The 144179-nt window shown below is 43.6% G+C and overlaps 1 protein-coding gene and 1 pseudogene across 4 annotated transcripts; one reads left to right on the top strand and one right to left on the bottom strand.

Moving 5' to 3' along the window:
* Window positions 1-50077: 50077 nt before the first annotated feature.
* Window positions 50078-141098, bottom strand: LOC147419264 (transcription factor HHO2-like). Of its 4 annotated transcripts, none has more exons than XM_086505366.1 (6): window positions 140641-141098; window positions 139805-140029; window positions 51543-51799; window positions 50985-51468; window positions 50836-50909; window positions 50078-50763 (listed from the first exon to the last, which is right to left on the bottom strand). In XM_086505366.1, exons 2-6 carry the CDS (start codon window positions 140013-140015, stop codon window positions 50251-50253), a joined length of 1539 nt encoding a protein of 512 aa, XP_086361492.1. In that variant the 5' UTR covers window positions 140016-140029; window positions 140641-141098; the 3' UTR covers window positions 50078-50250. The 4 variants fall into 4 exon arrangements, with proteins under 4 accessions (XP_086361492.1, XP_086361494.1, XP_086361493.1 ...); XM_086505368.1 differs by having other exon boundaries at window positions 50985-51465; XM_086505367.1 differs by having other exon boundaries at window positions 140708-141098.
* Window positions 128634-134574, top strand: LOC147419265 (uncharacterized; annotated as a pseudogene).
* Window positions 141099-144179: the final 3081 nt, after the last annotated feature.

The following is a 144179-nucleotide window of genomic DNA, read 5'->3' as shown; positions in this document are numbered from 1 at the left end:
TAAATGCCATAAATCAAAGGCAATTAAGTAATGGAATTAATTTTGGAACTAGCCTTATTTCCAAAAAGAGGAATTATAATTTCTCCAAAAGAAATGCTCTCGTGAAAGCCTCACAAAATTTTCTTGATTTTGTATAAATTATGTGTGTAAGATTTTTAGTGATATGATTAAGTTAATATCTAATTCTCTCAAAAGAAAGTTAAGTTTTGAAGGGTAATGTTATCTTAATTAAAGGATTTTCCCTTTCCAAGTAAGGTTATCTCCCATCTTATCAATTGAAAAAATCCTAAAACTCTAAGCCTCTCCTAATTATGTGATTAATCTTCTCCATGGTAGTAGAGGTAAACCTAAATCCCATCTTAAAAAAGAGTTTGTTAATCATTCATATTCCATTGCATGAGCATTTTGCACAGCACTAGTATGTCCACTTTTAGGAATTTTGCAAATTACTCTTACATTGTCATTCATCAAAGGACTCTACTCTTGCATAAACCATCATTTAAACTTGCATAATCAATTAGAGGAAGTTTTAAATTTTTTGTCGTAAGATCACAAGTTGATGCCTTCTAAATGTTAGTGTTTACTACTCATGGTTCTATTACCATATACATGTGGTAGTGATGTGTGTGAACACACTTAGGACCGTCGGGGCATTTTTTTCCCTCACTAGAAGGTTTTTTCCCACGTGCATTGTATATACGCCCATCACTCTAGGGATATCTATCTTTCTATTTCACACTAAGTAATACACTCTCTGTTGTGTGCCTTGAGCTTCCTTCATCTTCTCCAAGATGAGTGTGTTTTCTTGCAACCCTAATTCCAACAACTGGTATTAGAGGAGGTTGTGTCTTGGGCTTAGTCACCAACAGCTGCAGCACATGCCTGCTCACTTTCTTCGATTTTTGTGAGCTTTGGTGAGCATTCTCAAGGCGACAAATATTCTAGGATAGCTCATAGAGCTAGGTTTGCTCAGATTTTTGATTTGGGCTCGTTTCGGCCTCAATTTCCACTATAAGCAGTACTGCACAGGCTATTTTGTCATTTTGAGCAATTTTTTTCTCATTGTCGTTTTTTGCATAGCACGTCCCGTACAATCTTCTACGGATTGTGCTATATAGCACGTGTTGTTCGCACTCTGTTTCTCCTCTTTTCCAGCAATTTTCATATCAAGTGCAACATTCGCCATGGCTGACAACATCACAGATGTGTTCAAGATGTTTGTTGATGACGACACATTGGATGGGGACAATTACCCTATGTGGGCTTACGTAATGCAACATGTCCTTATGTCAAAGGGCGTTTGGGACATTGTGCAGGGCATTGATGTATGTCCTGGCTCTGAGGATGTAGGCAATGTTGAGGATGTTGTAGGATTTGGTGGCAGGGTTGTTGCTGCCGGAGCTGTTTTGCCTACGATTGAGCAAGCTCATTGGGAAGTAAAAGATGCACAAGCTCATGCATTGATTGTGTTGTCTATGAAGCACACTGTTACTCCTCACGTTTGTTCAGCAAAATCTGCAAAACAGGCTTGGGATATTCAAGCTGGTCTTTATGAAAGTCGCATTGAGGCAAAAATTGCATTGCTGCGTAAAGAGCTGAGTCAAAGATTATGCGTGAGGAAAATGACATGGACACTTTCCTTGATGGTGTCAAGGATATCAATGAGCAGCTTCTTTTTGTAGGTGAAGTCATTTCAGACAGTTCCCTTGTGCAAACTGTTTTGATGCCTTGCCAGATTCTTACTAGACTTTTACTCTAGTACTTGGAGACTCATAACCCGAGGAAATCTAGAAGCTTTCAAGTTTGATGCATTATGCACATTGTTGTTGCAAGAGTCACTTTCCAAAAAAAAAAGAAGGACTAGAGAGCGTGCAATTGACCAGGCTTTATTGCTGCTCAAAGAAAAGGTGGTAATAGCAATGTAGCCACTTCTCATGGTTCTTCTGCGAGTGGTAAATTGCATGTTTCTAATGCTTCTGCTGGCAGCAATTTGTATGGCAATTCTGGTGATAAAAAAAGATGCGTAGCCATTATTGCAAAGCTAATGATCATTTAATCAAGCAGTGTCCTAAGTTGAAGGCCAAAGAGAAGAAAGAGGCTGGTTCCACTACTAATGTTGGTTCCACTACAAATGCAGCTATTGTTGAGTCTTTTGTGAAAGGAGACTATGATGCTGATGTTGATGTAGTAGAATGGGCTTTTAGTGCAGAGTGCACTTATGATCCTTCTATCCATGATGCATGTTGACTATCACTTTTTCTAATAACCCCAGTGGTCTCTCAATGTGTCCGTCAGCCAACTGCAATTTCATTCACGTTTGTCTAATGGCTAGCTGTCCCCAAGATTCCCATACTGCTTTAGTGGCTATGGCTATGCCAGCTCCACTATCCAGTATTGCCAAGGTTTCAATGTCATTATATTTCACTGGGAGGGTGGTGTTTCCTTCTTCCCCTTCATAATATTCTCCGACCTTGTTCATAGGAACTGATCGAATTCTTTGTTTTCCATTTCATTTTTCAAATTTTCCAAATTCTTAGAGATTAACCTCGTTATCCCCACCTTCTCTAGGGTTTTCTGTAAATCGTTCCATAAGTATGGCTTGGGTTTCAACAGTTCTCCCAAAGTAAGAGTGCATTGGATAGGTGCAGACATGATTGAATGAATGTTGTCTACTTCTACGGTATGTTTGGCTCTTTTTACTTCTGTGGTTTTGCAAATGATAGATTCATCTTCATTATCTCCCAAGTAAGAAGGTAATGTTTTTAATGTCACAGGTTTAGATATTCCTCAAGCCTCCGATCCGCAATCCCTGTACAAGGATTGTAAATCCATGTTCATATCAGATGGTACGTTATCCAACCAGACTTCCTCTATAGGAGCCGACTTTAAAGTTAGGCTCCCATCAATGATCTCTCTTACCTTTCCCTGTAAGTGTCCTGGCCAGTCTTCCTCTACGAATGGAATTCCGTCTAAGGCATCTTCGTTGTCCGGAACTATGAGCTCTGGTTCATTTGTTTCAAGGTGGGGTTCTACCGCCAATCGGATTTTGCTTTTGTTTCTTCTATCGCAAGCTCTTCCTGTTTTGCAATATTTCAAGCTTGGGTTTTTGTTTATTCATCATTTTTTGCGTGATTCTTACCAAGTTTTGATAAGCTTCCAGCTTAGCTGCTTCCATGTCTGGAGCTGGATAGTTTTTCCATTTGTTTTCCATGTTTTGGCTTGCCTTGAGTCCTGCTTGGTAAGCTTCCAAGGCAGCATTGATAGGCTCAAAATTTTTATCAACCAAAATGGATCCTCAGATTTCACAGTTGCTTCCTTGAATTCATTGCCAGTTTCTTTCAACTTGTCCTAGGCTAGCATTTTTTATTTCTCCTTGTTTTCAATCCGTTGTTTTTGTTTTCTCATCTCATATCTTTTGCTTCTGCTCCTTTTGATTCTTTGAGAAGAAACTTTCGTGTTCTCCGAATCATCAAAGAAATTGTGTTTCTTTTTCTTTGCCTGGGCTCTAGTGATTACCTTGATTGGAACAATCGGTTCGCTCTCTGATGAGCTACTAGACATCACTTGGACTACGTTTACTACAATTTTTTCCTTGTTCAAAGGATTCTTAGGACAATCTTCTAGAAAGTGTCCTCCCTTTTTGCAACATTGTATGCAATAGGCTTCAATTGGTTTGAGGTTTTTGTCAGGCTCTGGACATTCGTTCTTCCAATGGTCATCAACACCACAATTATGACAGTTTCCTGTTCTAGGCTTCATCACGGGTCTTCCCATGGGAGGTCTGACACCTTGATTAGCTACATAATACATTGGTGCGAGCTCTGGTGGAGCATAATTCATGGTTTTCTCCATTGGTGGTGGGTGTGGACTATACCAATCTCCCTCTACCATTAATGTAGATGGACTAGGCTCTGCTTAAGGTGTAACAGGCACTAATGCTTGTTCATCTATGACTACTTTTGAGTGCATGTACTTTTCAGGAACCGCATTATGTCCTGGATAAAGAGGTTGTTGTCCCAACGCAGGTTGAGGTCTTTCCATACCCATTGGTGGTCTTTGAGCTTGGGCCATATTAGGCTGATATCTATACATGGGTTGTCACTGGGGCCTCATGGGCACGTACTGAACATTCCCATCATACTTTGGTCTGAAGTAGCACTCGTGGGTCTCATGGTTGGTCCATTTACCCTTGATTGCACACCATTTTTGTGGCCTAATTGGTTGTCCCTATGGAGGTATCCCTTGTCCTGGTCCTCTCATAGGTGCTTTTTGCATATTGTTTATCATGTCATTCATCCTTTTTAGCATATCGTCGATGACTGAGAGTGGTGCCGTAGCAACCGTTCCCACTTGTGCTGGTTTTGTGGATGTTGTCTTCTCGCTTTGGTTATCCTTAGGGGCATCCTCTTCATTGAAGATCTCACAATTGTCTCCTAGGTCAATAGCATTAGACACACACACCTCTAGGGTTTTATGCTTTTTACTATAGAGTATAGCATGAAGTTCTTTGTTTAGCAGTCCCTCTAGAAACAATGATACAAGTCGTTCTTCTGCAGGTATCTCCATCTCTGGCATCTGCTGGCAATGTATTGTTTCATTCGAGTTGCACAATCCCTAATAGACTCACCATGTTTCTGTTTAAAGCTGTAGATTTGAGCTACCATATTATGTTTAATCCCCGTTTTAGAACAAGCAGCTACAAATCATTGAGCTAATGTATTCAAGTCCATGATTGACCTTGGTGGAATGTTTTGGAACCATGTCAAAGCTTTTCCTTCTAATGTCATTCCAAACCCCTCGAATTGAGTATAGAAATCGAATATGCGCTCTGCTCTTAGCACTTGCTTAAAGCTTGCTAAGTGGTCATATGGATGCTCTGATCCACTGTATTTTTTGATCCATTTTTAAAAAATCAGCTGGTCTGACACGTCTGTTTGGTTCAACTCCACGTCTTCTGGGAGTCCTTCAAACCAGTCTGTCGGAAATAGTGACTCATGTAGCCTTGGACTGGCCTTAGTGTCACCCGGTTTTTTACGTGATGAGGTGGTTTCTGGTTTCTTCACATTACTCTCAGATGATGTCTGACGATGTTCTTCTCTTGGAGTGGTTTCTGGTACTCGACCCAATATCCAATTCCATATGGAATACACTTGGTATTTGGTTTGTTCTATCTCCTCAGGAGTCATCATAACAAAGTTGTTGTTATAACAATCCCTAAATAGGTAAGTCGGTAGATCCGCAGATCCCTTATCTTTGATCTTGAAGTCTAACATGAGAAGTCCACAAAAGATCTTTTATGTTTATATCTTCCCAACAATAGACTCCGATTCTAGGATTATCCGTACTAAGCCATTTCAAAGGCTTCAAATCTGCTTGATCGTATCCCTCGAATTCCAAGGTTGGTGGTCCTTCTTTTGCTGACATATCTGGGATTATAGTGTTTACTTCTAACCCCTATTTGTCTACCACATTAGGACTTTTGACTTGTATATATTTAGTTCCGTTTCGATCCATGTACATTTTTCCTTGTTTGTTTGTCCTAACCTCTTCTTCGAACTCAATACCATGGTCATCAGTGCGAATAGCATACTCTTCGTTAGGATCCAAGTAAACCTGGGTTCCATGATGGTTAGTCTTGTAAAAAGAGAGTATATGATGATAGCGCATTGTCGTTCCGGTTTTCGAGTGAGTCGAGTAAGAAGACATTTCGGATGTTGAATCTGAAAAAGTGTCCGAGACTTCTTCAGGAATTGTGTGCAAGGAATTATTGCCTTGATTTACGCTTTCTTCAGTGGATACTCTACTGGTTGTTTCTCCGAATAGGCCTTGATTTCATAGTACACGACTAGATATAAGGTTCATATAGACTTATGAAGCCCTGGATAGAGTACTCACCTTGGATTGACTTGTCGTCAATTTCCACTCGATTCAATTGCAACTTTCTGTCAAGCCATTGATGCCTTGTCTGCAACCTGATTCCTGTACAAAGTTAATCAAATTAGATATTTTTCTATAACGATAGTAGAGCTCTTGAGAACTCTCGTGATTGGTCTCTGTATCTCACTTCAAATCGTGTTATGGAAGTCAAAATTTTGACTTTCAGATTCAGCTTAGCAAAATTAAAGGTCTAATCTGTAACCTGTAAACTGAGTATATCTGTACAAATTTTGATCCGATTGAACCCAAAATTACCCTACGGTCTTATATTATGCTGGTCTAACACTGTATAAGCCCAAAATTCAAAATTAAAATCTATGGATAGCAAAAGTAAATAATCGCAATTATTTACTTTTGCTAGGTTCTGGCACTTTTTGAATTGGTTTGGCAAGTATATAACTTGTTAAAGCCCTTAGACAAGTTTCAACAAGTTTAGACAAAATTTGATCAAGTTTACCCACTGTTTTGTGTCCACAGACTCTGATTTCGAGAATCTGGCTTAAGTCTCACTTTTGTGGTCTAAATTTCACCAAAATTGATTTGTGGGGTCTACCTGATGAGCTTGGCCTTGTGGTATACTCAAGTTTGAAAATTCACCAAGTTTTAAAGCAGATGTAAATAATTGCGATTATTTACTCCTGACAAATTTTTGTAAATTTTTGTCCCAACATTGACACAGATATATTAAGCACCTTAAGTTAAGGTCACTAGCCAATTTTCATCAAGTTTGGATAATTTTTGGTCAAATGGTCATCAATTATCTGTCTGCAGACTAACTTTGCAATTTTAGTCGCAATTCTCACTCGAGTGATTCAAATCTTACCAAATTTGGTTGTGGGCTTATTACAACTTGGTAAAGCTAGTGGTATGCCAACTTGGTCAAAAAAGTTCAAAAACAGGGCAGATGTAAATAATTGCGATTATTTACTTTTGCCAAAATTTTACAAGTTTTTGGTCAACTAAGCATGTACATATGTTTATCACATCAATATAAGCCTATGGATCAGTTTTCAACAAGTTTGGACAAACTTTTCCGAATTTATCCTCAAGATTCAAAAAGTCGGTACAGACTTTAGTTTTTACCTGGTTTTTTGCTAATTTAGTGATCCAAATCTTTTGGGCCTTTACAAAAGTTGTTTGTACATATGCAATGAGTCAATGGTATGAACCTTGGTCAATTTAGAGCAAAAGGTTAATAATCGTGATTATTAACTTGAGGCTTGAAATGAGCACTTTTTTGCAATTTTCTCAAAGACAGCCTTTTTATGATGTTTTTTAGTCCTATAAATCAAGTCAAAACTTAATTTGGCCTAAAATATCAAGAAAAAGTAAATAATTTGAGTTCTGGTCAACTTCTTGAAATTTTTACCTCGAAGTGTCTTTGAGCTTACCCACTAGTTCGGACAACTCTTAGGCTTACTGTCCAGTCGGATTGAGTGAATTCGAGTCTTTTCAAGCTATTTCTAGCCATAGACCTGAAATTCTGCAACTTGACATAACAACTCACACTTGATTTCTTTAGAGAGAGCAATGTTTTGAAATCCACCTCGGATCCTACTTACTCTACTCCTAGTTTCTCATGCAATGGGGTTGTGAAAAGTGTCCACAAACACTCGTTTCCTCGTGTTTTTTTATGTTTTTCAGAGTCTTGATCTTAAGACTTGTATCATCTACCAATCATTCTCCAATTCCTAATCTAAATCTACAATCCTACAGTCCTAAAGGTACTCAACAAGTACGATTACTTCCAAGCTACCTCTAAACAGCAAAAGACGACAATCTTAAGCTATGCGGTTTCTAAAAGAGAGTTTTGAACTCTATGCGAACCTAGAGGAAGTTAAAGGACAATTACACAAGACGCTCGTGTTTTTCCTAGTTTAGGTCTCTTCGATCCCCGACAGCGGCGCCAAATGTGGGACGCATGTGTAACCTCACCATCCTATCTTATTGTAGTATTCGCGAGAACCACGATTAAGTTGTCAAACCATGGGACGAAGTTGACTCGACTAGTGCATAGAGGCTACAAGAGGTTCTCAATCTCTCGGAAAACAACTAACAACTCGCATCTAACTCAAGCTACACTCAAGTGACTGAAATCACCAAAAGCCAATCGCTCATCGGTAAGCAAATCACATCCGTTACAGCATCAAATGACATCCAAACGTAACGAAACTTCTAGGACAAGTTTATAAGACCTGAGCGCACATGCTTATGGCCTCAAACCCCACTTTAGGTCAAGTTCCAAAATCGCGATTATTAATAGCAATGGATTTTTGACCTAGTCATTTTCGACCCAGAATGCATCTAAATTCTTAGCAATGATGCCCCAATACCCCGCCTATGCTTAGTTTTCAATTCAAAAGTGTAAATTCTTAGTTATAATGAAATTAGGCCGCGGGTCGGCGACGCCAAAAGCTACAAAATACTATGAATGGCTTGCATCAATGCGTAGAGCTCTTACCTGCGGTTGCAATGCAACAAATGCATTCGCAATGTGACAACCGGAGAGGGAGTAGGAAGCACGAGAAGGAGAGAAGGGAGCGCCGATAGCTCACGCTGTGTATTCTTATCCAAAAACTTATAAAAAACTTACAAATATTGGCTTTTATACCTTAGCCAAGGTTTTTGAGTGGTCAAAAGTAATAATCTGGAGTTCTACGAAAGCTGGGAATTGACTGGCTGATACAATCTGGAAGCTTGTAGCCCGGGCTCATTAATTACAAAGTTTACCAAGAAAATAGGAGTTACGATATTTCCGATTTATCAAAATAATAATTGTTTTACAAGGAGAACTCCAAAAAATGGTGTCCGCGTTAGCTTGTTGCTAACACCCATCCGTCGCCACATACTCCAGGTCAAGGTTTTCTGCTAAGAACTTCTATCTAATGAAGTGGTAGTGCACCTCAATGTGCTTTTTCTTGGCATGAAACACTAGGTTTCATGCCAACTGTATGCTGCTAGGGTTGTCACAGTAGATGACGGCCAACATCTGTACATGTACTCCAAAGTCATGAAGTAGAAATCCCAGTCATGCTACCTCACATGTCGCCACTTCAGCACCCCTATACTCTACCTCTGTACTTGAAAGTGAAATCGTAGGTTGCTTCTTGCTGCTCCATGTGATAGCAACACTCCCAAGTGAGAACATGAATCGACTGGTAGACCTGTGAACATATGTACTACCAGCCCAATCCTCATATGTGTAACCATTGAGCTACAACTCCATATCATCTCTGTAAAAGAGTGCATAATCCAAAGTAGCACTCACATAGCGCAAAGTGCACCTCACTATATCCAAGTGTGGTTTCTTGGGAGACTGCATAAACTGACTCACCAATCCAATTGTGCAGCTCAATCCTGGAAGTGAGATAGTCAAGTAGATCAAGCTACCCACAATCTTCATGTACATGGTAGCATTATCAAACACTTGACCTACATCATTCCCCAACTTCAAATTATGATATAAGGACATTGCAATTGATAGTACAATCATCCATACCATACTTTTTCAACATATCAAAGTATATTTCCTTTGTGACAGCCATACACCTTCTTCCGTGCAAATAATTTCAATGCCAAGAAATGCCGCAAGTCTTCCAAGTCTTGCATGTCAAACTTCTGCATAAGTAGAGCATGTGTGCCCTCTACTTTAGTCACATTATCACCTCCAACAACTAGGTCATCCACATAAATACATATTACCACAATTCATCCCTCATTCTTTCGCATATACAATGAATGGTTTGCATCAAATATCTCAAAGCCCAGTGAAATGAGGAATTCCACAATTCTCTCATACCAATCTCTAGGTGCTTGCTTCACGCCATACAATGCTTTCTTAATGTAAAGAACATGGGTCCTACGAGCAAGGCCACCGGCATGGCTGGACATTGTGTACGCTAGAGGGAGGCGATAAGATAGCATGGTTGGGTACTGACTAGCACATGGCATTAGTCTCCTCCTTTCAGTGGTATTAGAGCCAAGTTTACACCCTACACGTGATGTGCAACATGACATAGATGTCCTACCGAGCACTAAACCGGTGAGTAAACCACCTTACCGTACGAGTGCTAGTGAGTCCAAGGAAGTTGAGCGTCAGTTGGCTGACTACCTTGCCCGTGGTTTCATTAGATCTAGCACTTCGCCTTGGCATCGCCAATTCTACTGGTAAAAAAGAAGGATGGTATTATGCGCATGTGCATAGATTATCATGGATTAAATGCCATAACCATCAAGAGCAAGTATCCTCTGCCTTGAGTGGATGAGTTGTTTGATCAACTCCATGGGGCAAGATACTATACAAAGATAGATCTTTGTTCAGGATACCACCAAGTGCATATCCTTTTGAAAGATATCTCTAAGATTGTCTTTAGAACAAGGTTCAAGCATTATGAGCTATTTTGGAAAAGAAAAAAAGTAGGTTGCATGGTGCATGCGATGCACATCTCCTCTCCCACGATCTGCAGGCAATAGATGGGGAAGACAACGACCCCTAGCACAACAAAAGACAGGCACTACGTTCTATGTGTAGCACAAGGGGGTTCACCATTCACTACCCCCCTATATAATGTGCATTCATGGGGTATTAGAAAAACCCCTCTTTTAACATGTCTTAATGAATAAAATGACCCCTTATTTTAGGATTCTTTTTCAAAATTGAATGTAAAAACCCCTCATTTTAATATATCTCTGTTAGATTGTCTAAACTTTTTGTATTTTAAAACCCCTCCTTTTGAACTCACGTTATACATTAATGTGATCACATAGTGCACCCCTCGAGCATAGTTCATGCTTTACGAAAGTGGCGACACTATTTATATGGTGCCAAGTTTGAAGTGGTGTTTGATCATAAGAGTATAAAATGGTTTACTACTCAAACGGACTTGAAGGGTCATAAAGCTAGATGGGTGGAGATCCCTCAAGATTAGTGTGGAGTGTAGTTTTAAGAAGGGATCCCTCACACTTACATGTCTCTGCATGGCCAGATCAACATGTTTCTACACACGCAGATAAAAACTCCAACACACAGAGCACTCAGGAAGAGCTTAAGCGATGGGAGAATTTTTCCATTGACGATGGCTACTTACTCCACAAGGGTAGAGTATGTGTGTCAAAGGACTCAGATACTAGGCGCCAAATAGTATTTGAGTGTCATGATAGTCCAAGTGCTGGTCATCCAGGTATTCATAAGACGTATGCCTTAGTTCGATGGAAATTTTATTGGCCAAGCTTACATCATGATGTTCAAGAGTACGTACTAAACTACCAACGGTGTTAAGTTAATAAGGTAGAGTGCCTCAAGGTCCCCTCAAGGTAGGTGGACTTTTACATCCTTTAGAAATTCCACAAGGTAAGTGGGAGAGTATCTCTATGGATTTTGTAGTAGGACTACCTAATACAAATCGTGACCATGATGCCATTATAAGTAATTTTAGATCGTCTAACAAAGATGTGTCGATTTATTTCCACTACAACTACGATTAAGACACCGAAATTGGCACGACTATTTATAGAGCATATACATAGACTCTATGGTATGTCAGCTAGGATCATTAGTGATAGAGATTGAAACACTATAAGAGGTTCTTCATATTAGCGATGCTAGCAATGCGACGCTCAAAAGTTAAAATCCACGGCGTCACTATGTTCTTCGTTGCGTAGCAACGCTCATAGCAACGCCGACAGGGGAAAAAAATAAACCGAGAGCGCCAAAAACTCAGATCTCAGATCTAAGTTTCGGTGCTCTAGCAAAACAGGTAAACCCGCACCTCTGCCTCTCTCTCTCTCTTTCCCCCCCCCCCCCCCCTAACACACACACACACAAGGAGAAGAACGAGAGCGAGGTATGCTCCTTCCCTCTCCTCCCTCTCATGTTCGCTTCCCCTCTTTCTCTCTCTCTCTCTCTCTCTCTCTCTCTCTCTCTCTCTCACTCACACACACACACACACATTGTGTCTTTGAGAGAGAGAGAGAGAGAGAGAGAGAGAGAGAGAGAGAGAGAGAGAGTGTACACACATGCATAAACAAAACACATACACACACATTGAATGCACAAAACATTACACGCACATGCATAAACAAAGAATGCATACACACACATTGAGAGAGAGAGAGAGAGAGAGAGAGAGAGAGAGAGAGAGATAAGAGGAGAAAAAAAAAGAGAAAGAGAAAGAGAGAGAAAAAAACAAAAGAGAGAGAGAGGGGGAGAAGATAAAAAGAGAGAGGTAAGGGGAGAAAACAAAGAGAGAGAGAGAATTAGATTAAAAAAGTAGAGAAAATATGAATTAATGAAATGTTATATTAAGATTTAGGATTAGGTTAGATTTAAAATTACATTTAAGACTACATTAGATTAAGATCTAAGATGAAGTCAGATTACATTTAACTTATATTTAAATTTATGCTAAATTTAAAATTAGGTTAGACTTAAGATTAAGTTAGCATTTAAATTAGGTTAGACTTAAGATTAGGTTAGACTCATTTAAGTTAGATTACATTTAGGCTTAGGTTAGATTTAAGGTTAGATTAGATTTAGATTATGTTAGATTTAAGATTATGGCAAGATTTAAGATTAGCTAGGTTAGATTTAGATTTAGATTTATGTTAGATTTTAGGGCATGTCAATGAAGGGGGAGTTCCAGCTAAGCTCAAGGCTTTGCCCAATGAGCAAACACTAGGTACACAACGCAATGAACTGTCCCAGCAGAATCTGACACCTATTAACTCACCCACTAACTATGTTCAATTAGCTTAGAATCACCATATATTCAATTAGGTTATATTTAAGATTAGATTTTGGATTTAATTTTTATATTAAAGTCTACCTTCGGGATTACAAAAAAAAATTGGAGTTAGGCCAACGATGATCCCTCTTTTCCTCTCTACGGATGTGACCTTGAATTGGAAAGCTTTCAACGGCATGATACTCAGATTGGAGGCCAATATGTAATGTACACAAAAATCCCTCGAACAAGGATCTACTATGAAGAGATGTTAAGATGCTATGAATTGCTACAGTTAAAGAAGAGGCAAAGGGGTTTTTTCCACCACATGCATTGCCATGTAGACGTGGGTGTGACCAATAAAGATGAGATTATAACTTGGTGGTTCTGATCTCCGTGCACCTCTAGATCAAGGTGTGCGGGGATCGGACATGACTAGAGAATGTGAGGTCGTTTACAGTGTGATCAAAGATATATATATATATATATATATATATATATATATATATATATATATATATATATATATATATATATATATATATATATATATATATATATATATATATATATATATATATATATATATATATATATATATATATATATATAAAAGACGGAGGATGCCAATAGAAGATTAAATTTATGTCCAGGTTATAAGGTTTTTACATTCATTATGAGTAGTGATGACGATGTGGGGCCATCCAACCGAAACACCTATCTCTCAACAAGGATCTTATGTCCTTGTAATCAATGCAAACATGTTGTGCGACGGACAAGATGCATTTCTTTGCAGCACGTTCACAAACGTGGCAAGTTTGATCCACCTATTATAGATCGATTTGTTGCCAATTATAACTCGTCGGACTCTGAGGCTGGCCAACAGGCAGCAATCTTGCAACCCAATAGACGTATTCGCAGGCACTTTGGCCAAGCAGCATACGTGAGGCCACAAAATGTAGCCTCTGACAGCTCGGAGGATGATCATGCAGACCACATTCCCAACGAGGCTATGTTTGAGCCCGAGATCGATGAAATGATCGAGACGATCATGGATTCAGAAAGGTTTATCTATGGTGATATGAAACGTGAAGCCGATAGGCCATTGTATGATGGAGCACATGCGTCTAGATTGAAGGCGCTCCTGGTTGTTCTCAATATGCAGGCAAAGTTTGGATGGAGTGACACTAGTGTCACAATGCTTTTCAAGTTATCTATTACAATGTGTTTACTTCAATTAAAAACTCTAGATGTATAATGATCTAGTAGATTACTTACACAAGTGTACCGCATTTTTTTCACTGTGTAGATTCCTCAAAGAGCACATACTGCCAGCTAATAATATGATGCCAAATTCCAGAGAGGAAGCAACAAAGATCTTGAAAAACTTAGGGATGGATTACAATTCAATGTATGCTTATCCAACGACTGCATTCCTTTTAGAGGGGAATACATAGACATGGAGAAGTGTCCGAAATATGATATCGAGTAGATCTCCACGGACAAAAAATTCGACAGAAGGTTTTGCAACACTTTCCTCTGCTTCCTCAAATCAAGCATTTCTTCGAGTGTAAGTCCATGGCCGCCCTAGCATCATGGCATGAGGAGAATAGATCTACGGATGGTGTGTTATGGATTCCTACAAATTTCGCAGCTTGGAAACATATAAACAACACATGGCCAGATTTTGTCAGGGAAGCTCAAAATTTGCACTTAGAGATTTCTATGGATGGCGTAAATCCATTTGGTCAAAGGTCAACATCTTACAATGTATGGCCCGTTGTCATCGTCAACTACAACATTCCCACGTAGTTGATTATCAAGAAGGGGCACCTGTTTCTAAGCTTGATTGTGCCGGGGCGGTATAAAGTGAAGAATATGGATGTGTATCTTTGTCCACTATTGAAAGAGCTACAAAAATTGTGGGTTGTCATAGAAGTGGCGGATATGAGCCGACACACAGGCAGACAGAATGCTTTGATCAGAGGCATTCTAATGTGGACCATGCATGACTATCCCGGACTAACAGAGTGCTCAGATGATTTATACTCAAACTCAAACACTATAAATCTTGGTTTTTCTCAAGCTTATCTATTGTCATGTGTGTACATGCAGGGCTTCAAACAAGCGGATACAAAGCATGTGTCACATGTGGACCTAGAGACTTAATGCACGTCGGGGGCCCTCACTGAAGAAGCTAATCTAAAAAGTTCATCAAGAGAATCATGAGTTACGCAACAGTTTTTTGGAAAGAGAGCCACCAAGGATGTTTGCACAAGCATGGTTAGAGCTAAAGGAGATGTGTGATGGCGGTTTGTCCCTAGGGATGAAGAGACTCTCTCTATGGTACAAGTTACCATATTGGCCCAAACTCATGATCAATCACTTGCTCAATCCAATACACATATTCAAGAATGTGGGTAATCTATTGTGGGACCATCTGATCGGCAAGAAAGATACTTTGGGAGCCAAAATTGACCTTAGAAATGTGGATCATATGGAGAAATATTGGCCGCAGACAGCATCCGATGGATCGATAAAACTCCCTAAAGCGCCATGGATTTTGACAAGCACCCAAGAACGCAAAGTGAAAGAGACCATTCAATATGTGTGGACCCCCACCGGTGTAATGCACTCACTCCAAACTTGTTTCACTAAAGAAGGGAAGCTTACTGGTTTGAAGTCACACGACTGGCATAAAATGTGTCAGGTATGTTTGAAGTGGAATATATCATAGTGAGAATTGTGTAACAAATTTGTGTGTGGACTTTAATATCATTGCTAAACGTGTTTTGCAGTTTATTTTACCGGTGGCCATTGAGGGATGTTTGTCTCTTGACGTCCGTACCACAATCTACAAACTTGCAAAGTTGGTGCAATGGATCTCACAAAAGGAGATCCATGTAGAGTCTATACTGTTTGCCAAACTAAACGCTGTGAAGGTTGTGTGCATGTTTGAGAAACACTTTCATTCTACCATGCTAACCATTCAAGTGCATCTTCTTGTTCACATAGTTGATGAGGTGAAAATAGCTGGCACAATACATTCCAGATGGATGTTCTTTTTAGAACGTTTCATGAAAACGCTGAAGGGATATGTGTGTCAGAAGGCACGTCCGGAGGGTAGCATGGCAGAAGGTTGGCTGGTATTAGAGTCCCTAGTTTACATTGGAGAGTGGCTAGACAGATTTGATAAATCCCGAGACACGCTATGATGAACCATAGATGATGAGCGCATACCTGAGATTGTTATGTGCAATATTGGTATTGAGAAGAAGAGGACGGAAGATCTAGAGGCTAAAATCAATTGATTTTGCATGCTTCACAATCCAGTGATGCAAAAGTGGATTTCACAATACGAGGATGCAAAGCAAGAGCGACAAAGGGCACAGATCAAGTGGAGACGGGGAAGACGACCATCGATGCATTATCCGGCGGGTCTAGAGAGCCTACCAACATTCATGAGCTTAAGATGGTTGCACGACTACTTGAAAAGTGCACAATAGTACGGTGAAGAAGTGACTGAGAAGGAGTGGGAGTACTCTTGGGATTGCGCGACCAAGGTAAGTTTGCAATGTACAACTTGCAAGTTTCTAGATGTTTGAATGGCCACTCACAGTCTTTCTTGGTTGTAGTATAAGTCATACACAGCAGCATGGTGTAAAGGTCAACATTTTAGGGTGGAACGGATCGACAAAAAGCATTTCACACAAGATTGTGGAATCATGGAAAAATTTGAACAGTCTAGTCGACGACAGTCCTCTGATGCAGATCTTATGGTGGCGGAACTCACTTACTTCAGCACACTACAAGAGATTTTGAGGATCGATTATAGAGGATTTTTTGTTGACTTGTTTGACGTGCTTTGATTCAAGATAAACATGGAGGCTCGCAACGCTATTGTAGGCAGAGGAGAGTCCGGTTTCCTTGAGGTGGATTCAACTAAAAAATGGACCGACCTAAGAGACACTTTAGTACTACCCGAGCATTATGAACAAGTAAGTCTATAAATATTTAACATCCAATTTTAGAAGTTATGTTCTTGGAAGCACTCATGTAAGTTATGTGGCTCTGGCAAGCGGTATTCATCCTACAAAGTTTGCATCAAACTGGTGGTACGTCATAGAGGTAGCCTCTCATAGTGCACGGGCGTATGAGGGTTACCATGTGCCAATCACAACGACATCAATGGAGGAGATCGCAGAGGATGCTCAGTCAGAAGCCGGCTGAGGTGGTGGTAGACGAGCATCAAGCTGCTACTCTCTATGGGATGCATGCAGAGGATCTACAAAATGAAACAAAGGACGCCTGCCTAAACGGAGAGCTCCATATAGACATAGAGAGTTATGTTGAGCTATGCGAGGATGAGAGAGCGACCTCTTAAACATTGTATTTGAACAATTTTGCTCCGTTTTATGATATATATTGGATTCACGTGGCTTTTGGTCCATTCTTGTCTATATGCCTCCGTTGTTGATTACCTTGTCATTGAGGTAGATGGTAGTCTCCTGCATTGCCCCATTGGCATCTCTCTCTCTCTCTCTCTCTCTCTCTCTCTCTCTCTCTCTCTCTCTCTCTCTCTCTCTCTCTCTCTCTCTCTCTCTCTCTCAGCATGACTTCACTAGCATAACTCACCTCTGCTCTGCAGGTTAGAGCTACATGAAACGCAAGCGGCAAACACAAAGACACACCCACCTCTGTGTGTGTGTGTGTGTGTGTGTGTGTGTGTGTGTGTGTGTGTGTGTGTGTGTGTGTGTGTGTGTGTGTGTGTGTGTGTGTGTGTGTGTTTGTGTGTGTGTGTGTGTGTGTGTGTGTCCACGCGCGTAGTAAAACTCACCCTACTGCGATACCCAGAACGAGCACCATTGCTAGCGCTATTGCATCCTGACCACGGAGCTTTGCCCGTCTCTCTTCTTCATGTTCGCCATCTTCAAATGATGTAGTCCTTGCCCCGTTTCACGCAGAGTGGAGGTGGCGTAGTGGCAGCTCCAAAGACCTGGTTTTTTTTCCTTTTAAAGCTTTAGAGAAAAGACAATGATGAATGCAGGTGGGTGTGCCACACTCAAGGTGGATGATGTTGTCGTATACAATAACACATGATAAGATTTCTTCAAATTTTATGTTTATTTTTCTACACTCAAACAATGATGCATTGGTAAAGTTTTGATGGGTTGTCCTTTGGACCACACACCTTAGCCACATTTGAATTTGTAGGAAGCGGAGTGCCATTTCTGCTAGAATTTCAAGCTCCTGTGCAAAAGTACAAACCATAGGAGTCCTAAAAGGGCAGATACACCTTGCTCTTCTAACTAAGAAGCATGAAGCGTGCATCGCTACTCTCTAAGGTTTTATTTGAAGCTGGCTTGAACTCCTCATCATGGGAATCCCTCCCCCTTTATGAGTCCTCTCTCTCTCTCTCTCTCTCTCTCTCTCTCTCTCTCTCTCTCTCTCTCTCTCTCTCTCTCTCTCTACACAAGAATCCCTCCCCCTATGATCTATAGTATATATTATAACTTGTCCATATTTTCTTCTTCATTCAATATTAAGATTAAATGTTTGTGTGTTTAATGCAGGTATGGATGATGATGAGTTTCTTTCTTCTTTGTCATCCCAGCAGAGGAGGTGGTACGAAGAGCGTCATCACTCTAGAGCACCATCACGCCGTTCCACTCCTTCAACGTCTCCCTCTGTTTCGGAGCATTCAGTGTGCTCTGAGACTTCGATGTCGACGAGATGATCTTTACACTCTTCTAGGCACCATCGCTCTAGTGGTGGCGATGGCGGTTGCTTTGGGGATGCAGCCGCTGATGCCTCGACACCACCCCGTGTTCGACGAGGCTCCTTACCTTCCCCTTCTTTGCACGCCCCCACACCAGCCACGGCCTTGCCATCTACGTCAGGTTTTGTGTGACTATCGGCCGTTCCTCGCTACACACCACTAGCTACTCCTCCGGGAGTCACCCCAGCCACACTCCTCGCTTCGGGGCCCAGACTCCAGTGCAAACACCTAGCGTCCGTACCCCCATTGAGACGCCACTGGCAAGATATTCTACAAACAAGGATACATCCTTATACATACCTTTCAACCAATACCTTTCTTTGATCTTGGTGAAAGTAGCCCATACGCCACGATGTCCCGCCCATAGACTTTCATGAAACTCCTTAATGAGCTTTTGTTGTGTATCTTTATCACAAATAACTCTCAACGGAATCACATTCCTTTGTTTCGGGTGCTTCCACAAGTAACCATCCTGTAAGAAGTATACATATGCTATTCTGCATATCCTCTTGAATTGTTCGGTCTAAGCATCCTGCTTTGTTAAGGTACTCAAATACCAGCCTATAAGCAACCATTCTTGTCACAAACTGCTGATATGGATGCCCATACACACACCCTCTGGCAAGAAACGGCGACGTGGTTGGCTGCAGAAAACCAAAAGCTACACAAAATGCTGACGTGGTCATTAGGAAGAGGATGGGGTGTAGGAGGGCCTCTTTATTTGCCATGAGCTTATGGAGGTGATTAACATTTTGACGAATAGGTGTAAGCCATGTGTGCAAGAATGGTGGGTGTGTAAGAGATGTGTAAGAGTGGTCAAAGGATGCACTTTCCCCGTGGACAATTTTATGATTTTTGATCTTCCATAACTTCCACATATGATCTCCAATGTGAGAGGAGATCATAAATCTTCAATCTACGCGTCGAGCTCTTTCCATAGATATGCTACATGATATGGTTTTACCTGCTAGATATTAAATTCCATTTTGGGGGGGAGCTTTGAATTCAAATAAACTAGCCGTTTTTCCTGTTTGAATTCAAAAGTTTTCCTTTGATTACTTTCTTAATACTAAAGGTTTGACTTCCTTAAACTGCCAAATAAAGAGGCCCTTCTACACCCCATTCTCTTCTTAATGCAATTCCTTGCGACTCATGATGTGGCAGTCTGCAAATCACGATGGTTTTTACGAAAGCCAGAGTTCAGCTTTTGGGCATTGCTTTTTCTACGCAACTACTCTGAGAGAGAGAGAGAGAGAGAGAGAGAGAGAGAGAGAGAGAGAGAGAGAGAGAGAGAGAGAGAGTCCTTTTTGCTTTATTTTACGCAAGGGTTCAGAGAGAGAGGAAAAGCCTCTTTTGCTTTATTTTTCAAAGATTTTAACTTGAAGCTTTTGGGACAGCTTTTAAAAGCTTCTGGGGCTCTGCTTTTAGCATCCCTTGTCATCTTTCAATAAGCAGAAAGGGCCCTCACAACTCAGAGCATTTGGACGCAGAGTTTGAGTGTGAGCGCCTACCTGCACTTTTGTACTTTGAACACAGATTAATACAAAAAGGAAAACCAAAAGGGGCGCCAGTCTTTGGGGCCAATATCTCTAGGCACGGAACTCCACCGGGCTAGTGTCAAATCAATTGTGAATTGTGAACTGTTTTGAAGGGATTTTTTGGGGGGTCGCGATAGATTCTCCACTTGGAGTGTCCAAGTTTGTTACAGTGGTATCAAAGCACGGCCGATTTCTCTTCTACGGGAAATCGGATTCCTTTTCTTTTTCTACGGCACTTATGGCTTCAGGCAAAGATCAATCGACTCCCTCTGCATCCGGAGATGCACAAAGGGATCACAATGAAGATTCACACGAGAAGTATGGCCCACCTTGGCCTACTGAGGCAGAGCTCGAAGAGATGGAGCATCAACAATTGATCGGTGATGCAACAAAGATGATGCTCAATTTTGCGAAGGACCCAAAATTGGCAAAATATATGAGCCAGACTTCTTTAGATGAGGTGCACATGCAGTGGCAAAAGACCACAAAACCACCCCACAAACCCGCTCTCACGAAACCTTCTTCTCCTAGGATGTACACAGAGCAAGAATTAGAATAGGTGGTTGATGCACGAATTGCTCAGCTTTTTGACGCACAGAACAAAGCTAAAAAGCACGCCAAAAAGCAGAAGAAAGGCACTGATTTCCAGGGTTATTTGGGTCGTCAGCCTACTTTTGAAAAGGGAAAGAAACAAAACAAGTGAGTTCGATTTGAAGGAGTACCCAATTCTTCTTCTTCTTCTTCTTCTGCGAGATCTTCTAGCTCCTCTGACTCGAACAAAGATGAAAGAAAGGGCAAAGAGCGAAACAAAAAGCAACGCTTGGAAAGGGCAAGAAAAAGGCAAAGAAGTCTAAATCTCGCCCCGTGATTGGCAGTTCTACAAAGGACTCGTCTACAGACAGTTTGGACTCTGATGACAACAGTTTTTACGCAAAGAAGAAGAATTTTTACAAAGCCAACCAATCTGACTTTCTAGAAGACAAAAGCAAGAAAGTCCGAGAGTTTAAGGAAGGTGGACAATCGATTAAATTTGACACGTTTTCTGGTTATAGATATGCTTTGAAGTCTTTGTCTTTTATACAACAGTTTGACATAGATTTCTTAGGAGGGCGTTATTCAAAGCACTCTAAGATTCGGAGAGCTGCCTCTTAGTTTAAGGGGAATGCTCGAACTTGGTGGTCCACGCTTCTATTAAACAAGACACTGCCACTTAAATTAGTGAAATTCAAAAGGCTTTTCATTTCTTCTTGGCTGACTCGAGAGTACGAACATGACAAATGAACTGCTTGGAACCATCTTCGGATGACCAAGAAAGATACAGTGGACCCTTATTACGAGAGATCCTGGAGCTCTTTTCTACCCACCTCTTCGTTTAAGAAGATCTCATTCAAGGAACAGATTGAGTGGTTTACCTTGGGTCTTCCTACAGAGATCCGAGATCACTGCTTGGAACAAAAGTCAGCTTCCATTTAGGAGTTGATGATTCATGTGAAACAGGGTTTTGCCATTCACTCAGGCAGTTTGACCTACCCCTCCAATGAGATCATGACACAAAGAGCTGAATAGACTTTGACGAATGAAAGTAGAAAGAGGAAGAGAGACCCAGAAAACAAAGATGCACGACCCAAACTCACTCCTCAGGAGAGAGCTCGCTACATCAAGGGAAGTGCTTTGGATGCGGGGAAACTAGACATATCTCCACGAAGTGCCCTAAAAAGGCAGAGAAAGGACAGAACGACAAGGACAACGAGAGGCCTGAGAGTTCGAGAACAGCTGAGGAACGTGGAAGAAAAGGCAAGATGAAAACAAGACTGGTTCCGGATTGCGTGGGTATCGATCCCAGCAGGATGGACGAGAGTACAGAACTTTGCCAAGCTTGGGGCAAAGTGAAAGACCAAGAAGTCCTGATCTTCTTTGATGGAGGAGCCAAGTCCAACTTCATTTCATCAGAATTGGCGGCGTGACTCGAGATCACTCCCGATTGGATGGGACCACTTGCAGAGGTAGTTCTACCGGCACCCGACAAGGACGTAGCCATTACACCTGTCATTGGCAAACTTCGGTTGCATTGTCAGGGGTATTTGGGGCATGAGGACTTTTTCCTAATGCCTTTGGAAGGTTGTGATGTTCTCTTAGGAATTCCTTGGTACCACAATAACCACGCCGTGGTCGACTATTGTGCGAGGAAAGCGACATTGACCACAGAGAAGGGCAGAACCATTGTACTCGATATAAAACTTAAGGGCGAGTCTGTCCCTATTGTATTGGGTTCGGCCATTTCTAAATTAATAAAATCCAGTCTATTTGTTTACTCGGTCTTTTTGAAAGAGTTGAGTGATGAGGATAGGACAAATATGTATGAACTTGATAAAGAACGCCAAGATTTTCTCCACGCTCATGTTGCTTGCTTCTCACAGGGCCTGCCAGGCAAGTTACCACCCACTCATCCTGAAGATCATACCATTGATCTGATACATGGAAGCACACCACCGAACCGGCCACCTTACCGTGTGAGCCGAGCCCAAAACGAAGAGATTATGAACCAAGTGAAAGACCTCTTGGAAAAGGGTCTGGTCCAACCTAGTACTTCACCGTATTGCTGTCCAATGTTGTTGGTATTGAAGAAAGATGGATCTTGGAGAATGTGCATCGATTATAGAGCTCTCAACAAAATCACCATCAAGAGCAAATTTTCAATTCCTAGGATCGATGATATACTCGACAGATTACAGGGATCCTCGTGTTTTAGCAGGATTGATTTGAAGAGTGGATATCATCAGATTCGAATTGCATTGGGAGACGCCTACAAGACAACCTTTTGGATGCCTTTTGGGTTATTTGAGTTTTTGGTGATACCTTTGGCCTAACCAATGCTCCTGCTACATTTAACCGGATGATGGACAGGATTTTTCGAGAGTACATACTATTTGTTGGCACTTTCTTTGACGACATCATTGTTTTCTCCAAGGATGAGGCAGAACATAGAGATCATCTACTTCAAGTCTTTTAGGCATTACGAGATCACAAGTTAGTGATTAATGCGAAGGAAATTGAATTTTTCCTACCATGGATACACTTTTTGGGACACATTGTGTCAGCAGAGCAGGAGTGCAGATGGATACGACCAAGATAGAGACTATCCGTGATTGGCCTGACTTTAAGAATGTCCATGAAGTTAGAAGCTTCTTGGGATTGTGTTCGTACTACAGGCGGTTCATTAGAAAGTTTGCAGAGGTTGCTTCCCCTTTGCATATTTTGACACAGAAAGGAGTCTCTTTCTTGTGGGGACCCACAGAGGTGACTGCCTTTCAGACACTGAAAGAGAAATTGACTACGGGAAAGTGGCATTCGGTCATAATCTTTTCCCTCAATGGGTGTGTAACGCACAACATGGTTTTCCTCATTAAGTACCCATCCCGAATGGAATATCCCACTATTGTCTCCCCATCCCGTATCCGTGTGAAATTGTCTACAAAATCCATATCTGTGGCATACTGGTCGACCATATCCTTGAAGCTCCTATGATGTATCATGGAAAGAGCAAGAACCAATGGCTTTCGAGACAAAGCATCTGCCACCAAAATCTTCTGTCCCTAAACATGGACAATCTGGAAGTGAAACTGTGACAAGATGTTCGCCCACCGCATCTGCTTTCTTGATAGCTGCTTCTATGAAAGAAGTAGCATAAACTCTGATGGTCTGTAAAGACAGTAAAATCTGCTCCGAGTAGGTAGTGCTGCCACTGAGTAAGAGCATGGATAACCGCCAAAAGCTCTTTCTCATAAATATGTGCTGTCAATTCTGGCCTTGGGAACAATCGGCTCTCGTAAGCAAGGATATGGCCTTCTTGCATTAAGACCGCACCCAGACTACCACCACAAGCATCACAATATACTTCAAATGACTTCTGCAATTAGTGTCTACTAAGACAGTTTATGGCCTTTGTCTGTTTTGCAAGCATAATCGAGGGCGATTACAATTCTTTCAAGAAGGGGGTATGTCACAAATTGGTGACGTGGCTGCCCATACACACACCCTCTGGCAAGAAATGGTGACGTGGCTGGCTGAAAAAAAACAAAATCTATGCGAAATATTGACGTGGCAATTCTTTACAACTGATGATGTGGCAGCCCACAAATCACGACAGTTTTTACGGCAGCCAGAGTTCAGCTTTTGGGCATTGCTTTTTCTACACAATTGCTGAGAGAGAGAGAGAGAGAGAGAGAGAGAGAGAGAGAGAGAGAGAGAGAGAGAGAGAGAGAGAGAGAGAGAGAGAGAGAGCCCTTTTTGCTTTATTTTACGCAAGGGTTCAGAGAGAGAGGAAAAGCCTCTTTTGCTTTATTTTTCAAAGATTTTAACTTGAAGCTTTTGGGGCTCTGTGTTTAGCATCCCTTGTAATCTTTAAATAAGCAGGAAGGCCCCTCACAACTGAGAGCATCTGGACGCAAAGTATGAGTGTGAGCGCCTGCCTGCAATCTTGTACTTTGAACACAGATTAATACAAAAATAAATACCGAAAGGGGCGCCAGTATTGGGGCCAATATCTCTAGGCACGGAACTCCACCGGGGCCAGTGTCGAATCAATTGTGAACTATGAACTATTTTGAAGTGATCTTTTGTGGTGTCGCGGTAGATTCTCGACTTGGAGTATCCAAGTCTGTTACAATTCCCCTAATACATATCATCATCAAAAGTGAACTTGTACAACATACATAGTAACCTTTAGCATGAGATATGGTGTAGAACTTTATCCCTACGTCATCAATCTCATCCATCATCTCTTCCTCATCCTCATACCTTGCCCTAGAGAGCATATCCGCAAGTGGATTGTCTTTCCCTGCAATATGCTTGAATTCTGAATTCAAGGATTTGATCTATGCAATCCAATGCAGCATAACAATATCAAAAGTTGAACAGCTTGTGATCATTCCAAGAAGAGGCAAGAAATCTGTTTCCACAATTACACTTGCTCCAATCAAATATTCCTTATCACCTTTCAAAGTTGTAACTACACCTCACAGTTCCCTCTTCACTTGCAAATAATTTCTTTGGCGAGTATTTAGGACATTAGCTCCAAATCTCACCACATGCATGTGCCCCTTTTCATCATCTTGACCTATTGCCCATCCAATCCCTGTAGGGCTTGTATCCATTGTCACAATGACAAGCCTTCCACATGCATAATCCGCCTTTCTCAAAGTTGGTGCACACTGTAATAACTCCTTTAACTTCCTCATAGCTTTTACAAGTATATCTCCCCATTCAAATTTTTGGTTCTTTCTGAGAAACTAATAAAGAGGATCAGCTACATGCGCATAATGTGGTAGTAAGATGACATAAAAGGCACATGCACCTAAGAATCTCTGTACCTATGTGATACTTACACATGTCTCCTTCATTCTTTGAATTGCATCAACCTTTGCGGGACAAGGTCTTCTCCCATAGGGTCCATACAAATGCCCTATAATAAGTACTTCTTTTACTCGAAACACAGACTTTGTTCTTGACAAGGTAAGGTTGACTTCATCTAACCTAGGTAGTAGCCTTTCACAATCATCTATATGGTTTTCCACAAACCTTCCGCACCACTTGGAATCCAAAGCCTCATCTTTGTCTTTTATGTTGCATCCTTTAATTGGCACATTATCTAGAAAGGGCATAGTAATATGGGATATGAAGTCACGTAAGACTTTGTTTATGGCATTCATCATATGTGAAATCGAGTTGGTTGCTCCTTGCGATAAGGTACACATCCTTACCAATCCCAAGGGTATCTTCATGGTGGTCAAGTCCCTGCTTTCCATTGCCAGTTGGAACTAATCATACCCTGAGTACAGATCTCCCATAGAGTATATTGCTCTTCCTACAAATGCTTCTTCAAATTCATCCACAATTGGCCCTGCACCTACATTTCTGATTGTAACCTTGTTCATTGGCTACATGTCTTGGATGAAGCACAAGGCCCCATTCTTCTTTCTGGCACAATGAACCATTTGTTTGAATATGGAGCACAAGAAGGCTCCAAGATGCCCATTTTAATCTTTTCATTAAGAAAATCAATTAACTTTGGCAGATGAGATTTAGGAACTGGAATTGGTCACAAGTTCCAAGGTGCATGAGGTATAGTGAAAATTACCATAGGTGCAACAATGCTTGGGTCTACACATCCTATCTCACTTGTCTTAAATGAAAAAGCCTTACCATGTTTGGAAAGCATCTCCTCAAAGCACTTCTTCTCAATAGGTGTTAAAAACTCGCCACATCCAATTTGAAGCTCTTTCAAAGACTCCTGTGTAAACTTATGGCCAATCTGCTTTGGATCCTTGAGGTTTGGTTGCAAAGAAGATTGCTCTATCTTTTCCCTGCAATTTGAAGGTAGAGGTAAGGCCACTGGTTTAACCTTCTTTTCCATGGTCATGTACTTTGTCTCCACATGCACTTCAGGTGCTCGATAGTTGTCTATAAAAGCCTTGATCACCTTATACATATCCAAAGTACAAACTTCAATAACCTGTAATTTCTCATGGTCACTAGAGACCATTGTGGATTTAAGCTCCCCCATTGTACCTTCAAGTGAAAGATGTTCAAAGACTCCTGTAATTTATTCACTATCTCTAGCAACCCAATATTCTTAACACTAGTCCTGTAATTGGACATTCAAGTGTCCTGGGACACTAAAGTGTCCTGAAAACTCATAAACTTTCACTATTTTTTTAGATATTTGAACTTTACCAAAAGTGATTGGAAAACTTTTGTCATTATGACAAAAGCCTTGTAGTGCAATGCCAAATTTTTATTCAGGTCAAATATTGATATTAAATTGAGTTAATTTGGAAATTTTAATTATGAATTTCTGCTTTGAGGTAGCTTCAATGGCTATGGAGCAAAGCTCTTGGGAGAGGAAATCCTTTGCGCCGTACGATCTCCAAGGAATCCGATGGCTAAAAAACGTTTTTTTGAAAGTAAGTAAAGTGAACCTAAATCCCTGCACGCTCCCAAAATCGTGAGTCACTGGAATCGAAAAAAACGCAGGCTTTTTTGTACGCAGGGCCGAACAGACAGAGTGCAGAAGAGCAGCGTTTTCTTGCTGCGTAGCCAAATTTCCAACGCTAGAAGTCATGGCAACCATGCAAGGCCTTCATGGGCTTCCTTCAATTGCTTTTTGCAGGTCTTTAGAGGGGCGCCAGGTACTGTATCCAACCATGGGTTTTGGGGAGGAATGGGTAAAGCAAGCCCATCCATGTGATTGGCAGACTAAGTTCTACAAAGGGCACTATTGAGGCTTTCAACGCTCGCAAGAAGTTGTTTAAATGCAGATTTGAAGGTGATGAGACTGTGTACATGCTATCTTGGGAATCATTGCGAATGTATATCCAACGCCATGAGCTTCCAATAGTTGAAACGCAGGCTGAAAATGCATATCATAATGATGATGATGATGCAATCTCTTTGGCTGCGTTTTTGGCATCTCAAAAGAAAGGGAAGCAAAAATTGGCATGCACAAATGTATCTCCTCCTGTGGAAATTCCAATGGTCTATGATGCAATTGATGCAGGTTGTGTTGATTTTGATGCCATGCATATGCTGGAAGCCGTGGATGATGCTTTGACTGCGTAAATAATGTCTTCACGTGAGGATGTACACGAAGAATCTCCCTACTTCTTTGGAGATGCTCATGTTGCTAGTATGCCTCTTGTTGGGTGTAGTGGTGCACCTCGTGCAATGAGTAAAAGAGGTCGCCCTCCAAAGCGTGTTATTTTGGGCCGAGGTCATCCAAAGGATCAAAACGCTGATTTGATTATTGAGACCAATGCTTGTCAAGAGACATGTAATGATGCTCATGCGGTTGATGTTGTACATGAGAGAAAGCATGCTCAAAATAAGGGATATGTGATTTTCAAGAAGCGTGGTAAAATGAAAAAGCAGGTTGTCAAGAAAGGAAGACCTTTGGATATACAAGAGGCAGATGAATCCGGAAACGAGCATGCCTCTGTGGGAAAGAAAGATGAGTGTGACGCGATGAAATTCTAGAAGCAGAAGGTCCAGTTTTGCGTGATAGCGATGATGAGGGTGACTGGTCAAACATTTCCATGCCATTGTGGAAGAGCGGTGAAAAGATGCATGTTGAGCCTGACGGGACGTTCAAGAAGCTGCCATTGTTTGTGAACATTGCAGGTCCTGATTTGGGCCAAGTCCCAAGAGAGTTTACTAAAATTCAGCTTTTTTGGCTCTTTTTCCTTTGGATTTGGTTGATGCAATTGTAGAAGAGACCAACAGGTATGCGATGGTGTGTCACTTGGCATGTCTTTGCAATTTATGTCTGATAATAATTTCTATTGGAAGGGTGAGACTTGTGGTGTAGTTTGTATCCAAATTATGCGGAGAAGATGGGACAGACTGAATATCAGCAAATAAAGAGGTTTTTGCATGTACAAAGTAATTCACAATGCCCGCTTGTGAAAGGGAATCGTGAGTTCAAGTTATGGCAGGTATTATCTTTAGAGGAGAGATTAAATGCTACATTTCAGTTGCATTACAATTGTGGACAATATGTAATTGTGGATGAGAGGATCATCCCGTCAAAATGTAAATTGAAACCCATGTAGGGTTTATAATCCCAAGAAACCGCATAAGTTTGGGATCTAGTTATGGAATTTGTGCGATTCAGAGACTCGTTATAACTACTCCTTTCGCATTTATGATAAGCTGCCATGCAAAGAATTGTCATTTCATGTTGTGTCTCAACTAGTACAAGATCTTAAGCAGAGAGGACATCATGTATTTTTTGATCGATGGTTTACTTCTGTGAAGCTGATTATGCATTTAACACATGAGGGATATGGTGCTACAGGAACTTATATGACAAATCGTAAAAACTTTCCTGATGCTCGGCTGTTGCATATGGACCGTTGTGAGCGGGGATCATGTCGTTTTGCTTTTGATGCAAGGAAAGGGCTTGTTGCATGCTCTTGGATGGACAAGAAGCCCATTTTATTTTCTTCAAATGTATATGGGATGAAAAGAGGAGAAGTTCAAAGACAGGTTGGATCAGGTCGCAAGACTGCAGTTACATGCCCAGACATTGCTCTTCAATACAACAACTATAAAGCAGGTTGCGATGTGTTTGACTCAATGGTTTTGGGATCAGGGTACAGCTTGGAGATGAGCATTCATGGTTGGAAGTGGTGGCATGCCTTGTTTTGGGGCATGCTTGACTCATTCTTTGTAAATGCATACATAATATGGAGATGCATACATGGAAAGAAGAACACAAGTCGTTTTGCTTTTATGGTAAGATTGCAAGAGCAGCTTGTAGAAAATCATTTTGGTGGGTTGCACACTTCAAGGGCATACATGTACTCTAGTGATCCAATGGGTGGAGATACTATAGCAAAAATGGCCTCACGTGCAAGCAAGTTTTGCTATGTGTGCGCAAATGAAAGAAAAAGGTTTTTGCGTGAGGAAAAGGAAGTGCTTGGCTCTAAGCCAACAAGAACCCTTTATGGATGTCCAAAGTGCAAGAAATTTTTGTGTGTAGAACCATGCTTCTACAAGTATCATGCGATGGGGGGACATGACTGAATTGCTATGTGTGCACGGCGTGTTGTAAGATCATACAATCGTCCAGTGTTGCTTTGATCATTCCTTGCTACTATCACCTAATGTTATGGTTGATTCTCGCTTATCTAGATGTATTTGTGTAAGCTATGTTAGTTGAAGTGCCATTCTGAGTTCTCTTTACTGGTCCTTATTCCATTCATTTGAGAACATGGAAATTTTATGCCAGATATTTATAAGCAGCTATATGGAGAGCTGTTATCTATTTTGAGATGTTGCTGTTTTAGGTAAGAGGGTGACACGCACTGAATTTTTTTCATAGGGAATTGATTTTTTGAGCATGAAACTTTAATGGTTGTCAATTGTATTGGTTGCATAGAGGTGCCACAAATTTATGACTAATGGAGATGATTTTTTTTTTTACTAGGATTCGCATTTTTGTGTGTATGTGAACCTGTTTTTTCATACCATGTCTTCTTTGGAAGGTGTAAAGGCATGTCTAGTTATGTTTTTTTAGATGTCTATGAATTTTAGCACATACCTAATATAATGTAAAAGACCCTATCAAAAGGATTTGGTAAGATATGTTATGATCAAACTGCTAGATTTCTTCTACAAACCCTAAAAAAGGACACTTAAGTGTCCTGTTTTGGTACCAAACTAGTGTTAAATCATGCTTGTGTATTATGTACATACTGCCAGCACTTTTCTTCATTACTTCAAGTTTCATGAAGCATACTGACCCATTCCTTGTCAACCCATGGAGACTTGTGGAAACATTTTCATGCATTGTTGTATCATGCAAGAGCCTGTTATTCTTTGTACCACTGCACTCTCGCTTTACAATGGTACTTGGCCAAAACCCCTCATTTCTCTGTGATCTTTAAATTCCTTGGTTGCCTTTGGAAGAGCATTCTGATATAGGCTATCACGATTTCTTTCATCATTTATACACAATGAGGAATTGGAGAGTTTTCTTACCATCTTTACTTTTTATCCTTGCATAAGCACCTTTGTCTTCACCCGTACTTGTGATGAATGGTTGCCCTAAGATGAGTGGGTAGGTTGACACCACTTGCACAAAGAAGTTTTTCTCATCCTTAACATCTCCTATAGTTACTTTGACATTAGGGAAAGCTCCATATAGATCCCCTTAGGAGTTGCTTGCAGCTCTTATCATCCATTTGTGATCGATGTCAATTTTCCATTTCCCCTTCATATAGAGACTTTTGGACATGAGGTTGATTTCAAAGCCATCATCAATCAAGGCTACATAGGGCTCATCTAGGTCTCCCACATTGACCAAGGTTTCTGCGGTCGCTCTTGCCCGATGTCTCCTTGCATAATGACTCTTATATATAGCATCATCCTTCTCAGTATCCATAAAACTGTAGATGTTGGCTATGGAGTGCAAGAGAGTAATGGAGAGAAAGGGAAGGGGATGAGCATACATAGACCTGTTTTGGTGGATCTCTAGCGAGTGCAAACTCTCTATCTCCTTATTCTCTATATAACCAATAAATGAGCAATGGACAAGCGCTCGGCCACGAGGCCTGAAACCCAACAATCTCCCACTTGAAGGCCAACATGGCCCAAGTGGCTAAACAATGTAGAGACTATTATGTACAAATGTACAAACGTGAAGCATGACCATAGCTTCACCCTACGCCCATCATCTTTATGCAATGTGCAAACCACTCTGAGGCTAAGCTCCTGGTTAGAACATCGGCTGGGTTTTCATCCGTGTGAACTTTGACTAACTCAATGTGTTTGCTAGCCAGAATATCCCTTACCACATGGTACTTGACATCTATGTTTTACAACTTGGAGTGAAACACGGGGTTCTTTGCTAACATAATCGCACTCTAACTGTTGCAATGTAGTATTGGAATATGGTGTATACCAAAGTCTCCCATTGGACGGGATAACCACACAGCTTCCTTACTGGAACTAGAAACTGCAACATACTTTGCCTCAGTGGTGGAAGACGAAGTACACTTCTGGATACATGATCTCCAAGAAACTACCGCTCTAGCGAACAAGAAAATGTAATCAGATGTGGATGTCCTAGTGTCCACACAACCCCCATAATCCAAATCAGTTTATCCAACTATGGATGCATCATTGTTCCCAAAGCGTAAGCACTTGCTGGTTGAGCCCTTGATGTATCTCAAGGTGTTCCAACTGGCTTCCCAATGCTTTCTGCCTAGATTTGCCATAAACCTGTTGACCACTCCCAGTGCATATGCAATGTCTGGCCGTGTGCTAACCATGGCAAACATAAGATTGCCAACTGCCAAAGAATATGGCACCTTTGTCATCTCTGCCTTTTCAACATTTGATTTGGGATAATCATGCTTGCTAAGTTTTTGTATGTTGCCATTGGGGTACTCAATGCTTTTGCATATTAAAATGTTGCAATACCCTTGTGAATATACTCTTGCTGTGAAAGTTCAAGTATACCACGTTTGCGATCTCTCTTGATACGTATACCAAGAAAGTGATGTGCATCGCCCAAATCTTTCATAGAAAAGTGCTTGCTTAAGAAATCCTTGGGAAGTGCAATCTCATCTTTTGACTTCTCAGGTATGAGCATATCGTCAACGTACAAAATCAGAATGATGAGGAAACCATCGTTCAAACTCTTTGTGCACAAGCAGTGATCCTCTTGGATCTGTACGTAACCCTGGGAGGACTGAATGCATTTATCAAACTTGATGTACCATTGCCTTGAGCCTTGCTTTAATCCATTGCCCGTGTTGGCTTCTCAGACTTTATCGCATAACCTTCTGCATGTTTCATGTGAACATCCTCTTCAAGATCCCCATAAAGAAACGATGTCTTCACATCCATTTGGACCACTTTCAAACCCTCGATGGCTACTAGACCAAGCATAAGATGCAATGTAGTCATCTTGACCATTGGAGAAAAGATTTCATCAAAATCCACGCCTTTCGTTTGCTTGAACCCTTTAGCAGCCAATCTTGCCTTATACTTCTTCTTGTACACCCATTTGCATGGAAATGCATGTTTATACCCGCTGGTAACTCTATCAATTCCCAAGTTTCATTTGCTAAGATTGAGTTATACTCAAATTGCATAGCCTCTTCCCACTTCATGCTATCGTCCATTTGAATGGCCTCTTTATAGTAAGTGGGTTCACCGCAATTAATGACTAGCAAGTAGTCTAATCCTGGCTCAAAACGTTCACGTGCACGAGATGTATGAGTAGATCTCCGGAGTGCCTGACTACTGGATTCCACTGTCTCTGGAGCAACATGTGTGTGTGTGTGTGTGTGTGTGTGTGTGTGTGTGTGTGTGTGTGTGTGTGTGTGTGTGTGTGTGTGTGTGTGTACCAGTGGAAGGTGCATCACTAGCACGTCCAACATTCTGTGTAATTGGCTGTGAGGAAACATCCTCAAACCATACTCTGTGATACTCAATGTCTTTCACTGGCTTTTTATGCATCTTAGACTCGTTGAATATCACATGTGAGCTACGTATAACCTCCTTAGATTCCGGGTGCTAGAGACAATATCCCATCTCTCCCTCCACACTATATCCAATGAAGATGCACTTGTGTGATTTGGGGTCTAGCTTTTATCCAAGCGCTTTTGGCACATGTAAGAATGCCTCACACCCAAACACACATAACCTGTCATAATTGGGATCTTTGCCCATCCACATTTCCTGTGGAACCTTGTACTTTAGTGGTGTACTAGGTGATCGATTGATCAAGTAAGCAGCCACGTAACAGCTTCTCCCCAAAATTCTTAAGATAAGTTGGCCGTAGATAGCATACAAGTGACCCATTCCTAAATGGTTCTATTCATCCTCTCAGCCACACCATTTTGGGCGAGTGTGTAAGGCGTGGTAAATAAACTATCTCAATGGTTGGATACTCAACCACATTAAGGTCTTCAATTTTCACGTTGCTTTTAGCTTTGTTAGACTTTGCTTTCTCTTTGCCCTTATCACACTGCATTGTGCAAAAATCTTTCTTCAAGTATCCCTTTTTATGGTAATAGTAACACTCAACATTTTGCACGTCTTTGACGTGACTCTTGCTATGACCTTGCCTGCGATCCTAAGAATGACCGCGGCTACAACCACACTGCCTTTGCTTGTCACGACTGCCACTAGCCACATATGCATCACCATGCCCACTCGCATCAAGAGATTGACATTGAATCTCCTCAATGAGCAATGCACTAGCAACATCACTAAAATCTAACTTTCCATTGGGTGCAGCATTGCTTATGGATGTTTTGAAGGTATCCCATGATGATGGTAGCGGACATAGCAAGAAAATGGTCTTCATTTCATCATCAAAATTGAGACCTTTTGAAGTAAGCTGTGAATACATGTTGTTGAACTTGTTCAAGTGAGAACTAACATTATTGCCTTCTTTCATGTTCACGCGCATCAATATTTTCATCAAGAAAACCTTGTTCGAGGCGTTGTTGCCATCCCAAGCCATGCATAGAGCATCCCACAAATATTTGGCATCGGTCTTATCCATTATGGTAAAGTAAGTGGATTCACCAAGGTGTAGGTGAATGGTTGACATAACACACTCATTCAAATCATCCCACTCATTATCAGTGTACACATTCTCTCTTCTTACACACAAGGGTGCTATCAAGCCTTTGTTGATCAAAACATCTTGGATACGCTACCGCCAAATGACAAAGTTTGAAGCAACAAACTTTTTGATGTAGCACTGTTCTCTTTCAAAAGCACTACTCGTAGCCATAAATAAGAGAATGTAGCCAAAAACTTTATGGCAAATTTCTTGGGATAATTTCAACAGAGTTTTCCCTAGAATAGGAGGGAAGACTCAAACCAAAATATAATACAATCACTGTGTAAGAACATCTAGAAGTGCCAAGAACGCATAAAACGGACTCGCGAGAAAAATCCAACAGAGTCTCCTTTGTGTAGGAATCAAAACTCAACTCAAAAAACACATAAACTGCTCAAAACAACCACTAGGCATAAAATACTCAAAACCATTGTTGTGTGATCATTAACTCAACGTCAAAAGCATAAAAAATCACCCAGATACATATCCTATGGCAAGGGTATCGTAAGAGGGAAACTCCAATTACTTGGTATCACCAAAGGTATCTCAACATTTGAGAATACCCCAGCTCAAAGAAAACTTCATGCTATCACCCTCCAAAGGCTAATGCAGAATAGCCAAAAACTAGCTCCACACGTAGTACAATGGGCAGTGTTCGCAACTCAACGTACATGAGTGACCGTGCTCAAACAGACACCAAGAACTATTGCATGCAATAAATCTGATCCCTATGGGGATATTTGCTCTCAAAAGAGCTCAAAAACACTATGGTGTGCTAAAGCAATCATGCATCTGTCTACGCATCTGTCCGCAGAGAAAATACTGTCAAAATGACTACCAAAATTTCATGAAAGACGTTGTGTCTGTATGTGTTCAAAACCTTGGAGAAATCGTGTGTAAATAGGCTCAAAAGTCCCCTGTAATCTGCGTGTCGATGTCAGTATGTGCCGATTTTTGTTGATGACGAAAATATGCTAGTCAAATAGCCGCCAAAGGTGGTCGAAGCCGAAAAAGTATTTTAGAGCAAAATCGGTGCACTCGATGTTGATGTTGGGTGTCACTCCTCTTTGGTGCAAGCACAACTATCCGCAAGAACGCTGGCATTGGGATTGGATTCAAAAATCTGTTGTAAAGAGATGTGTCAGTGCCGAGTCACAAGGATGGTAGCAAAATTGATGTGTTGTACTGTCGAGGAAAGCCAAGAAAATTGAGAAATTGCCTAGTCTGTGTCGATGTCGAAGAATCGATGTCAAGAAATTGGGTTTCCATGTCCAAAACCCTGTTCGCTCTCTCTCTCTCTCTCTTTCTCACTCGCTCGCTCTCTCACGAATTTTCTCTGTCACGCTCGCTCGCTCTCTGTCTCTATCTCTCAAAGCTCCACCTCTCTTTATTTCAAGCTCTCTTACTCAATCTCTCAATCTCATTCTCAGCTTGGTCATTTCTCGATGTGTATGTGAGCAGGATTGGAGAGTCAAGGGCTACAATGGAGCCGGAGGTAGTCGGGGCTGTCGAAGGGTCGAGAACCCCGTGAGATCGGCTCCTTGCACAAAAAAAAGTATGTAAGTCAAGGTTTTTTTTAAAACAATTCTTTGTAACTATCAAAATGCCTCCGCGATTGACTGGCAAATCTGACACCACTCAACAAAGGAGTTGATATGCTCGGTGCCAATGTCCCACGCTTGTTCGCAGTGGCTTGGAACCTCCTACATCTTGCTTCAAGCTTGTAGCTCTACTTGCTACTGCTCTCGTTGTCTCTCATAGCTCTAAATTGATTGTCATGCTTGCATTTGTACTCGCTGCCTACTCAAAGTCCCCCAATCTTGCTTGATTTTCCTTGCCCACGGGCTCTGCCCGATTGTACTTGCTCAAGTTCAATTGCCTTTGCCTCAATTTCTCCTGTCTTAGAGCTCAAGACTACCGAGTCACATGCCCTTTAACTCCTTCTAACAACTTGTTGCTCATGTGCTCTCATTGTTCTGCTCGACTTTGCTCTCCTCAAGGCCCGCACACTCCCGATCACTCGATTTGAGTGCTTACCAGATCTCTACATAGCTCTCATGCTCTCTAGATTTCCTTCGACTGAGAGCGATGTACATGCATATTAGTCAGGGCTCAGGTACCAAGACACCTGGGATTTTATACCACTTGTAGCTGATGTCTATGGAGTGCAAGAGAGGAATGGAGAGAAGGGGAAGGGGATGAGTATTTACAGACTTGTTTTGGTGGAGCTCTAGAGAGTGCAAACTCTCTATATAACCAATAAATGAGTAATGGACACATTGTCGTGCCGTGGCACATGCATGATGTGAAACTAGAATATCTACCTCACTCTCAATGCTTTTGTTATGTGGGACCGAATGCTATAATATACATAGTGTGATATATGCGAAAATAAATGCCATGGTTGCAGTCGTGTACATACCTTGTCGGGCAGGCAAGGCCTTAGACGTGGCACTATGGCATGCGTTTTCACATAAATATATGCCTATTTTTCTTTCGAAATGTACAAATGTCAAGTGTATCGAAGTGGCAAGCTCGTTTTGCATAGAAAGTTCAATGGGGACACTCTCGAACAAAAATAGCAAGTTTCGTGCAAAGTGCTTACCAAGTGAAAAAATGAGGTTCAACATGAAATTTGAACGTAGTGGGATTTTTCCACAAATTTAGGGGTTTTTCTCAACTCGTCTGGGCTTTTTACAGACAAAAAGGACCATTTTTGGGCAAAAAATGGCTAAAAATGGCCTTGAAAAGGTCAAAAATAGCTCAAAATGCCACATCAATGATGGTGCCATTGTTGCCTAAGTTGTGTGAGAAATTTTAGATCCAGGAATAAGCTCATTTGGGCACATGAGCAAGGAGATACAACCATTCCTTTATAGGGTGCTAGTGCAGTCCCGTGCTGCTTCCACTACATGGTTGAGGCTGTGAAGCCTCCAATTAGGGTTTCCCCTCCTCAAATAACTACTTGGGCTTCTCCAATTACGTACTGAAGCTTCCATGAAATGGTCACAATGAAGAATCAAAGCATAAATTTAGGGTTTTTAACAGGTCGAATGAGCACTGCTGCATCCGTGCAATTGGGAGCGAGGCTACACCTAATCTTCACACACACAAGAGTTTTGAGTTGATCTTGGTTCATTTTCAAAGTGGAGCTTTCATGGCTAGAGTTTTTTCCTTTTTCAGTGTGTTTTTAGCTTCAAATCATCTACACCTTGCTTGATTTTGCTACAAATCCTCACAGTCAGAGGCCCGACACTTTCCTAGTCGCACTGCGCACTTCTTGACACATTTTTTTATGAACCCGATGCGAAGTAGGCTAGGGTGAGGGTTCAAAAGCTTCATTGAGATTTAAACCTATAGAGAAACAAGAGCAATAGGGGATTCGGTTTGATCTAGTCACAATGTAAATGTTTCAAGATTTTACAGATTTACGTAGTAGCAGCAAGCTGCAGAAAGGAGGGAGATTTCCTCAACCAAAGCGCTTCAATCTGTGGTGAAGAAAATAGAACAATTTAAAGGTAAATATGTAACAAATTATCTTTGTGGATATGTAAAGGATATGGAGCTTCATCGAGTGCTCGAAGCTGAAATGGTACAAAGTTTTGAGCTAGGTATGGTTCCAGAGATCAGAGAGCATCTAAGGGGAATTAGAAATGTGCATGGGGAAACTTGGGAAGCATTTAAATTAGCCTTGAAGGAACATGGAGGACTCCGCAAGGGTAACAAAGAGGACTTTTTAAGAGTGGGTAGTTCGGCCAAAAGAAGGGCTTTCGCCTACCGAACTACTAAGGGAATTTGAACGCCGATATGCTCAATTGTCAAGGACCGAAAAGGCTACACTAAACTCAGAGGATACGGATACGGAAAAGGCTACACTACTTGAGGATACCGAAAAGGCTACACTACTTGAGGATACGGATGAGGAACAAGGCTTAACGACTAATTGGAACGAAGTTGAAGATGCCATTTCGCTGCTAGCTAAGTGACAACGACGAAGAGACAAGATGATAGTCAAACCTACTCAAGTCCCAAGTGTTCTCGAGAGTCCTATAAAGCCTGTTATTGTGGTTCCAAAGAGTGACAAGTCCATTCTAGATGATATTGTCAAGGAAATGCAAGAGCTCAAGTTAAATCTTACAAGGCTATAAGAAAAGGGGCAACCATCAAGACAATCTACAGGGCAAAGACCTCAAAACAGAGAAGGCTTTGTAAATAGATGCATATGGTGTGATAGTACCGACCATGGAAGGAGGGATTGTGAAAGTTTTAAAGACACTTTGACAAAGGAGATTGTTTTCTTTAAAGATGAAAAAAATCACTTAAGTGAAACAGGTAAGCTCTTGGGAACAAACTTTGGCAAAGGTGGGTGAAGAAACTAGTTGAGGACATGGCTACTAGCCATGCCATCTCAATGGTTGAGGCAGTTGCCTATGGGTTAAAGGTGGAGCCTATATAGCAAAGAGGAGTCAAGGTTGGAGAAGAAGCATCTAATGGTAATTGAGAGCTATGGCCATGTGCTATAGAATCTTCTATGAAGGGTAAAATGACTACAGAGGTTTTACATGAAGCTGGAGACTGCGTTCAACTAGAAACAGGTTGGAATGACCCTGTGGACTCTTTGTCAGTGCATGCATACATTGCCAAATGTCAAACCAATGACGTCATTGTCGAAGAGAAACGTAGGCGTGAGAATGGGGATGAAAGGCCTTCAAAACGGGCGACGAGGGGTGGAGGCAGAAATGACGCAGTGCCTCCTAGATCACCTTCCCCGCAACAGATGCATGTCCCTGAAGTGCCTATGCAAGAAGCCTCTAAAGAAAAGAAGAAGGAAGCAACAAAACCCAAAGCAAAGGGTCCGGCCTACAAACTCCAATTCGATATACAGGTGGCAACCGATCTCGAAAAGGTTTTGGAAGAGAGGATTTTAAATAGTAAGGTGGAATTTACCTTGGGTGAGGTCCTTGGAATAGCAAAGAGGGAGTTTCATGAAGAAATAATTGATATCATAAAGAGAAAGCGGCAGTCTCTTATTGAATCTATCCATGTACAGGGTGAAGAAGAGACTTTAAATGCACAGGAGGTTCAGGTCTATGGCGAGCAAGGTGAAGAAACTTGTTGGATGCTACAAGTCTAGGGGAGGAGTAAAACACGTTCGCTTCTTGGATGATGAAGATGAAGTGGAGACCACTCACAAGAGCCACTACTTGAAGAGTCACTGGGCAAGAGAAACTACTAAGACCCTGGTGAAAGTGGGAGACTTAGAAGAGCCATACATTGCATTGATAGATCATGGGTTAGAAATCAAGCTCATGTCAAAGAGTCTTTATCAAAAACGAAAATGGCCGATCGATATAAATCATGGATGGATGATTCGTGCAGCAAACAACTCATCAGGGAGTTGTACGGAGCTTGTCCAAACGTAAAGGTGACTATAGGGGATGTGAAAGATGACCAAAACTTCTTTGTGCAGGAGATGTCTATATACCCTCTTATCCTTGGGCAACCATACATCTCTTCTACTCGCATGGAAACCAAGGTAATGGACGATGGGTCAGCTTATGCTGGGATAAGGAGCAGGGATGGGAAGCCTGCAGTTCAATTCCTTATTGTTTATGTGGACCATGAAAGGAACCGTGAAAGTCTTAGAGAGCAACCCTTGCCAAAGGCAAACAAACAATTCAAGGACTACATGGATATGAGGGGTTTTGGCCATGTACCATTGTAGAGCGGGATTGCAGTGGTACAAGAAGAGAAAAGTTCTCCCATGATGTATATGCAAAGGAGACGTTTTCTACAAGTTTTGTAGGACTAACAGACTATGGATCTATTGCTTTTACAAAGTGGGAGGACTTAAAGCGGGGGGCGAACGACAACATGTAAATAGTGTACAAAGAGGTTTGAAGATGAACGGTTTACTAGAAGATGATGAATGCATTGCAGGTGTGTTTGATGAGTGTTCGTTTGTGGATACTATGCAAGACTTGGAGTCTTTAATGGATTGCAATTTGTGTATGGGAAGTGAGGTCATGAAAGTATGCTCAATAGAAATGTACAAGGTCATTGAGGATTTCACAAATGCTCAAGGTGTTGATGTACGAGTGGAGACTAAGTATAAGTTTGTGGAAAAGAAAGTGAAACCATGGCATTACCTCTACCAAAAGATTGCACAAATAAGATTGAACAAGCTGCTTTGCAACCTAGCCTTCGTAACCCAAGCAAGATTGGACACAAGTTCACACAGAATTCTTTAAAGGAGTTAAAGGTTGGTTGCAAGGACAGTTTGACAGATGTTGAAAGAGTATGCTTTGAAGGAATGCTTGCCAAACATGGGAAGGCTTTTGCATTTGACCCGCATGAGATAGGGTGTGTTGATCCATCCATTGTTACTCCTATGGTGATCTTCACTATCCCTCATGTACCTTGGAACTTGATGCCTACTCGGGTTCCAAAGGCTCATTTACCGAAACTCATTGAATTGCTTAATGAAAAGATCAAGATGGGTATCTTGGAGTGGCCAAAAGTCAGTGTTTGGTGTGAGCGAAGTTCTTATTGTGGGACATATGTGCGGGCCATATAGTAGAAGGCCTTGTCCTGCAAAGATTGATGTAATTCAGAGAATGAAAGAGAAATGTATAAATGTCACTGAGGTGAGAAAATTAAACAAGTTGTTGATTATGTCTCCAACTTTGAGGAAAGCAAACTATGAATATGGAAGATATGTAATTGTGACAGTGGATACTAGCCCCATAAGAATTGGATGGGAAATTGGGCAATATGATGATGATGGCAAGTAATATGTGGTGAGATTAGAGCAAAAGTCCTAAGTGCTCGTCAACGCAACTATCCACAGGTAAAAAGAGAGTTATGGGGAGTAGTCACAGCTTTGAAATGTGACAAAGAGTATTTGATAGGAGCAAATGTAATAGTGGAGACTGATTGTCTACCCCTTCTTGGAATGATCACAAGCTGCTCAACTCCCGACATTGCTATGTTGAGATGGATTGCCTACATAAAGTCCTTGAATCCAGAATTTAAGCATATTGCAAGGAAAGATACTCCACCTGTAAATATCTCCCAAGAGCAAGGTATGAAAATGAAGAAGACATGGTTGTTGAGGGCGATGATGTAGGCACAAAGTTCTATAGTATCTCTCATGCCAAGGGTGATCATGTTTGTCTGTCAAATGCACTTGATTCATTTATAGAGGACCTATATCAAGGTGATTGGTTGCTCATTGGAAGTTATTTGAGCACTTTGACAAGACAAGAAGGGTGGATTGATCAAGAGTTCAAAAGAATACAGAGAAAGGCCTATGGATACTTTTTGAAAGATGGGTAATTATGGAAATGTCCAAAACAAAGAAATGGAATGCCGTTGAGAGTTCTGAATGGTAAGGACGTAAAAAATGAGCTTATGAAAAAGTTTCATGAGAGTCTTTATGTTGGACATAGAGGTGTATGGGCCACCTTTACTAAAGTGAAAGAGAGGTATTGGTGGAAAGGTATGTGTAAAGATGTATCTCACTTTGTGGAGTCTTGTGAAACCTGTCAAATGTATTCAAATGTGCGTCATCGTAATGGGTTGCACCGTACTTACCCATTGGCCATGCACTATAAGTGGGTAGTAGATCTTGTTACGATGCCATTGGGCTTATGGAAAATGAGATACATAGTCCTTACTCTGGAAGATTTAACCAACCAAGTTGAAGGTCGTGCTCTAAGAACGAAAGCACATAAGGGGTATGTAAGTTCCTCTTCTTGGATGATGTAATTAGCCATTATGGATGTGTTGGGAAAATAACAGGGGACATGGGTGAGTTGGATGTTGACAAAGCAAGGGAGTTTTTCTCTAGTTTGGGCATTAAACTTGTTCTCACTACTACTGCATATAATACTGAGGGAAATGATAAATCAGAGCATGGGTATCCTCCTATTATTAAAGCTTTGGCTAAGGCCTGCAAAGGTAAAATGGGAGAGTGGCCTAGGTTATTGCCTTATGCTTTATGGGCTGATTGTACAACTCATAGCTCAGTTATTACTGATTATATGCCTTTTGAGTTGATGTATGCTTAGAAGCCTATAATGCCAATTGAGGATGTAATTCCCACATGGAATGTATTGCCTTGGAAAGATGGAATGAGCAGGAAAGACCTTCTTGCTTTGCACATACAATAGTTAGAAAGAAGGCCCCAAAGATATTGAGATTGCAAAAGCACGATTGAAAGATGCAAGGTTAAAGAATAAGGATAGATTTGATAAGAGGCATAGGCTTAGACCTAAAGCTATTGAGGAAGGTGATTGGGTGTTGGTGTATGACAGTAGTCTTGACAACCAGCATTCAAGAATAAGAAAGCTTTCAAAGAGATTGTTTGGTCCTTATGTGGTTCAACATGTACATGGAAATGTAACTTATACCTTGCATGAATTAAATGGGGCAAAAATGAAGATTCCCATCGCAGAGGAAAAAGAATCAAGTTATTCAAAAGAAGAGGTGATACAGATCCCTTCGATTCACAGGAAAGTCAGAACGAAGGCTTTGATGAAAATTTTATGGATGTGGATGATGAACGAGAGGATGATGCGTTAGAATTTTCTGGAAGTGATGATGAGATCGATATGTATGTTGACTTAAATGAAAACTGAACCTGAAAAAGATTTATGTGGCACATGCCGGAGGATGTGCAGGTTTAGAGAGGGTGGATGTCGTGTCGTGGCACGTTCATGATGTGAAACTAGAATATCTACCTCACTCTCAATGCTTTTGTTATGTGGGACCAAATGCTATAATGTACATAGTGTGATATATGTGAAGATAAATGCCATGGTTGCAGTCGTGTACATACCTTACCGGGCGGGCGAGGCCCTAGACGTGGCACTATGGCATGCTTTTTCACATAAATATATGCCTATATTGCTTTAGGAATGTAAAAATTTCAATTGTATCAAAGTGGCACGCTCGTTTTTCCTAGAAAGTTCAATGCGGGTAATCTCGGCCAAAAAAAGCAGGTTTCGTGCGCGAGTATAAAAGATGTGTCCAAAGTGCTTACCAAGTGGAAAAATGAGGTTCAGCATAAAATTTTAACCCAATGGAATTTTTTCATAAATTTAGGGATTTTTCTCAGGTCGTTTGGGCTTTTTACGGACAAAAAGGACCATTTTTGGGTGAAAAATGGCCTTAAAAAGGTCAAAAATAGCCTAAAAATAGCTCAAAATGCCACATCAATGACAGTTCCATCGTTGCCTAACTTGTGTGGGAAATTTTAGAGCCGGGAATGAGCTCATTTGGGCACTTGAGCAAGGAGATACAACCATTCTTTTACAGGGTGCTAGTGCAGTCCCGTGTTGCTTCCACTACATGGTTGAGGCTGTGAGGCCTCCAATTAGGGTTCCCCTCCTCAAATAACTACTTGGGCTTCTCCAATGAAGTACTGAAGGTTCCATGAAATGATCATGACAAAGAATCGATGCGTAAATTTAAGGTTTTTAACAGGTCGAATGAGCACTGCATCTGTGCAATTGGGAGCGAGGCTAAATCTAATCTTCACACACACAAGAGTTTTGAGTTGATTTTGGTTCATTTTCAAAGTGGAGCTTTCATGCCTAGTGTTTTGTTCTTTCTTAGTGTGTTTTTAGCTTCAAATCATCTGCGCCTTGCTTGATTTTGCTACGAATCCTCACAGTCAGAGGCCCGGCGCTTTCCTAGTCGCATTGCGCACTTCTTGACAACGTGTCCAATCATGAGGCTTGAAACCCAACAAAAACGAACATGTTTTGTGCTCCTAGTAGAATGGTAGAATCCTGCCATGCTTTCATCGTGGTCATTGTTGTCTACCTCTATTCCTTGCATCTTTAAAGTATCCCCTGCACCCAATGCTTGTCTCTTCCTCTTGATTATGTCTGTGATTTCTTCATGGAACTCTCGCTTTGCAATCCTAAGTACCTCACCCAATGTAAACTCGATTCAAAATTATTTTTTCCAATACCTTCTTTACATTTGTAGCAGCCCCTATATCTTATTGCAATTTATATGCAGGAATCTTTACTTTGCTCTTTGTCTACTTTCTCTCAGGCAATATATCCTCCATGTGTTTCTAGTGGTAGAACTTGTTGTGGTGAAGCTTCCCTTAGAGGAATAGTATCTCTGTTTCTCCACTTTTGGTAGCCCTTTTTGAGGTTCCTTCATCTCCATTTTCACGTTTGCGGGGGAAAGCGTGTTAACGTGTCGTGCTTTTTGTGCTACTTAGCATTTTCAAGTTAGCACATCTTTAAAAAATTGGGCGTCCGGTAAAATTTTTACAAATAATATCAAAATTTGTCGGAAGTTGTACATTTGGATTCCTTGTTACAAAAACTTTTTACCGATATACCATACGTCATAGATCTTGGAGATGTAGCTCATGTTGTTCTATTAGTTAGCATATGTCAAAATTGTGCTAGTTAGCATTGTCGGGGGACATAAAAAAGTGTGACACGTTAATATGCTTTCACCCTTGCACTTCTCTTCTACAACAGCTTCATGATTTTGAAATTTTGCAATATATACATGAGCTGACAGAGAATCCAGTGGATCATCCCACCCTGTTGTTTCACAAATATGATCCCCAGCTTTATGCAGTATTTTTGTAGTTACCTTCTGTTAGGAAAAAGGACATAGCTAAGTAGATATTAGAGTTACTTACTTAATGGAGAGAGACAAATTCACACACACGAGAGATTAGAGAGTAGAGAGAGAGAGAGAGAGAGCTTCTGTCATCTACTGCCCGAAGGTCCATTTTTTGAGCCGTGAAATCCAACCGAATGCCCACTTTACCAACAACAATGCGCCATAGCCCCGCCATATTCCGATCTTGCCGAGCTCGCAAACCGAGCATCCAAACTTGATTTAAAAAAACCATCAGATTCCTCCCGACTGACAACCGTCGTCGCTTTCAAACTGTTTTATCTTGCCGATCCGAAGGCCCATTGACATGTCATCGATTCCTATGGTCTTCATACACCATAAAGCTCTCATCCAAACCCTGGCAACGCTTAGTAAACCCCAAATGACACACCAATCGAGGCGACCAAACTGGTCCAAAACTCTCCCTTGATGAAACTTTAACCGCTCATATCTTGGACGTTTAAGCTCCGATTGCCAATCCAAAAAGAACAACGATCTTCACAAGATGAGCACTTTAGGCCCATGTATTTGCTTCACCCTTGACCCTTTTCCAATCTAGTACGAATCTGCAAACCATTCCAAACTTCAAACTATCATAACTTTCCCACCGTAGCTCGAATTGACGAGCCGTAAGGACAGGCATGTGGAGCACTCTAAGCTGTATTTCTAATCTATACACTTCCATTTTTTACCACTTCAAACACATCCACTTTTAGCATCAAAAAAATAGTTCTCATCCCTTTAAATCCGCTTCTAGAATACATTTAGCATTAAACATTGCCTGTTATATCGAGCTTTGGTCACTGCTCAATAAACATATAGACTTCAAATAAGCTTAACTTGCATCCCATTGCTCTTTTTCCCATCATGGAGGTAGAGCGGCACGACGTGTTTTCATAGTCGAAGGGATCGAGAGTCTTGGCAATCGATTACAGAATCTAGTGCAAAACATATTTGAGGAGAAAATAGATGGGATAAAGGATTGTGCTTGTGCTACAAAACCGGTTTTGCAGAGGATAACATCAAACTGCAATAAACAAGATGCATTGCCAAACAAGGATATGTGCAAATTCACATCAACCACCTAAGAATAAAGTAAACATGTACAGAGTATATTGAGTACTATACTACATAAGTTGAATTACCGAACTGTATGATCGAGATTGCGCACATACTAGTGAGGAAAACATGTGGCTAAACTAAACTTAAGGAGCATTGACAAACTCAAAAATTACAACGTATCAATAGACTAAAAATTGAATTGCACTACCAACCTTGTATTCGTGTGTGTGTGTGTGTGTGTGTGTGTGTGTGTGTCGCGTCCAATTGTGCACGCTGGAGGACAATGTTTCGATCAAGCTACATAAAATCAATGTGAATAGTTAAACAGTTTGTCTTGTAGTTAGATGTAAAAGTGAGAATAATAAATTTAGTGCACGTCATGCAAAATTTCCATACAACAATATGGTGGAGAGTTGGCACTACAGTCTCTCCAAAAATTATAAGCAACAGAAGCTCTGCATAGCATTTATGTGTTGCATCAAGCAAACGCATAGATATGGGGAATTGGATGCAAATAACGGACCTTGCCGTGTTGTCAACTTGGAGTCATGCTTATGCAATTGAAACATCCATTGTTGTGAATATATGTCCTCTCTGTCAGACACAAAACACGCGTTAAGACCGATATAAAAGATGCAGGATATAGCTTAAACTTAAAGAGAGATGAACGATTGTATAGAGACGACAAGGCATTACAAAGAGCTTGTGTGACATTCTATCCCACAATGTCATGGCATGCTTTGTGCATGTATTTTTATTCAAGTTGTGATGCCTGCTTGCAACTGTTGCAAGCTTTCCATCCCCTCTCATTACCATCAGGCATACGAGCTCCATATAGCTCGCCCCATTTGACTCTCGGTGCTCCTTCCCATTCTTCTCCCAAGGCACACTCTCACTCTGACCCTTACAATAGTCGAATTGGGTTTCAACAGTGGAAGACTCTCCAAGTCTGTATTGAAAGACGTCCTAGAAACTCCATCGCTGAAAAAGACTCGCATGTGCTTGAGTTTTCTTGCCTTCAAGAATGGACTTCCCTTTGCATTTGGTTAGAACAATGCCATGTTCGGCATATCTTGCAATTAACATGTTCCAAGAGAGGACATTCCGAAAACATATCATAACATACTACACCTAATCTCAAAAGTTAACAGATATCTTGTTAAATCCAGATTGTTCACTTCAAAGACCTACAATGACACCATATGCTTTAGGATTTGAATCATCCTTGGTGGATCCCATGCCAAAAACAGGAGAGCACCATCTCAATCAAGAACTTCTTGGTGTAGGATTGATCTCTACAGATGCAAACATGTCAGTGGAAAAATGATGCATTTGGCAAGGCACCCACATATGGCTAGTATTCAAAGCTATCCATATAGTAGCAAAGGAAAACTCTTTCCCATTACAAGATGAAAAAATAAAGCAAGGCCATGAAGTAGCGCCACGTGCTAGTGCTACAGAGGACAAGGGGTTGGAGACCTGTAGAGAGGAGAGCTCATGAGCCGCCATGAGTTGAGTGGATGGTGGAGTATGAAAGCAAGTGCAAGGCCGCGAGCAGGTCATGTCGCCCTCATGACTCATCAACTCCTATAGGCGCCTTTGTCTCGTGCGATGCTTATATATCCCCTTATGTAGCTGCTCCTGCCTGTAGTGCTTTTCATCGTGCTGTATCTTTTTGGGGGACATGTAGGGTAAAGGCGCCAATAAAAGGACGACGGGCTCCATTTATAAACGTTACCCTCCCCCACAATGCACACGGGCCAGCGTGAGTAAGTGGACAACGTAATCCTACTAATTGGCAGGGTATGCGTTCAATACTCGAGCAAAGTTGTACTTGTTTTGGAGCAGGGTTTTCTGGTTTGCTTCGAGCTGCTTTTGCACTGATTTCTGCGAATGCCTATCAAAACGCAATCAATGGTCATCGCAAGCGACAATCACAACTTCTTGTGGAAGATCTCATTGCCACCGATCTGAGAAACCCAAAGTTCCTCAAGTCTGCCAAGCATAGCTTGTCGTAGGCTCTGCACAATTTGAGTGTCCTTAAGTTGGCGCCTTTACCCTAGATGATGCGCCACATGGTTACTTGTGGGCTCAAAGAGCCCAAAGAGGACCTTTGGCTCACCAAGTAAATAGAGTCCTTCCTCATAAGTAAAAAGGGGCCACGTTGAGCAAGTGGAAGAGGGGCTGTCCTTGTTGAAGTCACCAAGGCCTCTCTCTCTCTCTCTCTCTCTCTCTCTCTCTCTCTCTACGATGGGAAGGAGAGGGCGGCAAGATGAGATGGACCCTTACTTGGCACAACAGGCCCTCACTGGAAATCTCTACTTGCAACATTACCATCCTTGTTCAAACCTACAACTCCATCCCCTTCCACCACCACAAGGATACCTAGAGCGGCGTAGGTTGTTTGGCACATGGCTTCGGCCCACAGCGTACCCTGCTCACGTCCCACAGCAGAGCAAGAGAGAGACAACGAGATCATCCACCTTGCCCAACACTACTCTCCACCCTCCACCACCTGTACCATCTCTGTGTGCAGTTGGAAAACCATCCCCTGTTTGCCCTCATCATCTCCTGCAGAGTGCACAAAAGAAAGAGAGAGAGAGAGAGAGAGAGAGAGAGAGAGAGAGCAACAGAACGCGCGCCGCCAAGCCCAACTACAACTCCGTTACGACTTGCGCCTCCTACGAGCCCTCCTCTCCATTCCTTTGATTTAAAACATGCCAACATCTCATTAGTTTTCCCACACATACTCTCTAATTTACATACTGGCATACTCTCTAATTTAAAATATTTGACCACGTGATTAATTTAAAAATTTTGACAACGTGATTAGACCATACAGACGATGAGGTTAGTTATATAGGTTCATTGAATAATGCCACATGGCATTCTTTGATTGCCTTTGCGCACAGAAGGCCGCAAGTGATTGTTGTCGACGACAGCCTGTTAGACTCCCCCACGACCTGCCCTCAACTCAATGTCGGAGCCGTTGCGCACATGCCTCCTGACCGCACCCAAGCCCACCCTCGTGCCCACCTCCTACAACCAACAGTGCATCCTCAGTGCGCTCTCTCACACTTATGTGTGCGCACATAAACACACACAGAGGTCTTTGCGGAGCGAGCAGCTCTCTACCGTTTGTTCACCCCCAACCTTCTACCTCTTGCCTGTCTGCCTAGCTTTCTGCCTGGCTTTCGCTCCCTTCTCATGCCCCCAAAGTCAAAGTTTCTTTATAATAATAATAGAAACTTGCCATTATAATAAAATAGCATCTCCTTTCCTTTCAATTTTGAAGCGTTAAATAAAGGAATCTTTGGTTTTTGTGGGGAAATAAATACAAACGCAAGATTTGGGTACCTCTCTAACAAAAATCCACGTCAGAGTCCATTACAATGCACCCCCCGCGCGGCCAACACACGCATGTCCTCGGCCCCCTCTGCTGCCGCAGCTTCGTCGCCATGCCGCCTCTGCTGCCTCCCCTTGCCGGCCACGCGGGGCTGAAGACCCCTCCTGCGTCATCCTCTGCCCTCTCCTGCCTCGTGATGAGATGCATACCTGCAACAGGCAACCATAGCTCATAGGGAACAGCTATGAGAGGGTGTCGGCGCCTTCTTCTGCTTGTCGCTGTTCGCCATTTGTAGACCTAGGGACGACAACTGAGCACGCATGAGAGAGCTGGAGAAGTGGTGTGTGATAGACAGAAGGAGAAGTCAACTGGTGGAAGAGAGACATGTAGCAGTCAACGAGGGAGAAAGAGAGATCGGAGGCATCCAAGCCACCCGTAAGGAAAAGCGGAACGCCACTCTCTCCCTAATAGTTACCCTTGCCACTTTGAGTCCTTTCCCATCCTCTCCTCTGATCAGTCATTTTTCCAAGATCGGCCACACATACTCTCTCTCGTACTCTGTAGAAATTTGTTCGCAACAAAGTTTAATTAAAAACAGGTTTGACTACTTAGTTTGTTGGCCTTAATCCTACTCATTACCTACAGACTCAGCTTTACACTACTCTAGGTTTCTTTGGGCATCTCCAATAATTTCAATAATAAAAGTACAACTCTCTTTCCTTCTTCTAGGAAACCGTTAAAGAGTGTAAATACCAACAAATGCGTCAAATTTTGACCTAAAGAGTTTTAACTAGAAAATAGTGTAAATATAGCTAAAAACAGTGTAATTTGCAGAACTTTGCTACAAAACTTTCTGCCTCAAATCTATAACAAATTTTGGCACCGCTGCTGCAAAACTTGAAGATATGTAAAACCAAAAACTACACCAATAACCTGCTTTCAACGACCTTCGTGCTGAGGCAGGTTGTTGCGTTATAGGTGAGTTTGACTGCTCTTCAAGGTCGGTCCTGGGTAAAAGTATGGACCGATCCTCAGAGACCTACTAGGCATGTTAGTCATTACCTTTAATTCTTTTCTGTCCTTCCGTCTGTCTTCCCTAAAAATGTGGACCTATTCTCATTATCTTCATAACAAATTTCTCTTCGCCTAGGTTGTGTTTGATTGCCACTAAAACTGTGGTCCTCCAATTCATCAAATTCATGCGTCTGCCTGCTCTTTGAGCCTGAGCTCTCAGGCCTGGCTGCTTCTCCCACACTCTCTTCTCCGCCCACATCAGTCCCTTGCCACGAGTGTCGTGACTGCAGCAAAGATGACTGTCTTCTGCAACATGAAGATGCCTGTGAATTGACTAGACTCCGGGAATGACTTGAACAATACACAACATCCTGCGTGATAGATGTTTCACAAGATTGCGACTGTCTTGACGAGGCGCAATCATAAGAACTAGGGACAGCTCCTCTAGCACTCCGAACATTATCTGTTGAGACCCATGCTCTATCAGCTGAGACCACTCCAGGTAATTGAGATGATGACTTTGCTGCTGATGCAACAAGCCTCCTTGCATGCAAACGATATTTCTACGACAGCAAGTTGCAGTCAATAAACCAACAGCAGTATATACATCAGCCCCTTTTTTATTACGCATATACCTGAAGATGGCTTTTCACTTCATCATTAGTCAAGCCTTCAACATCCATAAGCTCTCGAATCTGCTTGGGAGTTGCTGGTCAAAAAGCATAAATAATATCAGAGCATAAACGAGCATGATAAAATAGGATAAAGTATAAGGGTTGTATACCTCGAGCACCACCAAGTTTTTGTAAAGCATCAACAAAGAGCTGATGTAGTTCAGGGGACCAGCTGCGCCTTGCCTTCCGTGGAGCATGATTCCCACTTGAAACAATACTGTCCACCTCCTTTACCACTCCTTGCCTCAGTTGTTGCTGCAAATTTGAGAGACTCTTTGAGCAAATCGGGAGGCCTACCCCAGCACTTGAATTCTCCCATCTCTGTGAGCTATCCCAAAACTTTGCGTCTACTTTCACTGAATTCAACTGATTGGGTGGTCCTGTAATGTCAGAGTCGGGACATTTCAAAGATAAAACGGCGGGATCGATGGCACCAGGTCTTGGAATGGGTTGAATAAGCCGGTTATAAGGAACAAAAGCACCGCCTGGCTTTCTCTTTACAACTAAAATTGGTTTGGCTGGCCAGCCAGAAGCTTGCTCGTGCATGTACCATGGGGAGCCCTCTTCAAATGAAACGATGCAATGGCGATTCTGCTGGACAAAGAAGCCATGTATGTTCATACATAGGTAACCTAGAAAAGTTCAAATAGTTCTGCAAAGCATAGTACCTCCTCTGCTGTAGAGTTCCAAACTTTCAGCCAGTGGCAGGCATCTCCCAAGGCCGGTGTGACTCTTGCTTGCTCACCATCATTGCTATTGCTGTAGAGAGGGTCAGAGTGCTTCCTTTTTGAACCAGGCTCATGATCTCTACATTCATTTTGCACAACTGCATCTCTATCATTGAAGCTGCAGCTCACTAACTCTCGCAGTTGCCTTTGAGATGATGAATGATAGAGAGCGAGTTGTTCTTTACAAGCCTCAATAGCTGAAAGGAAAGTACCTAGTTACTTGGTGCATGATAACAAATTTCAAGAAAACTCATATTGCAGTCTCTACATTTTATTATAAACTTCTAGCATCTAACATGTTCTTGAGATCAGCTCTTTTCCTTCCTTTTTTACAAATCCCCAAATTTCTTGATGGGTAAGGAGAGAGAACTCTTAGGTGCCTATGAAAAGGGAACTGCTGGCACTAAGTTGGTTAGCACCTGGAGTAGGGCATCTCTATGTCAAGGCCACTGTGTAGCTTTAATACCATATATAAGTGACCCTTAGGGTCACTTCTCAAGCATAACTTAATACTACCATGGGCAGACAACTCCCTCAAAGCAGAGCACCATCTCATGGCGTTTTGCTAGCCTCAGCACCCATCATCCTCTAGCGTTTTTGCACCGGATCAGCATACAGCATCAGATCAGTCTACAACGCCCCATCAGCACCAGCGTTCACAGTTTTCAGCCATAACCATGTCGCACCCTCACAGATCCAGTCACTCACACGTTTTCAGATTCAGCCCTCAAATCGGCCACCATTTTTCAGTTTTCAGCCCACCCTCGACATCAACCATAGCAGATCAGCCACAGCCTCGAGGTCCATTGCAAACCCCATCAGTTCCACTAGTGTTTTTTGCATTTCAGTCCTTAGCCTCACCATCAGTAGAAAGATCCCATCAGCATCTAGGGTCATTATATCAGAATTCTCTCTCTCTCTTCACTCACAGAACCTTCACTCACACTATCATTCTCCCTTCTCTCTCTAGTCTATTGTACATCTCTCTCATGAAGTAAAAGGAACCTTGAGTATGCATTGAGCAATCATTTGAGTTATCACCATAAATCATTCTGGACGGGATGAGATGGCTAGATTGAATGATTGAAACAGAGTGTTCGGTGTGAACTAAGTGTGTGATTTGTGAACTTCATGCTCTATGAATGTACTTTCTTTGCTTGAAATGTGAAAAGAAAGGATATGAATTTGATAGTAACAACAAGATTTACTAGATCAAGACATCCATGAAAAGATCATTGCGGTTTAGATGCGATTGCTAAATAGGTTACAATGATCATGATTTGTATCTGAGACCCTCGATAGAAATGTGATTGATCAATTGACTGATGTCTTTGTAGAAGTGCGGGACTGTGGAGTCTAGAGCATGGGTCAATGTGTACTAAAGAAACTCTATGTCCTTTGGCTATTTTGCAGTGTAATCAAGGGCGATTACAATTCTTTCAGGAGGGGGGAATGTCACAAGTTGGTGGCATGGCGTGCCCAACTGGAAAGAACTAGCCGAGAGGACAAGAGAAACTCAACCCGGAAAGTGTGGCCAAGGGGCCTACACAGAAGGGGTTAGGGTTTTAAAATAAAAACCTAACCTCTACCAACTTGAAGAGCACCAGCCAAGGGGCCTAGAACCTAAAAATTCCAAAGCAGAAGCTAGCAGCTGATTTCCGTAAATTGCGATTACATGCTCACATGGCAAGCTGAACGGATTTCCGCGAACTACGTTAGCTGGTTTTGCAGCTTTTCGCGTGGACTTTTGAGAGCAAATGCTTTTGGGTGCAAGAGCTTTTAGAACTGATGCTTTTGGGCATCCCTTGTACTGTTTATAAGGACCCTTGGAGCCTCACTCTTGAGGACACCACGCCTACACTCGAAGCTTAGAGGGTCGTGGCCTAGGGTGGGAGCCGCCTCTTATTCATGATAAGGGTCAAGAGGGCCAAGGGTCAAGAGGGCCAAGCGTCATAAAAAAGGAGAGTTTACCATGCAGAGAAGGCGGCACCCTCACCGATCCACGATAGGGGAGTGGCGGTAGCTCCGTGTGTGTGTGTGTGTGTGTGTGTGTGTGTGTGTGTGAGCCTCTATTAGCTTCCTCAAGCTGCCTCCTTTGCCATAGCCATACTCAGGCTTACACTACGCTATAATGGTATCAGAGCAAGGCTTGCAGCTCCTTGTACTGCACCACGGCCAACAACTCGATACACTAAGCAACGACATGTTGAGCACCTCCATGTCACAAACAGATGACGTGGCATGACCTCCCGGGTAGACAGTACAGACAGATGCTGATGTGGCAAAAATTTCGAAAATTGCGCAGGCATGCTCACGTGGCAGCATGTACGGCCTCTCGCAATTTGCGCTAACAAATGGTGATGTGGCAGCCTAAACGGATTTTTGCAAATTACATTGCTTGCTTTTTTGCCAAATTTTGGAGCCAATTGCTCTTGGGACTTTTTGTTTTTGAGTTAGAAGCTTTGGGGCATCCCTTGTAAGATTAAATAAGTCCAAGGGGCCTCACACTTCAAGGAATGTGGACACAGAGCCTGAAAGCAGAGGACCCCTTCGGGTGTTCTATTTTGCTCAAGCATTAATATAATAAAGAAGTACCAAAAGAGGCGCCAGGTTCTGGAGCCAATACCTCTAGGCACGGAACTACGCCGGGGCGTGTTGACTCAAGTTTTAAAGTTGTGAAGTATTTTAAGTGATTTTCTCGTGTGTTGTGTCAGATTCTCGTCTTGAGGAGACCGAGATTGTGATAGTGGTATCAAAGCACGGCCGATTTCTCTTCTACCGGGAAACCCGATCCTCTTACCGCGACATGTGGATGAGTGAGCAAAGCAGATGCTCAAGTTTGCAAAGGATCCACAATATGCAAAAATTTTGACCCGGCACCCGATTGACGAAGTGCATACGCATTGGCAGCAAGCCATTGATACACCAATAAAACCAGCCCTCAAGAAATCAGAACGCGAGGACGTTGTCAAAAAACGAGTCAACCAACTGTTGGGATCAAAGGAGAAGCAACGGAAGAAACGTAACAAGTGAACTGACTTCCTTGGTTACTTGGGCGGAAAATCCTCTTTTAAGAATGCAAGAAAACAGAAGAAGCGTGTACGCTTCAAAGGATTATTCAGTTCGTCCTCATCTTCTTCTGACAGCTCGGACAGCTCATCCTCCTCCGATATAAGTGATGAGGACGGAAAGGGCAAGAAACGACGAAAGGACCATACGTTTTATTAAAAAATGAGCACTTTTATAGAGCCAATCAGTATGATTTTCTTGACAATAAGGGTAAAAAGACCAAGGAATTCAAAGAGGATGGACAAGCACTAAAGTTTGAATATTTTTCAGGGTTTCGAGATGCTCCCAAGGCATTAGCCTTTATCCAACAATTTGACATAGCATTTTCTGGAGCACTCCAAGATTAGACGGGCAGCATCCCTTTTGAAGAGCAACACACGGACATGATGGTCCACCCTTTTGTTAAGAAAAGAAGCACCAACAAAGTGGCTGAAGTTTAAGAAACTCTTCATTTCTTCATGGCTCACTCGAGAATACAAATGGGATTTGATTACTGACTGGAATCATCTTCGGATAGTCAAGGCACGACCTTTGGATACTTATTGTGAGAGATTCTGGGATGCTTTCTTACCTACTTCATCCTTTGAGAAGATCAGTTTCAAGCAGCACATCGAGAAGTTTTGATGTGGACTTCCCAAAGAGATCAGGGACTACTGTCTTGAGCAGAAGTCCGAGTCCATACAACAATCGATAGGACATGCTAAGCGGGGATTCGCTATGCATTCCGATAACTTGACTTACCACCACATAAACCTTCAACAAGTCAAAATAGAAGCAAACAACAAAGAGATACACGATCTCGACTGACAGAAGACCAGAGAGATAACTATTTCAAAGCGAGAAAGTGTTTTGCATGTGGAGAACAAATCTTTGCACGGTGCCCCAAAAAGACACAAGAATAAGAATGACTGACAAATTGAAAATACAACAGGGCGAGGAGATACTCGTTCCAGAACAGATATTAGATAGAAAATTATGGTGCCTCATGAATGAAATAGGACTTTTTGAAGATGGTTTTGATTTAAGTATAAAACTAGTGTTTTATGGAAGAAACTGCTATTTGTGAACAAATAACAGGCTTGAGAATGAGATGATGATGAATTTGGAGCAATGACAGCTCCAGAATGAACCTGACAATGAAAGAAAGCATGAATTTTGAGTCACAAATGATTCAATGGAAGTGTCGTGAGCGCATCAAGTTCCTCTAGGATGAGATGGCCACACAGCTAGCACCAATGATTGAACCACTTTGTTCAGTATGAACTCATTGTGTGATTAATGGATTGGGATCCCCGAAAATGATTACTCGCACATGACAATGCTTGAGTGCAAATGGAATGATTGACCAAATGACTGCAGCATTTCGGTCTCGGAAATCTATGGACATGATCACAATATGGGATTAGTCAATCCAACATCAGTGACATTTGGGATAGATCTAGATGCATTTGCGAAATACGTTGCCAAGAATCATGGTTCTAGATCAGAACCGAATCCATGGACATGATCGCAATATGGGATTAGTTAAATCGACATCAATGAGGTCCGGTGCGGATCTAGATGCGATTGCTAAATACGTTGCCAGGAATCACGGTCCTAAATTCTATGTGATGTGCTCTGAATGTGACGTGATGTGACTGTCGTCTTTGTAGAAGTGTTGCATTTGTGTCGTCTAGTGCGTCGGTATTGAGTCAGTGTCTACTGAACTAGTTTATGGCTTATGTCTGATTTTGCAGGCATAATCGAGGGCGATAACAATTCTTTCAAGAGGGGGGTATGTCACAAACACATGATGTGGCATGACCTCCCGGGTAGACAGTACGGACAGAGGTTGATGAAACCGGCCCGTAGGACGGTAGACGTAGGCTTTCACCCGAAACTTTACTTTAGACTTTAGGACACATAGAAACTTTGCAAAAGAAAACCTGTAAAGGGAATTGATATTTCAAACACACACGGCTTGGAAGCTAGAGTGCTACCAAGGAGACACCCACACATGTTGGCCCCAAAGATTGATGTCCCTTTTGGTATTTCCTTATTGTATTCAAAGAGGAAATAAAACCTGTGATTTCCTACGAGCTGTCCCGCATAATCCGGGCTGAAAATGACCTATTCTGGCCTGATTTCCGCAACATAACTATACTAGGACGCTTCACAGACAATATCCCTACACAATAGATGACTTTCCCGACGCATACGGGCACTTTGCAAAACCTGGCGAGAATCTACAGCACGCTGAATTCTCTGTTTTCTGCCCTGAAAATGCGCCAAATCACTTGTACAGCGGTCCCCTAGCGTCCTCGGACCTCCTGGGGTATTAGGGACCGTTTAGGGTCGAAACCCTAAACCTGCAAAAAAACACAACAGGCTGTATTTCCCTGTTTTGGGCTCCGTTTCGCGAGCTGGTCGCATCCGTAGCAAGTCCTCGAGCTCCCGCACCTATAGGGCTACTTGCCCTTTGAATCGGACGAGATTTCTCTCTGAATTCACATGTACCTGTGGGGGATTAGCAACTAGCTAATCCAATACCTGTGCAAGAGGCTCTTGCCTCGGCAATCGCGCATGAACCCACACAACTATACATAGGTCAAATGAAAAGCCCTCTTGTGGGGCATCACATACCTGCACGGAGGGGAGAGAGAGAGACAGCAGTGAATGCTGTGCAAGGCTTCAGTTCTTGCACTTCACTGTACATAGAGGGTAGGCAAGCACACAGTAGCTTTGGTACCTACAACAATCCACCATACGGCTGAAAATGCAACCCACGTTTTGTTTTAATGCTTCTCTCTCTCTTAAGTTGGAAAATGCCCAAAAATGTGCCAAGTGGTACTCATGCATTAATTCCCCGCTTTGGACCTTCTGGTCTCAAAATATATCAAGCGGTTGCTCAGTTGACTTAGCGGCAGAGTAATGAAATGTTCCTCTTGTCATTCCGGAGCTAATGACGCGAACAGATTTCATGGCCCAAAATAGCAGTTCCCTAAATTTTAGGAGATGCTTCCATTGGACTCTCACTGGTCATCTGACCATCTTTCACCGTTGGGACCACGTCCAAAAATGCAATGTAGCCCAGTTCTCGGGTGATTTTCTCTTGGTGACCCCACCTTGTCACTGTGCCTCTATGGAGTTAATTTCCTAGTATCCACCAGCTTATTAAGTGCGGTGAGGGGACCTAGATGACTTTGAACTGAGCCTAGACACCCTTTTACTACTGGAATTCCAGTGCCGACCAACTTCCCGTCTACGGGGTGAAACTACTATTTCACACTCGCCATACAATGTCGGCCATTTGCAACTTCAAAAAGAGGGTCTCAAGAAAATCATCGAAAAGAAACCAACAACTAAGGTTAGCAGTTGCCACGTCCTCATGACATACCCCCTCTCGAAATCGCAAACGCCCTCAATTGCATGCCATATATACATGCCATTGATGATCTTGTGTTGTTAAAACGCTTTTATCATCGCATGTACCGGCAAGAAGGGTCATAACACATAGATACAAATGACTTAATGAGACCTTCATACTTTTGTCATTTCCATCTATGATAGAAGTGAGAATTATATGTTTAACACTTAAAGAGCCATGCACACTTCTATTACACTGAATCCATGTACTAGCTCTGTCATTACCCCTCCTTTGAGCACGTTGAGTTGGGGCATAAGTAGGTTGTAACCCAAAGGCTTCAAGGTAAAGCTGCAATATATTTGGTGACTCTGATTATTTATGCTCTTCCATCCAATTTGCATCCATAGGCGGATAGTTCTTGAACTTCACCAAATAGCGTCTTGCAACCTGTCGTTTAACTTTTCTGTCCTTAGGTGCCAAAACTTGCTTAGGTACCAGGATCTCATCAAGTTCCTCAACTTCTGGCTGGTCCCGTCTGGCATATCTTCTGGCACATCACCCACGAAGGGTCTTAGAAGACTCACGTGAAATGCATTATGAATCTTCCAAGCATCAGGCAATTTCAGCCTATAAACAACATTGTTGATCTTATCAAGCACTTGAAAAGGCCCATAGTAATACATGCTGAGCTTCGAAAATAACATTTCCTTGCCCTTCATCTTCTTTAACCTTGCCTTTTCAAACCGTAAAAGTATCCAATCACTAGGTGAAAACAGTAATTCATGACGGTGGCGATCAACAGCCCTTTTCTGCTTTGCCTGAGTCTTCTCCAAGGCAACTTTGATTTTCTTATACATTTCATCCATGTTCTCAACATATCGATCTGCCTCAAAGATCTTGTCCTTTGTATGCAAAATGGGAGGAACCTTTTTGTCACCTTCAACAATCTCAAAAGGTGCCTTGACTGTGGACGAATGCACCGTATTGTTGTACCCATACTCAAGCATAGGCAAGTATTGTTCCCACTTGCCCTTATTATCTGACACATAGCATTTCAACAGATCCAAGACAATAGAATTAGCCTTTTCTGACTGTCCATCAATTTGTGGATGAAACGAAGACGAGAACTTGAGCATAGTGCCCATCTTCTCAAACAATCCTCTCCAAAATAAACTTGTTACGCGAGGATCACGATCACTCCCAATTGATTGAGGCATACCATGGTACTTGAACACATTGTACATGAATAACCGTGTCATCTAATCAGATTTTATCTTCTTCCTGACAGGGATAAAATGGGACTGCTTGCTGAACCTGCAAATAATGGTCCATATACCATCATTCCCTATTGGCGTTCTTGGAAGATCAAAGATAAAGTCCATAGCAATGCTTTCCCATGGCTTATCCGGAATCGGCAATGGCTGTAACAACCCTGGTGCCTTTTGCTTGTCAAACTTGACCTTTTGGCAAATCACGCATGCTCGCACGAAGGCATCCACATCTCTCCTCAAAGTAGGCCAATAAAAGAACGTCTCTACCGCTTTAACTGTCGCATCTCTAGGCGTGGAACTACGTCGGGCCGTATCGACTCAAGTGTGAATTGTGAATTGTTTTGAAGTGAATCTCTGCTATGTCGTAGTAGAATCTTGACTTGGGGTGTCTAAGTTTGTTACGGTGGTATCAGAGCGCAACTAATTTCTCTTCTATCGGGAAATCCGATCCTTTTCTCTCGACACTTATGGATTCTAACAGAGATCAATCCACTTCTTCTGCATCTGGGAATGCGGGAGGAGATCACGAAGAAGATTCTCATGAAGAGTATGCCAACCTCGGCCTACTCAGGTTGAGATTGAAGAGATGGAACGTCAACAATTGGTTGACGACGCAACAAAGATGATGATTAACATTGCGAAGGATCCAAAATTTGCAAAATTTTTGACTCAGCAATCCTTCGAAGAATTGCACACCCAGTGGCAAAAAAGGCCACAGAGCCACCCATCAAGCCGGCACTCAAGAAACCTCCTTCTCCGAGGATGCTTACAGAACAAGAATTAGAAGAGGTGGTTCAGACACAGATCATCCGGCTTTTGGACGCAAACAATAAAGCCAAAAAGCACGACAAAAAGCACAAGAAAGGAACTGACTTCCCGGGTTATTTGGGTCGCCAATCTACTTTTGCATCAGCAAGAAAGCAGAAGAAGCGTGTACGATTTTGAAGGACCACCCAATTCTTCTTCTTCTTCTTCTTCTGACAGTTCTTCTAGCTCTTCTGACTCGAGCAAAGAAGACAAGAAAGGGAAAAAGCGAAGCAAAAAGCAAAGCTTCGGATAAGGAAAAGAAGCCTAAGTTTTGCCCAGTTTCAGAGAGTTCTACAGAGGACTCATCCTCAACTAGTTCGGACTACGACGATCACATGTTTTATGCAAAAAAGAAGCATTTTTATAAAGCCAACCAATATGACTTCCTCGAAGATAAAAGCAAGAAAGTTAGAGAATTTAAAGGTGGACAGTCAATTAAGTTTGACACTTTTTCTAAATTCCGAGATGCTCCGAGGGCTTTGGCTTTCATACAGCAGTTTGACATAGCTTTCTCTCGAGGGCATTACTCACAGCACTCCAAGATTCGGAGGGCTACCTCTTCCTTCAAGGGAAATGCTCGAACATGGTGGTCCACCCTTCTACTGAGAAAAGAAGCTCCGGTTAAATGGTTGAAATCAAAAGGCTTTTTATTTCTTCTTTGTTGACTCGGGAGTACGAACGAGATATACGAACTGCTTGGAATCATCTTCAAATGACCAAGAGAGATTCTCCGGACGCGTATTGCGAGAGATTTTGGAGCTCTTTTCTACCAGCCTCTTCATTTAAGAAGGTCTCGTTTAAAGAACAGATTGAGCGGTTTTGCTACGGACTTCCTACAGAGATCCGAGACTACTACTTGGAACAAAAGTCAGATTCTATTCAAGAATTGATGGGTCATGCGAAACGGGGTTTTGCCATACATTCGGGCAATCTGACTTACCCCACAGATGAGATCTTGACTCAAAGAACCGAAGACTTCTAATAATGAAAGTAGAAAGAGAAAGAGTTCCCAAGAAAAGAAAGACAAGGATTCACGACCCCGGCTCACTCTTCGAGAGAGGGCCAACTACATCAAAGCGGGAAAGTGTTTTGGATGCAAGGTACATGGGCATGTCTCCGCGAAGTGCCCTAAAAAGGCACAGCAAGAACAAAATGAGGACAGGCCAGAGAGTTCGAGAGAAGCTGAGGAACGTGGACGAAAAGGCAAGATGAAAGCAAGACTCGTTCCAGATTGCATGGGTACTGACCCAAGCACGATTGATGAAAATACATAACTTTGCCGAGCTTGGGACAAAGTGAAAGATCAAGAAGCCCTGATTTTCTTTGATGGAGGAGCCAAGGCCAACTTCATTTCACCTGAATTGGCGGCACGGCTCGAGATTACACCCGATCAGATGGGACCACAAGCAGAGGCAGTTCTAGCGGCACCCGAACGGGACGTGGCCACTACACCTGTCATTGGCAAACTTCGGTTGCATTGTCAAGGGTATTTGGGACACGAGGACTTCTACATAATGCCCTTGGAAGGTTGTGATGTCCTCCTGGGAGTCCCTTGGTACCATAAGAGTGGTCGATTATCGGGCGAAGAAAGCGACATTGACTAATGAAAAGGGCCGAAAAATTGTACTTGATGTGAAATTGAAGGGCGAGTCTGTCCCTATTGTATCGGCTTCGGGTTTCGAAATTAATGAAATCTAGTTTGTTTGTTTACTCCATCTTTTTGAAAGAGTTGAATGATGAACATAGGACAAATATGATTGAATTTGATAAAGAACGCCAAGATTTTCTCTACACTCATGCCGATTGCTTTTCTGAGGGCCTGCCAGGCGAGTTGCCACCAGCTCGTCCTGAGGATCATACTATTGATTTGATACCTAGAAGTACACCACCGAACCGGCCACCTTACCGTGGGAGCCGAGCCCAAAATGAAGAGATTATGAACCAAGTGAAAGACCTCTTGGAAAAAGGTCTTATCCAGCCGAGTACTTCATCTTACTGCTCTCCGATGTTGTTGGTTTTAAAGAAAGACGGATCTTGGAGAATGTGCATTGATTATAGAGCTCTCAATAAAATTACCATCAAGAACAAATTTCCGATTCCGAGGATCGATGATATTCTTGACAGATTACGGGAATCCTCTTGTTTCAGCAAGGTCGATTTGAAAAGCGGATATCATCAGATCCGAATCGCGCCGGGAGATTTCTACAAGACAACTTTTCGGACGAGCTTCGGTTTATATGAATTTTTGGTGATGCCTTTTGGCCTTACCAATGCTCCAGCGACCTTTAACCGAATGATGGACAAGATTTTCAGAGAGTACAAATCTTTTGTTGACACTTTCTTTGATGACATTATTGTCTTCTCCAAGGATGAGGGAGAACATAGACGACATCTGCTACAAGTCTTTCAGGCATTGCGAGATCACAGGTTCGTGATCAATGCAAAGAAAAGTAAATTTTTCTTATCAAAGATACACTTTTTGGGACACATCGTCTCAGCAGCAGGAGTATACATGGACCCGGCCAAGATTGAGACTATACGTGATTGGCCCAACTTGAAGAATGCCCATGAAGTTCGAAGCTTCTTGGGCTTATGTTCTTACTACCGACGTTCATTAGAAAGTTTGCAAAGGTTGCTTCCCCTTTGCATATCTTGACACAGAAAGGAGTCCCTTTCTCATGGGGACCCACAGAGGTGACTGCCTTTCAGACGTTGAAAGAGAAATTGATTACGGGGCCAGTTTAAACTTTACCGGATTTGCAAAAGTCATTCGAAGTATATTGTGATACTTTTGGTCATAGTTTGGGTGCGGTCTTAATGCAAGAACGCCATGTCATTGCCTATGAGAGCCGATTGTTTTCAAGGCCGGAATTGACACCACAGATATATGAGAAAGAGTTGTTGGCTGTTATCCACGCTCTTACTCAGTGGTCTCTAGGAGTCCTTCAAAGCGCCTTTGAGTCAGTCGTCCAAGAGCATTTTTGCCCTGGAAACTCAACTCTACACTATTTAAAGCCGTGTGATCAATCTCTCCACCAAGCTCCTCTGAAGGCTCGCCCTTGAAGCCCCTTGGAGACTCCAAATCTCCCCAAGAGCTGCTGACTTCGTGCCCACCAAGGCCAAGCCGAACCGAGGAATTGCCCTCTCTACGGCCCCAAGATTGCCCTTCGCCTCCAAAGACCGCAAGATGGGCACAAAGCCACTCTAGATTGCTGGCCTTGCGTTTCAAAACGCCGTCCTCAACAAGCTGCACTTCTCTGCCCAGCGTTTGGAACCACCCTGATCGCCCAAGCCCCTTTAGTTGCTGGCGTCTCAAGATGCTGCCACGCGTTGCAAAACGTAGGGACACAGTGGGGGAGATCGGCGACGTTGATTGGGCGGACTTCGACGTCTCAAAACGCAAGACAAAATGGGAGGAACCGATGACTGCCTGGGTAGCGTTTCGAAACGTTGCAGTGCAAAGAGGAGTCGACAACAGCAACAGGTTGGGTTGCCACCGTTTCAAAACGCTACAGGGTACTGCTCCTCCTTCGGCTAGCAGAAAACGTCAGCGTTTTGATATGCAGCTATAGCGAGAGAAGGGGGGGGGGGGGGGGGGGGGACGGTGCCGACAACGACAAGGGAAGAGACCGCTTCTTCTTCTCCTCTTTAGGGTTGCTCCTCCACGTCCAAGGCCTTCAGGGAGCACACTGCTCTGATACCATGTCAAAGTCGACGATGCGGAAGCGTAGAGACCAAGGGGAGTGAGCACGAGAGAGAGAGAGAGAGAGAGAGAGAGAGAGAGAGAGAGAGAGAGAGAGAGAAATGAAATGAAATGAAATGATATACTAACGTCTACAAGAGGCCAAAATGACCTATGAGACCAACTGATTACACTGATGAGTCTAGTACCAAGTCTGGCTACAAACAAGATAACTACAAACAAAGAACTGATAGGAGTGCTACTGACTCCTATGGGTGGCTGGTAGGCTGAGCAATGGTATCATGCCATAAAGGTACAAAGTGGGGATAAGTGTCACCATGATACAATATAGCAGTAGCATGAAGCCTATCCCGATCGACATTCTGGGTGTCGTGCTAGAATCCTGTGGATCCTCTGCCGCAATCTCCGCCGGTGCTGCGTGGCTCCCCTCCTCAGTCGCGGTCGTCTCGATCTCCCTAACTCTATAGCTCGATCAATGAGAGTACCGCTGATGTGTGTATGGGTGGGAACCGAGCTCTCTGGTGGTGGTGTCCCCTCTGACTCTGTGGTACTCAGACTGAAGAAATCTGAGATGCGTCTCTGGGACTGTCTCTGTCTTTGCCCATTCAATAGAGCGTCTCTATGTCTCTGAATCTCAAGTAGGAATAATCCGAGACATCTTTGATCCTGATATCTCATGACTCTGTCTAACGAGTCAAAACCATCTCTGAATAGACAATGAAAGCGTCCCCGTATCTCATAGTAGACTGTGCAGCAACATATGTAGTGAAACTCTGTCTCTGGTTCTGCATGGCATAACTGACATATCCTACTGTCTGCTGGTATGCCTCTGAATCTACCTGTCTCAATCCCAAGCTGGTGTGAAGATGTGCGAATCTGGCCAATAGCACATCGTAACCTATGAGATAGATGTGTGTCCATGTAACTGGGCCGTGTGGCAAATCCGTCTGTCGTGAGTTGAAGAAGATGTTCTCTATAGAAAACCCTCTTCGTACCCAACTCCCGTGATGGTTCTATCCATGTCCTCTTGCTATCAAGCTGGATAAGATCCTGCCGAATGAGTCTAGTAGTCTCCATCCGTGTAAGAGCCAAGGATGGTGCATCAATAGAATACTGGAAAGGGGGCAGCCTGTCCATGCTGAAACCATGCCTCTGAAACCATGAGCTCATCTGTGCATACCAACATGATGTATCTCCCTGTAATGCCAGCTGTCTGGATGACTCGAGAGCGAGAGAGAGAGAGAGAGAGAGAGAGAGAGAGAGAGAGAGAGAGAGAGAGAGAGAGAGAGAGAGAGTCTCCTGAACCAATATTGATTGGCAATGAATAATTGAATGTGTATACAATGGAGGCAAGGGGTTTCTTATATAGCAATCCAAGTAAATTGCCCTACCCAAGACTTTGACAAATAAGTAAAATAAATACTTCAAAGCCAAACTAAATAATGGGATCTCATTGGGCAGATCACTTGAGATGCCTAAACTTTAACAAGTCTACCATGCATTATCATAAAACCATCTCTGAGGAGGTAGTGCTCATGATGTTGCTCCTCTTGCAACTATTCAAAGATCCTTGCAAAATCTTCATTAGTAGCATATTGTTCCTTCATGTCATCAAGCTCATGATGATAAGGAATTGACACAGCTAAAATTTGTGGCTTCCTTGATAACGCATCAACCACAACATTCTTCTTGCCTTCCAAATGCATAATCTGGAAGTGGAACATAGAAAGAATGTTTATATACCTTCATAAGTTCAAAAAAGTCTGAACTCATGAATTATAAGAGGGAATAAAGCACTCATAGAACTATAAAAGCAAGGGACACAAGAAAAGAAAAGAAAAACAAAAACAGACAAACAAACTAACTAAATCACTTGGTTTGCTACGAGACAAAACTAAATAAAACAAAACATTATTAACTTAAAAATGTTTTTAGAAAAGGCATGTGTAAAATAAGTTGACGCAACTTACTTGGCTTAAAACAAGTAGTCAACTTTAAGCAAAAAAGAATAAGACATCTTAAAAACTTAATCCTAGAAATCAAACTTCACACGGCAACTTCTAACGGAACACATTCTTAAGTCCTCAGGTAAGCTAAATACGAAATCGAAAAATGAATACTACTACAAACCTACGAAGAGCAAAGAACCAAACTTGACAATAGAAAGAATGTTTGCCCATTGCATATGCTTTTCGGATAGCTTTGACTGTGTCAAGAAGTATCGCAAGGTCTGATGATCTGTTTGGACAACAAAATCAGCACCTAACAGGTAGTACTTCCAACTAGAGAGGGCATGAATCACGGCCAATATCTTTCTCATAGATTTGCATGGTCTTTTCTGGCCCTTGCAGGATTCTGCATTCATAAGCTACTACCCGACCATCTTGCATTAGTACTGCTCCGATGCTATTGCCACACACGTCACACTGGACCACAAATGACTTCCTGAGATTTTGTAAAACAATCACGGGATCTGAACTCAACTTTTCCTTTAAGAGACTGAAAGCTGGAATCTCTCTTTGGGTCCATCTAAAAGTGACCTCTTTCTTTTGCAAAGCGTGAAGAGGTGAAGCTATCTCTGCAAAATCCCTGATAAACCTTCTAAGAAGCTTCGAACATCGTGCACAGTCTTTAAGTCTGGCCATGTCTTAATAGCTTCAACCTTTGCGGGATCCATTTGGACACCATTCTTTGACACTATGTGGCCAAGAAACTAGATCTCTTCCAAGAAGAATTCAGGTAACCTGTGACTGCGCAAATGCAAACATTTGTTTGAAGTATACCCATGTGGCGGGTGCCTGTCCTTGCATTAACAATGTCGTCCACCATGTAAGCGCATTGTCTTTCAAGAAAGTGGCAGCTTTCCTGACCTTAGAGGCCTTTTTAGATTCCCTCTTGCATAAGCTGTATCAAACTGCTGGAGGAAAGTAAAAGCCTTTGCAAACCTTATCCTCAAAGCCGTTGAAAGTGCTAAATTTTACAGCTGCATCACCTTCTTTGTACGCTTTCGGCTTTTCCAGTGCCCTTAAATTGTCATAAGGGATTGTCTGCAACATGGGCACTGTAGTAGGGATCATCGGCGTGTCTTGACCATTGACATTTTGCGTCATAGGTGCCATATCTGACTGTTGTCCAAAAAAACCAGCCATGCCAAAATTACCATGTGGTTCCCCAAACTGGCCCTGGTTGCTCTGAAAGCCTTGCTGCATGCCGATGCTACCATACATGGGGTTTTGCATCATGCCTTGCATACCCCCAAACACTATTCCTGGCATATATTGCTGGTTTCCAGGCGCATAACCAGCCATACTTTGGAACACAGATCCACCCCCGAAATACCCAAGATGTACCGTGGGCGGTGGAAAAACCTGATGCATTGCTTGAAAACTGGTTCCCTATCCCTGTAACACAACATGCAGGCTTGGGAAGGTGGCCTTGCTGCATGCCGATGCTACCATACATATGGTTTTGCATCATGCCTTGCATACCCCAAACACTGTTCCTGGCATATATTGCTGGTTTCCAGGCGCATAACCAGCCATACTTTGGAACACAGATCCACCCTCGAAATACCCAAGATGTACCGTGGGCGGTGGAAAAACATGATGCATTGCTTGGAAACTGGTTCCCTATCCCTGTAACACAACATGCGAGCTTGGGAAGGTGGCAGGCGGAACTGGCAAAGCCTGTAGAATAGGCGTCCTAACCACCTATTCAAGGACGGAAGGAACCTGTTTTGGAGCCCCTAACTCCGCAATATGCGAGTGCTACCCTCTATCCTGCTGAGACGCATGAAGTACTTGGGCTTGAGCCTCAACACGCTCCACGGGCTGTGTGAGTTTCCTTGACTGCTGTGGTAGTGGTGACGCTTGCAAAAACTCCATAAACATTGGGTTCTGCACCAAACGAGAAAACACGTTCACAGCGGCACATAACTTAGTTTTGAACGCATCATCTTCAAGTTGCCCAGTCATAAAGCCCTCCACTGGGGGAACATTCACATCAACAGGAAGTACAAACAGACATAGCCGTGAACTCTCACCAACCTCGAACACTGTAGAAATTTCCTATCCGTCCCCTCTTCCATTATACCCTTCTCTTTGTCGGCCATAGTGTATTCCCGCGTTCGTACTCTATATCTTCACCAAACCAATCGAGGCTCACTTCTTGAGGAAAAAATGATTCTATTCCGGCAACGGAACCAAGAAACCCTCCCGTGGGACAATAGACGTAGGCTTTCACCCGAAACTTTACTTTAGACTTTACGACACAAAGAAACTTTGCAAAAGAAAACCTATAACGCGAATTGATTCTTCAAGCACACACGGCTTGGAAGCTAGAGCCGTACCAAGCCCAAACACCGACACCTGTTGGCCCCAAAGATTGGTGCCCCTTTCGTTATTTCTTTATTGTATTCAAAGAGGGAATAAAACCTGTGATTTCCTACGAGCTGTCCCGCTGTCGAGGGTTATGTGTTCGAAACGTTAGCCAGGCAGGCGTCGAGCCTCTGGCTCTAAGAGGTGTGAAAGAGAGAGAACAAGAGACACTGACCGCTCTGGCAATCGCCGTAGTCATCAATTAATTGATTAATGCTTTGAGTCCAACTTAAGCCTTAGCCAAGGCGGGCTGTTAACAGCACCGTCACTTGGATCATCTGCTAACTAGGAGTTTAAGCTCCCGCTTTACAGAATTAACCGGGCCGTTAACAACACAAGGGCTTAACATGTAAGTTCACTTTGTCGATCATCATGCTTCAATTATTACCAACTGTGCTGCAATTTCCCGCTCTTTATGCTTTGCACTAGCTTAATTGCCGTTCTCTAGTTTTAACTTCCTCCTGCTCTTCAATTGCTATCTGAAGCTTTATCCCTTGCTTGGCCGCTACACTTGCTTGGCTTGCCTTGTGTTTTCCTCTTCCAAGCTCATGCCACCTTCATGCAGCAACTCCGAGATCCTCTCCTTCTCAAGCACGAGAGAGAGAGAGAGACTTCGTTTTTCTTTGTTAGCCGAGGACGAGAGAGAGAGAGAGAGAGAGAGAGAGAGAGAGAGAGAGAGAGAGAGAGCGAGCTTGCCCTTCGACTCCTTGCTCGTCTCTTCCCCTTTGCCAAGGCTTTGCTTTGGTTCTCTAACCCGAGAGAGAGAGAGAGAGAGAGAGAGAGAGAGAGAGAGAGAGAGAGAGAGAGAGAGAGAGAGAGAGAGAGAGAGAGAGATACTCCTTGCTTTGCCCTTGTGCAAGAGAGAGAGAGAGAGAGAGAGAGAGAGAGAGAGAGAGAGAGAGAGAGCACACTTCTTTGCCCCGTCCTCCTCCGAGCTCGTAACCCTTGCTACTGTCACGTGACACATCCCAACCTCATGTGTCCGTGGACAAGCTACACCATAGCAGGGTTCCCGTCAGTTCAGTCAAGTCTAGATTAGCAGTGATCTGGCACTTTTGTGAGTCTATTCGTAGACCGTGCATGCCCAGTCACTTAACATAGATGCATATCCTCCGGTTGCACACAGCATGATCATCGGAATTCCCATCAAAATCCATTAGCATCAGTTAGGGGAATTTTTCAGTGCATTTAGCCTATTTTCCTATTTATTGGGATTTTCACTTATTATTTTTAAGTGACTTTCCAACAAAAGTAGGTAGGGCAATTTTGCTAAGTTAATATATAAGCAAACCAAAGTTCACACTTTCTGGCAGAAGAGGCAGCAGGAGCTTCCCGCTCAACAGGCAACTTCTCAGCAGTAAACCCCCCCCCCCCCCCAACAGTAGATCCTCGCCATACCCAACTTCCCCTTGGCGTTTTTCATAGACCTTCCTTCGCCGTGAAGTCCTCCACCTTCTGGCGCTTGTCCCCCTTGCATGATCGCCCTAGAGTGCAAATTCAGCCAGCGTTTTCTTTGCAGAATCGCCACAGCTTCAGCAGCGTTTTCCTTCCCAAAAACGCCAGCAGACTTCAGCCATTTCCAGCGTTTTTCAGCCCAACCACTAACGCTAGGGAATCTGCAGATTTCAGCAGTGACAAAACGCAGTTTTCAGCCCAGACTCCGTAGTAGATCAGCCCCCAAGATGGTTGCAGATGCTTCCCCATTTTCAGCCATAAAAACGCAGCCAAAACAGTCATTTTCAGCCACCGAAACAGTCCCGGAAAACAGCAGATAGAAGACTACAGATTTCAGCCATCAAGTCGCCGTCGTCGTCATCGGCATAGTCCCATTGCATACGCATTGTACACCTTTGTGCAATCAAGTTAGACCACTATCGCCGACGAGAGTGGGGCCTTCGGAGGAGGGTTTTACAACCTCTCGGTGTCGTACCTCTTCTCTCTCCTTCTCGCAGTCTCATTCACTTGCACGCACAATATCCACTCACTTTGTTTGTGACCACAGCACTCTACAAGTCGGGAAGCTCTCTCTTTCCCTAAGGACTAAAAGGAACATTGAGCAATAAAGATCACTAATCTTGAGAAAATACATCATTCATTCTACTGCACCTTACATTGGTATCAGAGCTTTGGAAGTGTTCTGCATTACTCAAGGAAAGAACCACAAGAATTTTTTTTGTTTGTTGCGATCGCACGAACCCAAGTTTACTTGGGCATGGCGATTCCTAATCGTGTTTTTGTTGAAGAGTGACAGGAATCCCAAGAAAGAAGGGCTTGTCCAGCCTCCCCTTGTGTCTCTTTTCACTCATTGAGAGTGGATCATGCACTTAGCGGCCGGCCAATCGACGTGAGGTGGAAAAAGCAACCTTGGTGTGAGCGCAAGGCCGCCAAGGGGTGCGCCCGCAGAAAAGGGTAGAACTCGGGTGAAGAGAAGATCCTTCTCAACGCGATTTGCAAGCGAAAGAAAACCTCAAGAACCTCAAGACCCTCAAGAACCCTAGATTCTCACGAATCAAGGACCTCAAGAACACCAAGAACCAAAGTTCCTCGCGCACTTCAGACCCCAAGATTATAGTGCATGGTCGTCACCCGAAGCGGAATAGATACTTCGCATACAGGTGATAAGCATGAGAGAGGCGGCGAAGATTTTTCCCCACCAGGAGACTTTTTCGACCCTCCCCCTTCGCCATCTACTCCACGAGTTGTCCTCACTCCTATGGAGATGATGGTCAAGTCGATGTTGAACATGATGGCACAACAACAAGAAACGAATCGAGTTGCATTGGCACAACTCGCAAGCAAAGCAGAAGAACAAGCAGCAAAGGACCGTGCACAAGAAGCCAAGGATTGCGAGCACGACGAAAGAACCGCAAGATTGGCCGCACAACAAGAAGAAAATCGACTTGCTCAGGAACGTGAGCGCATTGCTCTTGCCGCAAAACAAGAAGAGAATCGACTTGCTCTCGAACGTGAGCACGATGAACGAGATGCACGAAAAGCAGAAAAGGACGCAAAGCCAAGAATTTATTGCCAAAATCCTAGCCTCGAAGACCGAACCACCCAAAGATCGTAGGAGTTCATCAACTGGCGCAAGCCATGACGCGGATTCCAACCATCCAGTTACAGAAAAGTTGACTTTCAGTAAGTATGACGGGAAGATGCATGCTACTGTTATTCATTCTTGGTTGCATCAATTTAATGCTTATTTTGCGACAACTAAGAAAACAGGCAATAGCAAAGTTTTGACGGCAGCTATGTACCTTGCCGGTGATGTCATCAATTGGTACCACGCATGGCAAGAGGCACAGCTAGCCGCGTACCTAGAGGTAGCCGACGATTTCACGCCCATCTCTTTTAGTTGGGTTGATTTCCAAGACAAGCTCAAGGCAAGGTTTATGCCACCTCAGTACCTCGCACGATTGAAGGACGATTGGCGCGCTCTCAAGCAAAATGGTATGCCGGTTATGTCTTTTTCTAATCGTGTTTTGCAGCTAGGTACCCAATTACGCATGTCGGATGATGAGCTCAAAGAGGCTTTTCTCTTTGGATTGGACAAGTATATCAAGTACGATGTCGAGGTATTCGATCCAATCGATCTCAACAAGGCGGTAGCGATAGCTCTCGCACAGGAGATGAAGCACAACAAGGGAAAGCCTAAGGAGAACAAGACCTCCACAAGTACCTCGCAGACTTCTCAGAACGGTAAGAACGGTACGAATGATAACTCTTCTAACCAATCTACCAATAGTATCTCATCAAAGAATTCTTCCAATGAATCTAAGGGTAAGGCTAACACACCTGCCAAACCTAAGCTTACTCCATATGAAAAGGTAGCACAAGGAATTGTAGGAGGTTACATCACTTCGGAAGAACAAAGCACGTATTCTAAGGAAGGTCGTTGTTTTCATTGTCACATTAAGGGTCACATAAAAAGAACATGTCCTAAGCTTGAATCGAATGAATCTAAAGACCCCACAACACCCACTACATCTGTCAATGCAATGAATGATAACACGATTGTGCCCAAAGTTTCTCAGGACCCTCCCATTGATGATTCACTCATTAAATGTTATGGTCGTACGTCGGGGCACCGTTTTGTCATATTGTTTGACCCAGGTAGTATGCATGATGTGGATGAGTCCCTCTCTTGTTGAGAGAGCCCGCCTCGAAGTTAGTCCGAGATCTCCTATCGAGGTCTCTAGCTTTCGTCCTGGTATGGACGCTCTCATGACGAAGGAGTGCCTTGATGTGTTGTTTGCAATTCAACAGACTGCCTTCACTAGAAGATTTGTTGTTTCTCCTCCCTCAGGATGTGATATGATTTTAGGCATGAAATGGTTTCGTGAAATAAACCCTGTCGTTGATTGAGAGGCTAGGACTTTAACTCTCAATGCGAAAAGTGATTCTCCTACTGTCTTTCATAGAGTGGATACTTCTCCTTCTCCATCTCTCATTGCTAATATGCAGGACAAGATTGAAAGGATTCGGGACAAGGAGATTCTCTCAGTCTCTCTTTCTCCACAGCATGACACACCGGATTTTCTTGATTGTGTGAAGCATGATGATGATTTGATTGACCATGATTTGCATGATGATTTGGATGATAAAGACAAGCATGATGAATTGCATGAACAAGATGTGATTGTTCACAAGGATGATGTGTTAGTTGATGCTTTTTCTAGCAAAGCTAACCTCGTTGTAGATTCGATCAATCACCAAGAATCGATCTTGGCTTTCGAGTCGAGGTCCACACATCCCCCACCAAAAGATTCGATAGATCTGGAAGAAGCGATCTTGGCTCTCGAGCCTTGGTCCAAGGAACCATCACAGGAAGTATTATGTGTTCGCATGATTGATACGCACGCATTGTTCGAGTGTTTCATTCGTGAAGGTTTCCTGTATTTTAGTCAGCATCGTTATGTGATCCCTTTTCCTAGGCATAACATATTGTATGTTGAGCACGTTTCTATCATGGATGAGCACGAATGTATGTGGATTGTTCATGAAAAGCTGAAAATTATGTATGTAAGAAAGTCACATTCCATGTTTCTTCCTTGGCATGGCACAGTTTTCGAAAGAGCACATGATTGTATGAGCACCAAGCATGGGCATTTCCATTGTGATTTGCCACAATTGATTGATTTCGATCATACAGAAAAGATTCGACCGCATTGTTTGCATGGATTTGATGAACGGGTTGTCACTCCGTCTCTATGTTCATCTACATTGCATGCACAGTCTTTAGAGAAGAGTTTTTTCTCCTTCACTTTACATGGAATAGGTATGTTCATGGTTTTGTGTTGGAGTTGGTTTCAGGAATTTTCAGCCATGGAGATTCTAGAAGACGAAGGACGCAGGACTCTAGACGAAGTTGAAGCAAGAAAGGAGATTCAGAAGACTTTGTGTCACTTTCGGCGCGGCCCAAAGAAGCAAGCGTTGCAGACCTTTATGAAGTTCAAGTACCGCATGACCCACACATCAAAGTGGGCCGGCGAAGAGTCCCTTCCAAGATTCCGGATGTTGTTGGCGATCTCCATCGACGCCATACAGTTCGGTACCAGTACCTCACTTTGAAAAGGAGGGGATGTCACGTGACACATCCCAACCCCATGTGTCTGTGGACAAGCTACACCATAGCAGGGTTCCAGTCAATTCACTCAAGTCTAGATTAGCAGTGATCTGGCACTTTTGTGAGTCTATTCGTAGACCGTGCATGCCCAGTCACTTAGCATAGATACATATCCTCCGGTTGCACACAGCATGATCATCGGAATTCCCATCAGAATCCATTAGCATCATAGTTTTTTCATGCGGCAAACATGCGTCTCACTCGGGCGGGTATGGAAGCCCGATATAAGCCCAATTCAGACCACCCCAAGATTCCATACGTGGAATACCATACGGCACTAAAAAATTAGTGTATATATATATATATATCATAACAAATAGCAATTAAAATTAAAACAATAGACTCTAGAGAGTAGCCCAAAGCCACATAATGCATTAAAACATCATAGAAAATGTAGAATCTAAGGAGTCGGGAGCCGAGAAACAGATCAAGATCTCTGATCAATAGATACATCAATGAATCATGATCATACTAGATGGCAAAATATGGAGCCTCCAAAACCAACAAGACTGTACTGAGTACTCCAAAATTCAAATGACAAAACATAAATAGAGCCTACAAGGTGGAGTCCAGCCGCTCGATGCTAAATAGTGAATCCAAAACATAAGTAGAGCTAAGAGGAGTCAGGACCGAGGCTAGAGCAAAATGCAATGAGCTCTAACTCTCATCAAAGGCCACCTCCTCATCATCACCCTCATCATCCTCATCCTCATCCTCATCCCAAGCCTCATCCTCAGCAACGGAGCATGAAGTCCCAATATCACTGGGCATGCTAATCAGAAGAGACTCCGTAACATCATCAGTGCTCTGTGCAATAGCCTCCTGAATCTCTTGCAACTCAAGCAAGCGCTCCTCATCCTTCTCTTTGTTGAGCATCTCCAACGTCACCTCCATTCTCTCATAGCCGCACTCTTTGATCTTGCATAAGAGCCTCAAGTTGGTGTGTATGTAGACAAGCTTCTCGTTATGAGCAGGAAGTAACATATTTCTTCTCTTGGTGTGAATGAGAGAGAAGGTGCTCCAATTTCTCTCACATGGAGAGGCACATGTCCCTTGAGAAAGCACCTTAAGTGCAAGAGTCTGCAATGTGGGCGTGCAAGCCCCAAAAGTCTCCCACCATTTTACACCCTCTTGCATTCTCTTTGGATCCTTTGCAATAGGATGAGCAAATGACTTTCTTTCAGTGAGGAAAGTGTCCAACTCATCAATGAGGGTACCCTGCATGGTCAAATCACCCTTGGTATACCTGTCCAAAAATGTCATCCACCCGTTGTCAGGAGTTTTTTGGAGCAAGGGATTGCGCATATGTACATATACATGCATGGTGTATCAAATAAAGAATTGCCCATTTTTCAGAGCCAGGTGGTTACGTGGGGCCCACATGTGTACAGGTAGGACAGGGTGTACATAGTGCATCGATTTTCACTATTACCAGTACCACTATGTTTTTTCTACAATAAGGAGGAGTTGGTAGCGCGTAAAACTTCTCGAGAAGCTATCCGCGGGCCGACGACATGAGGTAAGCAGGTGCGTCAGATGGCATCGAGTGGCGTCAGGAGGTCGAACGGGGTCAATACTTGCACGCGGAGAAGTATGGACACGATGTGGGTGTTTTCTTGTGATACTTATGCAGAAAGGTCATCATGAGGACTACTTTTTGGGGCCACTTCACGTGGTTGCGAGATGCATTATTGGAAAAAAGCTGAGTGCCAGGTGTGCGGATGATGCAAAAAGGTGACAACTATGCACTGCGAGATCAGTTTTTGGCCTGTTCGGGGTCCGTTTGAGGTCATCTAAAAGGCCAAGGGTGCCCAACTAATAAAGCTAAGTGTGGGAACTGAAAAAACAGAGAGAAGACCAGAAAATACGTGGAGAAGAGAGGAGGAACAGCCGCAGGTGTGTTTTTGCTCATTTTGGAGCCTGTTTTGGTCCTAAACTGCTAATCCGAGGTCGGATTTGAGCACTTTGACATTGTAGACAGGGTTTTTGGGCCGTTCCGGACGCGATGGCGCTGTCCATTTTGCCAAATTCCTCACTCTTTTTCTGTTGTTTTTGCTGTGTAAGTTTCTCCTATGAGCGAAGCTTCTGCTCCAGTTTGTGATTGTATCTGGCATATTTTACCCGTATTGTGTGAGCTGCTTGCCCCATTGGTGTTGGCCCAAGCTCTATTGTATCTAAACATCAGAAATTCTCCTCTTTTGAGCTGAGTTTTTGAGTGTGTGTGTGTATGTGTATCTCTCTGTGTGGAGTGGGTAAACGAATAGTATCTCTCCTCTCGCTCCATCGGTGTGTTCCCTGTCTCGGCCAGGTGTGTTGTGTAAGCCGAGTGGTGCCCCATAGTGTGTGCGTGTATCATTCCAAGAGTGTGTGTCAGGTTGTTATAGAGGCACTGTGTGTGTTTTCATCCCGCTCACATTCTTTTGGCGCCCCCACGGAGGATCTTCTTCGAGTACCTTCTGCTTCGAGCTTGAAGCTTCGAGATTCGGGGCTACCAGTTACAGGTTCCAAGGACAGGTACAAGTACAGGTGATTCACACAGATACAAGTAGCTGGAGTACAGTGATATACTAGCAGTGATGTCACTTGCAGTTGTGGGTATGCATCACTTGGCACCTATTTGAGCGCATTGTCTGTTGGATTGTACGTTACTTGTGGAAACTGCCATTGTACGCATTTGTGGAGCCATACTTGGTTGTATTTGGCACTCCCAGCCATTTCTGAGACTTGGTCTAGAAGATAGTCATTTCTGAGACTTGACTATACGCGATTTGCATTAGCCTTCGTGGAAGGGTCGATAGCGTGAGGTTTTTATTGAGCTGGGGGATTCTAAAATGTGGAGATCCTTTCGGTGATACAGGTAGCTAGAGCACCCTTTTTGTGACCTCGCCATAGGCTATGTACTAGTGAGTCCTACTTGATGCTCGGGTTCTATTGTTGACAGTTTATGCATACATATACAATCTATATTTTGGGTTCCTACTGCTCTATTTCTGGGGAAACTCTGCCAAAATTTTTCCAAGTTATGATGGCTGGTTTTTTGGTCTTTTGAGCCATTTATGCTGTTATGTTGCTGAAATTTTGGCAAAATCAGAGGTTAAGTCACGTGTGCCTTCTTGGGAGCTTCATGGTTGGCTTTAATGGATGATCAAAATGGCCCTCAATTCACTCCATTTCATTTACCTCAAAGAGTCCAGATAAATGTTCATGTGTCAAGGAAGATTTTTTTCTAGCAGCGCATAGTCTTTATGTTCGGGCCAAGAAGATTACGAGAGATCTTGGAATGTCCTTTGCCTGTTGTAATTCCGATGATCAACTATGAAAACTCATTTGATGTGCATGTGTTTGTCCTTATCTAAAGTTGAGCTCCATTGAAGTTTCTGGGGATTGGGTAGTCAAAAGTTTTGGGTTCTTGCACGTGTGTTCAAAGGGGTTCTCACAGCATTGAAACTTGGGTAGCCATGGCTTTCTCTTATCCGGAGTTTCATGGAAGAAGTGATGAAGATGTGGAAGAATTTTTGGAAAAGATGGAGGTTGCCTGCATTAGCAACTAGATTCAGGACCCTGCGCAGATGTTACGCCTTCTCCAAATTTGTTTGAAGAGTGATGCACGAGTTTGGTCTAAAGCATTTGAAGAGGAGTTGCGTGTGGCTGATCCACCTGTAAGGTTGAGTAGGGACAATCTACGACATGGGTTGGAAGTGGAGTTTGTGAAGATAGAAGATCCTGACAAAGTGTGGCAAGAAGTACAGGCTTTGGTGCAAAAGGAAGGTGAGCCAGTAGATGCCTACATACGTAAGTTTTCATTGGCATGGGAGCGAATGTGCAAGGCCTTAGCACCACAGGTACCCCCGCCTGACATGATGAAGAAGGACAGGTTCTTAGCTGGTCTTTGGGAGAATATACGTTGGAGAGTGGAGCTAAAGAAGCCTAGGACATATGAAGATGCACTAGAGGTATCAAGGAACAAAGAGTGGAAGTTGAGGAAAATGAGCCAGTTAGGGGTGGAGTCTTTGCCCATGAGGTCTGAATTTCAGCCTATAGAGTCTTTACAAGGTCGCATGTCAGGGGTTCATCACGAACCAGTGATTCCTGTTACTACTCAGGTTATGCCAGCAGTGGTCACTATAGCAATGCAAGATGATGGGCTAAGACAAGACATGAGGCAAATGGTAGATTTGATGAAGAATCTCAGCCTAAACATGCTAGGTCAAGTGGGAAATAATCGAGGTCGAGGGAGGTTTGCAAATCAGCCAGGAGGTGAAGAAAGGCCTAGGAATGGTGTTGGACAAAGCAATGGTAGGTTTTGGAGGCAGACGCCCACATGTTATAATTGTGGAGAGTTGGGTCACATCAGCCCGCAATGTGATAAGCCACCAAGGATGGGGGGAGACATGTATCCATTGCCAAGACAAGTGCTAACTAGGTCAAATGATTATGGCATCGAAATTAAGGGAGATGAAGGAACCAGTGGACTGACCCAGGAGGAAAAGGGAAAGACAAAAGTGCTAAGTGTAGTCACCTTGGAAAAGGCATCAAAGCTAGAGGATACATTAGTGATGCCTATTGGGAAGAGGACCACAGAGGATAAGGAAGGAAGAAGTGCCCCAGGTCCTAGTAAGAAGAAAGGAAAGAGCCATGAGGACGAGGATGTCAAGGCCAAGAGAAAAAGGAGAGCTCGTCGAAAGTTTCATGTTTCAGATTTTCCACTAGGGGATGGGCAATTAAGCTATGACTTGAAGGAGGATCTGACGAGCAGGAAGGCATATGTTACTTTTGGGCAGCTTATAGAGATGGTGCCTAAGCTAAAGCGACAGTGGAAGAGGATGGTTAACCCAATGGAGAAAGAGCCAGAGAGAGGTTCAGTAAAGGTGTTGGCAATGGATGAGCTACCAAACATTTGTCCAATAGTAGATGTGTGGCATAAAAGGAAAAATTTGGGACAAGGTTATGTGGATGGCGGAGCCCAAATATGCGTCATAACACACTCATGCGTTGAGAAGATGGGTCTCACAGTGGCTGGGGTGTCAGGTTTCCGGATTAGATTGGCAAACCATCAAAAAGTAAAATGCTTGGGTGTTGTAAAGAGCTTAGAAGTGGAGGCATATGATGCAAAGGCAGTGGTTGATTTTCATGTGATGCCAGCAGGGTTGGGAGCATATCCTATTATACTGGGCAGACCATGGTTACGTGCAGTGGGAGTTGTTCAAGATTGGCGACATGGTACGATTAGCCTTTATGAAAAGACAGGTACCAAGAAGCTTTATAATATGGACACAAGGAAACGATTAGAGGAGCTTTATGAAGATGAGGATGAGTCTAGTGATGAAGACTCTTCCACGGTGACAGGTGAGGACAGTGATAGCACTACCAGCAGTGATGAGGATGCTGATGTTGCATTTCCTTTGATGGACAAAGAAATACAGGAGTTTGGTTTAGTTGCATTTGCGAATGAGGTTGAAGATGAAAGTGAAGGGCCTTAGGAAGTGATTGAAGGGCTGATGCAAACCAAGGTTGAGTTGTCAAAGAAGCAGGAATTGATGACACAAATGATCTGTGGAGACCTCTCAACTATGAAGAAGGATATATATTTGTATATGCTGGCTAGTTTTCCTGATTTGTTCATTACTTCATATGAAGAGATCACAGGGTTCAAGGGTGAAGAGATGCATATAGAGCTGAAAGAAGGTGCTAAGCCAGTGCGGCAAAGGCTAAGAAGGATGGGTCAAGAGCAAATGGAAGCCTTGCGAGAAGAGGTGGACAAGTTGTTGAAGGCAGGGTTCATAGTCCCTGTGGAGACCACAAAATGGGTGAGTCCAGTAGTAGTCAGTCCAAAGAAGGATAGGAAGTGGAGGATTTGTGTAGATTTTAAGCCCTTAAACGCAGCCACTAAAAAGAACCCATATCCTCTTCCATTCATCGATCAGATCTTGGATTCAGTGGCAGGTTATGAGAGGTACAGTGTGTGTGATGGTTTTTCAGGCTATTTTCAATTGAAGATTGCTCTTAAAGACCGCACAAAGACCACTTTATTACGCCATGGGGCTGCTATTGCTACACAGTATTGCCATTTGGGTTGTCAAATGGGCCTTCCTTCTATCAAGAGAGAGCAAATTGGGTGTTGGAACCATTCATTGGTAGTTGTGTTAAAGATTTTATGGATGACTTCTGTGTTTATAGTAGTAGGGCTCAACACCATGAGAAGCTGCAGATGGTATTGGCTCGATATGATGAATGTGGAGGACAACTAAATCCAAAGAAATGTCATCTAGCACAGCCAAGGGTGAAGTTATTGGGCCATATGGTGTCAGAAAATGGCATTGAGGCTGATCCAGATAAGGTTAAGTCTATTATTCTTCTTCCATCACCTACGAGTACGAAGCAACTGGCAACTTTTATACACAAAGTGAAGTACATGGCACGGTTTATTCCATTGTCTTCGCAGCTTCTTTATCCATTACAGCAAGTGGCAAAGCATGATCCATTGCAATGGGATGACAAGTGTGAAGAAGTGTTTCAAGAGGTGAAAGAGGTGTTAGGGGGTTTGTAAGCCATGCAGGCTCCTGATTGGGAGAAAGTTTTTTATGTAAATCCATCAGTAGGGGATGATGCCATTGGAGCCATGCTATTGCAAAAGGAGAAGGGCAGCCATTATATGAAGCCAGTGTATTGTGCAAGCCGAGTGAAGTTGGTAGCGGAGAGAAAGTTATCGGAAGTAGAGCTAGTGATGGCCAGTGTAATATTTGCTTGTCGACGATTTCGTCATTACTTACTACCACGGCCTTTTGTTTTCTTGATGAGTTATGCCTTTTTGCCACAGTTAATTAATGGTACTAACATGTCAAATGTGGTGGAGGAATGGGTAATTGAGCTGCAAGAGTTTGAGTTCTCTTTTCTAGTGGAAGACAGTACAAGGGCTACCCTAGCTGATTTGCTGACCTACAAGGAGAATCCCCTTATTGTTAAGGAAGAGGTGGTGAGAAAGGTAGTTGAAGAAGTGCCACAGATCAGCAATGCACATGTGTTGTTCTTTGATGGTTCATACAGAAAGAGCCATGATGCAGCTTCAGGGGGTATAGCACTTTATGATCCAGAGGGGAAGCTAGTATGCAAGAGAGGGTTCAAGTTGGATGCGCATAGTAACAATGAGGCTGAATATGCTACATTGGAAGCTGGATTACACATTTGTTTGAAGCATGGGGTTAGAAGGTCGAGCATAAAAGGTGATGCCTTGTTAGTTGTGAAGCAAGTGTTGGGTGTGTGGAAGAGCAAGAACACCTCATTGAAGGAAATGTGCTTCAGAATTAAAGGCCTGTTAAAAAAGTTTGAAGCATGGAGTATCAGACACATTGAACATGCTCTAAATGGAGAAGCACATGAAGCAGCTCAAGGCATGATTGGGGAGCTATTTGTGTTGAGGACCACTTTACCTCTTTATCATGGCCGGGAAAGTTTGGCTCAAGAAGAGGAGTTTTTGCTAACAGGAATCATTCCAAAGGAGATTCAGAAGTCTAAGAAGTATGGCTTTGTGCGTAGAGCATACAGGTACAAATTGATTGGTGATGTCTTATACATGAAAGGGGCTTATCTCGTGTTGAGAAGTGTACCTTGGCGGGAGGAGCTTTACAGAGTGTTGGTGTCACAAAGTGATGACGTGGCAGACAGCAAAAACCCTAAAAACCCTAAAATTCCTGCAAACCCTAATTTTTGCCAAAAACCCTAAATTCTGGAAATCGCGGAGGCGGATTATTATTAAAAAAAAAAAAAAATTTGGAAAATGATGAACGATGCGAATTTTGCTTTTGCTTTTTTTTTTTATAAAAAAAAAGAGAAAAGACTCTCTAAGAGAGAGGGAGAACTGATGCTTTTGATTTTAAAAGCTTTTGGGGCTCTGCTTTTGGGCATCCCTTGTAACCTTTAAATTAGTGGTGAGGGCCTCACTTCTCAGAGCATCTGGACGCAGAGTCTGAGAGTGAAACCCTAACCGCTCTCTTGTACTTTGATGATTGATTAATACAAAAAGAAATACCCAAAGGGGCGCCAGTCTTTGGGGCCAATATCTCTAGGCACGGAACTCCGCCGGGCCAGTGCAAATCTATTGTGATCTGTGAATTGTTTTGAAGTGGTTATTTGGTGCTGTCACAGTTGATTCTTGACTTGGAGTGTCCAAGTCTGTTACAGTGGTATTAGAGCACGGCCGATTTCTCTTCTACGGGAAATCCGATCCCCGATTTATTTTTTTTTCCGCGGCACCTATGGCTTCACGCAATGATCAGTCGACTCCCTCTGCATCTGGAGATGCGGGCTGGGATCACAACGAAGATTCAAGCAGAGAGTATGGCCCGCCTTGGCCTACTTAGGCGGAGCGGCGAGAGATAGAGCGTCGCCAGTTGATCAGCGATGCAACAAAGATGATGCTCAATTTTGCCAAGGACCCGAAGATGGCAAAATATATGAACCAGACCTCTTTGGAAGAGGTACAGACGGAGTGGCAGAGAACCACAACACCACTCCCGAAACCCGCTCTCAAGAAACCTTCTGCCTCCAAGAAATATACGGAGAAGGAACTAGAGACCGTGGTCGATGCACGGATTGCTCAGCTTTTCGACATGCAAAAGAAAGGCAAAAAGCACGGCAAAAAGCAGAAGAAAGGCATTTGACAAGGCAAAGAAATTGAAGAAGCGCGTCAAGTTTGAAGACCTACCCAGTTCTTCTTCTTCTTCTTCTGACAGTTCTTCTAGCTCCTCGGATTTGAGCGAAGAAGACAGAAAAGGTAAAAAGCGAAGCAAGAAGCAACGCTTTGGAAAGGGCAAGAGAAAGGCAAAGAAGGCTAAATCTCGCCCAGAGACTCACAGTTCTACTGAGGACTCATCTACAGACAGCTCAGATTCCGATGACGGAAAGTTTTATGCGAACAAGAAGAATTTTTACAAAGCCAACCAGTATGACTTTCTCGAAGATAAAAGCAAGAAAGTCCGAGAGTTTAAGGAAGGTGGCCACTCGATCAAGTTTGATACTTTTCAGGATATTCAGATGCTTCGAAGGCTTTGTCTTTTATACAGCAGTTTGACATCGCTTTCGCGGGAGGACGCTATTCAGAGCACTCCAAGATTCGGAGAGCTGCCTCTTACCTTAAGGGGAATGCTCGTACTTGTGGTCCACGCTTCTATTAAGCAAGACTGTGCCAGTTACATGGCTGAAATTCAAGAGGCTTTTTATTTCTTCTTGGTTGACTCAAGAGTTTGAGCGAGATATACGAGCTGCTTGGAACCATCTCCGGATGACCAAGAGTGATACTGTGAATTCTTATTGTGAAAGATTCTGGAGCTCTTTTCTACCCGCCTGTTCATTCAAGAAGATCTCGTTCAGAGAACAAATTGAGCGGTTTACCTTGGGTCTACCTACAGAGATCCGAAATCACTGCTTGGAATAGAAGTCAGCTTCTGTTCAGGAGTTGATGAGTCATGCGAAGCGGGGCTTTGCCATTCACTCTGGCAGTCTGACCTACCCCACAGATGAGGCCATGACGCAACGAGCCGAACAGACTTCTGGGAATGAAAGTAGAATGAAAAAGAGCAACCAGAGAAAAAAAAGGATGCACAACCCAAGCTTACTCCTGAGCAGAGAGCTCGCTTCATCAGAGAGGGGAAGTGCTTTGGATGCGGGGAACATGGACATATTTCCGCAAAGTGCCCTAATAAGGCACAGAAAGAACAGAATGATAAAGACGACGACAGGTCTGAGAGTTCGAGAGCAGCTGAGGAATGTGGCAGAAAAGGCAGATAGAAAAGCAAAACTGGTACCACATGGCGTGGGACCTGCACCGAATCTAATGAATGAAAGTACAAACTTTGCCGCTTTTGGGGGAAAGTGAAGGATCAGGAAGCTCTTTTGAAGGAGCCAAGGCCAACTTCTTTTCACTTGGAATTGGCGGCTCGATTTGGAACTACGCCCGACAGACTGACACCACAGGCGGAGGTAGTTCGACTGGTACCCGGATGGGATGTTGCCATTACACCGAGCATTGGCAAACTTCGTTTGCAATGACAGGGGTGTTCAGGGCACGTGAGTGACGTTCTACTCGGGATCCCTTGGTACCACAAGAACTACGCCGTGGTTGACTACCGGGCCGAGAAAGCGACTTTGATAAATGAAGGGCTTAGAGATTGTACTTGATGAACTTCAGTTTTCTTACTCATTCTTTTGGGAGAACTGAACGATGGATAAAGGTTGAATATGTTTTGACCTGAAGAAAAGAACGCCAAGATTCTTTTTCTCCACGCTCATGCCGATTGCTTTTGAGAGGGCCTGAAGATCATACCATTGATCTGATATCTGGAAGCACGCCACCGAATCGGCCACCTTATCGTGTGAGCCGAGTACAGAATGAAAAGATTATGAACTCAGTGAAAGACCTCTTGGAAAAGGGTCTTGTCCAACCTAGTACTTCACCGTATTGCTCTCCAGTGTTGTTGGTTTTGAAGAAAGACGGATCTTGGAGAATGTGCATCGATTATAGCACTCTCAACGAAATCACCATCAAGAACAGATTTCCGATTCCTAGGATCGATGATATACTCGACAGGTTACAGGGATCCTCGTGCTTTAGCAGGATTGACTTGAAGAGTGGATATCATCAGATCAGGATAGCGCCAAGCGATGTCTACAAGACAGCTTTTCGGACGACTTTTGGGTTATTTGAGTTTTTGGTGATGCCTTTTGGCTTAACCAATGCTCCTGCGACATTTAACCGGATGATGGATAGGATTTTTCGAGAGTACAGGCTATTTGTTGGCACTTTCTTCGACATCATTGTTTTCTCCAAGAATGAGGCAGAACACAGAGATCATCTGCTTCAAGTCTTTCAGGCATTACGAGATCATACGTTAGTGATTAATGCAAAGAAAAGTGAATTTTTCCTACAAGAGATACACTTTTTGGGACACATTGTGTCAGCCGCAGGAGTGCAAATGGATCCGGCCAAGATAGAGACTATCCGTAATTGGCCCGACTTGAAGAATGTCCATGAAGTTAAAAGCTTCTTGGGACTGTGTTCGTACTACAGGCGGTTCATACGAAAGTTTACAGAGGTTGCTTCCCCTTTGCATACCTTGACACAGAAAGGAGTACCTTTTTCGTGGGGACCCACAGAGGTGACTGCCTTTCAGACATTGAAAGAGAAATTCACTACAGAACCAGATTTGACTTTGCCGGACTTGCAGAAGTCATTTGAAGTATTTTGTGATGCTTGTGGTCGTAGTCTGGGTGCGGTCTTGATGCAAGAAGGCCATGTCATAGCTTACGAGAGCCGTTTGTTCTCTAGGCCGGAGATGACAGCACAGATCTATGGGAAAGAGCTTTTGGCGGTTATCCACGCTCTTACTCAGTGGCGGCATTACCTACTCGGAGCGGATTTTACTGTCTTTATAGACCATCAGAGTTTGCGCTACTTCTTGTCACAGAAGCAGCTTTCGGAAAAGCAGATGCGGTGGGTGAACATCTTGTCACAATTCCACTTCCAGATTGTCCATGTGCAGGGACAGAAGAATGTGGTGGCAGATGCTTTGTCTCGAAAACCGTTGGTTCTGGCTATTTCCGCGATACATCATAGGAGCTTCGAGGATATGGTCGATCAGTGTGCCACAGATACAAATTTTGCAGATATTTTCACACGGATACGGGATGGGGCGACAGTAGCTGAATACTCCCTTCGGGAAGGCTACTTGATGAAAAATACTATGTTGTGCGTTACACAGCCGTTGAGGGAAAAGGTTATGACTGATTGCCACTGTCCACCTTTTACGGGTCACCGCGGCATTGCTACCATCATGCAAGGGGTATAGAGAGATTTCTTTTGGCGGAGACTGAAGAAGGATGTGGAAGAGTTTGTGCGCAGTTGCTTGGTATGCCAGAAGGTCAAGTTTGACAGGCATAAGGCACAGGGATTGTTACAGCCTTTACCCATACCCACCCGCCCCTCGGAAAATATTGAAATGGATTTCATTTTTTTGATCTCCCGAGAATACAAAATGATCACGATGATTTTTCAGATTACATGGCATGCCTGAGACAATTGTCTTCGACAGAAACCCCAGATTTACGAGTTTGTTTTGGAAGGCAATTTGGGAGAACATTGGCACGCGGTTGCAGTTCTCGTCATCGTTCCACCCGCAGACTGACGAGCAATCCGAGATTGCCAATTCAGTGGTTCTAGATTTATTGAAGTCTTATATCTCAGATTAGAAGACTCAATGGGAAAGATTTTTACCTTTGGTGGAATTTGCCTACAATAACACGATACACTCTTCGACGGGGAAGATGCCATGTGAGATTGTTGAAACTACTGCGAAGGTTCCATCCTTCCTGAGCACGAAAGATTAGAAATTTGAAGCGGATGAATATTCGCCAGATTTGGATACGGCTTTTGCCAAGGTTCGCGAGACTTTGCAGGAGTCTCAAGAACGACAAAAAAAGGCAGCGGATCGCCATCGTCGCGACTGGAAACTGAAGGAGGATGATTGGGTGCTCTTACTTTTGAGAAGGCACGCCTAAGAAAGAAACAGGGAAAGGAGAGGCTTTTTCCAAAGCTTAGTATGTGATACTACGGACCTTTCCAGATTACTGACAAGATAAATGATGTCTCCTTCCGATTGAAACTACCAGATACTTGGAGGATTCACAATGCATTGCATGTGAGTCTCTTGAAACCTGTTAAGGGTGATGTGCCTGACGATGGGGAGCCTGATGAGCAACCCAAAGTGAAAGAAAACGAGGAGATCCTTGTTCCTGAACAGATTTTGGCACATAATGATACGAAGAAAGGTAAAGTCCGAAGGCGGTTCTTGGTTAAGTTCAAGAACTTTCCTGCATTTGATGCGAAGTGGATGGAGGAGGAGGACCTAGCAGATACTCCTCGGATTGTGAAACTTTACCTCGATGTTTTGGTTTAGCATAGTCTACTCCAAACGGAACCCAGAAACTCAGCTTGGCCGAAGATCTGGTGCAGTGGGATGCACAAGAGGGGAGTTACTCCGCTCCTTTGTCAACAGATGCCTCGATTTTGATACTAAAGTCACTGATGTCTCTTTGAGCTTCAGGGATACTGAGAGCTGACAGTATTCTGCTGGATGACTTTATCAAATGGAATTCCTGATTATGATACTGATTTGTTCTTGACTTCTTGTGAGTGCAGGAACTGATAGACGAAATGACTACAGCATTTTGGTCTACTTGATCTCGAATAGACATGGTTGCAATAGGGGTTAGTCAATAGGACATCGATGAGGTCCCGATTGGACCTAGATGTGATTGCTAGCTACATTGCCGATAAATCATGGTCTAAGATCCGAATGAATGTTGAATGTCATGTGATGTCCTGTGATGTCTGGTGATGTCCTCTGATGTCGTGTGATGTGACTGTCGGTTTTGTACATGTGCTAGATATGTGTTCCTAGTACGTAGGTACTAACAATCAGTGTCTGCTAAGACAGTTTATGGCTTTTGTCGGTTTTGCAGGCGTAATCGCGGTCGATTACAATGCTTTCAAGAGGGGGGTATATCACAAAGTGATGACGTGGCAGACAGCAAAAACCCTAATTTCTGTCAGAAACCCTAAAATCCCTGCAAACCCTAATTTTTGCCAAAAACCCTAAATTCCGGAAATCGAGGAGGCGGATTATTAAATAAATAAAAAAAATTTTGGAAAATGATGAGCGACGCGAATTTTGCTTTTGCTTTTTTTTTAATAAAAAAAAAGAGAAAAGACTCTCTAAGAGAGAGGGAGAACTGATGCTTTTGATTTTAAAAGCTTTTGGGGCTCTGCTTTTGGGCATCCCTTGTAACCTTTAAATTAGTGGTGAGGGCCTCACTTCTCAGAGCATCTGGACGCAGAGTCTGAGAGTGAAACCCTAACCGCTCTCTTGTACTTTGATGATTGATTAATACAAAAAGAAATACCGAAAGGGGCGCCAGTCTTTGGGGCCAATATCTCTAGGCACGGAACTCCGCCGGGCCAGTGCAAATCTATTGTGATCTGTGAATTGTTTTGAAGTGGTTATTTGGTGCTGTCGCGGTTGATTCTTGACTTGGAGTGTCCAAGTCTGTTACAGTTGGAAGAGAATCATGAAGGCGCATGTGGTGGCCATTTTGCTCTAAAGATCACCTTGCATAAGATTTTGCAAGAGGGGTATGGATGGCCTAGTTTGCACAAGGATGTTCACCATTGGTGTAGGTCTTGCAATAGGTGTCAAGCATTTGGGAAGAGAGTGTTGAAGCCATAGCTACGAAAAACCATTATGGCGTTTGATGTGTTTAAAAAGTGGGGGATTGATGCAATAGGCCCGTTACCTATCACAAGCAGGGGCAAAAGCTATATCTTGACGGCAGTGGACTATCTCTCTAGATGGACAGAGGCTATAGCAGTAAAACAGATCATTGCAAAGGATGTGGCAAAATTTGTGTATGATGAAATATGTTGCAAGTTTGGGGTGCCATTAGAGCTACTTTCAGATAAGGGGCCAGGATTTAGAGTTAAACTGCTAGACTTCTTATGCGCAAAGATGAAGATTAGGCACCAGCATACCACTCCTTATTACCCACAGTGTAATGGCTTAAATGAAAGATTCAATGGTGAGTTGGTACAGATTCTTTCGAAAGTGACAGAAAGAATTGGGATTTGGAATTGCCTAGTGCATTATGGGCTTACCGTACTTCGGTGAAGACAGGTACAGGGTTTACTCCATTTCATTTGGTGTATGGAAAGGAAGCACTATTGCCTGTGGAGGTAGAGTTGCCTGCCGTCAAGATGTTAGAGAAGTTGCTTGGGCCGCCTAGTGATGCATTCAAAGAGAGGCTCTTGCAGTTACAGGAGGTTCAGTTGGATAGGATGAGCGCATTGGAGCATTATGGGCAGATGCAGGATAAGGCTTTGGCAAAGATAAATGAAAAGGTCAAAAGTACGGGTATCAAGAAGCATGACTTAGTTTTGCGCTACAACAGTAAGCTAGACAACACCTTCCAATAGAAGTTTCAAATTAAGTGGGAAGGCCTTTCAAGGTAGTGGAGTGTTTTCCAAATGGTACATATCAGTTGGCTAACCTGGATGGGATTCTACATAAGTCAAGGATAAATGGATTGCGTCTTAAATTATATCATGCCAGGTTAATTGTAACCGGCCTGTTCAATCCAAAAAGGGCGGTAGACTTTACTTTAAACCTTGATTTAGCTTTCGCTTTCACCCATTATTAGTCGTCTATTTTACCTGTACTATAGTGACACAAGAGAGGGGAATGGGATACAGATGCTAGAATGCACCTGTATGAGTAGACAGACACCAGATTGGTCCCTAAAACTTAGGCGCCCCTTTCGGTATTTCTTTATTCTTTAAAAGAGGGAATAAATGCTGTGGATCCCTACAAGCTGCCCCGCACAAACTTGGCTGAATTTCAACTGTTCCGGCTTGATTTCGACAACATAACTGTACTAGGACCCTTCACAGTCAGTATTCCCACGCATTGACTGACTTTCCCGACGCATACGGGCACTTTGCAAAACCTGGCGAGAATCTGCAGCACGCTGATTTCTCTGCTTTCAGCCCTGAAAATGCGCCAGATCACCTCTACAGCGGTCCCCTTGCGTCCCCGAACCTCCTGGGAGTATTAGGGTCCGTTTAGGGCCAAAACCCTAAACCTGCAAAAATACACAGCAGGCTGTAATTCACTGTTTCGGGCTCCGTTTCGCGTGCCGGTCGCATCTGTAGCAAGTCCTCGAGCTCCCGCACCTGTAGGGCTACTTGCCCTTTGAATCGGACGAGATTTCTAGCGTGAAACCTCTCCGAATTCACCTGTACCTGCGGGGGGATTAGCCGCTAGCTAATCCAGTACCTGTGCAAGAGGCTCTTGCCTCAGCAATCGCGCATGAACCCACACAACTGTACATTGGTCAAATGAAGAGCCCACTAGAGGGGCATAACATACTGCCAAAGGGGAGAGAGAGGGCAGTGCGTAGCGTGCAGGGCATCACTCCTGGCACCGCACTGTGCATAAGAGGGAAAGCAAGCACTCCATAGCTCTTAACCTGTGACAAAAACTGAAAATGAGGCTCTCCCCCTCCTAAATTCAGCGCCACTTCTTGTTGCATGAGGCAAGTGCACCAAAAGGTGCCACTTGGCACATTTATAAGCATTTTTCCGTTTCGGGGTTGCCGTCTAAAAATATCCCAACCGGTTGCCTAGTTGACTTCACGGCAGAGTAAGAAAATGTTCCCCTTGTCATTCCGGAGGTAATGACGTCAACACATTTTCAGGTCCCAAAATAGCAGTTCCCTAAATTTTAGGAGATGCTGCCATTGTATCTTTCTAGGTCATCCGACCCTCTTTGTACACTGCGGCCACATCCAGAACTGAAATGTAGCCTCTGTAACAAAGGATTCCACTTTGGCTAGTCAATGACCCCACTTGGCTAACCATAGTCCTTGTCCAATCTTAGTGCTCTCTTGCCCTCAGGCCTGGACTCCCTCTGGACAGTTCCACACTAGCTATGCAATGCAGGGCAGTTAGATTTCCCGAGGGGTGTTTCCAAAAAGTGAAAGTAAATAGATAATAAGAAAGAAATCAACAAAAAGGATAGATAGTAGTCACACGCTGGTGACATTAATGATGGTGGAGCAAGATGAGCTATCTATGGAGCAAGCAATGTTGGTGAGGGATGAGGAGACCTGTGATGCGGCGAGTCTCATATCTCTCTTTGCTGCTGCTCATCATGAATGATCTAGCAGACTAGGGGATGGGCAAATTATGTCAGGAGTTTTTTGGAGCAAGGGATTGCGCATACGTACATATACATGCATGGTGCATCAAATAAAGAATTGCCCATTTTTCAGAGCCAGGTGGTTACGTGGGGCCCACATGTGTACAGGTAGGACAAGGTGTACATAGTGCATCGATTTTCACTATTACCAGTACCCCTGTGTTTTTTCTACAATAAGGAGGAGTTGGTAGCGCGTAAAACTTCTCGAGGAAGCTATCCACGGGCCGATGACATGAGGTAAGCAGGTGCGTCAGATAGCATCGAGTGGCGTCAGGAGGTCAAACGGGGTCAATACTTGCACGCGGAGAAGTATGGACACGACGTGGGTGTTTTCTTGTGATACTTATGCAGAAAGGTCATCATGAGGACTACTTTTTGGGGCCACTTCACGTGGTTGCGAGATGCATTATTGGAAAAAAGTTGAGTGCCAGGTGTGCGGATGATGCAAAAAGGTGACAACTATGCACTGCGAGGTCAGTTTTTGGCATGTTCGGGGTCCGTTTGAGGTCATCTAAAAGGCCAAGGGTGCCCAAGTAATAAAGCTAAGTGTGGGAACTAAAAAAACAAAGAGAAGACCAAAAAAAACGAGGACAAGAGAGGAGGAACAGCCACAGGTGTGTTTTTGCTCATTTTGGAGCCTGTTTTGGCCCTAAACTGCTCATCCGAGGTCGGATTTGAGCACTTTGACATTGTAGACTGGGGTTTTGGGCCGTTCCAGACGCGATGGCGCTGTCCATTTTGCCAAATTCCTCACTCTTTTTCTGCTGTTTTTGCTGTGTAAGTTTCTCCTATGGGCGAAGCTTCTGCTCCAATTTGTGATTGTATCTGGCATATTTTACCCGTATTGTGTGAGCTGCTTGCCCCATTGGTGTTGGCCCAAGCTCTATTGTATCTAAACATCAAAAATTCTCCTCTTTTGAGCTGAGTTTTTGAGTGTGTGTGTGTGTGTATGTGTATCTCTCTGTGTGGAGTGGGTAAACGAATAGTATCTCTCCTCTCACTCCATCGGTGTGTTCCCTCTCTCGGCCAGGTGTGTTGTGTAAGCCGAGTGGTGCCCCATAGTGTGTGTGTGTGTGTATCATTCCAAGAGTGTGTGTCGGGTTGTTATAGAGGCACTGTGTGTATTTTCATCCCGCTCACACCGTCATGAACCTCACTCTCATTGAATTGCTCTCTTCCTCGCCATATAGGATGCAACAAGTATCCCACAGCATGCAATGGTGTGTGCATCATATTCCATCTATCAACGCATAGGTCCTTGATCTCTTGCATCCTTGCCGCATCAATACCTTGCATGTTTTGAATTTGCTCAACCATGCGATCTGTAAGCTCATACACAAGCCCCATGGTGGCTCCTTCCCTATCAGCCAAACGAAGTATCTTCAAGATGGGAGCACAAATCTTCAAAATCAACTTGGTCTTTTGCCAAAAGGATGCATTAAACACAATGTCCGAGACCACTATGGCCTTTGCAGTCCTGGATGCCTTCATTTTCACAAATTTTGCATCAATCATAAGCCTACGCACACCTTGCATACATCTCTAATCCACAAGACTAGCCAACATGATGAAGTAGTAGGCAAATCGAGTGGCCGATGGCTTCAACAATTCCTTCTTGCTAAGCATTCAAAACAATGCCAAGACAGTGGACTTCCTTGTGACAAATGTGACAACCTTTGTTGCATCTTCAAGAATTTTTGCAATCCAAGGGAGCTTCCCAATATCCTCAAACAAGAGGCCCAAGCAATGGCATGCACACCTCGTGAAAAAAATGTGTTTCCATTTCTCTTCCACCATTTGCCCGGCCCCAACACAATTAGTTGCATTGTCCATGCATACCTGCACAACATTGGAGGGTCCTACCCCAATAATCACATCCTTAAGTTGCTTGAAAATAAATTTTGATGTCTTTGTCTCCCCAGATGTGTCCACAGATTTCAAAAACACAGAACCATATATAGAGCATGCAAGAAAGTTAATGATAGACCTGCGTCTAGTGTCAGACCATCCATCACATACAATTGTGCATCCATGTTTTTTCCATTTCTCGTGCACACCCATGATCTCATGACCAATGCATTTGACCTCATCATTTAACTCTGTGGTGTGCAAAGCATTGTATGTGGGAGGCACATAAGATGGACCAACTTGTCCAATTGCCTTGACCATTTCTAAAAAGAAAGGACTCCACACTTTCCATTCAGGAATGTCCTCTGCATAAAAAAACTTGCGCAAGGCTTGATCTGCTTGCTTGCGTGCTTGCAAGCTAAATGCACTTGCCAAGGGCCCTTGTGCAACCTTCCTCTTCTTACTCGAGGACCCCACATTTGATTTGGAAGCCGAAGTCCCAGTGGCACTTACATGAGCACTCCCTGATGCATGTGTACTCATTGAGCCTGAGGCAGAGGCATTAGCTCCCAAATCATCCACCAAGGCATCTACAAATGCATTTGGGTCCTTCCCATCATTCTGTACATCTACATGCAATCTTGAGACCACCTCTTTGACGTCCTCTGGCACCAGTCCACATGGGCCTACACCATAGCCAAAGAGGGACAATAAATGTGCACGAATACGAGAGGGACCGCCGTCCCAAGTATGCCCACAATACTTGCATTTACATGTAAATTGCCCTTTCTTTTGAGGCTTCAATTGTTCTACATACTGCCATTCGGGACGCTTCACTCGACCCATATGGATTCTGCAAACTTGCAAGGTGCACACTGCAAACCTTGACAAAGTGGAGGCCTTACGAGTAACGGACGGCGTAGGTGAAGAATCAACCGCGTGCGGGAGAGAGTGTGGGCACTGGGTAGGGCTCCCGGCTCGCTGTCTCGAGTCCTCTCGACTCTCAAGCTCCGATGGAGGCTCTCTGTGCGGAAACGGGAACGCTGCAAGTTTTTAATAAATCGCGCAGAGGCGTTTTGGGCCACATTTGACAAATTGGGGCTTTTTTGCCAGCGCGTCAAAAACTGTCATGCTCGCGTCTGAAAAGAGCAACCATACGGCAACCATGCGCGCACGCGTGAGGAAGCCCGATTGGGCAATCGGACGCGTCTGGAAAAAACTATGATTAGCATCAGTTAGGGGAATTTTCCAGTGCATTTAGCCTATTTTCCTATTTATTGGGATTTTCACTTATTATTTTTTAGTGACTTTCCAACAAAAGTAGGTAGGGCAAAGTTAATATATAAGCAAACCAAAGTTCACACTTTTTGGCAGAAGAGGCAGCAGGAGCTTCCCGCTCAACAGGCAACTTCTCAGCAGTACCCCCCCCAACAGTAGATCCTCACCATACCCAACTTCCCCTTGGCGTTTTTCATAGACCTTCCTTCGCCGTGAAGTCCTCCACCTTCTGGCGCTTGTCCCCCTTGCATGATTGCCCTAGAGTGCAAATTCAGCCAACGTTTTCTTTGCAGAATCGCCACAGCTTCAGCAGCGTTTTCCTTCCCAAAAACGCCAGCAAACTTCAGCCATTTCCAGCGTTTTTCAGCCCAACCACTAACGCTAGGGAATCTGCAGATTTCAGCAGTGACAAAACGCAGTTTTCAGCCCAGACTCCGTAGCAGATCAGCCCCCAATATGGTTGCAGATGCTTCCCCATTTTCAGCCATAAAAACCAGCCAAAACAGTCATTTTCAGCCAGCGAAACAGTCCCGAAAAACAGCAAATAGAAGGCTACAGATTTCAGCCATCAAGTCGCAGTCGTCATCATCGGCATAGTCCCATTGCATCAGTCCATTGCATACGCATTGTACACCTTTGTGCAATCAAGTTAGACCACACTCGCCGACGAGAGTGGGGCCTTCGGAGGAGGGTTTTACAACCTCTCGGAGTCGTACCTCTTCTCTCTCCTTCTCTCAGTCTCATTCACTTGCACAGACAATATCCACTCACTTTGTTCGTGACCACAGCACTCTACAAGACGGAAAGCTCTCTCTTTCCCTAAGGACTAAAAGGAACCTTGAGCAATAAAGATCACTAATCTTGAGAAAATACATCATTCATTCCGCTGCACCTTACAGCTACCTTCTCTATGTTCCACACAACTGCCCTCCTTTGCATGCAATATCCCCTATTTTAAGCCCCTTCCTCCCTTAGCAACGACGGCAACGACGGCGCCGTCGTTGATAGGGAGGCAAAAATATGCCCCCCTATGACGTGGCACTGCAGATTTTTACCCAGCGCCGTTGGCGACGGTTGTTGTACCGAATAGTAGCGCCTTGCTAAGCCATGAAGTTTTTGTTCTCGATGCGAGTTCGTCCGAGCCTCATGCAGGCAGCACGAGCACAACAGTATCCCTCCATGCTGCCTGCGCTCAATCTGCTCGCCATGCCTCCTTATCCCTCTTGTTCACACTTCCTTAAAAAATAGGGTTGCTCCCCTTTTAATTTAGCAAGTGGGTGGCCACTTTAACTTCACCTTGGGCGACCCTTTTGGGTTAATTTTTGGGCGGCCCTTGGCCCTTGTTGGGCACCACATTAAGCATATGTGCCGACCAAGCAATGCTTTGCAAGTAGAAGGCATCACATTTGGCATGCATTATCGGGCAAAGCATCACCAAGCTCAACAACTCCCCTCTTCCATTAGCTCTTTGACTAACAATATCATCGTGAATTTTGGTGCCCGTAAATGGTCTTGAATAGTGCCACAAGCCTGCTAGATGCAAGTATGAGTGATTGCATTTGAAGTAAGGCCTTCCCATCACGTTCGGTTAAAGAGTGGGCATTGCCAATCACGACTATTGCCGGCCAAGCACTGCATGAAATGGCATCCCGGACATGAGACTCCTCAAGCTATTACTGCTCCCGCATTCCAAAATTCCCTGGTTGAAGCCCGAAATTCCCAGATGGCACTCCGCCCGAGCCGACCGGACTGGTACGGAACCGGCCCCCGATGAATCTTTAACGGCCAATAACTTGGCAACCGGAACTCCGATCTCGTTGATTTGAAAAGACCGATGCACTTCACAAAGTGAGCACTTAAAGCCCATGCATTCATTTCAATTCTGTCACCTCAGCTGCGGTTGCCCAATCCGGTATGGATCTGCAATCAACTTAGACTTCAAACTGCCATAACTTCTTCACCGTAGCTCCAATCCACGAGCCGTAAAGACAGGCCAGTAGAGCACTTCAAGCAATGCAGTTCTAGATCATAATCTCCCATCTGTGCTCACTTCAAGCATACTCATTTTTAGCATCATTAAGCATCTGTTGGCCCTTTTAAGCCGCATCTGGCATACATTAATCATTAAACTTGGCCTGTTAACAAGCCATGATCATTGCTCACTAAATGTGTAGGCTTCAAAGAAGCTTAGCTTACATTCCTTTGCTCTTTTTCCTATCATGAAAGCAGAGCTGCACGACATCCACCCCCTCTGAACTTGCACAGTCTCCGGTCTGTGCCAACTGCACTTCAATCTGCATCTGCTATAGGTACCTTAAGCTCTTTGCCATCATCAGACTCACGTAACTGGTAAATATATGAAAAATAAAATAAGGCTTATACCCTATCATCAACTTTCTAGCTTAACCATTAGGTAGCTGCCCATCAAAACATCTTTGAACTGTATCTACCGTATCTTCAAAGCATTCAATTATGGAAAACCTGTTTAGTGAACCCCGCCAGACTCAAGTGCTCTAGTTAATGATACACACGGCTTCACCATTAAGCTCGTTTTAGGGAACCCTGTGAAGCTCAAGTATGCCTTACTCTGTCTGCACACGGAATGGCCGTCAAGTTCTTTACTTCAAGTTCTGGTAGCAGAACCAACTTAAAAGATGTGAAGATACTTCATAATTTGTCCAAAGAAGTCAACTGGAAGCCGTTCATGTAAGCTTATTGAACGCATAACCAAAAACTCGTCTTACTAAGCATAATCTAAGAAACAAAACCTTGTACCATGCAACCTGCTACAACATATAACTGGTACTCTTTAAATCTGCAACTAGCACTTTAGTAGCCCCCGAGATCAAACGGGAAACCAATCATTTACCCCACTGTGAGCATTCCTTCAAAAAAAAAAAATGGCACCGTTCTCCATGATCATAGGGAAAATACAACAATTTCCAATCAGTTGAGCATAAACATAACTCTACCCACAAATCGTCATGAAAACCGCCTGGATCATATGGCATATAAGGTAATTGCCCCGGACCATGCATATATCTGTCACCTCTTGGGTCAAAAGCTAGCTCGCAATCCCCTACATCATAGGGTAACATCAGATTCCATATAGCATCAGGTAGCACTAAATACTGCCATATCTCCTGTGCAACTGGCTCATCCAATTGTCGATCATCAATCATAGATAAAGCATTGGCAGTGCACCTTCACTCTCACTAGTATTGGAATCCCAATCATGCATATCTGAATACATCAAGTCTTTGGCAAAACTCTTGTCATCAAGCTCGTAAGATGCATCAGAAAAAAATTCTCTATCTTGTAGAGGCTTAAAATCAAGTAGAGCATCATCCAACAACTGCATAAGATCATCATCAGCTGCATCTGGACAAACTTGCTCATGCATGACTCTATATTGATTGGTATCCTTAGCATCTGTATTTGAGAACCCTTCCAAAGCTTCGTGCAATAAGCACATAAGATCTAGGTCCACCGCTTCAGAAGGTTCCTCCATCCTGCACATCTCACGTTGCTGCAGTAAACTAAGAATTCCACATAGGACATTCATACAAAACACATCTGCTGTAGACTGCTTTGTGTGTCTTTCACCCTCATCCAAATATCTTTGCACTTCTGTAGCACAAAGTTCAGCATGCACATTGAAAATTTCATCTACTGCCCTGTCTGTATCATCGGCACAATGAAACCAATCATATTCAACATCAAGAGATTGCACTTCACTATGCACCCCCTCTGAATCAGCATCATCAAGATCATGATCATTCTGCCATAGTGCAAGCCCTGTGTCACAAAATCTTGATAGAGAAGAAGTTTGCTCCCCCTCTAAATCATCAGCAAATTCAAGATCAGCCTGCCAGATCGGTAGCTCTGGGTCACAGAAACTTGTCAAAGAAGGAGTCTGCACCCCCTTTGAATCAACATTTTGCAGATCTTTAAGCACATACTCTTGCTTAACCAAACCCTCAAAATTTCGTATATCCAAATTCGGTAAATCTGGTATACCCAAATCCATGGTCTTGCTGCTCTCAACAGTAGTCTTTCTTTGACCTATAACATCTTTATCATCAATCAACTCTATGATAGAATCTGCACCAGTATCATCAATCAACTCTATGGTAGAGTTTGTACCAGAAAAATTTTGCTCTGATTCTGAGTCAGTAGCTAAAGTATCAATTGTAACCGAATCTTCATACACGTTTACTTGAATATAGCTGCACTCATTCCCCTGCACAATTTTTTCTTGAGCTTTAGCCACTTTGTTGTTCCCTGTTTCTTTTCCTCCAATACTACATGTATAGGTTCTTTGCAAAATTCATCCTGCATATCCTGAAGTTGTAAAGCCTCACCCTCAAAGACTTCTACTTCATGCACAACATCTGGAAAACCCAACTTTGCATACACAGCTTCAACTATATCTTCATCATTAGCTTGTAAGAAGGTAGCATCTTATACAATACACTCATCAATCACAGCTTCTAACTTTGATCCTCGAATATCTGCGTAGTTTGGTAGAATTGGACTCTATTCTTCATAGCTTGCATAATACTCATAACTTACTTGTACAATAGCTTCTATAAAATACTCCCAGTCGTTGTTGCAGGCTTTAGTAACCTCTTGAATCTGGTCTTTCAAATCTGAACTCACTAACTACTCAAAAGATCGGACCATTAACTCTTCTGGTATCCCTCTTACCTTAGTTTCCAACTCATAGCACTCGAGGTAACCCTCTGGATCGTATCCATCAAAGACTCGCCTCTCCTTATATACCGCATCTAAAGCTGCATCCAAAGCTTCATCCATTTGATTTTTCTTCTTTATGGTCTCTATTTCAAGCAGAGATCCTTGAACCAATTGAAGCATCTTCGAAAAATATGGAACTGTTGACTTATCATCAAGCCCGTTTGCACTTAACTCTGCAATCATCTTCATTATCTGCTCCAAATTCTCCATCTTCACCTCCCACCCCGGCTCGTTTCGCGTCGAGTTCACCAAAGATGTCGGGGGATATGTGTTCGAAACGTGAGCCGAGCAGGCGCCGGGCCTCTAGCTGTGAGAGGTGTGAAAGAGAGAGAACAAGAGACACTGACCGCTCTGGCAATCGCTGTAGTCATCAATTAATTGATTAATGCTTTGAGTACAACTTAAGCCTTAGCCAAGGCGGGCTGTTAACAGCACCGTCACTTGGATCATCTGCTAACTAGGAGTTTAAGCTCCCGCTTTACAGAATTAATCGAGCCGTTAACGACACAAGGGCTTAACATAATGTTTAATCAATCTTTAGCTTATGATGGTGATGGAAATTCCCTCCTGTCGCTTTATCTGCTTCTTCTACTTTCAAGATTCTGCAAACCTCATGTAAGTTCACTCTGTCGATCATCATGCTTCAATTATTACCAACTGTGCTGCAATTTCCCGCTCTTTATGCTTTGCACTGGCTTAATTGCCGTTCTCTAGTTTTAACTTCCTCCTGCTCTTCAATTGGTATCTGAAGCTTTATCCCTTGCTTGGCCGCTACACTTGCTTGGCTTGCCTTGTGTTTTCCTCTTCCGAGCTCATGCCACCTTCATGCAGCAACTACGAGATTCTCTCCTTCTCAAGCACGAGAGAGAGAGAGAGAGAGAGAGAGAGAGAGAGAGAGAGAGAGAGAGAGACTTCGTTTTCCTTTGTTAGCCGAGGAGAGAGAGAGAGAGAGAGAGAGAGAGAGAGAGGGCTTGCCCTTCGACTCCTTGCTCGTCTCTCCGCTTTGCCAAGGCTTTGCTTTGTTTCTCTAACCCGAGAGAGAGAGAGAGAGAGAGAGAGAGAGAGAGAGAGAGAGAGAACGCTTCTCGTGCAAGCTCAAGAGAGAGAGAACACACTTCTTTGCCCCTTCCTCCTCCGAGCTCACAACCCTTGCTACCTTCTTTACGTTCCACACAACTACCCTCCTTTGCATGCAATATCCCCTATTTTAAGCCCCTTCCTCCCTTAGCAACGACAGCGCCATCGTTGCTAGGGAGGCAAAAAAATCCCCCCCCCCCCCCCCCCCCCCCCCCGACATGGCACCGCGGAATTTTACCCAGCACCGTTCGCGGCGGTTCTTGTACCAAATAGTAGCGCCCTGCTAAGCCGTTTTTGTTCTCGCGCCGAGCTCGTCCGAGCCTTGTGCAAGCCAGCGCGAGCACAACAGTATCCCTCCACGCTGCTTGCGCTCAATCTGCTCGCCATGCCTCCTTATCCCTCTTGTTCACGCTTCCTTAAAAAATAGGGTTGCTCCCCTTTTAATTTAGCAAGTGGGCAGCCTTCTAATTTGAGGGCGGCCACGTTAACTTCACCTTGGGCGACCCTTTTGGGTTAATTTTTGGGCGGCCCTTGGCCCTTGTTGGGCACCACATTAAGCATACGTACCAACCAAGCAATGCTTTGCAAGTAGGAAGGCATCACATTTGGCATGCATTATCGGGCAAAGCATCGCCAAGCTCAACAACTCCCCTCTTCCATTAGTGTCACAAGACGGGCACCACGTGCCAATAGAAAAGAACAGACTGAACAGACTTTTAGCACTTCAATAAAAACGAAATTGAGAGAGAGAGAGAGAGAGAGAGAGAGGACACACGACACGGAGTGGCGGAATTCCACCCCAAAGAGTATTGGCCCCAAACCTTGGCGCCCCTTTTGGTATTTCTTTATATTGCATCAACACAGTAGAAGTCGGTTACTCCAAACTCTGCACCTTCTCCAGAAAGCATGCCAGAGAATGAGCCCTAACCTCATATTTAAAGGCCCTTGGCCTGAAAAGCAGTTACAGTGAAAAGCCTTCAAAACTCAAAAGCTTCTGGTCCAAAAAGCAAAGCAAAAAGTTGTTAGCGTAATTTACGGAAATCCGTACAGCTGTCACGTCATCGACCAACTCAAAACGTGGAAATCCGTACAACCTGCCACGTCATCATGCATTGCAATTTTTGAAAATCTGCCACATCATCAGTTTTTCTTGTGTGTGTGGGTCCTGCTTTATGTTAATCCTTTATGTCACTTGGGGCCCCATCGGATGGGATCCCCATAAGTCGGTAAGACTTCTTCTTCTGTTACTTGTTCTTCTTAGGGTTTAGGCCCCTCAACCGACATCTGCACGTTGGCCCCCTTCTTCAGGGCTTTGACACGTTAGCAGTTTATTACGTCTCCCCTTCTTGAAAGAGAGTAATCGCCCCCGATTACAGCATATCTGCAAAAAAACTTAAGTTAGCTCAAAAAATTTCCGAGGGACATTCCGAGGGACAATCAGTTTGCTCTTTTTATTAAGGAGTTAGCTTCTCCTTTCTGCTCTTTTGATCAAGGAGTTAGCTTCTCCTTTCGTCCATATCGAAACTCTTCATATTCCAGCATAGTAAAATTAGCCATCACACCCAGACCGTACTGATCTTCCACGGGTGTCTTGATGCACTAAAATTACATACCCAGGCAATCTCATCCAATTAGGAATATTCAGTGGATGGCACATCACAATGCAACACAAATGCTCACATATGCATGTTACAAGACATAGAAACATAAAGCCGCCGATGAACACTCCTCCCGCTTAACCTAACAAGGTCTGGGCCGGGAGATATTCAACGACTCCCTCATCACTCCTCCCGCATAACCTAAAAAGGTCCGAGCCGGGAGATATAGAGGCCTTTTACAACCAAACACCCCCAAACCACAACCTACGCCGTTTGGAGGTGTTGAGTGTAACCACTGCTCAGACTTCTTAATACTCCTCCCACATAACCATCGAGGTCCGGGCCGAGAGTCACAACAACAATTATTTTACAAGCATACAACCAAACGCTCCCCAAGCATCGGCCTGCGTCATTCAGAGGTTTTCAAACATACAACGAAACGCTCCCCAGGCATTGGCCTGCGTCGTTCCGAGGTTCAAACAATACCAAAACAGTATTTCTCACTTCTCCACCCGGGAGTAATATCACCAATCCTTGAAACCAGCATCAAACCAGAGTCAAACAATTCAAATCGGCACAAAACAGATACCATCCATTTCAAGCAAATTCCAAACAGGATCACCTAACAAGTTCAAACAGAACTCAAACTTCAAAACCAATCTCAACATCAGTTGAGCTCAAAAAGTCAACTGACTTTCCATCCTGAAACCTGCCCCAAAAATTAGGGTTAGGTTCATCCCATAGGGTCGTAGCCGAGCACAGCATGGTCCATCAGCTCTTGGACAAACAGTGTTTCTTTGGCAGCGATGGTAGTCCCAAGATAGCAATCGCACTAGACCTCCAAGGTCATCTGCTCGTGAAGAGACATCTATTGAGAGATGTCAAGAAAATTTCAAGTTATAATCTGCTAGGGTTTCCATGGCAAGCATTTCACGATACTCCACTTTGCCAAAAGTTGCACTCTGAAGGAAGATGTCAGAATCCATATAACTTCAGGCAAAAAAATTCTTGAAAGCTTGCCAAGTACTTGGAGTATGCTGCTTGATAGCTATCAACATTTGCATAGCACTATCTCTGAGAAAAACAGCAGCTCGAAACAAATTTTGGATCCTTCTCTTGCAAGTGATCTTAATGGCTTATGCCCTGTAAGACATGAGCGGTGAAGACGGGAGTGCGCTTGATGCGCGATGAAGTAAGGGTGGGAGTGGCTATTAAGTCCGGGCTGGAGGACGAAGATCCCTCGAATAAATTCGAGCCAGAAGTCTCTAAAATGCTCTGTCTACTATTTTGTGGGACCGGTATGTTTTCAGAAAAGCACACGCCTGATGTTCTGATACCACTGTCACAAGACGGGCACCACCTGCCAATAGAAAAGAACAGACTGAACAAACTTTTAGCACTTCAATAAAAACAGCACTGAGAGAGAGAGAGAGAGAGAGAGAGACGACACGCGACATGAAGTGGCGGAATTCCACCTCATAGAGCATTGGCCTCAAACCTTGGCGCCCCTTTCGGTATTTCTTTATATTGCATCAACACAGTACAAGCCGTTACTCCAGACTCTGCACCTTCTCCAAGAAGCATGCCAGAGAATGAGCCCTAACCTCATATTTAAAGGCCCTTGGCCTGAAAAGCAGTTACAGTGAAAAGCCTTCAAAACTCAAAAGCTTATGGTCCAAAAAGCAAAGCAAAAAGCTGTCAGCGTAATATACAGAAACCCGTACAGCTGCCACGTCATCAACCAACGCAAAATGCGGAAATCCGTACAATCTTCCACGTCATCATGCCAGCGCAATTTTTGAAAATCTGCAACGTCATCAGTTTTTCCTGTGTGTGTGGATCCTGCTTTATTTTAATTCTTTGTCACTTGGGGCCCCATCGGACAGGGTCCCCATAAGTTGGTAGGACTTCTTCTTCTGTTATTTGTTCTTCTTAGGGTTTAGGCCCCTGAGCCGACATCTGCAAGTTGGCGCCCTTCTTCAGGGCTTTGACACGTCACCAGTTTGTTACAATTAGCTCTTGACTAACAATATCATCGTGAATTTTGGTGCCCGTAAATAGTCTTGAATAGTGCCACAAGCCTGCTAGATGCAAGTATGAGTGATTGCATTTGAAGTAAGGCCTTCCCATCACATTCGGTTAAAGAGTGTCAGAGTTTTGTTCCTGCTAGCCGGGAATTGCCAATCACGACTATTGCGGCTGTCACAAACGGGAGCGCATAACAATATAAAATACATTCGGATAAATAGGATTTATCACTTAATACCGAAGCCAGAGTATATAGAGAGAAATAGATAGAGAGAGAGAGAGAGAGAGAGTGAGAAGATCGACACAGTACTCGGGACCAGAAGATCGGCTGGTCCCCCCCCCCCCCTTAAAGAGAATCCTTTATTAGAGAGATCTTTTAACAAGCACAAGAACCGGAGAAAACCCCTCCGTTCTAATTCTCTGACTCGATGGTCGTTCCTTCCCGTAAGGGAAATCCGAGAGACGAGCTCTCGATCCTTTTTCCGTCTGTACTCGGAGTCGAGACTCCACAGACAATTTCCGAATTCTGTTCCCGGAATTCCAAAGCGTAGGCCGAAGCCTTCTCGCTTCTCCTTCGCGATGAAGTACCTGCAAACACACACGCAAACACGCGACAACAATTCGTATGGCGAATCCACAATAGATACCTGTCGCTCTTGCACGAGGAAAGCGACTTCCATGCTTCATAGTCTCGCGCGATCTCTTGCGTTATCTGGCGATAGTCTTCTCTTGCTGACGTTGGTAATTCTTTTTCAAAGAGGGCATGTGGTGCTTTTATAGCTCCTCGACCACGGCACGAATAGCTGCTCGCGTAGAGATTGCGGCCGTTTTTTTTTTTTTTTTTTTTCCGCTGTTCTGCCAGAAAAAGATAGAGAGAAAACGCTGGCAGATCTGTTGCCTTATTTATCAAATGGTTGCCCACTTATTAAATGGGCAGCCGGCGTATTTTAAAAATAGTCTGAATCTGCACAAAAACTCAATAAAACCTTATAAGTTAAAAACAATGCTTTCACAGCACTTCCCAGGCGTCCCTGGATACAACCACATGCACGAATGCAATGCAAACATAGATTCCTCGCGGGAAAGCGTTTGCTCTTCCCGAAAAACTCGTTCAAATTTTCCGCTTTTTACGAAAAGCTTCTCAAAACCCATCTTTATTCTTGTGCTTGCGTCTTTACGCATATTCCTCTTTTCCAGTTCGGATTTCCTCTTGACTATGGATATCCCCTTTCCGATGCACCCGTCACCCATCTTGTGACGCATCAGGAATACCCATCACCTAGTCCTTTCCTACCGAACTTACGGTACGATCCCCTTCACGATGCTCTATGTCACCCATCCTATGACGCATCAGAGATGTTCGTTCCCGGATGGTCGGATACTTCTTCCCGATGCTCCCTGTCAACCATCCGATGTGACGCATCAGAAGTACCCGTTCTTGGTGGCCTTACAGATATTCCCATTCACAGTGCTCCCGTCATTACTTTGAATGACGCACCAGGGATACTCTGTACTCCGATGTCTCCAGTGAGAAAAACCCTCTCACTTAAAATTCCAATAATTCATTTAGAATTATTTTTCCTATTGTTCCAAGCGAGAAAACCCTCACTTATAAATCCAATAATTCATTTTTGAATTATTTTTCTGTAAGGTAAAGCCAATTTAGCAACAGCGGCCAAGCACTGCATGAAATGGCATCCCGGACATGAGAGTCCTCAAGCTATTACTGCTCCTGCATTCCAAAATTCCCTGATTGAAGCCCAAAATTCCCAGATGGCACTCCGACCAAGCCGACCGAACTAGTACAAAACCGGCCTCTGGTGAATCTTTAACGGCCAATAACTTGGCAACCGGAACTCCGATCGCTGATCTGAAAAGACAGATGCGCTCCACCAAGCGAGCACTTCAAGCCCATGCATTCATTTCAATTATGTCGCCTCAGCTGCAGTTGCCCAATCCGGTACAGATCTGCAATCAACTTAAACTTCAAACTGCCATAACTTCTTCACCGTAGCTCCAATCGACGAGCCGTAAAGACAGGCCGGTAGAGCACTTCAAGCACTGCAGTTCTAGATCATAATCTCCCATCTGTGCTCACTTCAAGCATACTCATTTTTAGCATCATTAAGGTATCTGTTGGTCGTTTCAAGCCGCATCTGGCATACATTAATCATTAAACTTGGCCTATTAACAAGCCATGATCACTGCTCACTAAATGTGTAGGCTTCAAAGAAGCTTAGCTTGCATTTCCTTGCTCTTTTTCCTATCATGAAAGCGGAGCTGCAATCCGGGTTGAAAATGACCTGTTCTCAGTGATCACGCAATGTGTAGGCTTCAAAGAAGCTTAGCTTGCATTTCTTTGATCTTTTTCCTATCATGAAAGCGGAGTTGCACAACACCGCATAATCCGGGCTGAAAATGACCTGTTCTGGCTCGATTTTGGCAGCATAACTGTACTAGGACGCTTCACAGACAGTATCCCCACGCAATAGATGCCTTTCCTGACGCATACGAACACTTTGCAAAACATGGCGAGAATCTGCAGCGCGCTGAATTCTCTGTTTTCTGCCCTGAAATGCGCCAAATCACCTGTACAACGGTCCCCTAGCGTCCCTCGACCTCCTGGGGTATTAGGGATCGTTTAGGGCCGAAACTCTAAACCTGCAAAAATACACAGCAGGCTGTAATTCCTTGTTTTAGGCTTTGTTTTGCGAGTTGATCGCAACTGTAGCAAGTCCTCGAGCTCCTGCACCCTTGCCCTTTGAATCGGACGAGATTTTTCGCGTGAAATCTCTCCGAATTCACATGTACCTGCCGGGGATAGCAACTAGCTAATCCAGACCTGTGCAACAGGCTCTTGCCTCGACAATCGTGCATGAACCCGCACATCTGTACATAGGTCAAATGAAAAGTCCTCTTGTGGGGCATCACATAACTACACGAAGGAGAGAGAGAGAGCAGTGAATGCTGTGCAAGGCTTCAGTTCTTGCACTTTACTACATGTGCAAGGCTTCAGTTTGTTAGGGAATAAAGGCCTAAGTGCCTTGTACTTATAACTTATAAGTTAAAAAGACTTATAAGTGAGGGGGCCCAAGTGTGAATGGTCCCCTAGTCACTTACTCATATACTCAAATGTGAAGCCCAAAAGAAGACCAGCGTGGTTTTTCCCAAAAATTCAACGAGCTCTCTCTCTCTCACGTTTTCTCTGCGTGTACTCTTTCTGCACCAATCTCCTCTTCTCCTTCACTCTCATTGCATAGGACAGCAAGTGGGCTCTCTCTCATGCTCCCCCACACATGGTATCAGAGCTTTAGGGTTTCCAAGAGAGCCATCTTCGCAACACAGATCAGAATTCTGTTTTTGCTCGCTGCGGGAAGGATATTCAACCGTTTTCGATCAACTCTGTCGCGAAGGGATCCTCTCACCGTGTAGAATCGACCTCCGGTGACAGTTTCCCCAAAATTAGGGTTTCAAAAACTGGCGAACAGCAGCCTATTTCTACTGAAATTGACCAATTTCGGGGTCAATTTGATGCAATTTCATTAGGGCAAGTCTCACAGGTCAATCTTACAATTGTTTCCACCAACGAGGTTCTGAAAATTCAGCAAAACAGGTGTTTACAGGTCTGATTTTTGCCCTAAAACAGGGAATTTCAGCAAGCAAATGATGTATACACCTTGTGGAAACCTTTGGTAAGGGTTTGGCAGTGAATGTACGCTGTTTTGGGGTGATTTCGCGTGAAATTTGCTCGCTGTTTTTCTGTAACAGCAAGCTGTTTTTTGCCCGATTGCGCACATTTGGGCGTGTTTAGGTCGGTAAGACAGGGTTTCAGTGTTTGCAATCACTCACAATGGCTTCTAGCAGTGAAAGTGGCAATTTGTTGCACATTCGCAAGCTTGAAGGTGCCCATAACTTTGCTATATGGAAGAAGCAATGTTATAATGTGATGTTGCAGAAGAAACAGGCGAAACCTATTAAGTTACAAGGTGTGAAACCGGTTGATATGGAGGTTGAAGAATGGGAAGAAGTGGACGAGTTGGCTCGTTCCACGATCATGCTTTCAGTGTCTGACAATTTACTCTTCAATGTAAAGAATGAGCAGACAGCATGGGGCATGTGGAAGCGTTTAGACGAGTTGTATGCACAGCAGAGTGCTGCCAGTAAAGTGTATTGGCTTAAGAAGCTTATGGATCTCCGCATGAAGGAGGGCACGCACATGTCAGTGCACCTCAATGAATTCAATTCTATTTTCAGCCAACTGACAGAGCTGAAATTCACGATTGATGAGGAGTTCAAAGCTACTTTTCTGCTATGCACATTGCCCGAGAGTTGGGATGTATTCCGGACAGCTCTTAGTAACTCAAGTGCGTCACTTAAGTATGCAGATGTAGAGAGTTCTCTCTTGATGGAAGAGATGAACAGGAAGAACACCACAGGTGGGTCTTCTAATACATTGCACTTGAGAGGCAGGTCTCAACAGAGGGAGAAATCTGACAGTAAGGACAGGGCACGCAGCAAATCTCGTAGGAAAGATGTTGTGTGTCATCATTGTGGAAAGAAAGGGCATTATAAACGGGAATGCTATGAGTGGAAGAAAGAGAAGAACAAGGGCGTTGAAACTGATGCAAAGGACAAGGGAAATACCAAGAAGAGCACTGTGTTGATTGAGGAAATCAATGTTGCTAGTAGTTGTGACAGTGACAGCAGCACTGATGTACTCAATGCCTCTTCTGTGGATGCACATACCCTTGCTATGGATTCTGATGTGGACATGCATACTTGGATTCTTGATTCAGGTGCCTCCTTTCATGTAACACCTCATAGGGATTGGTTTACACAGTACTCAGGTGAGGTGCAGGGCACTGTTTATTTGGGAGACAACTATGCATGTGACATTGCAGGTATTGGCAGTGTCCAGTTTTCCTTTGCTGATGGTATGACTTTTGTTTTGCACAAAGTGCGCCATGTGCCACAACTCAAGAAGAGTTTGATTAGTACAGGGCAGCTAGATGATGCAGGCTATCACACCACTTTTGGTGATAGCAAGTGGAAAATTTGTAAAGGGGCCCGGATTGTAGCCAAGGGTTGTAAATCGGACACTTTGTATCCTTTGCATGTATCTAGTGTGCGTGACCATGTTGTCGCCGTAACCGAGCAGCCAAGTGTTTCTTTGTGGCATGGCCGGTTGGGACACATGAGTAAAAGAGGAATGGAAACTCTGTCTCGTTGTGGTTATTTGCCGTGTTTGAGGTATGCTGATTTTTCTCATTGTGAGCACTGTATTTATGGTAAGCACAGTCAAACACCGCACAAAAGGTCTCTTTCTTTGAAGTCTGACAGGTTAGACTTAGTGCATTCCGATGTATGTGAAATGCCACAGTTGTCCTTAGGGGGAAAGAAATATTTTGTCTCGTTTATCGATGATGCTACACGTAAGGTGTGGATGTATCCAATACGTGCTAAAAGCGATGTTTTGGATACTTTCAAGAAGTTTCTTGCGTTTGTTGAGAATCAAACTGACAAGAAGCTTAGGTCTTTGCGCTCAGACAATGGGAGGGAGTATGTATCAAAAGCATTTATTGACTTTTGTGCTACTAAAGGTATTAAAAGAGAGCTCACGGCTCCTTTTAATCCCTCTCAGAATGGAGTTGCAGAGAGGTTGAACCGGACTATCCAAGAGAAAGTTCGGAGTATGCTGTCACATGCTGCATTACCTCATGGTTTTTGGGCAGAAGCTGTGCAAACAGCTATTCACTTGATTAATCGCTCACCTAGCAAGGCTTTGGGTGGAAAGGTGCCTGAGGAGGTGTGGTCTGGCAAGCCACCCTCATATGCACATTTAAGAGTGTTTGGTTGTGAGGCCTATGTTCACATCCGGAGTGAACTGCGCATCAAACTAGAACCAAAGTCTCATAAATGCATTTTCCTAGGATATGGTGAGGATGGTGAAATGGGGTATAGATTATGAGATCCCGCATTACGAAAAATCATACGCAGCAATGATGTCATCTTCAATGAGAATTGCATGCACAAACAGCCCACAAAGGTCGAGGAAGTGCGCCGGGTTGTTTTTCGTGAAGATGTTACATATGGACAGCCAAGACCCAATGTTCAGCAGCCTTTACACGTTGAAAATGGTGCTGAAAATCAGCCATTAGATGCTGAAAATCAGCCCCAACAAGTTGCCATTGATGCACCACAGGTAGAGGAACAGGTTGATGCTCCTAGACCGCCCGTTGTTGCGATGCAACCGGCTGAACAGCCTGCTGTTTTTGATGGTTTACAGGCTGAAAATCCACCTGTTATGGATCATTGGGTGCGTAGGTCTACTCGGGTGACAAGGCCCCTCGATAGATATGAACCGTCTTTGGACTATGTCATACTTACTGATTGTGGTGAGCCGTCTTGCTATAAAGAGGCTATGCAACGTGAAGACAGTAAGAAATGGTTCAAAGCAATGGTTTCGGAAATGCAGTCTTTGCAGAAAAACCATACATGGGACTTGGTTGATTTGCCTAAAGGGCATAAGGCTCTGCCATGTAAATGGGTTTACAAGACCAAGGTCACATCTGATGCTTCTTCTAAGTACAAAGCACGTTTGGTTGCTAAAGGGTACAAGCAAAAGCATGGTGTGGATTTTGATGAGATTTTTTCTCCTGTTGTAAAGCTTGCCACATTACGTCTTGTTTTAGGCCTGGTTGCTTCTGAAGATATGGAGTTAAAGCAAATGGATGTCAAAACAGCGTTTTTGCATGGCGATTTGCTTGAGATGATCTATATGATGCAGCCAGAAGGTTTTGTGTCAAAGGGGCAAGAGAAGAAAGTATGTAAACTCTTGAAGAGCTTGTATGGTTTGAAACAGTCTCCCCGTGCATGGTATCACAAGTTTGATACATTCATGAGGTCTCAAGGATACAAAAGAAGTAATTCTGATCACTGTTTGTATATCAAAACGGCAAGTGATGGATCTCTTCTATTGCTGATTTTGTATGTTGATGACATGCTTATTGCGGGTAACAATGTCACGGAGTTGGATGCACTACAGCAAAGCTTAAAGAATCGCTTTGACATGAAGGATCTTGGTAATGCTAATCATATTTTGGGAATGCGTATCTCTCGAGATAGACTCAACAGGCGTCTGTATCTATCTCAACGAGATTATGTTAATAAGGTGCTATATCGTTTTCATATGGATGGGGGAAAGGCACTTGGTACTCCGTTGCCTCCATATATAAAACTGACTGCACATGACTGCCCAAACACAGATGATATGCGGGCTGAAATGGCCAAGATTCCTTATGCATCAGCCGTTGGCAGTTTGATGTATGCTATGGTTGCTACACGTCCGGACATTGCATTTGCGGTGGGAGTAGTAAGCAGGTACATGAGCAATCCTGGCAAAAAGCATTGGGAAGCAGTGAAGTGTATCTTGAGATACTTGAAAGGCACTAAAGACTTGTGCATTTGTTTTGGGAAGAGTGAGACATCTGTGCATGGCTTTACAGATGCAGATTTTGCTGGACATCCAGATTGCAGGAAGTCTACCTCTGGATATGTGTTTACATTCACAGGAGGTGCAGTTTCTTGGATTTCTAGACTGCAAAAATGTGTTGCTTTGTCTACCACTGAGGCTGAGTATGTGGCTGCCACTGAGACATGCAAAGAAGCTTTGTGGCTCATGCGTTTGGTAGAAGAGCTTGGCATTAAGTCATCGGTTCCTGTGCTACACTGTGATAGTCAGAGTGCTATTATGCTTGCAAGGAATCCTGTTTTTCATGCCAAGACAAAGCACATAGAGGTGAAGTATCATTTTATCAGGAGTGTGCTTGATGACAAGAGCATTACACTTGTCAAGGTGCACACAGATGACAATCCTGCAGATCTTTTGACCAAGAGTCTTCCAGCAGAGCGGTTTGCATATTGCCGTCAGATGATGGGTGTTGGATGAGTAAGTGCATGATCAGCTGTTGTATCATAGTTAGCTGATTCTTTGATCTCCCAAGGTACATTGCCTTTAGGTGGGAGGTTGTTAGGGAATAAAGGCCTAAGTGCCTTGTACTTATAACTTATAAGTTAAAAAGACTTATAAGTGAGGGGGCCCAAGTGTGAATGGTCCCCTAGTCACTTACTCATATACTCAAATGTGAAGCCCAAAAGAAGACAAGCGTGGTTTTTCCCAAAAATTCAACGAGCTCTCTCTCTCTCACGTTTTCTCTGCGTGTGCTCTTTCTGCGCCAATCTCCTCTTCTCCTTCACTCTCATTGCATAGGACAGCAAGTGGGCTCTCTCTCATGCTCCCCCACACAGTTCTTGCACTTCACTGTACATAGAGGGTAGGCAAGCACACGGTAGCTTTGGTACCGGCAACAATCCACCATACGGCTGAAAATGCAGCCTACATTTTGAATGCTTCTCTCTCTCTTAAGTTGGAAATGCCCAAAAATGTGCCAAGTGACACTCGTGCATTAATTCCCTGCTTTGGACCTTCTGGTCTAAAAATATCTCAACCAGTTGCTCAGTTGACTTAGCGGCAGAGTAATGAAATGTTCCTCTTGTCATTCCGGAGCTAATGACGCAAACAGATTTCATGGCCCAAAATAGTAGTTCCCTAAATTTTAGGAGATGCTTCCATTGGACTCTCACTGGTCATCTGACCATCTTTCACCGCTAGGACCACGTCCAAAAAAGCAATGTAGCCCAGTTCTCGGGTGATTTTCTCTTGGTGACCCCACCTTGTCCCTGTGCCTCTATGGAGTTAATTTCCTAGTATCCACCAGCTTATTAAGTGCGGTGAGGGGACCTAGATGACTTTGAACGGAGCCTAGACACCCTTTTACTACTGGAATTCCAGTGCCGACCAACTTCCCGTCTGCGGGTGAAACTACTATTTCACACTCGCCATACAATGTCGGCCATTTGCAACTTCAAAACGAGGGTCTCAAAAATGAAACGAAAATCATCGAAAAGAAACCAACAACTAAGGTTAGCAGTTGCCACGTCCTCGTGACAATAATTAGCCATTGCCACGTCCTCGTGATAGTTGACGTGGAAGAAATCTCGAAAACTGCGCTAACATGCTAACGTGGCAGCCTATAAGGCCTTCCGCAATTTGCGCTGACAAATGGTGACGTGGCAACCTGTACGAATTTCAGCAAATTATGCTACCTGCTTTTCTACCAGATTTTGGAGCCAGTTGCTTTTGGGACTTTTCGTTTTTGAGTTAGAAGCTTTTGGGGCTCTGTTTTTGGGGCATCCCTTGTACGAATAAATAAGCCCAAGGGGCTTCACTCTTCAGGGCATCTGGACGTAGAGTCTGAGAGCAGAGAACCCCTTTTTGGGTGTTGTATTTTGCTCAAGCAATAATATAATAAAGAAAAAACCGAAAGGGGTGCCAGGTTTTGGGGCAATAATATAATAAAGGAATACCAAAAGGGGTGCCAATACCTGTGGGCACGTGTTAGGTGTAGCGGAATGATTGTTTGCGCTTTGCTCAAGATGAGTGCTCCGAACTGTGCTCAAGGTTCCTTTTGTTCTTATGGAAGAGAGAGCCTTCCGTTCTTAATGAGAGAATGCTATGATCACAAACAAAGTGAATGGACACTGTGCGTACAAGTGTATGAGACTGAGAGATAGAGAGAGAAGAGACATACGACACCAGCGACGTTGTACAACCCTCCTCCGAAGGCCCCACTCTCGTCGGCGAGAGTGGTCTACTTATGATTGCACATACTGGTACAAACGGTATGCATGGAACCGATGCAAGTCTAGACTATGTAGGCGATGACGACGGTGAAGATGAGACCGACACTAGGGCTGAAATCTGCAATCTTTCTACTGCTGTCCAAAAACGCTATGGGCTGAAATCTGCGACTAGTCCAAAAACGCTGATTTAGGGGCTGTTTTTTGTGGGTCTTTGTCGCTGAAAATCTGCAGGTTTAGGGCTGAAAACTGCGGTTTCTTTAGGCTGAAAACTGATGGTCTTTCCGGGCTAAATCTGCTACTTCTTTAGGGTTGAATCTGCAAGTACTTCATTGCTGAAAAACGCTGCAGGCTGAGGTGGTATCTGCTGAAAATGCTAGGTCTATGAAGCTTCTCAAAAACACTAGGCATAGGGAAAAACGCAAAGCATGAGAGTTACCGAAAACACCAGATCTGATTGTGTGGATGGCAATGATGCTGATGCAAAACGCTAGGCTTGGCTGGTCTTTGCTTCTGGCGATGATCTCCTTGATGAGAAAACGCTAGGGCTGATTCTTCTTGCTTGGAGGAAATCCACCAAGGGGTCTTGTCGGAGAAGTTGCCTGCTGAGCTTGGCTCCTGTTGCCTCTTCTGCCAATTAGTGCTAGTCTAGGTTTGCTTATATACAAACTTACTCAATTTGCCCTCCCTACTTTCCAACAAAAGTCACTTAAAAATAATAAGTAAAAAATGTCGAAAATAGGTAAAATAGGCTAAATGCACTGGAAAATTCCCTTGATGGATTCTGATAGGAATGCTTATGATCATGCTGTGTGCAACCAGAGGATATGCATCTACACTAAGTGATTGGGCATACACGGTCTACGAATAGACTCACAAAAGTGCCAAATCACTTCTAAATCTAGACTGACTGGACTGACTGAACCCTTGTCGTACTGTAGCTTGTCCACGGACACATAGGGTTGGATGTGTCACGTGACATCCCCTCCTTTTCAAAGTGAGGTACTTGTACCGAACTGTATGGCGTTGTGAGCGGGATGGAAACACACACAGCGCCTCTATAACGACCCGACACACACTCTTGGGAAGATACACACACACACTATGGGGCACCACTCGGCTTACACAACACACCTGGCCGAGACAGGGAACACACCTCTGGAGTGAGAGGAGAGAGACTATCCACTTGCCCACTCCACACACACACACACACACACACACACCCAAAACAACTCAGCTCAAAAGAGGAGAATTTCTGATTTTTAGATACAAATGAGCTTGGGCCAACACCAATGGGGCAAATAGCTCACACAATATGGGTAAAAGATACCAGATACAATCACAAACTGGAGCAAAAACTTCGCTCATAAGAGAAACTTACACAGAAAAACAGCAGGAAAAGAGTGAGGAATTTGGCAAAATGGACAACGCCATCGCGTCCGGAACGGCCCAAAACCCCAGTCTACAATGTCAAAGTGCTCAAATCCGACCTTGGATGAGCAGTTTACGACCAAAACAGGCTCCAAAATGAGCAAAAACACACCTGCGGCTGTTCCTCCTCTCTTCTCCACGTTTTTTCTGGTCTTCTCTCTGTTTTTTCAGTTCCCACACTTAGCTTTATTAGTTGGGCACCCTTGGCCTTATAGATGACCTCAAACGAACCCCGAAGAGGCCAAAAACTGACCTCGCAGTGCATAGTTGTCACCTTTTTGCATCATTTGCACACCTGGCACTCAGCTTTTTTCCAATAATGCATCTCGCCACCACGTGAAGTGGCCCCAAAAAGTGGTCCTAATGATGACCTTTCTGCATAACTCTCACAAGAAAACACCCACGTTGTGTCCGTATTCATCCACGTGCAAATATTGACCCCGTTCGGCTTCTTGACGCCACTAGATGCCATCTGACGCACCTGCTTACCTCATGTCGTCGGCCCGCGGATAGCTTCCTCGAGAAGTTTTACGCGCTAACAACTCCTCTTTATTATAGAAAAAACACAGTGGTACTGGTAATAGTGAAAATCGATGCACTATGTACATGCTGTCCTACCTGTACACATGTGGGCCCCACATAACCACCTGGCTCTGAAAAATGGGCAATCCTTTATTTGATGCACCATGCATGTGTATGTACATATGCGCAATCCCTTGCTCCAAAAAACTCCTGACATAATTTGCCCATCCCCTAGCCTGCTAGATCATTCATGATCAGCAGCAGCAAAGAGAGATATGAGACTCGCCGCATCACAGGTCTCCTCATCCTTCACAGACATCACTCGCTCTTCAGAAAACTCATCTTGCTCCACCATCATCAACCTGGCATGATACAACTTAAGACGCAATCCATTTACCCTTCACGTATGTAAAACCCCATCCAGGTTAGCCAACTGATATGTACCATTCGGGAAACACTCCACTACCTTGAAAGGGCCTTCCCACTTAATTTGAAACTTCTTTTGGCAGGTGTTGTCCAGTTTGTTGTTGTAGCGCAAAACCAAGTCATGCTTCTTGATACCCTTACCTTTGACCTTTTCATTTATCTTTGCCAAAGCCTTATCCTGCATCTGCCGATAATGCTCCAATGCGCTCATCCTATCCAACTGAACCTCTTGTAACTGCAAGAGCCTCTCTTTGAATGCATCACTAGGCGGCCCAAGCAACTTCTCTAACATCTTGACCGCAGGCAACTCTACCTCCACAGGCAATAGTGCTTCCTTTCCGTACACCAAATGAAATGGAGTAAACCCTGTACCTGTCTTCACCGAAGTACGATAAGCCCATAATGCACTAGGCAATTCCAAATCCCAATTCTTTCCTTCGTGCTCTGTCACTTTAGAAAGAATTTGTACCAACTCACCATTGAATCTTTCATTTAAGCCATTACACTGTGGGTAATAAGGAGTGGTATGCTGGTGCTTAATCTTCATCTTTGTGCATAAGAAGTCTAGCAGTTTAGCTCTAAATCCTGGCCCCTTATCTGCAAGTAGCTCTAATGGCACCCCAAACTTGCAACATATTTCATCATACACAAATTTTGCCATATCCTTTGCAGTGATCTGTTTTACTGCTATAGCCTCTGTCCATCTAGAAAGATAGTCCACTACCGTCAAAATATAGCTTTTGCCCCTGCTTGTGATAGGTAACGGGCCTATTGCATCAATCCCCCACTTTTCAAACACATCATGTAACTAAGTCAGACTTTGTAAATAATTAATTTATTTACGAGAAAAGAATTATCTAATTAGTTGTGTGCACACCAGAATAGACCTAGCAGTTCCAAGGCCTCAGGTGAGCCTAAATGCGGGCTAGAACACCTCAGAGGGACCTTAGCAGAAATTACCCTGAAGCCCTAGTGATTGGGAAATCGGGTCTTCAGAAAGGGGTAAGCAGTAGCCTCAGATTTTAGGCTCAGGACAAATACGCGCGTCAGTACAAGCACATGAATGAGATGGGGTCCTTAGAACAGTGACCCTAAGGCTAATAAAGCTAATAAAGCCTTAGGGTAAGTTTCGTTAAATTAAATTTAACGGTCCGTGCCCGGGCGGGCGGCCGGACAAGTGTGAACAGGTAAAGGCGGTGCAGTGCCGGTGCGGCATTGTGCCGACAGACCTTTGGTGTTCTCATAAAAGAATCATTGGTAGCAGTTGTTAGTTAGTTGCACATTTTTAATTAATGAGCTAGAAGTTTTTAAAGTCAAAAGTTGAATGGTTTTTAAGTTTTTAAAGTAAGTGTGCCAAGTGGCACACTTACCAATGCAAACTAACTCTCTCTCACTCTCACTCTCACCCTCTCTCTCTTCCTAGCGCCCCCTCTCCCTGATGGCTATTTAGGAGCCCCCCCTCCCCCATTTTCAGGGCTGGCAGTGCACCTACCCCCCCTAATGTGAGCGTGCTCTACGCGGTGGAGCCCTCCATTGAAGCTTGAGAGCAGCCCCTTGCGACATATGTGGTAGCCTTGTGCTCCCATTGTCAAGAACAAGGGATCTCACAGTCATAGACACCTTCTGGTGAAGTTTCATCGCGAGAAGCTGCCGTAGACGCTCTCTTAGCAGAGTGCGACTGCTGTAATTCTCTGTTTTCAGCCCCTAATCACCTCGATTAGGGCTGTTTTCAGCAAATCAACCATAGAAATTCTCTTCTCTTTCCTTATCCTAAGTCTACACCAAGTTTGGCGCGATTCCATCGCGAAGAAGACCTCTGTTTCGGCGTAGGGGTGTGCACAGGTAAGAATTTCAGGTTATGTACAGAAAATTACAGCAAACATGTGCGTGTGCATTTTGCTTGTTTTCTCTTTTGTGTTCGATGCATGAATGAATGAGCATGAAGGCAATACATAACGGAAGATGGACTCTCCTCTGTGAGAGCTTCCGATGAGCTGTTTTGGAAGATAGACTCTCTTTTCGAGAGCTTCCAACCAGTCTCGCTGAAGATGGGAAATCCCCTAAGCAGAAAGAAAGTGGAAACACTTTCTCAGTCAGTAGTCAGAACAGAACAGAAGAAAGAATAGAGGACGGACGTATGCCCCGTTCCTGTGCTTGTAAAGATTCTCCCTTAGTAATAAAGATATTCTCTTTATGGGGGGGGGGACCAGCCCATCTTCTGGTCCCCAATGAAGTGTCAAGTTTTCTCGCTCCCTCTAGCTCTCTTGAGTATTTGAAGTGCAATTAAACGTCAGTTTACGCTTCCGTATTTTTGTGAAAGTGGTATCAGAGCAAGGTCCTCTCTCTCTTCCTGAAGGGATTGACGACTCTTGACAGACTGCAGAAATGGGAGGACGCGAGATAGAGTTATCTCTCCTTCAACAGCAGGTGGAAGAGTTGCAGAAAGCTCTCTCCCATCCAGAAGTCCAAAAGATTCTCCATACTCTTGAAAAAGGGAAGGAGAAAATGCCGATGGGGTCGGGAGAAATCCCGCAGAACCCAAAGGCGCCACAACCAAGAAAAGATCCTTTGATTGGAACTTCCCGCATGCACGAGAGGCAGAAGAAATCTCCAAAACGTCATGTGCGGTTTAATCCAAAAGTTCAATAGCAGGATCCCCCTGATTCCCCTCAGTTCTCTTTCATGAAGGATCTGGAAGACATAGTTTCTCCGGAAGACATGTTTCTCGACGATCTGTCGCAGCAAGAAGTACATTCAAGGGAAAGGACTCCTGTCCCCAAGGAGTCTAAGCATCGAAAGAAGGAGCACCATAAGAAGAAGCACCACAGGCAGAAAACATTCAAGTCGGGAGATAAAGATGTGAAATTCGACACCTACAATGGACGGCGTGATAATGACAAAGCTTTGGCTTTCATCCGCCAATTTGAAGTTGCATTTGCTGAAGGGAATTTTAAAGAAAGATCCAAGCTTCGCCATGTTAGTTTGTACCTGAAAGGCACCGCCAGCAATTGGTGGTTAACCCTTATCCTGGAAGATCACAAACCCCAAGATTGGACCGCTTTCAAGAAGGAGTTCTACGCACAGTTCCTTCCTCCAGACTATGAGGAAGAGGTAAAGAAAGAATGGGATCGACTTTCACAGTCAGAGAACGAAACTGTTCCACGCTATGTGGATAGGTTTTGGGACGTTCTCTTGAAAGTCACTCCATTCAAGAAGATTGACGATTCGGAGAAGATGCGCAAGTTTGAAGCAGGTTTGTATGAAGCCTTGCAAAAGGCTATGAAGCTTTACCCTCGAGGTAACTTGCAGATACTTATGGAATCAGCCCGCATAGTTGATGGAATACATGACAAGGGTACTCCAAGGAAGATGGAGCAAAGCACTTACCATGCCAAGCAGAAGGCTCTCCATGAGCAACCTACCTCTTCTACTTCTTCTCAAAAGAAGAAAAGAACCGCCTCCGAAGCAGAAGCAAAGCCAAATCAGCCCAAGAAAGGGAGATATCTCTCTCCTCCTGAGTTGCGAACCTACATTAGTGAAGGAAGATGCTTCAAGTGCGGACAAGTTGGTCATATGAAGGGTGACTGTCCAACCAAACCTCCACAACCACCCTCCTCCAATGCAGTCCCAGATGTACAGGGAAATACAACCAAGGATGGAAAAGAAAGAGCTCTTCTCAAAGCATGGGGTAGTATCAACAACCAGCGAGCTCTTATTTTGTTTGACCCTGGTAGTACAGACAACTTCATCTCTACCCAGCTAGCTGACGACCTGAACTTGCAGCCCAATCGTTTTGGAGTTTCTATTCAAGCGCAATCAGCTTTCAAAGGACAGAACTCAAACTCTACTCCAATCATAGGGAAGTTGAATCTAAAGGTCGACGACTACAAGGATCAAGAGTCTTTCTTACTAGCTTCACTTGAAGGATGCGATGTTATCTTGGGAATGCCTTGGCACTACAAGATGCATCCCATTCCTGACTATGTTCAGAAAACCTTATCTTTTGCTCATAAAAGAAAGGAGTATCTTGTACTTGCAGATGCAGGTGATTGGCGTATTCCTATCGCCAACCACATTGCCATCAAGAAAGAAATGAAAAAGTGTGTTTCAGCGTACTTGATTTTTGCAAGAGAGAGAGATGTGTCTGTTTCACAACTTTCTTCCTCTTTAGAGCAAAAAAGACTTAAGTTGATAGAAAGATATAAAGATTGTTTTGCAGATGAACTTCCAAATGAACTCCCACCTTCGCGACCTGAGGATCATACCATTGATTTGATCCCAGGAAGTTCTCCTCCAAATCAGCCCCCTTATCGAGTTAGTCTAATGCAGCAAGAGGAAATTCTCAAGCAGGTTAACGAACTTTTGGAGAAGGGCTTAATAAGGCCTAGTACTTCTCCATATTGTTCACCTATCTTGCTAGTACAGAAAAAGGATGGCACATTCCGCATGTGCATAGACTATAGATCTCTAAACAAGATCACAATCAAGAATCGATTTCCAATCCCTCGGATTGACGACATTCTTGACAAGTTACAAGGAGCAAGTGTCTTTAGTCGTATAGACTTGAAGAGCGGTTATCATCAAATCCGCATAGCTCCTCAGGATGTGCATAAGACTTCATTTAGAACAACCTTCGGGTTGTATGAATTCTTAGTGATGCCTTTTGGACTCACTAATGCACCAGCTACATTCAACAGAATGATGGATAGAATCTTCCACTCATATAGAAGTTTTACAGGCGTTTTCTTTGATGACGTCTTAATCTTCTCAGAGACGGAAGACGAACACTATAAGCATCTCGCCTTAGTGTTTGAAGAATTACGCAAACACAAATTATTTGTGAATGCTAAGAAGAGTGAGTTCTTTTTAAAAGAAATCCACTATTTGGGCCATATAGTATCTCACAACCAGGTGAGAATGGACCCTGAAAAGATTCAAGCAGTTGTAGAATGGCCTACGCCAACTACAGTACATGATGTACGAAGTTTCCTTGGCCTCTGTTCTTATTATCGGCGTTTCATTCGAGCTTTTGCCGCGATAGCAGGTCCCCTCCATGACCTGACAAAGAAGCGGATTCCATTCCATTGGGGGTCTGGACAAAAACAAGCTTTCGAAAAGCTTAAGTATCTACTCAGTCACGGACCCGTTCTTACCGTCCCTGATCTTCGCAAACCTTTCGAGGTATACTGCGATGCATCTGGAGATTGTGTAGGAGCAGTTTTGAACCAAGAGGGTCACGCGATAGCCTATGAAAGTCGGCGCCTTAAAGATGCAGAGTTGCATGCCTCCATATACGAAAAAGAGCTAATGGCAGTAATTCATGCTCTTTCCATTTGGAAACACTATCTATTAGGAGCTGATTTTATTATCAAGACAGATCATCAAAGTCTTCGCTACTTTCTCACACAGAGAAAGTTATCAAAAAAGCAGATGAGATGGGCCAACTTTCTTTCAATGTTTCATTTTCAGATTTTACACACTTCTGGAACAAAGAATGCAGTTGCAGATGCTCTCTCCAGGCGTCCAAAGATCAATGCACTAACAACAATTTATCATGAGGAACTAGAATCTCTCAGCGAGATGTATCCTCAAGATCCAGACTTCGCCACAATTTGGGCAGATCTTCAAGCTGGTCACTCAAAGCCACCTTATTCTATCAGGGATAATACACTCTATCGTCAACAAGCAATATGCATAGCTCAGCCTTTACGACAAAAGGTGATGGATGAAGCACATAATTCTCCTTATGCCGGGCATCGGGGAATTGCTTCCACCACTAGTGCCCTCGAAAGGTATTTCTTTTGGCCAACACTCCGTGCGGACATTGAAAAACATGTACGTGAGTGTTTAGTATGCCAAAAAGTGAAATATGACAGACATAAAGTTTATGGCAAACTTCAGCCGCTCCCTGTGCCTAACACGCCATGGGAAAGTATTGCCATGGATTTTATTGCGGATCTTCCTAGATCCAAGAATGGAAATGATGCAATCTGGACTATAGTAGACAGGTTCAGTAAGCAAGCACATTTTCCTCCAGTAAAAAAGACGATCAAAGCTGATCACATGGCTAGAATATTTCTAGCTCAGATTTTTAAACACCATGGATTGCCAAAGACTATTGTCAGCGATAGAGATCCCCGCATGACTAGTCTATTTTGGCAGGCATTGTTTGAAAACTTGGGAACTAAGCTTGATTTTTCATCAGCTTATCATCCTCAAACAGATGGTCAAAGCGAAATCGCTAATGCCACTGTTTTAGATCTCCTCAAGTGCTATGTTTCGGAACGACAATCCGAATGGGAACAGTACTTACCAATAGTTGAGTTTGCGTATAATAATACCATACATTTCTCAACTGGTAAAGCCCCCTTAGAAATTATTTACGGGAAGCCACTCTTACTTCCTATTATGGTGACCAAAGAAAACATCTTCGCCGCAGATGAATTTGTGCGCAATATTGATATCGCCCATCAACAAGTAAAGCAAGCAATTCTTCGTACTCAAGAGCAACAGAAGAGAAAAGCAGACAAGCACAGAAGGAATCTCAATCTTGAAAAAGGACAATATGTCCTGCTTCGGTTTGAGAAAGCTAGATTGAAAAAGCGGGTCGGCAAAGGGAAAGTTGTCAAACTTTCCCATAGATTCTACGGCCCTTTCAAAATTACAGATAAAGTCAATGATGTGACTTTCAGATTGGATTTGCCTTCTCACTGGCGCATCCACAATGCTTTTCGTGTCAGTCTCCTCCGACCATATGTTGGACCTCCTCCAGTGGCGCCAGTACAAGAAGATCCTCCAGAAGTCGAAGAGACTGAGGAAATCCTTCAACCTGAACAGATAATACACCACTCGGAGAAACAACTCAAGTCGGGGAGTCTACATCGAAAGTATTTAGTCAAGTTCAAGAATTACACTCCTTTAGATGCAAAGTGGATGACTGAGTCCGATCTCAAGGACTACCCTGACATCTTGCACAATTATGTTGACGCTCTACAGTTGAGGTCAACTGTTTAGAACCAAGAGGGATGTAACTAAGTCAGACTTTGTAAATAATTAATTTATTTACGAGAAAAGAATTATCTAATTAGTTGTGTGCACACCAGAATAGACCTAGCAGTTCCAAGGCCTCAGGTGAGCCTAAATGCGGGCTAGAACACCTCAGAGGGACCTTAGCAGAAATTACCCTGAAGCCCTAGTGATTGGGAAATCGGGTCTTCAGAAAGGGGTAAGCAGTAGCCTCAGATTTTAGGCTCAGGAAAAATACGCGCGTCAGTACAAGCACATGAATGAGATGGGGTCCTTAGAACAGTGACCCTAAGGCTAATAAAGCTAATAAAGCCTTAGGGTAAGTTTCGTTAAATTAAATTTAACGGTCCGTGCCCGGGCGGACGGCCGGACAAGTGTGAACAGGTAAAGGCGGTGCAGTGCCGGTGCGGCATTGTGCCGACAGACCTTTGGTGTTCTCATAAAAGAATCATTGGTAGCAGTTGTTAGTTAGTTGCACATTTTTAATTAATGAGCTAGAAGTTTTTAAAGTCAAAAGTTGAATGGTTTTTAAGTTTTTAAAGTAAGTGTGCCAAGTGGCACACTTACCAATGCAAACTAACTCTCTCTCACTCTCACTCTCACCCTCTCTCTCTTCCTAGCGCCCCCTCTCCCTGATGGCTATTTAGGAGCCCCCCCTCCCCCATTTTCAGGGCTGGCAGTGCACCTACCCCCCCTAATGTGAGCGTGCTCTACGCGGTGGAGCCCTCCATTGAAGCTTGAGAGCAACCCCTTGCGACATATGTGGTAGCCTTGTGCTCCCATTGTCAAGAACAAGGGATCTCACAGTCATAGACACCTTCTGGTGAAGTTTCATTGCGAGAAGCTGCCGTAGACGCTCTCTTAGCAGAGTGCGACTGCTGTAATTCTCTGTTTTCAGCCCCTAATCACCTCGATTAGGGCTGTTTTCAGCAAATCAACCATAGAAATTCTCTTCTCTTTCCTTATCCTAAGTCTACACCAAGTTTGGCGCGATTCCATCGCGAAGAAGACCTCTGTTTCGGCGTAGGAGTGTGCACAGGTAAGAATTTCAGGTTATGTACAGAAAATTACAGCAAGCATGTGCGTGTGCATTTTGCTTGTTTTCTCTTTTGTGTTCGATGCATGAATGAATGAGCATGAAGGCAATACATAACGGAAGATGGACTCTCCTCTGTGAGAGCTTCCGATGAGCTGTTTTGGAAGATAGACTCTCTTTTCGAGAGCTTCCAACCAGTCTCGCTGAAGATGGGAAATCCCCTAAGCAGAAAGAAAGTGGAAACACTTTCTCAGTCAGTAGTCAGAACAGAACAGAAGAAAGAATAGAGGACGGACGTATGCCCCGTTCCTGTGCTTGTAAAGATTCTCCCTTAGTAATAAAGATATTCTCTTTATGGGGGGGGGGGACCAGCCCATCTTCTGGTCCCCAATGAAGTGTCAAGTTTTCTCGCTCCCTCTAATTCTCTTGAGTATTTGAAGTGCAATTAAACGTCAGTTTACGCTTCCGTATATTCTCCCAAAGACCAGCCAAGAACCTGTCCTTCTTCATCATGTCAGGCGGGGGTACCTGTGGTGCTAAGGCCTTGCACATTCGCTCCCATGCCAATGAAAACTTACGTATGTACGCATCTACTGGCTCACCTTCCTTTTGCACCAAAGCCTGTACTTCTTGCCATACCTTGTCAGGATCTTCTATCTTCACAAACTCCACTTCCAACCCATGTCGTAGATTGTCCAAACTCAACCTTACAGGTGGATCAGCCACACGCAACTCCTCTTCAAATGCTTTAAACCAAACTCGTGCATCACTCTTCAAACAAATTTGGAGAAGGCGTAACATTTGCGTAGGGTCATGAATCTGGTTGCTAATGCAAGCAACCTCCATCTTTTCCAAAAATTCTTCCAGATCTTCATCACTTCTTCCATAAAACTCCGGATAAGAGAAAGCCATGGCTACCCAAGTTACAATGCTTTGACAACCCGTTTGAACACACATGTAAGAACCCAAAACTTTTGACTACCCAATCCCCAGAAACTTCAATGGAGCTCAACTTTAGATAAGGACAAACACATGCACATCAAATGAGTTTTCATAGTTAATCATCGGAATGACAACAGGCAAAGGACATTCCAGGATCTCTCTCAATCTTCTTGGCCCAAACATAAAGACTATGCGCTGCTGGAAAAAGATCTTCCTGGACACATGAACATTAATCTGAATTCTTTGAGTTAAATAAAAAGGAGTGAACTGAGGGCCATTTTGATCATCCATTAAAGCCAACCATGAAGCTCCCAAGAAGGCACACCTGACTCAACCTCTGATTTTGCCAAAATTTCAGCAGCATAACAACATAAATGGCTCAAAATACCAAAAAACCAGCCATCATAACTTGGGAAAATTTCGACAAAGTTTCCCCAGAAGTAGAGCAGTAGGAACCCAAAATATAGACTGTATCTGTATGCATAAATTGTCAACAATAGAACCCGAGCATCAAGTAGGACTCACTAGTACATAGCCTATGGCGAGGTCACAAAAAGGGTGCTCCAGCTACCTATATCACCGAAAGGACCTCCACATTTGAGAATCCCCCAGCTCAATAAAAACCTCACGCTATCGACCCTCACACGAAGGCTAATGCAAATCGCATATAGTCAAGTCTCAGAAATGACTATCTTCCAGACCAAGTCTCAGAAATGGCTGAGACTGCCAAATACAACCAAGTATGGCTTCACAAATGCGTACAATGGCAGTTTCCACAAGTAACGTACAATCCAGCAGACAATGCGCTCAAACACGCGCCAAGTGATGCATTCCCACAACAACTGCAAGTGACATCACTGCTAGTATATCACTGTACTCCAGCCACCTGTACCTGTGTGAATCACCTGTACCTGTACCTGTACCTGTACCTGTACCTGTCCCTGTAACCTGTAACCTGGAACCTGTAATCCCGAAGCTCGAAGCTCGAAGCTCGAAGCAGAAGGTACTCGAAGAAGATCCTCAGTGGGGACACCAAAAGAATGTGAGCGGGATGGAAACACACAGAGCGCCTCTATAACGACCCGACACACTCTTGGGAAGATACACACACACACTATGGGGCATCACTCGGCTTACACAACACACCTGGCCGAGACAGGGAACACACCTCAGGAGTGAGAGGAGAGAGACTATCCACTTGCCCACTCCACACAGACACACACACATACACACACCCAAAAAAACTCAGCTCAAAAGAGGAGAATTTCTGATTTTTAGATACAAATGAGCTTGGGCCAACACCAATGGGGCAAACAGCTCACACAATATGGGTAAAAGATACCAGATACAATCACAAACTGGAGCAGAAACTTCGCTCATAGGAGAAACTTACACAGAAAAGCAGCAGGAAAAGAGTGAGGAATTTGGCAAAATGGACAGCGCCATCGCGTCCGGAACGGCCCAAAACCCCAGTCTACAATGTCAAAGTGCTCAAATCCGACCTCGGATGAGCAGTTTACGGCCAAAACAGGCTCCAAAATGAGCAAAAACACACCTGCGTCTGTTCCTCCTCTCTTCTCCACGTTTTTTCTGGTCTTCTCTCTGTTTTTTCAGTTCCCACACTTAGCTTTATTAGTTGGGCACCCTTGGCCTTATAGATGACCTCAAACGGACCCCGAACAGGCCAAAAACTGACCTCGCAGTGCATAGTTGTCACCTTTTTGCATCATTTGCACACCTGGCACTCAGCTTTTTCCAATAATGCATCTCGCCACCACGTGAAGTGGCCCCAAAAAGTGGTCCTAATGATGACCTTTCTGCATAACTCTCACAAGAAAACACCCACGTTGTGTCCGTATTCATCCACGTGCAAATATTGACCCCGTTCGGCTTCCTGACGCCACTAGATGCCATCTGACGCACCTGCTTACCTCATGTCGTCGGCCCGCGGATAGCTTCCTCGAGAAGTTTTACGCGCTAACAAATCCTCTTTATTATAGGAAAAACACAGTGGTATTGGTAATAGTGAAAATCGATGCACTATGTACATGCTGTCCTACCTGTACACATGTGGGCCCCACATAACCACCTGGCTCTGGAAAATGGGCAATCCTTTATTTGATGCACCATGCATGTGTATGTACATATGCGCAATCCCTTGCTCCAAAAAACTCCTGACAGCGTCGAGGGAGATCGCCAATAACATCCGGAATCCTGGAAGGGACTCTTCGCCGGCCCACTCTAATGTGTGGGTCGTGCGATACTTGAACTTCATAAAGGTCTGCAATGCCTTCTTCTTTGGGCCGCGCCGAAAGCGACACAAAGTCTTCTATGGCTCCTTCGATGCTTCACTTTTGTCGAGTGTCATGCTTCTTTCTTCTTCATGAATCTCCATGGCTGAAAATTCCTGAAACGTTTCCAACACAAAACAATGAACATACCTATTCCATGTAAAGTGAGTAGAAAAAATATTGTCTTCTCTAAAGACTGTGTATGCAATGTAGATGAACATAAAGATGGAGTGACAAACCGTTCATCAAACATATGCAAACAATGAGATCGAATCTTTTCTTTCTGATCTGAATAAATCAATTGTGGCAATTCACAACGGAAATGCCCATGCTTGGCGCTCATACTTTCATGTGCTCGTTCTACAACTGTGTCATGCCAAGGAAGAGACATGGAATGTGTCACGTGACACATCCCAACCCCATGTGTCCGTGGACAAGCTACACCACAGCAGGGTTCAGTCAGTTCAATCAAGTCTAGATTAGCAGTGATCTTGCACTTTTGTGAGTCTATTCGTAGACCGTGCATGCCCAGTCACTTAGCATAGATGCATATCCTCCGGTTGCACACAGCATGATCATCGAAATTCCCCTCAGAATCCATTAGCATCAGTTAGGGGAATTTTCTTGTGCATTTAGTCTATTTTCCTATTTCTTGGTATTTTCACTTATTATTTTTACGTGACTTTCCAACAAAAGTAGGTAGGGGAATTTTGCTAAGTTAATATATAAGCAAACCCAAGTTAGCACTTTCTGGCAGAAGAGGCAGCAGGAGCACCTTGCTCAACAGGCAACTTCTCAGCAAGACCAATCCCCGCGACTACTCCGGCGTTTTCTCCACAGAAGACCTAGCGTTTTTGCATCAGATCAGCCTTGGCGATTTGTGCACAGCAGATCAGCCCCGACGTCATCACGACACAGCAGATCAGCCTAGCGTTTTTGCATTTGCAGAACCCCGGCGACAGAAGGACCAAATTCAGCCCCTGGCGTTTTTGGATTTCAGCACCAAATTAAGACCGGCATCATTCACCTAAAGTGTAGCAGATTCAGCCCGTAAAGACCATCAGTTTTCAGCCCTAAGAAACCTCATTTTTCAGCCAAGAAAACGCAGCCAAAACAGTCATTTTCAGCCACCGAAACAGTCCCGAAATTCAGCAATTATAAGATCTCAGATTTCAGCCGTCGCCGTCGTCACCGTCGTCGTCGTCGGCATAGACCAAGTTGCATAGTCCATTGCATACGCATTGTACACCTTTGTGCAATCAAAGAATAGACCACTCTCCCCGACGAGAGTGGGGCCTTCGGAGGAGGGTTTTACAACCTCTCGGGTGTCGTATCTCTTCTCTCTCCTTCTCTCAGTCTCATTCACTTGCACACACAATCCACTCACTTTGTTCGCGATCATAGCACTCTCCATAAGACGGAAAGCTCTCTCTTTCCCTAGGAACTAAAAGGAACCTTGAGCAAATAAAGATCACTAATCTTGAGAAAATACAACATTCATTCCGCTGCACCTAACATTGGTATCAGAGCTTTAGAGGTGTTCTGCATTACTCAAGGGAAGAACCACAAGAATTTTTTTTTGCTTGTTGCGATCGCACGAACCCAAGTTTACTTGGGCGTGGCGATTCCTAATCGTGTTTTGTTGAAGAGTGACAGGAATCCCAAGAAACAAGGGCTTGTCCAGCCTCCCCTTGTGTCTCTTTTCACTCATTGAGAGCGGACCGTGCACTTAGCGGCCGGCCAATCGACGTGAGGTGGGAAAAAGCAACCTTGGTGTGAGCGCAAGGCCGCCAAGGGGTGTGCCCGTAGAAAAGGGTAGAACTCGGGTGAAGAGAAGATCCTTCTCCAACGCGATTTGCAAGCGAAAGAACCCCTCAAGAACCTCAAGAACCCAAGATCCTCAAGACTCAAGAACCTCAAAAACCCAAGATTCTCACGAATCAAGGACCTCAAGAACCTCAAGACCCTCAAGAACCCAAGTTCCACGTGAACTCAAGAACCCAAGACCCCCAAGATCCCACAAGAACCCACAAGAACCCACGATTGCAGAATGGTCATCACTCGAAGCGGAATGGATACTTCGCTTGGAGGTGATGAGCATGAGAGAGGCGAAGAAGAATTTTCCTCACCAAGAGGTTTTTCCGACCTTTCCCCATCTACGACAAAGATTGCACGAACTCCTATGGAGGAGTTAGACCAAGAAAGAGAAGCAGAAAGAAAAGCCTACGAAGAAGACATGGCAGCCATAGAGCACCAGTATCAAGAAAGAATGGCAGCCATAGCGCGTGAGAGCGAGCAAGCATGCTTGGAAGCCAAAGCAAGAGAAGCAGAATTTGATTGAGAGAACAAAGAAATGCAAGCCAAGTTTGATCGCAAGAACATAGAAATAAGACAAGAGATGTTGCGACTGTTTTCTCGAATACAGGCACAGATTCAACAGGATAGGGAAAAGGAGACTCTCTCAGTCTCTTCTTCTGCCAAGCATGACACACAGGATTTGCATGATTGTGTGAAGCATGATGATGATTTGATTGACAATGACTTGCATGATGATTTGAATGACAATGATAAGCATGATGATTTGGATGCCAATGATTTGCATAATGATTTGGATGACAATGACAAGCATGATGATTTGCATGATCAAGATGTGATTTCTCACAAGCATGATGAGTTGCATGAAGATGATGTGATTGTTCCCAAGGATGATATGTTAGTGGATGCTTTTTCTAGCGAAGCTAACCTTGTTGTAGATTCAATCAATCACCAAGAATCGATCTTGGCTTTCGAGTCGAGGTCCAAAGAACCCCCATAGGACGATTCGATCATTCAGGACGAACCGATCTTGGCTCTCGAGCCTTGGTCCAAAGAACCATCATAGGAAGTATTATGTGTTCGCATGATTGATATGCACGCATTGTTCGAGTGTTTCATTCGTGAGGGTTTCCTGTATTTTAGTCAGCATTGGATCCCTTTTACTAGGCATGACATATTGTATGTTGAGCACGTTTCTCTCATGGATGAGCACGAATATATGCGGATTGTTCATGAAAAGTTGAAAAGTTTGTATGTCAGGAAGTCGCATTGCATGTCTCTTCCTTGGCACGACACAGTTTCTGAAAGAGCACATGATTGTATGAGCACCAAGCATGGGCATTTCCATTGTCATTTGCCACAGTTGATTGATTTTGATCAAACAAAAAAGATTCGAGCGCATTGTTTGCATGTGTTTGATGAACGGGTTGTCACTCCGTCTCTATGTTCATCTACATTGCAGACACGGTCTTTAGCGAAGACAATATTTTTTTCCTTCACTTTACATGGCATGGGTATGTTCATGGTTTTGTGTTGGAGATTGTTTCAGGAATTTTCAGCCATGGAGATTCTTGAAGACGAAAGAAGCAGGACTCTAGACGAAGTTGAAGCAAGAAAGGAGATTCAGAAGACTTTGAGTCACGTGACACATCCCAACCCTATGTGTCCGTGGACAAGCTACACCACAGCAGGGTTCAATCAATTCAGTCAAGTCTAGATTAGCAGTGATCTGGCACTTTTGTGAGTCTATTCGTAGACCGTGCATGCCCAGTCACTTAGCATAGATGCATATCCTCCGGTTGCACACAGCATGATCGTCGAAATTCCCCTCAGAATCCATTAGCATCAGTTAGGGGAATTTTCTAGTGCATTTAGCCTATTTTCCTATTTATTGGTATTTTCACTTATTATTTTAAGTGACTTTCCAACAAAAGTAGGTAGGGCAATTTTGCTAAGTTAATATATAAGCAAACCCAAGTTAGCACTTTCTGGCAGAAGAGGCAGCAAGAGCACCTTGCTCAACAGGCAACTTCTCAGCAAGACCAACCCCCGCGACTACTCCGGCGTTTTCTCCACAGAAGACCTAGCGTTTTTGCATCAGATCAGCCTTGGCGATTTGTGCACAGCAAATCAGCCCCGACATCATCACGACACAGCAGATCAGCCTAGCGTTTTTGCATTTGCAGAACCCCGGCGACAGAAGGACCAAATTCAGCCCCTGGCGTTTTTGGATTTCAGCAGCAAATTAAGACCGGCATCATTCACCTAAAGTGTAGCACATTCAGCCCGTAAAGATCATCAGTTTTCAGCCCTAAGAAACCTCATTTTTCAACCAAGAAAACGCAGCCAAAACAGTCATTTTCAGCCACCGAAACAGTCCCGAAATTCAGCGATTAGAAGATCTTAGATTTCAGCCATGGTCGTCGTCGTCGTCATCATCGTCATCGTCATCGTCATCGTCGTCGTCGTCGTCGTCGTCATCGTCATCGTCATCGTCATCGTCATCGTCATCGTCATCGTCATCGGCATCGTCATCGGCATAGACCAAGTTGCGTAGTCCATTGCATACACATTGTACACCTTTGTGCAATCAAAGAATAGACCACTCTCGCCGACGAGAGTGGGACCTTCGGAGGAGGGTTTTACAACCTCTCGGGTGTCGTATCTCTTCTCTCTCCTTCTCTCAGTCTCATTCACTTGCACGCACAATCCACTCACTTTGTTCGTGATCATAGCACTCTCCATAAGACGGAAAGCTCTCTCTTTCCCTAAGAACTAAAAGGAACCTTGAGCAAATAAAGATCACTAATCTTGAGAAAATACAACATTCATTCCGCTACACCTAACAGAATGTGACGTCTTGAATGCATACTTTTCAGCTTTTCATGGACAATCCGCATACATTCGTCCTCATTCATGAGTGAAACGTGCTCAACGTACAATATGTCATACCTAGTAAAAGGGATCACATAAAGACGTTGACTAAAATACAAGAAACGATCACAAATGAAACACTCGAACAATGCGTGCGTATCAATCATGCGAACACATAATACTTCCTGGGGGGGTTCTTTGGACCTAGGCTCGAGAGCCAAGATCGGTTCTTCCTGAATGATCGAATCGTCCTGTGGGGGTTCTTTGGACCTCGACTTGAAAGCCAAGATCGGTTCTTCGTGATTGATCGAATCTACAATGAGGTTAGCTTCACTAGAAAAAGCATCCACTAACACATCATCCTTGTGAACAATCACATCATCTTCATGCAACTCATCATGCTTGTGAGAAATCACATCTTGATCATGTAAATCATCATGCTTATCATCATCATTCAAATCATCATCCTTATCATTGTCATTCAAACCATCATGCTCGTCATTATCATGCTTATCATCATCCTTCTCATAGTCATGCAAATCATGTGTGTCATGCTTGAGAGAAGAAGAGACTTAGAGTCTCCTTTTCCTGATTCTGCTGCATCTGTGTCTGCACTTGAGAAAAGAGTCGCAACATCTCTTGCATTCTTGCTTTGTGCTCGCGATCAAATCTTGCTTGACTTTCTTTTTCTTCCAAGTCGTACTTACACTCTATGGCTACCACTTCTTCTTCGTAGTCACGATCTATGGCTGCCATTTCTTCTTCGTAGGCCTTTCTTTCTGTTTCTCTTTCTTCGCATTCTAACTTCCTTTCCATAAACAACTGCTTCAACTCCTCCATAGGAGTTAGTGCAATCCTTGACGTAGATGGGGAAGGGTCAGAAAAACCTCCTGGTGGGGAAAATTCTTCTTCGCCTCTCTCATGCTCATCACCTCCAAGCGAAGTATCCATTCCGCTTCGAGTGATAACCATTTTGAAGTCGTGGGTTCTTGTGGGGTCTTGTGGGTTCTTAAGTTCACGAAGAACTTGGGTTCTTAAGGATCTTGGGTTCTTGAGGGTCTTGAGGTTCTTGAGTTTCTTGAGGTTTTCTTTCGCTTGCAATCTGTGTTTGAGAAGGATCTTCTCTTCACCCGAGTTATGCTCTTTTCCGCGGGCGCACCCCTTGGCGGCCTTGCGCTTACACCAAGGTTGCTTTTTCCCACCTCACGTCGATTGGTCGGCCACTAAGTGAAAAGAGGCACAAGGGGAGGCTGGACAAGCCCTTCTTTCTTGGGATTCCTGTCACTCTTCAAAAACACGACTAGGAATCGACACGGCCAAGCGAACTTGGGTTCGTGCGACCTCAACAAGCAAAAAAAAAATTGTGGTTCTTGTGGTTCGTTCCTTGAGTGATACAGAACACTGCCAAAGCTCTGATACCAATGTTAGGTGCAGCGGAATGATTGTTTGCACTTTGCTCAAGATGAGTGCTCCGAATTGTCTCAAGGTTCCTTGTGTTCTTATGGAAGGGAGAGGCTTCCGTTCTTAATGAGAGAATGCTATGATCACAAATAAAGTGAATGGACACTGTGCGTGCAAGTGTATGAGACTGAGAGATAGAGAGAGAAGAGAGATACGACACCAGAGACGTTGTAAAACCCTCCTCCGAAGGCCCCACTCTCGTCGGCGAGAGTGGTCTACTTATGATTGCAGAAATTGGTAAAAACGGTATGCATGGAACTGATGCAAGTCTAGGCTATGTTGGCAATGACGACGGTGAAGACGAGACCGACACTAGGACTGAAATCTGCAATCGTTCTACTGCTGTCCAAAAACGCTCTGGGCTGAAATCTGCGACTAGTCCAAAAACGCTGATTTGGGGACTGTTTTCTGTGGGTCTTTGTCGCTGAAAATCTGCAAGTTTAGGGCTACAAACTGAGGTTTCTTTAGGCTGAAAACTGATGGTCTTTCCGGGCTGAATCTGCTACTTCTTTAGGGCTGAATCTACAAGTACTTCATTGCTAAAAAACGCTACAGGCTGAGGTGGTATCTGCTGAAAACGCTAGGTCTATGAAGCTTCTCAAAAACGCTAGGCATAGGGAAAAACGCCAGGCATGAGAGTTGCCGAAAACGCTAGATCTGATTGTGTGGATGGCGATGATGCTGATGCAAAACGCTAGGCTTGGCTGGTCTTTGCTTCTGGCGATGATCTCCTTGATGAGAAAACGCTGGGCGGACTCTTCTTGCTTGGAGGAAATCCACCAAGGGGTCTTGTTGGAGAAGTTGCCTGCTGAGCTTGGCTCCTGTTGCCTCTTCTTCCAAATAGTGCTAGTCTAGGTTTGCTTATATACAAACTTACTCAATTTGCCCTACCTACTTTCCAACAAAAGTCACTTAAAAATAATAAGTGAAAAATGTCAAAAATAGATAAAATAGGCTAAATGCACTGGAAAATTTCCCTGATGGAATCTGATGGATTCTGATAAGAATGCTTATGATCATGCTGTGTGCAACCAAAGGATATGCATCTACACTAAGTGACTAGGCATGCACGGTCTACGAATAGACTCACAAAAGTACCAGATCTCTTCTAAATCTAGACTGACTCGACTGACTGAACCCTTGTCGTGCTGTAGCTTGTCCACGGACACATAGGGTTGGATGTGTCACGTGACAGCACGAAACTACGTTGGGTCGTGTAGACTCAAGTTTTAAAGTTGTGAAGTATTTTAAGTGATTTTCTCGTGTGTTGTGTCGGATTCTCGTCTTGGGGAGACCGAGATTGCGATATCTATGTACGCTATCTTTTTCTCTCTCACACGATGGCAAGGAGCTACTGGCTCACTTTCCACCATGCCATAGATCGCAAGCTACGCACCCTCGCTACACTCCAAGCTCGGTCAAGCATAGAATCGTATCACCTTGACAGATGCCCAACCCTTTTAAGAGCAAAAGCCTATAAATGGTGGATGAGTCTCAAGGCATCTGGAAAGATTCCAGGGGATTGGGCTCAATTTGAGAATATTTTTATGAAAGAATTTCTCCCTGAAAATGAACCAAAAAGAAATGGGGAGGATTGGGACAAAGCTATGCACTGGGGTAGGCCCTTGCTTACTTACATTGCAGAGTACAAAGAAATAATCCTCGGGCTTCAAAGGATAGATGACTTTCACGAGACAAGAGGGTTTATACGGGGGTTAGACCGACACTTCAAGCAAGAGGTAAAAAGAAGTGCACCCAAAACTTTGGAGGAAGCGATTAACTTTGCACAAATTTATGAAGATAATACTCGCTTGACAACTTCTAATTCCACTCAGACTGTGCCCAAAGTCCACAAATACTGAAGTATCACAACCTTTTCAAAAAGGAAAAAGAAAATTTTCATTTAATGAGGAGGGTAAACCACTGTTTAAAAAGAGGGTTGCATCAGGACCTAGGTTGAACCAAGAGGACTTTGCAAAGGCTAAAAAAGAAAACTTATGCTTCACTTTGTTCGGCGCTCGACCATTCTCAATGGAATGGTCCAAAGAACAAGAAAAGAAAAGATGATGAAAAGGATAAAGGTCCTGACAAGACTCATAACAATAGGCAAATCCATGTTGTCCAAACACTTTCGATAAATAGTAATGAAAAGTATAAATTCATGAAAGTGTTGCATGAGGACAAAGAGCATCTTATTGTTTGTCAACCAACATGTGGAAATCAAGTTTTGGTCGACATGAGCTAGTAAAAATGCATGGGTTTGTAAATGGGAAAAGGGTCAAGGTCATGATAGATGGAATCTACCATATATACCTTTGTGAACAATGCTCTTGTCAAGAAACTAAAGCTTTCTCAACAACCAAGTGCTCACCAATATGTCGTCTCTATGATGCATGGTGAAGACAAGAAGATATGGGATACACTAGTATCGGATTTGGAAGTTAAGATACAAGGGTATAAAGATATGCTTGACTTCCAAATTATGAATCTGGATCGTAAGGACTTGGTTTTGGGAAGGGAATAGTTGTGGAGACAAGGACCTTCTTTGAAACAGAGTTACCAGCAAAACTCACTAGAATTTGAAAAAGAAGGTAAAAACTTTGTTATACAAGGTAAGCATGATGTGCAGAATCTTTGGATTACTTTGTTGTGCTTCATTTCCTACGCGAGAGCGATTCTAACCGTGTCATTGAAGTCCTTTGGATCGAAGACTTGCACATCGTATTTGATATACTCGTCCAAACCAAAGAGGAAAGCCTCCTTTGGCGATCCTCATCCAACTTGCGCAATTGAACACCAATCTGCAAAATACGGTTAGAAAAAGACATAATAGGAGTGTCATTTTGCTTGAGGCCTCTCCAGTCCTCTTTCAACCGATCAAGGTACTCCAATGGCATAAAACGAGCCTTAAGCTTATCTTGGAAGTCAACCCAACTGAAAGACAGTGGTTCGCCATCCGTAGCACGATCAAGGTGCTCGGCCATCTATACCTCTTCCCAGGCCTGATAACAATTAGTGGTTCACCATCCGCAGCATGATCAAGGTGCTCGGCATCTATACCTCTTCCCAGACCTGATACCAATTAATGGCATCACCCGACAAATACATGCACTTATTGGTTTTCTTGTCAGTTGCAAAGTAAGCATTAAATTGATGCAACCAAGAATGAATCATAGAAGCATTCATTTTACCATCATACTTATTGAACGTCAACTTCTCAGTCACTAGGTTGTTGGAGTCATCGTCTCTACTTGGGCTACGTGATGACTCGCCGGCCTCCTTGAGTGGCTCGCTCTTCGAGGATAGCACTTGTAGGACCAACACTTGCATGCGTTGGTTTCTCTTTTCTTCAGGCGCTATGCGTTGAGCTTCGTGTGCTTGCTCCATAGCGCTCAAGCTCCATAGCTGCCCTCTTTTCTTCAGCCCCCGGTATGCGTTGAGCTTCGCGTGCTTGCTCATGGTCGAGCTCCATAGCTGGCCTCCGTTCTTCACGTTCCCTTTCCATGGCAGCCCGTTGACCTTCTTATTGTAGCATCATCTCCATCATGGACTTCATCAAAGTCTCCATAGAATTTGGTGCAATCTGTGGCGTAGATGGGGATGGAGGAGGATCGGGAAACCGTCCTCCTGGTGTAGAGACTTCTTCTTCTCCAATTCCACTTTCATCACCTTCATTCAAAGTATCCATTCCGCTTCTGGTGATGACCATGCACTGAGTACTAGGGTACTTGAGGTACTTGGTGGATCTTGAAATCCTGATGCCATATTTGCCTGCTGATTTGAAAAACCAGCCATACCAAAAGCTGCTTGCGGCACCCCAAATTGGCCCTAATTGCATTGAAACCCTTGATGGACGCCAATATTGCCATCATTTGAATGATCTTCTGCTCAAGAGCTTCGCCAAACTCTTCTTGCGGGTACAGTTTCTTCTTTTCTACACCCAGCTTTGCTTTAGTCTTCGTCGCTGGTTTGATGGGTGAGTAGATGGCCTTCTGCCATTGAGAGTGAACCTCATCAAGCGGATGATTCTTCATATACTTCACATAGTTCAGGTCCTTGGGAGTACTTGATCATTCTCTTCACATAGGTATCGACCTACAACTAGCGCTTGTACTCCGCTCTGTCAAGATCCCCCGCCCGGACCATGTCGTTGCCTCCCCGATTCCTCATAACTTGGAAGAAGGCTTGCTCCCATTAGATTCTTCGTTGGTTCTTTCCGTTTCTCCACTAGGAGTGGAGTGCTCTTCATCCTCCCATAGACATATTGTCGAAAGCATGTTATATTCCCTGACGGATTCATTGTTAGGACCCATGTGTGCTGCGAAAAAAAGGATCCGATCCTTCATAGGAGAAGAATCGTCTAAACTCTGATACCACTTTAATAGGCTTGGACACCCAAGCAAGAAATCAATAGCAACACACGAACCGAAACTACAACTGAACTTGAATACACATACATACATACATATATATATACATATATATATATGTATGTATGTATGTATGTATATGTGTGTGTGTGTTTATATATATATATATATATATATATATATATATATATATATATATATATATATATATATATATATATATATATATATATATATATATATATATATATATATATATATATATATATATATATATATATATATATATATAGAGAGAGAGAGAGAGAGAGAGAGAGAGAGCAGAGTCAGCACAAAGCGAGGGAGTTCCGCTTCAAGATGGATTGGCCCCAAAGACTGGTGCCCCTTTCGGTACTTCTTTCTTGATTGCTGGATCACAAAATACAATGGCCAAAGGGTCTGCAACCTTGCTCCTAGGCCTGGTTTTCCAGAGAGTGACACCCCAAGGCTCCTTATAAAGTGTACAAGGAGCCCTGAAAACAGAGCGCCCTAAAAAGCAAAACTTGCTAAAAGCAAAGGCTCCAAAATCTGCACATGAAAAGCTGCGAAAAACTGTCATAACTAGTCCGCACTCCCTGCCACAAATTACAGCGCCTTTTTCAGGGCCGGTTGCTACGTCAGCATGACATTAGCACTTTCGTAAGTTTTTGTCCCTCTTCTTGTCTTCATTGGGCCTAGAGTGGGCCATTGGGTTATACGTCCACATGCCACATCATCACACTTGTGATAATATATGTTTTTCACAAAGAACTGAGCTAGCTCACGGTGGTGCACGTAGGAATGAAACGTGCCATCTTGGTGAGTCGATCAACGACGACTCAAACGGCATCACGACCGCCTCTGGTCCAGGGTAATCTTACTACCAAGTACAAAGTCCATAGAAATGCTAGTCCATTTCTTGTCAAGAGTCTGTAGAGAATGTAAGAGGCCAGCAAACTTCTAATGTTCAGTTTTATTGAGCTGACGCTGCGCCCATTCTCGCACATACCTTTCGACAAAACCTTTCATACGTGACCAATAGAAATACCGGCTCACTAAGGCCAAAGTGCGGTGTATGCCAAGATGTCGTCCGTTGGGAACATCATGACACTCAAATAAAACCTTCAACGGGCATGCAGAGAGAGAGAGAGAGAGAGAGAGGACAAAGAAGAGAAAAAGACCTCGAAATGTATCGATCTTCACCATATAGACAATGCATAAGGGAGTCCCCGATTGCAATGCAAAATCCATCGACCAACAAAAGATCAATATACAACTAAATCACTTGACAAACATTGTACACCAGTTCCCATGCCAAAGGGATGTCAAGGCAAAATTAAGATTAGTAAGAGGTGTGTGCAGCATGCTTAGGGATGGCACAGATTTGCTCCACTAAGAGGTAGAAATAGCGTTCATTGAACAGACCAAGAAGCCAAACGCCACAAGATCTCAGCTAACAAGGTCACCTCTTACCTTGAAATGACAAAAAAAGAGCCATGAAACTCCAAAGTAGGAGAGAAGATCAGCATATCAGGACCAATTACACTGCAAATAACTCCACTCCAGCCTAACAGGTTCCAGAATGATCTCGGGTCAAGAAGAAAGCAAGGAGGATCAGCCCTGGTGAGATCCCCACATTAAAGGTTCCAAAGCCTACTGACCGCCAAAGAAGCCAGGCGCGAAGAGGAGACACACCAAAAAGGGCTGCAACTACAGCAAGATCCTGCTGTTGTCTACACCAAAACGTTGTAATAGAAGGCTGGAAACAGTGTTCTGCAGCAAAAACAGAAACCTCGCATCAAGGGTTGCCCATGCGAAGAGTCGGTGGTAAATGGATAACAAACAGAGAAACGCAACAATGGTTGTCAATCTCCATAATAAACTGCAACCAGAGAGTAGGCAGTCGCACAGCAACAAGGCCTCTCCTTGCATAGACAGAAAAATCTCCCCATGAAATATAATCACCATATGAAATTCAAGGCAACAGAATATTGAACTTCTAACATAGTTTTTGGCAGACTATGCATAACAAAACTTGCCTTTCACATCAACTTTACATTCTATAAACCATATCCCTAACCATCATATGATTCACATGATTGACTCTTTAGTTGTTTGCTGAAATTCTAGGCAACAGAATGGTGAACTTCTAACATAGTTTTTGGCAGACTATGCATAACAAAACTTGTCTTTCACATCAACTTTACATCTATAAACCATATCCCTAACCATCATATGATTCACATGATTGACTCTTTAGCTGTTCCCTAACTGCAAATAAAATATGGTCTGAAGTTTCACTCCTAATTAAAAAACTTGAACCTTAAGGTCCATGTTTGAACATCAACCCTTTATAGCCTCTAATCCCTAGAAACATTAAGCTGGGTAGTAGATTTCTCAAAACTAGTCTCATTGAATCCGTAAATTGTTGAAGATTTCATTTATGTCTTTATACTATCTGGATACTTATTCGAATGAAGTTACCTTCCTTTTACTAGATTGGCTCCGATTGGTAGTTTTGTTGGAAACAAAACCCACACACACACACATGCATTAAGATCATTAGGTACTTGTTCACAATCAAGCCTAGCTTACTCTAGAGACTCAATACAAATTTACATTTCTTCATTCATGCAATTGAGAAAAAGAAGAAACCTGCTTGACGAGAAAAAAACTCAAGTGGCATAGAAAGTGGAAAAATTACCATGGTGCAAAAGCTGCATGCACAAAGGGAGCTCTCTTTTGAAAGCATCAATTTTCTGGTGTTCTTTTTCCAGTGCCATGAGTCGTATTTCCAGACTACAAGCTCCCACATCCTGCTCCACTGATTTGGAATGAGGGTACAAGGTGACACTCTTGGAGGGTGCCAATTCAGATTGTTGGTGTTGAAGCAGGCAATTGGTAGAAGACACCATCTTTACACCTCATTCTTGTAAAATGACACAAACAAGAAATATGTGAGGTCCATTGCCAGTGAAGGCAAAACCACTGTTTGCATTTTAAGCATTAATATATGCACTGGGCTTTATCTTTGGTCTAACCTTCTCCTTTTTACAGCTTATTAATCAGTAACTGATATAACATCAACTTTGATAGCCTCTTGTTTCTTAAGCATTAGGAAAATAGGTTGTGGATTTTCTCTTTTCTCAACCATATGTCACCAAAGTAACACATCTACTCTTATGTCACCAATGTAACACCCAAATCAAGAAGGACCAACATCAGGCTTAAATGACGACACTTAAATTGCATAATGCATCTTTCTTTCTTAATCCTGAAGCAGATGTTCTCAAGGGCAAGCTAAATGCAACATGCCTACCGAACCTTGATCAGAGCCTGTACCATTTTTTTCTTGCTTTCAAAAGATACAAAGATTGTAAACGTACAATGCAATGTAGCAATGTTCCTTCTTGTGCATGACCACAACCTGGAGTATGACCCATATAGATGCCCAAAACTCAGAATCTGAATATCGTGATCTACCGCCAAAATGCATTGCAAAAAAAATAAAAAGTAATCGTGGTGTTCGTGGTGACATACCAGTGATTGCACTGGCAATGATTATACTTGACATTGACTGGGGACAGCGGCTGCGAAGGCTTCTTACATGTACTAGTGATCGAGCAGAATCTCTCTGGAAGAGGTCGCCAGTGCTATCCAAATCCACGAAATGCAAATTGTCGTCAGCCAGAAGAATCGTACTGCAAGCTTCGGACAACGAGAGCTGTGACATTCTTAGATAAGGGGGGCATGCTAGCGGGAAAACGAAATGAAGACGAGCAGGAGAGACCAGAGCTCCAAGTGATAGGGTTTGAGGGCGGAGGTAGAGAGTCGCTAGAAATAGGCATCACATAAACATTCACACAACACACACACAAGGGGGCACACGCATACAACATACACACACGCGCACGCACACAACACCACAGGCAACCAACCCGCAGTCACGGCCTACAGTGTTGCGGGAAGAAGATGAAAACGAAGGTGAACTGCTGAAGACACTCGCTCAAGAATATCCTTGAATATAGCTTAAACTGACGTGGATCTCCTTTACACTGTCGTTAATTGACGTGGCCTTTCACTACACGTGGCATACATTTCATTAGTCCCACATCAGCAGGCAGCCCTGTCTAATAGCCGCCTTGTCGGAGAATCACCTGGCCGTAGTTAATCAAGCTGTGTATGTATACGGTCTTTGTCTCCTTTTCTTCTTAGGGCGTGGTCACACGAGGCATAGTTATCCGCCGTATGGGTAACTATGTCGACTAAGGAATTTATATTAAAAATTTAAGTTTCTTAATGTTTGAGTGGTCACGCGAGAGGTCTCAATACGCGGAGAGCTGCCAACTGGAGGTTGCAAGGCGGCGACCAGCCAGTGGTCCGGTAAAATGTGACGAGAATTGTGAGGACTTGCGCTTAGGCATAAAGCTGCATGCTGTTGCATGCACTACGCGGCGAGAGTGGAATGGATCTGGGCTCTGCCATTCCTGAGGCAAAGCTGGAGAAACCTGTGATTGGCGGTTTTGCTTCTGCGTGCATTAACTCATTCCCCTTCGCGTTTTGCAACTATACCGATTTCGACATAGTTGGCCAAGGCATGCATAGTTGTACTAAGCAGGCTTAGTTATTAGCTCGTGACCAGAAAGGAGGCTTAGTAACCAGTGCAAATAACTGGAAACTAAGCCTCGTGTGACCACCACCTTAGGGCCGGTTCACACTGCGCACGAGCGCTTGGAGTCCTTCACCTTTTCAGAAGGCAGTGTGTTCACATTGCAAAATGAATCAAATATACTTTAGGAAGTGCAGTCAGTAAACAAGGAACGTGATTGGGCCTTGTGGCTAGACTGTTTATCACGACGTGTGTGGGGTCGTAGGTTCAACGCCTCCACTGCGTTTGGCTTTGAAAAGGTGGTGGACATGGTGATTGTCCGGGGTATGAGTCCGCGCGCTTGCTGGCGAGTCCGGAAATGAACATTTTGCTCTCTCGTCCAACCACCACACGCCAGAGAGGATAAGTGCCACTGTGAATTGAGTGGAACTCGGCAGTCTGAAAGCAGCCTTAGTGGGAAACAATCTCCCCATAGGCTCGCTAAGCATGTGGAGAGCCCTCATGTAGCAAACCTGCATTTTGCAATTGTCTTTGTTCCTGCATTTTCAATGGGGGGTGCTTCAAGTACCCCCTTTGCAGTACCCCCTACATTATAGAACCACCATTTGATCGGGTGCACCACATTCTGAAAGTGCAACATGATGGTGCATTCAATAAGTTAAGGTCTTGTAAGCCTATTACACGTGGATATCCATTGCAGTTCTTGGTCCTCAACTTCTAACTAAGAGGGCCCTACCATCTGTTTAAGGCCTATGGGGGTTCCCTCTGAGGCCCCTATCGAACATGGTTCATGGCCATGTGTGAGGTGTAAAACCATGTTCAACTTGGCTAGTAACATCAAACAAATGTCAAACACCCTATTTGAAACCAAAACAAGGTGAAGAGGGAGGAAGGGCTGCTAATTTAAGGGGGATGAAATTTATGGAAAGTAAGTTCGAATGAGTGCCTACAATCACATGAAATGTTTATTGTGTTTTAATATAAATTTCATATTATCTATTATAATATATAATCACAAATGGTTTATATTTTAGAAAAGGCCCCACTTAAATAATGTGGTGTGTGTGTGTCTAGTAGGAGTGTCCGACAACCTAGTGTGGGAGGACACTTGGTAGATGTAACTTGGCATGTACCTAGCTTATCATTATATAAGGAGGTGCTTGCATCATCACAAGACACACTCAGTTTGGGCCTAATCCCGTGCACACCATAGTGGTGGAGATGACAGGCATAGGCAGTTAGGAAACGATTCTTGCTTCTTGGCTTTTGTTCGTGCTCCTGCAACTATGATGTTCTTGTCTGATACAGGCTAGCTATGGAATTCACCTTAGCGCCTAACGAGGACTAGCATTCGTGCAATCAATAGAAGCAAAACTTTATACTCAGTGATTGTCGCCAATCCTCCCATACATATCGTCTCTTGAACGCTTAGCTTCAGCCTTCAAACCCACCCTCTACAAACACTATGAGTGCGGAGTAGCGTCATACAAGGGTTTCGGGCTGACGTTTCTTGGACACGACCTGCTTCTTCTCCGAGAAGTTCTTCACAGGCGATGTTTGAGTTTCACAGGGTGTGGAAGACATTGAAACTTCGAAGGTCTCTCTCTCTCTCTCTCTCTCTCTCTCTCTCTCTCTCTCTCTCTCTCTCTCTCTCTCTCTCTCTCTCTCTCTCTCTCTCTCTCTCTCTCTCTCTCTCTCTCTCTGTGTGTGTGTGTGTGTGTGTGTGTGTGTGTGTGCAAAGATGAACCGTTAATGGGATGAGCAAGAAGTGGCAGATTCTCATGTGGGCATCAGCTTGCCATCACAGAGAAAGCATGCCTTTCAATCGATCCAGCCTCAAATGAGGCCTCCATCTATGGCAACAGGTGCGGCTGCTTCTACTGGCTTCAGGTATTCCTTTTCTCACCTTCGATCTTAACTCTGCACAGTCGTCTAGCTATCGTCCTCCACCCAATGTCCTCTGCAGCAATGGTTTCTTTGAAAACGAGCCCCGTTGCTTGAAGAGCTTGGCATCAACACGTCTCATATCGCCCCTAAGACCCTGTCCATCCACAACCCCATCCTATCGAGCCCTAGCCCCAGCCAAGAAGCCCTGGCCACCTAGACACATCTCGAAACCATGCATCTCATCGGCGCCTACAAGAAGAACTCCCTCAAGCCGAGTATTGAGCATCTTGTCAAACTACAAGTTATGAGGTCAGTGACATCGCGTGCATCAGAGAAGAAGGCCGTTATGATGTGCCAGCCAGCTACAATTTCAATGGTGTCCTCATACGTCATACATCTTTCCAAATAATGTAGCTATTGAACGTAGTTTTCTCATGTTCTTGTTTCAAGTATGCTTGAAGAGACGGGAGTTGCTGCAGCTTTGTTGCAGAGGGGCTAGTCTTTCCTCTACCATGCAGAACCCCATAGTTTATCCTTTTTTTTAATGTGTTTAGTAATAGTTGTTGGAATTAGGGTTGCAGAG

The sequence above is a fragment of the Adiantum capillus-veneris genome, chromosome 29 (assembly GCF_014529385.1).
Source record: "Adiantum capillus-veneris isolate H3 chromosome 29, ASM1452938v2, whole genome shotgun sequence".
Taxonomy (NCBI): domain Eukaryota; kingdom Viridiplantae; phylum Streptophyta; class Polypodiopsida; order Polypodiales; family Pteridaceae; genus Adiantum; species Adiantum capillus-veneris.
The sequence above is the reverse complement of the archived record's forward strand: the minus strand, read 5'-3'. Positions and strand labels throughout refer to the sequence as shown.

Coding starts and splice junctions, on each gene's coding strand:
- LOC147419264 (XM_086505366.1), bottom strand. CDS start 140,015: ATGGTGTCTTCTACCAATTGCCTGCTTCAACACCAACAATCTGAATTG. Junction 50,910..50,984: donor AAAACTTGGTGGTGCTCGAG/GTATACAACCCT, acceptor CTTTTTGACCAG/CAACTCCCAAGCAGATTCGA. Junction 50,764..50,835: donor AAGTGAAAAGCCATCTTCAG/GTATATGCGTAA, acceptor TTGCTGTCGTAG/AAATATCGTTTGCATGCAAG.